Source organism: Gambusia affinis, linkage group LG17 (assembly GCF_019740435.1).
Source record: "Gambusia affinis linkage group LG17, SWU_Gaff_1.0, whole genome shotgun sequence".
In the NCBI taxonomy this organism is placed as follows: domain Eukaryota; kingdom Metazoa; phylum Chordata; class Actinopteri; order Cyprinodontiformes; family Poeciliidae; genus Gambusia; species Gambusia affinis.
In genome coordinates this window covers 8,818,654-8,925,056 of record NC_057884.1, presented here as the reverse complement: position 1 = coordinate 8,925,056, position 106,403 = coordinate 8,818,654, and the positions used below count along the sequence as shown (strand labels likewise).

General features: G+C 39.4%; 7 protein-coding genes and 1 non-coding gene across 13 annotated transcripts; 4 read left to right on the top strand and 4 right to left on the bottom strand.

Annotated features, from left to right (window-relative positions):
- Positions 1–702: 702 nt before the first annotated feature.
- Positions 703–34,915, bottom strand: LOC122846811 (lipoxygenase homology domain-containing protein 1). Its single transcript, XM_044143994.1, has 42 exons — positions 31,954–34,915; positions 29,781–29,895; positions 29,662–29,673; positions 28,279–28,359; positions 27,333–27,517; positions 26,648–26,746; positions 25,651–25,799; positions 25,439–25,562; positions 25,051–25,301; positions 24,838–24,973; positions 24,565–24,725; positions 24,354–24,440; positions 24,118–24,253; positions 23,839–23,993; positions 23,581–23,741; positions 21,474–21,550; positions 21,158–21,354; positions 20,874–21,066; positions 20,624–20,784; positions 16,298–16,631; positions 16,022–16,173; positions 14,774–14,907; positions 14,313–14,461; positions 13,782–13,886; positions 13,576–13,704; positions 13,319–13,486; positions 13,056–13,237; positions 12,604–12,720; positions 11,430–11,592; positions 11,111–11,265; positions 10,368–10,577; positions 9,721–9,853; positions 9,434–9,642; positions 9,116–9,301; positions 7,573–7,700; positions 7,284–7,401; positions 6,362–6,539; positions 3,394–3,579; positions 2,582–2,752; positions 1,801–1,933; positions 1,439–1,594; positions 703–1,329 (listed from the first exon to the last, which is right to left on the bottom strand). Exons 1-42 carry the CDS (start codon positions 32,675–32,677, stop codon positions 849–851), a joined length of 7,281 nt encoding a protein of 2,426 aa, XP_043999929.1. The 5' UTR covers positions 32,678–34,915; the 3' UTR covers positions 703–848.
- A 1,060-nt stretch (positions 34,916–35,975) lies between these two features.
- st8sia5 (ST8 alpha-N-acetyl-neuraminide alpha-2,8-sialyltransferase 5) lies at positions 35,976–49,657 on the bottom strand. 2 transcript variants are annotated; one of them, XM_044143995.1, is made up of 9 exons: positions 48,850–49,657; positions 44,528–44,635; positions 44,136–44,231; positions 40,574–40,666; positions 39,143–39,229; positions 38,511–38,655; positions 38,243–38,355; positions 37,654–37,746; positions 35,976–37,075 (listed from the first exon to the last, which is right to left on the bottom strand). In XM_044143995.1, the coding sequence occupies exons 1-9, from the start codon at positions 48,993–48,995 to the stop codon at positions 36,613–36,615; spliced, it is 1,344 nt and encodes a 447-aa protein (XP_043999930.1). In that variant the 5' UTR covers positions 48,996–49,657; the 3' UTR covers positions 35,976–36,612. The 2 variants fall into 2 exon arrangements, with proteins under 2 accessions (XP_043999930.1, XP_043999931.1); XM_044143996.1 differs by lacking the exon at positions 44,136–44,231 and having other exon boundaries at positions 48,850–49,654.
- Positions 49,658–51,965: 2,308 nt separating this feature from the next.
- Positions 51,966–55,396, top strand: rpl37 (ribosomal protein L37). The gene is made up of 4 exons (XM_044143993.1): positions 51,966–52,082; positions 52,741–52,876; positions 53,018–53,102; positions 55,286–55,396. The coding sequence occupies exons 1-4, from the start codon at positions 52,080–52,082 to the stop codon at positions 55,353–55,355; spliced, it is 294 nt and encodes a 97-aa protein (XP_043999928.1). The 5' UTR covers positions 51,966–52,079; the 3' UTR covers positions 55,356–55,396.
- LOC122819778 lies at positions 52,585–52,662 on the top strand. Its single transcript, XR_006368668.1, has one exon. It is a non-coding gene; the product is annotated as a small nucleolar RNA SNORD72 (small nucleolar RNA).
- Positions 55,397–57,296: 1,900 nt separating the features above from the next.
- On the top strand, positions 57,297–74,296 carry pdcl (phosducin-like). Its single transcript, XM_044096183.1, has 14 exons — positions 57,297–57,502; positions 57,662–57,745; positions 60,656–60,772; positions 62,312–62,452; positions 62,536–62,679; positions 63,889–64,070; positions 64,209–64,292; positions 64,562–64,808; positions 65,572–65,858; positions 67,123–67,270; positions 68,411–68,754; positions 72,271–72,454; positions 72,850–73,031; positions 73,302–74,296. The coding sequence occupies exons 1-14, from the start codon at positions 57,496–57,498 to the stop codon at positions 73,863–73,865; spliced, it is 2,715 nt and encodes a 904-aa protein (XP_043952118.1). The 5' UTR covers positions 57,297–57,495; the 3' UTR covers positions 73,866–74,296.
- Positions 74,297–78,803: 4,507 nt separating this feature from the next.
- Positions 78,804–81,008, bottom strand: rpl28 (ribosomal protein L28). Of its 2 annotated transcripts, none has more exons than XM_044143992.1 (5): positions 80,938–81,008; positions 80,368–80,455; positions 79,323–79,446; positions 79,067–79,185; positions 78,804–78,938 (listed from the first exon to the last, which is right to left on the bottom strand). In XM_044143992.1, exons 2-5 carry the CDS (start codon positions 80,446–80,448, stop codon positions 78,849–78,851), a joined length of 414 nt encoding a protein of 137 aa, XP_043999927.1. In that variant the 5' UTR covers positions 80,449–80,455; positions 80,938–81,008; the 3' UTR covers positions 78,804–78,848. The 2 variants fall into 2 exon arrangements, with proteins under 2 accessions (XP_043999927.1, XP_043999926.1); XM_044143991.1 differs by having other exon boundaries at positions 80,907–80,972.
- A 197-nt stretch (positions 81,009–81,205) lies between these two features.
- Positions 81,206–84,209, top strand: LOC122846807 (polyadenylate-binding protein 3). The gene is made up of 6 exons (XM_044143990.1): positions 81,206–81,635; positions 81,914–82,028; positions 82,143–82,255; positions 82,572–82,671; positions 82,791–82,912; positions 83,025–84,209. The coding sequence occupies exons 1-6, from the start codon at positions 81,545–81,547 to the stop codon at positions 83,132–83,134; spliced, it is 651 nt and encodes a 216-aa protein (XP_043999925.1). The 5' UTR covers positions 81,206–81,544; the 3' UTR covers positions 83,135–84,209.
- A 399-nt stretch (positions 84,210–84,608) lies between these two features.
- sec16a (SEC16 homolog A, endoplasmic reticulum export factor) lies at positions 84,609–102,513 on the bottom strand. 4 transcript variants are annotated; one of them, XM_044143989.1, is made up of 32 exons: positions 101,081–101,427; positions 98,283–100,608; positions 97,143–97,679; positions 96,909–97,048; positions 95,731–95,819; positions 95,502–95,616; positions 95,172–95,370; positions 94,850–95,033; positions 94,589–94,731; positions 94,270–94,331; positions 93,903–94,041; positions 93,565–93,807; positions 93,384–93,481; positions 93,225–93,306; positions 93,014–93,131; positions 92,784–92,895; positions 92,586–92,691; positions 92,328–92,468; positions 92,123–92,236; positions 91,701–91,902; positions 91,157–91,611; positions 90,324–90,368; positions 89,953–90,117; positions 89,798–89,872; positions 89,650–89,706; positions 89,446–89,566; positions 89,185–89,322; positions 88,762–88,844; positions 88,200–88,271; positions 87,764–87,823; positions 85,836–85,904; positions 84,609–85,718 (listed from the first exon to the last, which is right to left on the bottom strand). In XM_044143989.1, exons 2-32 carry the CDS (start codon positions 100,536–100,538, stop codon positions 85,647–85,649), a joined length of 6,492 nt encoding a protein of 2,163 aa, XP_043999924.1. In that variant the 5' UTR covers positions 100,539–100,608; positions 101,081–101,427; the 3' UTR covers positions 84,609–85,646. The 4 variants fall into 4 exon arrangements, with proteins under 4 accessions (XP_043999924.1, XP_043999922.1, XP_043999920.1 ...); XM_044143987.1 differs by lacking the exon at positions 101,081–101,427 and adding an exon at positions 102,391–102,513 and having other exon boundaries at positions 97,143–100,608; XM_044143985.1 differs by having other exon boundaries at positions 97,143–100,608; positions 101,081–101,446.
- Between the last annotated feature and the right edge of the window lie 3,890 nt (positions 102,514–106,403).

Below are 106,403 nucleotides of genomic sequence, written 5' to 3'. Positions count from 1 at the left end.
AGGACTCTAGATGTTAGCTTCTGCGCTAATGCTAAGATTAGCACTTTGAACTGCCTTGATGCTGAAAATGTGCTATATAAATATACTACCTTACCATACCTACGATAGTATTCAGTGTTCATATTATGTTTGTTGTGTGAACTTTTAAAATATGAAGTTATAGGTGCATTTAAGGGGGAATTTCAAATATTTTATTTATTATTGTATGGTTGGAATCCCTAAACCATGTGAAAACTGGTTTAGGGAGTTTAGATCACTGTAAATATAAAAATAAAGTGTTTTCAAACATTTTTTTCCCCCTATTCTACTGCTTCATTCATACACCTGTCCATCCATCCTCTAATTAATTTACATATTTAAAGCTTGACCAATGCATAAACATCTCACATAGATCCCTTGAAGTGTTTTATACATTGAGTAGAACGTGACTGCAGACTTTGCAACAGCTGCTTGACCCTACATCTAGGAATATGAGCAAAAAAAAGCAATTTACCTGTAAGATGCTAAAATACTCCCTCAAGAACCTAATGATATACTTTATTCATTTGTAGTGGCTATAAAATGTGTGCAGCTCGGGTTTATGAATCAGCAAGAGATCTAAACAAAATTGAAATTGTGCTTAAGGTGAATACAAAACATTTTAATCTTTTATAAAACATATATTTACAAAATTCACAGCAGGAAAAAAAAAAAATGGCACATTCCGATTTTCCCTGACCAAAGAAAGCAGATCTGTAAATGAAAACATCAACCGTTCCTGAGATATAAAATGCACCCGATTGGTTTTGGTAACTTAATATATAAGGTAGATCCTTCTGCTTTTGGCCCTTCCAGAAATTATTTCAGAATCAGTACTTTGGGTAGAGCACCCTGGCAATCTCTCCGTCTGCTCTGTTCGTGTCCAGCCACTTCCCACAGAGGAAAAGTGTGGTGACGCCATTGGCTGTGTTGGTGATTTCCACCCTGTCGAGCAACCAGCCAGGGCAGAGTCCTGAGTTATCGTGCTCCACTCGAACTCTCTGCAGATCGCCCATGTCCAGCATTTCCACCACAAAGCGATCAGTCTGCCCCCGTTCAAAGAGGTTACGTAGCCTCTGCCGCAGTTGCCGACTGCCTGAATCTCCGTTGGAGCCGTAGATTGTGATGAAAACATTGGCATCTGTTCCCGCTCCCTTCTCGTCGCCTGTGATTATGATGATCTCATACTTGACGGGCACCAGGCTTCGAGCTTTGCTTGCGAAGCTCTCAATGGTCTTTGTGCACTCAAAGGTCAGGTAATCATCCCTCTTCGGAGAGAGCGGGATAAGGGCATTGCAGCGGAAGATGTACCTAGGCAGGGAAAGAAGAAAACGGAAAGTTTTTAGCTTACATACAGACAAACCTATAAGTGTCAGTAGAACTCGGATGTCTCCTAAATGAGATGCAACAGTTCTCTTACTTGTTTCCAAGCTCCTTTTCAGTCACAACTACCTCCTCGACATGCCAGTAAGCCTCTCCTTTCACTTTCTTCCCATCTTTGGGCGTGTGGCCCAGGCAGATGGCAGCAATATCACCCACATTCTTTGAGGAAAACTCAAATCTGTCAACATTTCCCCTGAAAAGAAAAACAAATGTCAGACATTGATTGAAATCTCATAATTTATGTTAATGATTCAGTTTTGACATTGTACTACAATGTTATTGCAGTAAGTGGTGTGTTGTTAAAGTAATTTTTGCAGGTAGGATTAACCTATGTGCAAGCAGCATAACGGAAACAGCTAAACCAGGAAAAACGTCCAAACTAGATGGGGAAATACTTACCTCAAAAACCTCTTTTTCTTTGAAGAGTTCTCCATTACAAGTTCTTTTGATCTGCACTTCTTCCCCTCCAGTATAATCCAGGCATTCTCCTTGGTTTCGTCTGTGTCTCCAGTTGTGACGCAAATTTCATACTCTTTCAGAGACAATGCCCAGAACAGAGTCACGGTACAATCTTTCCGACATCTTCTAGCAGAAACTTCATTATTTAGCTTTAAGAAATAACACCCTTCACCCTTATTTAATCCCGGGATAAAAATGTGTAACACAACCAGACTCTGAGCCAGAGTCTGAGATTTTATTTTATGCTCTCCTCTGTTCAACTTACCCTTCAGGTTTTCTAAAGGATTTAGGTTTTGGCACTGAGGAAATTATTGTATTATTTCTATGTTGATACACATTGTGTTTTCAAACATTACCCTATTGATAGACTTGATGATGACCCATTTTCAGATCAGAGCATCACATTTTGTAATAAAAATTATCCTGGTACTTCAAGTACTTGACAGTTGGGAAGTGCTTGTCTATGTTCATCTATGTTAATCACATTTCTATGTTTCTATGTTAATCACATTAGACCCATTTACAGTGGCTGTTGCTATAAACTCAAACTTGGGGAAAGCACACAGTTGAAGTGTTCATCGGACTGTTTAAATTTGTGATGGCAGAACAGAAAAGTACACTCTTTTTTAGATGTGTATCCTAAGCAAGAGATGTAAAAAGCAAGTTTTTACTCATCTTTACCAGGGGTGTCATAAAGCATAAAGTGTGAATGATAGCTTACTCGTTTTCTCGTTGAGGTCTAAATAATCATTGTTTGCACAGGCCAGCTCTCTCATTATCTGTCCATCATCGTCTTTCTTGGAAAGCCAGCGGTCACAAGGAAAACGGAAGGTTTTGTCCAGGAACTCATCCTTCACATCAATGTGCTCCAAGTGCCAACCTGGAGCAATACCTGCAAAATTAGTGAAAAAGAATAAGGGAGTGACAGCAATTTGTCTGATTCACACAAAATTAATTGACCTGTTCTGAGGTAAACATTGAAGTAAGTTTTTTTTTTTTTTTGCTTAAATTAGAATAAGGGTTCTTTTCTTTTCTTTTCCTTCATTTCTTTTTTTAAAAACAAAACACATCAAATATACAATTTTACTGATTTATAAACCTTTGTTGATCTGGGATTTTTATCCTAAATAGGTATTTTTGGACAATAGCTTCACTCTTTAAAGGAGGCACTAAAAAAAATAATACAATTAAATAAACTGTGGAATTACATATTTGAATAATGTATGACATTTTGAATAATGTATGACATTTTGTAAACTATGTATATTTTAGCTATTTATTTAATTGTGGTCCTTCATGTCTCTAAATTGTAACCTCTTCATAAAGTAAGGCCTCACAAAATACAACTTTTAGTGCTTCACAAAAAAAAAGAAACATGAATTAGAAACAACAGAAATGATGAAAACATGATGAAAGTCAGAACAATCAGATGGTCACTCAATGCCAGGCAGTCTGATTTCAGCTAAATCACTGTCATCATTCCTAATTTAATCTTCCTGTTATGCAAAGGGACTATTTATCCGAGCAGCTGACCTGTGTTGTCGTGCCAAACTCTGACTTTGGAGAGGTCTCCCAGGCTGAGGATGTCAGGGAAGCGAAACATGTCCACCTGCTTACGCTCAAACTTGTTGGACTTTGTGGACTCCTTCAGCGCCAGCCTCCCTGTGTCACCGTTCTCTCCGAAAATGATGACCCACACGTTGGCGTCAGTGCCAGCCCCTGTGCGGACAGAAAAGAAAGATGCATTTAGGAATTAAATCAGACTAAACAAGCTTTTTCCAAAATCCCACAATTAGAAGAACTGCTATAAGACTGCAGAGTGGAGTGATTTTGTTACACGTTTTATGGGATTTAAGCTTTGTTTCTTGTTTTCAACATATTTTCTCTCTTTTTCTGCAACGTGCTGAGAATGCAATAATGTTGAGTAACACAAAAACTGTAGAGAATTTTAAAAATAGGATTTAGATAAAGTACTTCAAATTTGTATTGGATTTCATCTAATTCGTGAATGATTATAATTTTACCCACAGATTAAAGTAAACAGTTGCCTCTTAACTGCACACTTTAAAAAACAAACAAATATTAAATTAATAATACACAGACTGTGCTTGAAAGCCAAGTTCATGACAGAAAACCAACCACTCTAAACCTACATTTCTCATGACAGAATAAATCCAGGAGTTTGATGATGGTTTTAAAAGGTTTAGAGTGACTGACATTCTTTAAAATATTATTATTCATGTATTATTTTGATTGTGTGTTGATTAAAGACTATTCACAATGAATTCAAGCAATGTATGTGCAATTTTAATGAAAGTTGTTTGCTATATATTAATTCCACCCTGAAAAAGAATCACATTAAGAGCTAAAATGAACTTGAAATTCATCTTAGTGAGGAATGTATAAAGACTTTCCAGCTTATATGTTATTATTCTATATGTGTGTCTAAAATTTAACAAGAAAGCTTCTATTTTCACAGTCCAGCTTGGTTTTAAATACATGGACTTGATCAAAGTTGATTGTAAGACCTTATTTTAAATAAGTTAGGACTTTGTTTTCATAGTTTATGTGCAAATGGGACATCTCAGGTTCCACAGGCAATCAGAAAACATTTTCTGCATGCCTGCTCCATTTCACCTCATCATGTCATTTGCATGCACGTGGCCGTGTCTCCATCACACTGGCAGCTTTCTCTTCCCAGAGCCTCAGCATTTGGTGCAGGGCTGCATCCTAGTTTCTAGTAACTGCCAGAGGCAAAGAGCGGTCTTTTGAAGTCGGCTCAGACCTCTCGCTACGCTATCACATTGATCAGCAGCGCAACTGTGAAAATACTGCAGCCAGAAAACATGGCGCAGGAGTGTGAACGACTACTAAACAGGATTTATTTCATCACCATGTGGCAATCAAATGAATAATATCCCTTTTCCTGCAGAGAAACCTCTGGACGAGGACAAGAAGCATGAACACGTAACTTAAACCCGACTTCTGATTGGAACTAAAGGGGACAGGATGAGGCTTATTTAGCAATTTGTTAGCAGTGATCTCATTTACAATCAGAATATGTTATGTCTGCGGATGAAAGGGGGCTCAAAATCCACCGCTGACAGATGGATCCCTTTGAAAGTGGTGTGAAAACAAATTGACACACTTGACAGATGAAACGTCCATGTTAACTACAGAGTCCCTTGGGATCTTTCTGGCAGAGCTGGGGGATGCTGGTGATGAAAGAGTTTGTCTGAGCCGCTCTCCTGAGTTTGAACACCCCAGGACTTCACCTGGCACTGACCCTGAGATGAAAGGCTGGCTGGATGGATGACATCATGCCTGATAGGTAGACCTGAAATGGCCTCATGCGCTGTCTGCCTCTGAATCAAATCAGTTCTTTTCCTCCCCCTCTCATGCGTGCTCGAAATATTAAAATAAAGAATGCTCCAAACAGATTCGTCTATGGTCTGATTTAAATGGTAAAACCTCCAGATCAGTGGCTTACAACTTGCAGCTTGGTGGTTTTAAAGATGAAGTTGGTTAAATTAGCAGCAAAATAGGCTAAATTATTTGTTCATAGTTCAATGCTTTTTCAACAAAGATTATGTTCGAATGAAGTCATCACAGTTAGAAAAGTCCAATTTAAAGGGGCCAGTATCGTATCATAAATGGCCAGTACCAGAATTAATAACTCCTTTCACCAAATGTTCCCACTTGGATGTTTATTTTGTATAATTAGCTGCAGTAACAACTGTTTTTCCTCAGTGTTTGACCTAAATCAACAACAGTGTTTATACTTCCCTCTCATTAGTTGGAAGCAAATTACTTAAAGTTTTAGGACACAGCAATATGTTGTAAGAAATCTTTGTTAAAAAGAGTCCGAGCTGCACCACAAACAGTGTCCTCAAAATAACGCTTGGTTGTTGCATAAAGTAGTGTAGTAAAACAATTACAACAAAAAAACGAGACCTTCAGCTGGCTTTATTCACTCATACCAGAATGTACACAGTGACATTCCATTTGGTTAAATTGATAATGCTGGTCAGAACTGGAGTAGAATTGATATCTTTCTTAACTGGCTGCAATTTTAGCAATTGTAAGTAAAAACAAAATGTCTTAAGCCATCAACTGCCACTGTCGTAAATTATTGGCAGACTTTGCTCACCACCGACTGAGTAGGATGCCGGGTTGTTAGGTCTGGGGCTAATTCTCTCCGAGAAAATTTCATTCACCACATAAATGTTCACCTTCTGAATTCACATTTGAGATGAAGACCCACTGATGCCTGACTTTACTGTTCATGCATAATATCATCACTATTTGGCAACTTTTGGCTAATTGCTGGGGTGCCTTGTGCTTGCTCTTAATACCATTCAAATTTCTTACAATTTCCTTACATTGGTGTTAAAAGAATAAATATATTATATTCAAAGATTCCTTTAAAAAATGTCATGTAATTACAGAAGCTTTCAGGGAAAGCTGCCACTCTTCCTGCTTTCCTTAAATTTCAGTTTACCTGAAACATCGCTCGTCTTGACCTGGATGATGTAGGTGGTGAGCTCCACCATCACCTCATCGTCCACCACAGCAGGCATCTCACAGATCATTGTCCTCTTGGGTCCGCGGGTCCTGGACAGCCACTCCTCGTAGGTGAACACATACACCTCCTCTGTGCTCAGGTCACGCATGATCACCTGGATTCACAACACCTGGGTTTTAAAATAATCCCGATGCAAAGCAGGAGAGATGCCAATAAAAGTAAATGATCTCAGAGGACGTGACACTGGATTTTGTGATGGCACAAGAAAAAAACAACAAATAAAGATTAATTAATTACCAACACCTGGTTATTGGTAATGCATCAGTACTGATTAAACTAGTAATGGAGTAGAGTGCTCCATGCATGGATGATGAAATGCATCGCTGCAATGTCCTCTAAATATTTCATTGTTAGTGAAAGGCTTTGGCCACACAACCTCTCTCTTATTAGCTCAGCTGTATGCATGTTTATTTGGGCTGATTACTATTCTGGATGTTCGCCCGGTCAGCCGTCGAGTTCATTTCAATACGCGGTCCCACCTATCAGTAAAGGCAGAACATCTGCTTGTGATGCTGAACACACCAGGCTCTGTGGCCGGGGCGAGTCAAGGAGATGCTCACAGTCAGTCACACAGTTCCTGGCGCAGATTGACAGGGCATGGGATTTCTCCTGGCTGCTCTGCTGCCCCGCAAGCACCACGGCTTCAGCAGGGAGAGACGTTCCAACCTTTTAAAGCTGAAACTTCCTGTAGATGGTAGAAGTGACCTCTGATGGTGTTTTTGTTGGGTCGCGTAGCGAGAAACCATTGTTTTTTTTCTCTACTCGTGTGCTAATGCACGGAACCTGTCAACGTGTATGTGTGCGTATCCAGATGCAGGGCTTTGCACCGTGAGCTGACCTTGTCAAGAAACCAGTCGGGTCGGCTGCCGGAGCCGTCAATACGGAGCCTCATTTTCTTGAGTGGGGCTATGTCATTGATCTCCATGTTGAAAGTGTCTTCCTGACCACGCTCAAACCTGTCCCCGGCAATAAACAACTCATAGTTTATAATCCTGATTGTTATTTCATATTTCAGAGTAGAAGATGGGAGTGAAGATGTGAAAAGAATATATATATATATATATATATATATATATATATATGTACATATATATATATATATATATATATATATATATTTAGGCTACCTGTCCTCATTTTTCGGCAGCAGAATCTCTTCTGTGCTGCCGTTGGCACCAAACACAGACATGAAGATCTTAGTGTCCGTTCCTGCATTCTGCACATCTCCGGTTACTACCGTCAACTCATAGATAACCTGAAAAGGTCATAAAGTTTCAGAAATCAGATTAGAAAACAACCCACTACACGATAGTCAATTTGAATCAAGATATTTTGCTTTTCACATTTAGAGGACTAAGAAATCATCTGTGGCATGGAAATTGGAAGATTTTCATATTGATTGACCCTGATCAGTGGTTTGGAATTTCAAAATAAGACCTTTGAACATACAATAAGAACTACCAGGTTGTATTAACAAAACTCTTGAAATAGATATCTTCAGTATTAGTAAAAATAATAATAAAACTCAAATGTGGCTCGATGACGTAAAAGAAAGTGTTCATGAGTGCGCAAGACTTTCAACAAACAACAGGGTTAAATGTATTACAGCAAAATTCTCTGTTTTTCCGTTCAGAGTTCATTTTCTGTCTGCAATAGAACATGCTAGATTTGGCAATACTGGCAGCCTTTTGGAAATCTTGTCGTTAAGACACATTCTCACGCGAAGCTAACTCAGAGTCTTGGTAATAATGCTGTGTACTCTAACTGTCCTAATCACAAATAAAAACAGTTTAAAATGGCTACCCTGTAATCGTGGAGTCCTTACAATACAATATGAATATAAAAGCTGCTTTTACGTCTTATAATCTAGCTCTAAAAGAGAAACTCAGTGACTACTGTTTCGTAGAGATGCTTTGAGCGTTTTAACTATTAAAGAGAAACACATTTGGAATGTTTTTCTGTCTAACAGGAATACAAATAAAGAGAGGCAAGATGTTAAGACTAACAGTCATTTCTTCCTTGAAAGAGATAATGTCAGCTAAAGAGATGATCTGTCAAAAAAAATTCTTGCTTAACTTAACTTATGAACCCGATGACTTTAGTAGTCATAAATGTGTCATTTAACTGCAGCAAAAATGTATAACTTGTCTTATTGCTCTTATAGGACCCAGAACTAAATCTATTTTATTTAACATATGTTAATTATATTAACATATGCAAGACAGATAAAGTCATTAAGGGTGATAAAAAAAAATCAGAACAGTGCTTTAGATACAATAACACCTGTACAACCTGAAAATGTATTGAGCTATTACATTATATAATGTACTCACACTACTGTACAAATGCATTTATGTAAAGTACTCATAATTAGAGGCTACATGACAAAGAAGGATTTCCAAGGGATGTAATTATATGCTTGAGGAAGTCTGACTGTAATATCATGTAGTAAATCTTTACTACATGATATTAGTAAATTTAGAACCCGCATTCTAAATTTTGTAGAATGGGGGTTTATTTTTAGCTGTTTTTTAAGATGTCCCTATTAATTAGATAACTAGCTATTCTTAGCTATAAATACAGCTTAAAATAAAGAAATATGTTAAAAATTTCACAGTTTTGATATGTGAAAGTACAGCAAATTGTCATGTCTTTAGTCCGTTTACAAACCTTCTGGGAGATGGCAATGGCCTCTGCATCTAACACATTGAATACTCTGGCAGTCAAGCCATCCCCTCGATCTTTGGCCAGCCAGCACTTGCAAGCAAAGGCATATTTGACCCCTTTGGTTGGCACAGCAACGGCCAGCTCATCAACTAGCCAGCAGCTCTCCGGAGTGGCCCCATCATGGCCGAGCTGCAGGGAGGGGAAAGAACAATCACTTCACACAACAAGGCTGTATTTTTCCAGCATTTTGACTCATGTGTGGGTGTGCATGGGAGTGCCCATGCCTCAGTGAAACGCTAAAAGCTTCACCCCTTTACTCACCTCCACCTTTCTAATCTCTCCCACGTCTGAACCGTGGGCCTCGAAGCTCTCTAAGGAGCCAGCCAGAAAGCCCTTCCTCCCATTAGGAAGATCAAGCCACAGTCTCTCCGTTTGGGTGTGATTGACCCCAACAATGATTACATATGCCCTGCTGGTGGTGCTGGCATCCCGCTCCAGCCCAGTGCCAATGGTGACGTGGTATGGTATGACTGCAAGGTGGATATAATACCTTGAGGATGTGACTGACCTCAAAATGAGACCACAATGAATGTGTGAATATTTCTTACTCGGTAGATCTTCTTCTTCTTCTTCGTCCTCCCTTTTCTTTTTGTTCTTTTTGTTCATGTTACTATCAACACTATTCACTGTTAAGGCTGAGGTCTTTTTACTGTTTAGGCTCTCTCTGACCCCTTCATAATCCTAAAACACAAGAGATTAAGAAATACAAGCTCAGACAGATGTAGCTGTAACGATATAAAATAACAGAGATAAGTTAGAAATATTTTTTATCCATATGAAAGCAGTATGGACAGAATGACTGCTGACAGTGGTATGCTTTTATACCACACCGGAGATTGTTATTTTTGATGCTGTCATTTAATTATGTGTTGCACATTTGCATTTAAATAACATTTTTTTTTTTTTACTTTCCCCTAGTTGTAGTGCCATGTACTCGTATTACAGTACATATTTGCACAGCTAAAGTTGTTTAAAGTGCCACTAAGACCACAGCAGAGATAAGATTTAGAATACTTTCATTGCATTTTATTCCGTGGAGTACAAAAGGTGGAACAAACAAACTCATTAATCCAGATTCTTGTTTCAAAGGACAAGAATAAAACTCCAGTTTCATACACTGAAAGACGTTCCCTAAGAAACTACTCATTTATTTGTTTGCTTAATTTGAGGGGAGTCCTGTCGTTGCATGCGTTACCTTGACATAGAAAACTCTTTCGATGAGTCTGTCCTCCCTCTTCCTGGAGAGCCAGCGCTCGCACAAGAACAGGTAGACTTCTTCTGTGTCGAGATCGAACACCTCCACTTGGTCCAAGTACCAGTCAGGACTCATCATGCTGTTATCATGGCGGATTTTTATCTTAAAAACCTGCCCGAGGTCCACGGCTTCAATCGTGAACTTATCCACCTTGGAGAAAAGATGATGATGAATTACAAGCATGTATAATATATACAGTACCTCACGAAAGTATTCCTATCACTTGACCTTTTCCACATTAAGATTTTATGCAACAGAGCGACACTACGCAATTATGAAGTGTGAAGTTACAAGTTTATTTGCAAATAAAAATATGAATAGCTATAATGGAATGGTTTAAATAAAAGTATATGTACATATATATGACTTAGAATGGCCCAGAACTAAATCTAACAGATATTTAGTGGCAAGACTTTGATATTCACCCATTCCATTTTGACTGAGGCCATAAAAGTCAGTCTGTATAGGGAGAAGAGTTGCACCTTCAATATCAGAAAAAGTGTTCAGATTATTAGTCATGAATGATTTACAATTGTCCTCTGGTTTGTAATCCTTCACTTAAAATGCCAATAAATTGCACTGATGCTTGTGGTTGTAACCTGACAAAATGTGGAAAAGCTCAAGGTGCATGAGCACTGTATGTCTTCTCTTCAAGTATTGTAGCTAAGAAAACGTTTTCTTACAGATCCCCGTTCAAACTTGTTACTGTTCGTTTCCGACTTGCTCAGTTTTCTCTCCCCAGTGTCCCCCAGGTCTCCATAAATCGTTAGAAAGACGTTAGCGTCTGTCCCAGCACCTCTCATGTCCCCTGTCATTACTGACACGTTGTATGTGTGAGCTGCGGTGGGAATAACAGCAACAGACGAGCACAGAACACATCAGTTTCAGGTATTTTCAAGACAATATACAGAACAAAAAGGCAATTTACCATCTTTTGACAATGCTGTCACGACAGATTTATTAAGGGAAAGAGGAAAAGGAAAGAGGCAAGACACAACATACTCTCCAGGGCATCTTCCACTTCGATCTCAGTCACTTTCAGGCTGCCGTCTCTGGAAAGCTTCTCGGTGATGATGTCAGAAGGCTGCAGCTCTCGCACTGTTTCTCCATCATCTTCTGACTTGGCAAGCCAGCGCTCACATGGGAAGATGACGGTTTCTGAGCCCTAAACAGAAAGATCATTAATATCTCTAAGAATTTATCTTAGTATTTTTAGAGAAGACTTTGCTTTAGTCTGTGTTTTCAAATTTGTACTTGTGATCATAGCAAAACCACACTGTTGGAGCAGTGTCAGTTTTCTATGTGAAGAACATCACCACCTGCTGACAAGAAACAGAAGAATAAAATGCTGGTAAATGGTAAATAGTTGGTAAATGTAGGTCTACTGCGTCATGAAACAGAAAATCAGTATCACGGTTGAATTTTGTTTTCAATAGATCAGCCAGTGTTCACACTGGGGATGTTCTTCATCAATCCTGAATTCCGAATTAAAATTTTTACAGGAATTGGAACCAGTGCTGTACAATTAGAAGAACATTCATCTAACTATTTGTCCACAAGCAACATCAGGTTATGGATGAATCCTCTTTTATAGCCTAATGTTAACCCTTGACCCCCGGCTTCGAATGGGGTAGAATGACCGATTTTGCAGCCCTAAAACAGACATTTTCCAAAGTCAGTCTTGGAATAAATGGTTGAGAGGAACCTTTGCCAATACACTGATAAATGTAAATATTTTCTAGATTAACATATTTTTAACAGGCTGACAACCTGATAAATGTTTTGTTTGAAGTATTGCAGTATTTTGCGTTTCCTATCATTAATTTAGGTTAATCTGTGAATATAATTATTGTAAAAATAGACATTTCAAATGTTGATTTAAATTTACCGTCACAATAACTATTATACAGATATGAAAAATCAGTCATTTTTATACAAGATGTAACCTACTTCCAAATAAAACAATCTAATTGTAATTGTGATACATTCTGGCTTTTCATAATTTTTTTGAAATAAAATAATGCTACATCCATTTAGGGCTTTATATGCTTGCATACCTGCTTGATGCAAAAATAATTGAAAGAAATCGTATTTTTCACCAGATGATTTGAATGCTATAGATTTTACAGATCAATATAGAGTTTCTTCTCTTGTCGCAGTCACGCTGCAAACGTACCTTTCCCTTCCTGAGCAGGCGTCTGATCTCCACTCTGTCCAGGTGCCAGCCTGGGTTGATCCCCCGGTTGTTATGGCCGATGCGGATCTTCTCAATTACGTCCCCTATATCTTCTAACTGCAAGAACAACAACACAAATTGCTCTTTTTTCCCCTCCCCTTCAAGGAGTCTGTTTTGTGGGCTCTAGTGTCCCTTATATTAATGTAGGTTGACAGGAAAGGGGGAAGACATGCGGTAAATGTCGCTGGATCCGAGAATCGAGCCCGCGACTGCCGCGTAGAGGACTCAAGGCCTCCAAGCGTGGGGCGCGCTATCCCCTATGCCACCACAGCACGCCCCAACACAAATTGCTCTTTTAAAGGAAAAATTCACCATAAGCAACCATCTGTTTTCCAAAAGATAAAAAAAAAATCTGCATGTATTAAATTGTGGCTTCTCATTTTTTAACATACTTCAACAATAAACATGTCCTCAGCTCCTCTTTCAAAGTACATCCTCCTTTCCCTCTTGTTGACACACAGAGACTTCTGCTGAGTGCACACTGCGTCTTTTCCATACAGAACAATAAAGACGTCGGCATCTGTCCCAGCGCCGAAAACATCGCTGGTGAAGGTTTTAATCTCATACGGAACAACTAGAAACAAAACAAAAAAACTGTTCACACACACTGGCACATCCAAAAAATGAAAAAAAAATTCATATGAGTGAACATTACATGGTGTGTAAAACTCTGATTGAAGAGGGTTAGGAAAGAGATCCCTGACAATCGCCCCATCATCTTCTCCTTTGTCCAACCAGCGGCCGCACGGAAAGCGTAACTTCTGCCCTACAGATTGGGCATCGATCTCCACCCAATCGAGGAACCACCCTGCAGATCCTCCTCCTTCAACATTCATAGACGTTTCACAAATGTGAATAAACTTTGAGTTATTAGCAATGTTTAAAAAAAAAAAAAAAGACATCTTAATTTACCGCGGTTGTCATGTCCAATACGCAGCTTTCTCAAGGGTCCCAGGTCAACGGCCTCCACTGTAAATTCATCAATCATGCCTCGCTCAAACTTGTTTCTATGCAACTTTGAGGCCTTTAGAGTAATTATACCTGCAGATATACACAGAGTAGCTTAATACATTACGATGCAGGCAAATCAAGCACAACGTAATAGCTTAAAGCGTCACCTGTGTCGTCCTTGGTACCAAAAAGGGTCATGAAGACATTTGCATCTGTCCCTGCATATTTCTTGTCGCCGGTTTTTATCCTCACAGTGTATGTTGTTGACATGGCTGTAAAAAAAAAAAAAAGAAAAAAGAAAAAAAAAGTTACTAAATAGGTGAGATCTCTATTAATGGGTCTTATTGGTTCAGAATAGAATAGAATAGAATCTGGGAATATTTATGTGCATTAACAGTAAAGTGGTAGGCAAATAGAGATACAAATTAGAAATAAATAAATAAATAAATAAATAAATAAATAAATAAATAAATAAATAAATAAATAAATAAATAAATAAATAAATAAATAAATAAATAAATAAATAATGGCAACTATGCAACTGTAAAGTATCAAAGATACATAAAAACAAAAGGTGACAAAAAAAATACAGCAATAAATAGGAGATGAAGATCCTGCGATTTGAAATTCTATTATGGGTTTTAGTTCAACCATCATACTTTTGCTTTACATCTCCTCTTTTCAATAGTTCGTCTCACCCTTCTGTTCCAAGCCAAGGGTTGCTTCAGAGTCGTCTTCATCTTCATCCCCCTTCTTTATGAAGGCTTCATCCACAGGGACCAGCTCTCTGGCAAGCTGGCAATCATCTTCATCAACAGAAAGCCACCGTTTACATGGAAAAAAATACCTGCGTAGAAGTACATGATTTATTCTAAATATTCTATAGATTTGTCAACATTCAAAGTCTCCACATAACACTGGTCATATATATATTTTTTTTTTTCAAAGTCAAGTACCGTTTCATACCACACAGTGGAGCTCTACTGACATAATATGTTTTATGAGTTGGCTGAGTTAAGGCCGTTTTATCACATCTAATTGAAATATCCTAAGTGAACACCCTTTTTCAGTAGTGTGGTCTCAGTTATTCAGATCAAATAACTCTGATCTCAATAGCTGAGCGATCAGGTGCTCTCTTTCTATTATCCCAATGACTCACGTTGTGTCATCTTTGGTGTCTATGATTTCCACTCTGTCCAAAAACCAGCCGGCGCTGGCGTGGCTGTTGTCATGACGGATCCTGAGCTTCTTCAGGACCCCAAGATCAACTGCTGTCAGGCTGAAAACATCCTCCTGGGTCACACGCAAGCAATAGAAATATGAAAAAAAGAGACTTTTTCATTTACATTTTATCAGAAAATTACTAACGCATGACTTTCTGTTACCCTGAGGCATAAATATTGCTTGAAACAGAAGCACCTTCCTCTTGGCCTCCATTCAATAAGGGAATGATGAAACCAGACTGATCCTGCCAAGGCTCACAGTGAGGAATTTGGTAAAGGAGGTAAATGTCTTTGAAGCTTAGTTGGAGAAACTGCAGCCAAAAGTGGCATCTTAACGTCACCAAATGTCAAAAACAGCCCCACTGTTAAAACACAAAACCTCACCAAGTATTTTTGATCCAGTTTCTACTGGCAATATCTTAGTACACTTGAAACAAGACAAAACCAACTTACAAAAGACTTTTTAGCAATATATGGGAGATTAAGTGGAACTAGAACTTTTTTTCATTAATATTAAAGAATTATTGACATAAAACAAGCTTCTATTTCTTGCTGAAACGTTACTTGTAATTATTGTTGTTGTCTTATTTTAAGTTTAAGTGTAGTAAGATATTTGTACTGGAAATCAGACAGAAATACACTACACGTCAAAAGATTTTGTGCTTTTGTAGTGTAGTGGCCTGCGACAGACTGGCGACCTGTCCAGGGTGTACCCCGCCTCTCACCCGGGACGCAGCTGGAGATTGGCACCAGCAACCCTCCCGACCCCATTAGGGACGAAGGGTGTTCAGAAAATGGATGGATGGATGGATGGATGGATAGTGTAGTGGCCACTATCTACATGCTAACCAGTTTTTTGGAAAGCAAGTTAGCAAAAAACTGGTTCTTGCCTACAGACACAAAGAAATATAAATCTTTCACTATTCTATAAAGTAGAATAGTGCTGTGTGGAGTAGAAAAGACTGCTCTCTGTGTGCTAAACCTTGTAAAGTGTTGTAGAAAAAGTACTATTTTTTTTACATTTTAAATACAGGCTACAATCTTGAGAGAAGATGGCTTTTAACTCAACTGGATCATAAGTATGGGAAATACAACATTCCACTAGAAGTGGCAACAGTTTTCCTTGACAACAAAAGTTGAATTAAACTTGATTTTAAAATTGAGTTCTACTGAACAAAACATACCTGTCCTTTCCCAAATTTATTCAGGTGATTGGATTTCCTGAGCCATCGCTCTCCTGTGTCACCAATCTCTCCGTAAATAGTGATGTAGACTTTGGAATCGGACCCGGCACCCCACATTGTTCCAGTGTACACATAAACCTCATAAGAGTTCACTGAAAGGAAAACACAGTAAATCTTCAATGGCACTATAATAATGCATGCAGTGGCTAATTAAAATACTGCCTGTCAGGGTTGACATATTGGTGAGTGTGCAGATTACAGTCATGCTCCACTTACTCTCCAGTTCCTCGTTGGAGTCATTCAGCAGTTCAACCACAATCTCCCCGTCCTCTTCGTCCCGGGCCAGCCAGCGGCTACAAGCGAAAGTGGACGTCTCCACCACTTCCTGCAGCTCCTCAATTATCTCCACCTCCTCCTCTTCTTTCTTTTTCTTTTTCTTGTCCTTCTTCTTGTCTTTTTTAGTCGTCTCTTCTTTTTTCACCTCAATCTGCACCATGGCCATCGTTAGCCTCTTGATGTCCACCATCTCCAGAAACCATCCGTCTCCAAAGCCCTTACCGTCGTGAAAGATGCGGATTTTATAGATTTTCCCGACATCCAGAGCTTCAATCTGCATTTTAGGGAAATGTCAGTATTTAAAGTGTGCATGTATGTGTCTGAATTTTCTTTTTTCTCAGCCCAAATGCACCTTTTGCTGTGATTGCTACAAACTGATTGTATCTCTAGACTAAAGTTTTTTTTCTTATTCTTTTTTTTTTTTTGCAAAAAATAACCTAGTCTTGTTGACAAAAAAAAAAAAATCAATATTACAACCTTTTCGTGAACTAGGTTTTGAAAGCTCCTTTATAACGCATGGATGTGCTTTGATCTAAAGCATTTCTTTATAGTTCTGTCTGTATCTTTAGGGTTTATGTCTCTTTAATTCCCTGTCACAATGGATGGCGACAACATGAATGGTAAAATGGTAAATGTCCTGCATTTGTATTGCGTTTTATCAAGTCTGAGGACTCCAAAGCGCTTTACGCTACAAGCAGTCTCTTACCCTTTCATACACACATTCACCTGCTGATGATGGTAAGCTAACATGGCAATCTTGCTTCAGACTGAAAGAAGCAAGACAATCGGCTGCCTCTATCATTTGTCACCATAGGGGTGTCTGTTTTCCTCCACACCTGGATAATTATTTGATCATTTGTATTTATAATGCATCTAAATTACAAACAAGTGGAATGCTGAATGCAACTTGTAGCACAGGATGTCGTTCAGAGGCATAAGACAGAAGAGGGCTGAGTACACACAATACTTTCACAATGTCAGACAGTGGCAGATGCTCAAGTGGGAAAGAAATTATGGCAGCAGACTAGCATCTGCCTCGTTTTTTCCCCCCCAAATTAACTGAATGAGTTGAGTAATGCTGTTGGACATAGGTAATATTAGCATCATCATTTATCATGTTAACTTTGTTAACAAGAATAAGCTACTAGTATTGTTGCTTTGCTATCCAAACCACATTAAAGTAAATACATTTACTTCAGTATTTTACGGGAAAAAGGTACTTATAAGGGTAGTTTTACGCCAATGTACTTTTTCTTTTACCTGAGTAATATTATTTCTACTCTTACTTGAGTAGATTGATTTTGCAATTAAAGAAATAGACTTCAGAGATTGGAAACCTTAGATTTCTGCAACATATGAGCTAATGTTTATGCAAATTTGAGCATAATTACTCAACATTTCATACATGTCACTATTTATATTCTTATTGTTTGTTTTGTATTAATAAATATGGTCATTTCTATTTAAAATGTTACATAAAGGTTTGTTTATGCATTTATATAGAAGTAAAACTTGTTTAGTCAGTGGTCCCCAACCCCCGGGCTGCGGACCGGTACCGGTCCATGGACCAATTGGTACCGGGCAGCGCAAGAAATAATTACATACATAGTTTAATGTATTATAAGAAACAGATCAGATATCTTTGGAAAGTTTCAGTTTTCAATTTCAGAAATCTGCAAAGAATAACTTGCTTGTTCACATCTAACAAACATAATAATCTTAAAAACAGCTTGAAAAGCTAAAAGTGCTGCTGTCAACCTATTTCCAACATGAAAGTGATGCACTTTCGCACGTCTTGTTTCTTTTTTTTCTGTTTTTTGTTGTTTTATAGAACTTTCAAAATGCTATGTAAGTCAGTGGCGTTTTCACTATACAGAATACATATTCAAGATATCAGTAATGTAATTCTGACTAGTCAGTTAATTTAAGATAACAACTAGAAAAGCTGTGTAATTCAAGATATGCCTAATTCAGTTGGAGATGTCTTAAAAAATTGACTAGTCAAAATTACAATTGAAAATATCTCTAATTTAGTTTTACCGAGTCATTATTTGCTTTTAAGATATATATCATTTAATTTTCACTAGTCAAAACTACATATCACCTATCTAAAAATACATTTAAGATAATTATGGTGTCATTCAAGCTACCTTTAATTAGAATTATGATTAGTCAAAACTAAAGATAACTTGAATTTACTTTATTACAAGTGAATTGTAGATATCTGAAAGTTTTGTTTCAGATATCACATATAATTCAATGTACATGTCTTGAACTGAAGTCTCCATACAACTCAATGGGAAATCTGACGTCATTTCGACTGGTCAGAATGTAATTTGAGATATCTCGAAAAGGTATTTTGTCTAGTCAAAAAGATAATTAGAGATATCTTAAATTAGTTATAGGTCTAATCATAAAGCAATTTCAGATATCTGCAATGTAAGGCTGGTAAAACCAAATTTATGTTAAAACAGCCTGCCATAGAACGCGACTTGTTACGTGACAACATGCGACTCTGTTGTGTGGGCGGGTTTGATGCTACAAGCATCAACTTCTATGATGTCACAGAATTGGTGTTATTTTTTTGTCTTCCTTTTTCTCTAACCCTCAGTTTGCACTTGCTTGTCACAGAGCCTGGATCAGTTCGAGTTGCTCCCGTTACTTTAACAGAAAACTTGAATTTTTTTCCTCAAACAAAAGAAATCTAAGGTAGGATGGATTCTCTATCTAAAAAAACCCCTGTTGTCACCGTCGAGACCCTGTTGGCACCGATAAACAGTCTTTTCACTGATTTGAACTGGATGGAGTTTTTGCACCTGACATCTGGAAACCCAGATCGCAGCACCACCTGCAGTCTGGTCAGGATTTTGGGAGATATCTTGGAGCTATTTACATGTAACGTTCTGGATAATTTCCAAAAGAAGAAAATCACCACTGAGGCTGTGAAGAGGGTCGTGGGAAACAAAGTGCCTGAAGCCTTTGCAAAAGTTCTAGAGGTTGAGGGAAAGATTCGTTCAAAACACACCAAGAACATAAACGCGCTAGTTGTCCAATATGTGGTAAATAAAGTCAATCCCAGCTTAGACTCCAACAATGTTACAAAAAATCACAAAGAGGACATAATCAATTATATGCTTCACGAAACCAAGATAATGATAAAGGATCTCTTTGCTGCATATCAAATGTCTCATAATGAAACAAAGAAAGTACCCTTCCTCAGGCAAGTATCCATCGTCTGCCCAGATAAGACAGAATGTTGTTTCAAAGTTCTGAAAAATAGGATTGTGGGGTTTTTCAGGAAGTGCACTTGCAAACGTTCATCTAAGGTTGCTCCAATGGTCATATCAGAAAAACGGAAAACTTCTTCAACTAAAGACAAGCGTACACATAAGAGGCAGAAGAAAAGTTTGAAAAAGTCTTCTAGTAAAAGAAAAGGCGTTCTAATAAATAAACCAAAGTAAAAGTTTGGTTTTACTTGCAAAATCAAACTTTTACACACGATTGTGTAAAAGTGTGTAATAGAAAAACACACTAGTATGTTGATTTACATAGACTTACTCCAGTCAGTATGATAAACATAGATGAAAAATTTGCTAAAATTTTAGGTACAAAACTAATGTTAGCCTGAGTGCAATCACTAGCATGTAGTCACTCGCTATGCTAGTGATGACGTTCATGCTAACATTTTCCTCATATTTCTTAAATAAGCATTTTTGCTGAATTTTTTATTCCTTAGCTACTAACTTTGCTGTTTGTAATTAATATACCAATGTTAGCACACTGAATGGAGTTTTTTTTTAGTCAACATGCTGCTGATAACCCACATCCTAGTTTCAACATGCTATTCACTCTACAATTCAGGGGTCTCAAACTCCAGTCCTCGAGGGCCGCAGTCTGGCAGTTTTTAGATGTGCCACAGGTACAAAACACTGGAATGAAAAAGCTTAATTACCTCCATCTTGTGTAGACCAGTTCTCCAGAGCCTTAATTATTCTATTCAGGTGTGGTGCAGCAGAGGCACATCTAAAAGTTGCAGGACTGCGGCCCTTGAGGACTGGAGTTTGAGACCCCTGATGTAGAGTGAATAGCATGCTGAAACTAGGATGTGGGTTATCAGCAGCATGTTGACTAACATAAAATTGCTCCATTCAATGTGAAAACATTAGTGTGTTACTGAGGTGGTAGTGTAATGTCAAACTTTCAAGAGATATGAATATATTTGCAAGACACAGTGAACATTAACATATCTTGAGGTTTAACAGAGACCTTGAAGATTTCAGTGGTGCCACGTTCAAAATTGTTGGAGCGGCTTTTGAGGGCGAGGATTTCGGTTTTCCCTTCATCTCCATATATCTGACAGAAGACGCTGGCGTTGGTTCCGGCTGATCGCATATCGCCAGTGACCACTGTTATTTCATAGTTGATCACTGTTAAAGAAAAGGTGTGAGTTCACCACGACAAGTTGAGAAAAAAAACCATGTAAATAAGAGGGACATACTTTTTATTTTTCATTTACATTTTTCAATTTCCAAGACCTCGCTGGGATAGATTTCAACCTCCACTTTGCCGTCTGCTTCATCTTTGCAGAGCCAGCGGTGGCTCGGGAACATATACTGCATCCCGTGAACCGGCACGGAAATCTGCACACTGTCCAGAAACCATCCGGCTCGTAAACCTTCATTTGTGTGACCAATCAGAAGACGGTTGATCTACATGTACAAAGCAAAGTGATGAAATTCAGGGACTAGCCTCACATAAAGTGCCTCAACAAGATTTTTCTCAGAGATATAACACACTTGCCTTTCCGATGTCATACGTATCAAGGGTGAAGATGTCAGTTCTTGCCGTCTCAAAGTAATTCCTGAGGTCATTGTCTGAGACGGCCAGGATCACTTTGTCAGTGTCGCCCTTCTCACCATACAGCTTCACAAACACTTTGGAGTCAGAACTGGCACCGTTCACACTGCCTGTCTTGATTGCGATGTGGTAGCCGACATCTGCAATCAAAATGTTTCATTGTTTATTCCAATTTTAACACAAATGCTAAATTATTTGTTTGGTGTTTTTTTTTTTCTTCAATGAATATGTTTGAAAAAATGTCTTTGTAGTGACTTACTAAAGAGACGCACCCCGTCTCCAGCTGGAACCAACTCACGGATAATCTGCCCGTCATCCTCATTGCGATCTAGCCACCTGGAATAAATAGAAATATGTATTTATTTGAGAAATATATTTGTTAGTACATTGTTGTCATGAGAATGATTTGACATGAATCGCTAATATATATAAAAAAAAATAAATTCATATAACAGGACAAACACAAAATCAAGGTAACATACAATGTATAAAAGTTAACATGAAATGTACACATGCAACCAAATTTATATCTTTGTCTTATGAAATGGTAAACGAACTGAACTTATACAATGCTTTTCCAGTCATTTTCACCACTCAAAGCGCTTTACACTAGAGTCACATTCACCCATTCGCACTCACAAACACACACACATTTACACACCGATACGCAGATCGGTAGACGATTTGGGGTTAAGCGCGTTGCCCAGAGGCACATTGACATGTGGCAGTAGGAAGCTGGAATCGGACCTACAACCTTCCGATTGCAAGACGACTACTCTACCATACGGCCACAGTCGCCCTGGCTGTATGGTAATCAATTAATCAATCAAATTTGATTTGATTTGACAGACAGACAGATTGATTTATATCTTTGTCTTATTGAAGTAATACTTGCCCAGCTTTAAACTTAAGGCACAGTTTAAACATAAAAAATAGATATTTATTACAACCAAAGTTTGCACATCAATGGTGATAATGTGAGTTTGACTGGATAAAATAATTGGCTGTATAATCATGAACATGGCTCCTCTGTCTCATTACTTCTTCTTAAGTCTCCCAAGCCGTCTCTAATGAACAACACAGACAGGCAGGAAGAACACTTTTTTTTCTGGAAGTAACACTGCACCCAGCTTTGTGGTTGCACTCCAGTTACAGGGAGCTGGCTGGCTGCATGCATTTAGTGTCCATTTGTAATAGCAAAGCCATCCAGCTCTTACCTAACTACTTAAACACATGCCACTGGAAACCTACTGACCCCAAACATGGGCAATCTGCATCAGTAAGAAGACTTCTAAAAATGCCGGAAGGATTTTAGTTGTCTGACAACTGGCTTAGTGCGGTTCGCACAGAACAATTAGAGTGTAAGCATGTAGAGTGATACATGTATCAGTTTCCTACATGTAAAATAATTTTTACACTTTACTGAATATAAAGATTAAAAAACATCAACAACTTGCTTCTTATTTTCTAACAGTCGGAAATATAATTTCTAATAATTATTCTAATAATTATTTCTAATAATAATTTAGGCAAAATCCCCCAAGTCTTAAATTACTGTAACATCACCACACTACGTTTGAATGTTATTGTTTTTTGTTTTTCTAAAATGTTCAGTTAGTTTTAAGCCAGATGTAACTTTCATCTCAAGAGTCCACAGAAATGTTTCCCAAAGGTCTTGGGGATCGTCAAGGTGACATGGTCATAAAAGGGTTAGTTGAGGCGAGTGAGGACTGCAGGGCCTTAGATGTAGTTTTGGGCTCTTTTGTGACCTCCTGGGTGAGTCATCTTGCTCTAACGTTGGTCAGCCAGCCACTACTGGGAAAGTTTCTCCTTTTATGGACAATGGGTTTCATTATGATCTGCTTTGAAGCAACTTTGGAACGACATTTATCACAGAACATTTGTTTGTCATCATTAATTAAGATCTGGTGTGACAGTTGAAGTTATGGCTAATTATAGAGGGGATGCATCGGGGTTTTTTTTTTGGGGGGGGGTGGGGGGGTGCCTTTTCTGATAATTTTTTATTTAGTAAAAATATCTTTGTCTTATATCAAAACTTGTTAGATGAGCACAAAATAAAAAGCAAATAAAAGCAACAATGGGTAAAGATTTTATTTCATAACCCTGTATATCAAGTTAGATCCATTCTAAACTAGTGCATGGTGTGAATGCCTGTGCATGGACTTTGGCTGCTTTGCTCCTTCTTTTTTCTGATTCTGTCCTTGTACCTGAGTTTAAGTAAATTAAAGTAAATCCAGCAAAGACCTTAAACAGGACCTGAGCCAGATGTAGCATATATGCTAAGATTTTCAGTTTACAGCTCTAGATGCCTCGTGTCATACATCATGTGCAGAGTATCGACTTGCCTGAAACATGGGAACTCTGTGGCAGAGGACTCAGGCTGTCCCTCCTCTCTGACCAACACCTTATCAAGATACCAACCACAGCCTCCACCACGGCCGTCATGACCTACTCTGACTCTCCGCACCTGACCCAGGAAGACTGACTCGATGAGGAACTCATCATGCTGTGGGCAAAACACGGAGAAATTAGAGACTTGAAATGCTTTTCACAAAGAACAAGAATGTAAATTTATGTGAGATTTAGTTTAAAAGTTTACTCACATTTCCCTTTTCAAATTTGTTGACATTGTTTTTGCTCATAAACATGAGACGCTCTCCTGTGTCACCCAAATCTCCAATAACATTGAGGAACACGCTGGCGTCGGTACCACTACCACTGACGTTGCCAGTGCAGATTGTGACCCGATATTTTATCACTGAAAAAAAGTATCAGGGAAGAGCTGGTATTGCACTAGAAACTATTCACACTATCCCCGACCCCTGGAACAGTTATTAACACACTATCTATTTTAATAACTGGGACATATCATGATTTCTTACAGGGTAGCGGGTCATCAATGAGTGCTCCTGTGGCGGGAAGTTCTCTGACAATCTCATTGTCATCTTCATTGATGTCCAGCCAGCGGCCACACTCAAAAGAATACTTGTCCATGGTTAGCGTCTTGAGCAAAGTGACCTGCAGAAAGTTGAAGTCTCATCTGTCATCAAGCTCACCTCTTACTGCACTCTGGTTTGTGAACTTTCTTCACACAACAAAAAGAATAGTCATGACTCACCTTCGCTAAATGCCAGCCAGCAAATGGATTTCTCTTCTCATGCCAGATCCGCAATTTTAACAATCTTCCCATGTCTGGCATTTCAATCTACAGAAATCCCCCCCAAAAACGTTAGGTATAAACAAAAACATTAAAATCGCCTCCTAGGAACATTTTATGGATCAATATCACAAAATAATCCAAATAAAGAATGGGATGATCCCAGATTTACCATGAATTTGTCAAGCTGTCCTTGTTCAAAGCTATCTGAATTGTTTTCCAGTTTGATCTCATCTGACTTTCCTTTCTCTCCATAAATCTGCAGAAATACTTGGGCATCTGTGCCGGCGCCTTTTATGTCTGAGGTCCAAATCCACAAGGACCATGGGTACTCTAGCGTAAATAAAAAGAGTATGATTCCAACACAAAATTTGTATAAATAAAGATACATTTTTATATTTTTCTACACAGTAAACACTATGATTTATTTGCAGTGATAACTCACTTTTATGTTTTTTCTGTCTGAGCGAGACCATCTCATACAGTTCCCTCTCAATAAGTCCATCTCCTTCGTCCTCATCCAGCCACATCCCACATGGAAATGTTTGCTCAATGCCAGTGAATGGACAATATATCACCACCTGCAAACAAAATGGCTGATAAATAGATAGACCACACTGTTACAATCAATCTGTTACCAATTAGAAATGTGTACTACCTTTTCACAGTACCACCCTGCACCAACGGCACCGTTGTCATGACCAATGGTGACCCTGCTGAGAGGGCTGATCAGTTCACAGATCTCTACATTGAAAATGTCAATGAGAGCTCGCTCAAAGGCACCACCCTCGAGGAAAATTTTGCCACTGTTTTTTAAGCCCTTGGAGCCATGCATAACCATGTGGATCTTGGAGTTGGTTCCTGCTCCCCTGATATCACCAGTCATTACTTGAACATTGTATATAATCCCTGAATAGGCAGAAAAAAGTATAAAATTACATTTATGGATTGAAAACATACTCTTTAAATGCATTTAAATAGGAATTTATTTGATAGTTCATGCTTAAAGTATAGCAAACACAAGGTGATGCCATTTATTATCACACCCATTGGTTGCATTGATCCAACCAAGACGTCTCTCTGTATTTTGCCATCATCTTCATCCATGGCAAACCAGCGATTCACTGGAAATTCGTATATTTCTTTATTCCCCATATCATCTATCACAACCTGTGAGGTAAGAAACATTAAGCACAATTAGCAGTTTTTATTTTTGATGTGCACATCTTTAAACCCATGACTTCATCCATCTACATGCCTTGTCTAGAAACCATCCAGCTGAGGAACCTCTGTTGTTGTGGCCGATGGTGATTTTTCTAAGCCTTCCCAGGTTAGGAGCCTCTATTGTAAACTTGTCCTCTGAACCACGTTCAAAGTTGTCTTTGTCACTATCCAGTCTTCTTTCCCCTTTCACATTACAAAATATGATTAAGAATTACAGAGTGCAACTTCAGGAAACCTGTAGTTGCAGTTATTGAAAGTGAAGTCCTGAACAGGTATGATTTTGAGCTTTATGTTGGACTGATGTTGAATCTAAATAAGTTTGATTCAAGAGGTTAAGCACCAAGAAACGATGGTTCAATCTAGATGTTAACTGGTGCAACTGGGGATAGAAGGTGTGAACGTTTATGTCCTTCAATTTGCAAGAGCATAGAACAACAGAATTGGTGACTCTTGGAGAGGAAGTGGTCTAAGGCAGCTGCTAAACTATCCAACCATCCAACATTCCTTGCAAATGCATTATACAGCATAACCCCAATTGACAGGATTAAGTAGAGTTGCATTGTGGGTTCACGTGAGACTGCGGCTATTGCATCGCTTGGTATATGGGGTATACAGATGCATGTACACATTGAAGCCAATGTGTACATGTAGGCATCCGCAGGTCCATGGCTACCCAAACTCTGTCATCTTTCCCCAATCAAATGTGTGGCATCAGCTGAGACATCAATTTCATCCCAGTTCTGATCTGTAGGATGAAAACAGTGGGAAAGCACTGGAGACAACATCTGTAAGACTCCATTCCACACCAAACTGTGGCTTGTATCCAGGCCAGAAGGAGAGCCACACTCTTCTAACACGGAGAATGCTGCTATTCCAATGCTGACCCAGTGGATCTGGCATTTCAATGACTGTAATACAGATCCATGTGCACTATCTTTTCATTTCCACCACTCGTCCTTTGTGTTTACCCTTTATTGTCAGTGAGTGCATTTGAAGACCCAACCTTAACAGTCCTCTGTATTCTACATTACCTGTGTCACCATGTTCTCCAAAGATATTCAGGAAGACATCGGCATCAGTCCCACTTCCCTTCATATCAGCAGTGAAAACACTCACAAGATATTTATTTACTGCAAGACAGAAAATAACGTCAGGCCAGACATGACTTGTGAAAATCACCGGAAACGCATCAAATGCAATTTCCAATCAACAGTGAATAATACTAAATTGCTCTATTCCCTTTCTTAAGGTTCCTCAAATATCACCTCTGAGATGGCTTCCAAATTAAATATTTATAACTCTGGCTGTGTGTTTGACAAACAGCTATGTTGCTATGACTGTCTTTTATGGCACAGTCTCTTCACAGTGCTGGACTTCATTGTCATTAGGTGCTAAGATGTTAGATCACATTACAGCAGAGGTCACAGGGACCAGTTTTACCAGAGGACTACACTGGCAAAGCATTCAGTTACAACCTGAAACTATAGGACAGCCTGCTGACTTTCAGGCAAAGTAGTGTCTTCCTTGTCAAACACATTCAATTACTACTCTCAGTTTTTGTGGAAGGTTGCCTCAGCTTTAAAAATGTATTGTGTGCTTTGTGAGGCCTCGGTTTACATTTACAAATCACTACTACGATCCACAGCTTTTCCAAACAATGTCTTCCGAATTGTAATCACTTGTTTTGTGGTTTTGTAAGAGGAGTTTGTGACCTACATTTTGGGACATCCATGGGGTTTAGACTGCCCAGGAGATCCCTGACGAACAGGTTGTCACCCTCCTCCCGGCTCAGCCAGTTGTTGCAGGGGAAATAGAAGCGCAGATGGGGCCGGATCATGTCGGTCACCACCACCCTGTCCAAGAACCAGCTGGCGCTCATTCCAGTGTTGTCATGTTCAATCCTAGAGAAAACAAAAGTCAAAGTTTCACATTATTTGATTTGCACTCTCTAATCATCTCATCACATAAGATAAAAATTTCATAGTTTAATTCTAGACAAGGCTATTAATTTCATACAATGCCGCTCAAAGATATCTGACATATCATATAGACTAAGTGAAATGAGCTGGAACAAGAGTATGAAAAATGCTCCCAGTAGCTAAGCTACAAATCTGGTCTTTCAGGAAAATTGAGAGGAGAAATGCTGCTGTTGAGAGAGGCCTCTAAGAAGGACCAGTTGCAGTTAGCTACAACTCCTTCATATAAAATGCATCCAATTGTTAGCCGAGCGGTCTCCATGGCAACAGTGATAGCTCTGCCCCGGGATAATTATGATGATGATGAGACGAGATGAAAAGTGTGTGATGTGATTGCTCTTGAACTTGAAGAGGTGGTGATTTTGCATGTTTAGAAATTTGGGTTTCATAAATCCTTGCCTGATTCAATAACTTGTGTGGGCTGGCTGTGATGTAGCTCTGCTTCCCCTTCATCCACTCATAACAACAGATGGGATTTAACCTTTTGTCACTGGACAAAATCTCTTCATGTCCAACAGATTAACACATGCTTACATTCTCCATGGTTTATTTAACTACGAAGCTTATGTTCTTTGAGCGGCCTACAACTTGGGAATTTTGAACATTTGATCTAAAGATGGAAACAACTAAAGGGTAGCAATGAAGAGAGGTTTTACAGTGACTTGCATCTTCATATGATACAGTACCTTAGCTTTTTAATTGGGCCAATGTTTTGTGTTTTGATGCGGAAAACATCCGTCTTATTCTTCTCAAATGCATTCCGGCTTCTGAAAATAAATTAAAAAATGGGAGAACGTATTAAAATTTCAGAGAAATCTGGTATGAGCAACTTCCATTATTTAATCCAGTGAGATTACATCAGACGGATAAAGGAAATGATCTCAGAATCTGTAAAAAGTGTCACCCCGGCTGATCTTGCTTAAAGGACCCCTGTGGACTGATGGCGGTGGTATAATCTGAAACCTTCCTCAGGCTCTGCCACTTCACCCCTCTCTCCTTTTTCATGTATCGTTCTTCTGCCCCTCGCAGAGAGGAAACAGAGTGTGTGAGCACATGAAATCCCCCTCTAACCCAAGACTGCGCATTAGATGGCCTCTAATCTATGGACAGATTCCCTGACAGACTCACATCTGTCTTTTATCTTTTTATTTTCAATGTTACACCGATAAGGCCAAAGATTAAAGTCATAAACTGTCAACAGGTGAACATGTGCCCTCATACTCCATTTCAAGTTGCCTGCGAAGATGAAAAGGAGATACTGCAAACTTTGGAATTCATGCAATTTAAATCTGCTGTAATCACACTGAATTTCCAAAGAAGTACATTCTTGATGTGCCTTGGAGGCTTGAAGAGATAAGCATCTCCCTTACCTGTATTGTGTGCAAAGTGTAAACCTATCACGACACAATACAGGCAGGACCAGACGCATATCGGAGTAAGGTGAAACTGCTATCTAAGCCAGAAGTTTAGTGTATAAATACCAGAGGAATCAAAGGCATCTTTGTTCAGTGTTTTAACAAATTAGCTGTCAGACAGTTTGGACAAACTGAATACAACACATGTTGATGCTTTCTGAAATGAATGAATGGGATCATCACAGGGTAAGGTGTGGATGACATGATCCACAGCGGTTGACAATAAGCTGTGTGTATCCTACACGCTGCCAAGGTAACCCTGTCTGTCAGTCAGTGTGAGTGGAGATAAAAGCAACCTGCTGCTGATAAGATCCCCTGAAAGTCATTTGATCATCTGCATAAATGACATCGTGGTCTTCTTTCATTCCTTTGTGAATGGAAATGAAGACTAGCCATGTCACATAGTTCCTCCTTACTCCAGATATTCTGAGTCCAATAGTTTTTTTTTTGTTTGTTTTTCTTTTTACATCTGTATGAAGGAGAGATTCCTGCTTCACAAGAAAACCATTTAGTCTATTTTCAAATGTCAAAGCTTTTAGAGTGACCAGTGGAAAGTTGAATAGGAATTCTCTCCCATACAGTGCCATATTCACAATACAAGCAAACACAAGTGCAGAATGTTAACCATCCTTTTGTAGACCAGTTAGCAAGTACCTCTTTTCTGTGCTGAGGAATTAGGGAAAAACAGAAAACATTAACATAAACATTGGTCTTGAATCAAAAGCTGGAATTTTTGGGGAAACATTTTTATTTAGCACCATAATTATACTTACTTGCTTGCCAAGTGAACCTTGGGTGAGACACCAAAGTCTCCAAAGAGGGTAACAAAAACATTGGCGTCAGTCCCAGCTCCCTTTACATCACCTGTGACTGTAACCACCTCATATACTGTAAGAAAGAGGACACTGGATATTAGGCAAAAAAAATCGATACTCCTTGAATTTATGAGAAACCCTGATTAAAGGCCTTAACCACCCCAAATTATTTAGCTGGAGCAGTAGTTTTACTTTAGTTAAAACTAAATTTAAGTTAGTTTAGTTTTACATCAACAATTCACAACATCAATTTTATCCCAAGGCACTTTATAGGAAAAACAGGGCCACTAAATTTATGGAAATATGTGATCATCTCTCTCCTGTTGATGGAGTTCCTCAGCCTAAGATTGAGTCCGTCCACTATACAGAAGAAGTTCATTCAGCAGCTTTGTTTGAGATTTTGCTCTTATGTTCATGATTCATAACTCCATAGATTCAAGTCAAAATGTAGAACTGGTAAATATTTGGTGTAGAACTTGTATTGTTGCCAACAATGTTCCGATCCATTTGTACAAATAAAGGTGCCATATAACTGTAGTGTTTCCACTTGTTGAAGAAAATGTCCACCAGCCTGGAGGGAGCAATAATCATTTTTCCAGTTAAGTACCACATCTAGCTCCATACTCTGGTGTATCCCAAAGATCATGGCATAAAAATAAAATAAACACGCACACGCACGCCTTATGACAAGAAACCCTCCACTCCACACATCACATATTATCCTGCATAGGCACCAGCTTTCTCTGCCACCCAGCATGTACACCACACAACCCAGAACCCACTGGAGAGACTCTACTGCACTTTGGATCCCCCAGAATAAAATACCAGGGTAAAGTTTCTCTATTGGTTTTCTAAAGATTTTCTGATATTTTTTTTATTATTTCAGAGTAAAAGCCATATCTTTGACATATGTGGCTTGTGAATTTCAATGAAAATGGTTAAGATGTAAATAGTTCTTTCAAGACTAATCAACATGGTTTCACAAAGAAAAAGTCATTGTTTCAGGTGCAACAATACTAGAAAATCTGTCAGAATTGGTTGTTACAATAATCCTTCATGTTCTTTATAGGAATCCTATACCTGAAACTTCAAAAGTATTATTTTCTTTACCCTACATTATGTAAGGGTAAAGTTATTTCACTCAGAGCGATCAGGTTCCTCTAAAATACTAATCCATGGATGCTGTAGGTTAATGAATACAACAAAGCCATGATATATGTAAGGAAGGGCATTAAAAAAAATTGAGAAGGAAAAAAATAAAAAAATGCAATGGCTGGCAACAGATGGACAACAGAAGGATGAGATTAATCCAACAAGAACGGGGATTCCTAATTAACAGCAATCTGAGCTATTAAGATCCGATTAAAGAGAAAGGGAGACACCTGATAAAATGAGATGAACAGTGGCCTGGTAAAACTGACCTTTGTTAAACCTCTCAGGGTGTAAGTCACCTGGGTGAGCCAGCAAAGATATATACAAGGAGTTAGAGCACTCTCCACTTTAAGATAAAAACGTGTTCGAAAACTTTAAAGCACATCAAATTTATAGAGATTTTATCTTACCAATTGCTTTAATTTGTGTTGTGACAAATTAACATTATAATTTGTCTGTCATTTTTGAAGAATAAGCAAATGGATCACATTACAGCAAAAACGGAGGAAGAAGTTGTGAATTACTAATTAAAAATGTATCATCTAAAAGTTTACGCATCACAAATCGTTAGGGCATCTTTACCAGAGGTGCCAATTAATGCGGGGGGACCAGTGTTCCCATTTTCTCATTTATCACTTTCAAATAACCTCATGGATTCAAGAAATTTATACTTAGACTGTGCTGGAAATAAAATCTATCTACAACCAAACGTATTGTTCAGAATACAATATTCTCCTGACCCTCCGTGACCCCAGTGGTGCTCCCAGTCTCTCTGACTGGGACAGCACCCAGCTGCTCTGTTTGGCTCTATTCATGTGGAACATAACTGAGCTTTCATCCAGAACAATCACAGAGGGATTCCCCTGCTTGGAGCTGAAGGCGGCTGGCAAGAACCTTCATCCAGGCCAGATTTATTCACTTCCAAAGAAGAACATCAGGGATTTATTTCTCTTTTTCTTTTTTTTTGTGTGACCCTTACCTTTCTTTTTGTAGTACTCGTCTTCATATCCATCAGAAGAGTCTGTGTGGTAGTTGAGCAGCTCGTTCTGGTAGATCAAGGCGTAGTCCACCTGTTTGCTCTTGGATTTTTTCCCTTTTTTCTTTTTATCATCATCACTGTCTCCAGAGCTCTTCTTGGCCTTCTTCTTTTTCTTTTTCTTCAAGTCTTCCTCTTCCTCTTCGTCTTCCTCGATCAAGGGCTCCTCACCCTCATCATCATGAGACTTCTTCTTCTTCTTGCCATTTTTGGACTTTTTGTCCTTGGACCCCATCACCTCCACTCCCTCTGGAATCTCTACGGACGACTTCTTTTTCTGCTTCTTCTTCCCCTCAGTCACTTCCCCTTTAAGCCGCTCAGATTTGTCCTTTTTGGGTTTGGTTGTGGACTCGTTGTTGTTCTGCTCACCCTCAGCATCCTTACTTGAAACTGCAGCATCAGCTTCAGCGTCAGCATCATCATTTGGTTTCTTTTTCTTCTTTTTCACCTTATCTCTTTCTTTCTCCTTCTTCTCTTTCTCTGGTGGCTCCTGGGTCTCGGAGCGTTCTGTGCTCTTGTGTTTCCTCCGACTCTTTCCTCTTTTCGTGGCGTCTCCATGGGTCAAACCCTGGCCACTCTCCTTTAAATTTGGCTCTGTTTCCTCCACTTCATCATCAACTTCTTCGGTTTCTTCCGAAGCTGTGGATTTTTTCTGTTTCGGCGGCATCTTTTATTCATCCACTTCCCTGGCCTTTAGTTTCGTAAGTGCTGCCTTGAGTTTCTAATGGTGTAAGACAATTCATTTGACCCTTGGCTATGGTTAGATTCTGGAACTGTGAAATCTGCAGGACGCCGGCCATGTAAAGCTGATAATGTATGGTCTCCAGGTACTGAAACGGGGGAATCTCCCCCTTGATGGACTGCTACTTGTGTGGTATATGAACATAAACCACACAAACACCTCTCATGAAAAATTACTGGCACCTCATTGATCACGTGAGCCTCAGGGAGAAAGCCCTGTGAAAAAGGAGCCTTGCCCAGAGAACTTATCCTCTCTGCCACGGCATCCTCCATTATTTATGGTGTCAGGATCGCTTTACGAGCCGGGGGCGTCTCGCTTTTACCTGCAGACACACACAAACACACGCACGCACAAATGCATACACACTCCTTTGCAACTGCCTCTCTTTGTTCTTGCATAAAGCAGCTAAATCTGAGTGAATGATCATTACAACAGGCTGAAAATGGATATCTAGGTTTATATACAGCAACAATTAGTTGTTGTTTTTTTCTTTTGAGAGTTGCGTGTGTAGCTTTAGAGAGAAAGAAACTGATTGTCTTGATGAAAAATAAATCAATTTGATTGAGCTCACAAATGAAATCTAATGTTTTAGTTATATGGGGCTTAATCTCATCTGGACTTCTATCTATACTTGTCTTTAGTTAAGTAACATGCAGCCTGGGTTAAGTGAACTGTTTATTAATCAGTGTGCTTGTTAGGCCTTGAACTGTTCTAATAATGATAATACAAAATGTAGCAAAATTATGGAAAATAAAGAAAATCTACGACAATAGTCGTCAGTGTTTTTATCTATTTTGGGGGAAAAAATGTTAATAAATCAAACACTGAACATGTAAAGTCGTATTTTATGTAAACAGAAAAAAAAATGTATTTAATGTTTCATGAAGGTAAAAAAAAAACATAAAAACAACTACATATCTTCATTGCACTCCTATCCTGCTGGCACCTACATGTGCCCCTGACTATGAGCCATATCATCCCATTAGTCTTATTGCTGCCATCTGACACCTGATGCACTATAGCATCAAGGGGAAGGGCAGAGCATGGTCATATTGATCTGTCAACATCAAATTACCCTACCAAATGGAAGACAGCAGACCTCGTTTACCTCGGTGAAGAATCACTCCCCTACGCTCGGAGACAGAATGCTCTTTCATCCTATCAAAAATTTAAAGTACAGGGTAGCAAATATGATGCCTATTTTGAGTTTCATGCTGCCAAACAGTTTGGACCCAAGATGTTCCTTCGAAGATCTATTTTAAAAACCGACACACCAAACAGTGCAGTTCAGTGAAACTGTTAAAACTTTTTTTTTTTTTTTATTAGTGCAGAAACTATTAAAACTGAGACAGGACATATTTAACTTTGATTTTGTCTACTGTCATCTTAGATTTCTCTACGTAAACAAATGAGAACATTTAGATGAGTTACACTGAAAAACCATAGCAAATATGTTATTCCTGAAAAACAACGCAAGTGGGTGATTGGTCAGTTTGCATTACTGTATTGGATATTTAAACTACTATGTGTAAAAATTGACCTATAATTTCCCAGGGTTCTTTTTTTTATTTATTTTTTCATCTGTCTTAAACCAGAACTTTGCATTAGTTTTAATAAAATACTGCGGCCATCTTAGATTCTACAGAGCAATTTCCACTTAAAAAGGGCTTTGCCACTCCAGCCCCCATGTTCCACTGTTCTTTGGATGCCTTCCAGGTCCAACACATCTGAATCAAATGAATGGTTAATAACCAGGCCTTTGTAAAACTTGTTGACGTGCAAAGTATGTAATTCAACCCGTTGATTCAGGTGTGTTGGAGCAGGGATGCATCCAAAAGTTGCAGGACTGGAGTTGCAGAATCCTACCTTAAGGTGTAATTTTTCTTATATCTAGCTGCTAATGATATCTATATTTTCCCAATAACCTTAAGTTAAATATATTTTTTGTCCCTTCAACTGAATTATCTATTTTCTTTATCGCATTTTATTTTTCATTTTAAAACGCCCAAAATTACATCCCATTTCATGGGATTTTATGAAAAACTTACACGGGATAGAGGATAACTTTGGAGGGGAAAGAAAAGAATAGAAATATGCAGAAATAACTTCATAATCCTGAACATCCTTGAATCTATGGGCTTCATTCTTTGACCAAGATTACAAGACAGCACATTTTACATGTAGAAAGACAAAGTGCTAGAGAACATGTGAACCCTTAGCACCCTCATGTGTTGGTCATCGAACTACACTATAAACTACAAATAGGTAGGTCATTTTGAGTGGCAACTCACACATACATTCATTAATAGCCATTTGAGAAATTCGAAACAGGTTTATTTACAAACACTCAATATAAAGAATGACCAAGAGTTAAGAAGTAATGTAGACCAACATATACCTCCTTCCAAAACCTAACTTTTTATTCCAGTCTTGAGTCAATCATGATTGTTTTGGTGTCTATTTTTGATGAATCCAGTCACTATCTGTGGGCATTAAGTACATAAAGAACCTATAAAAATCATAAACATGTTTAAACTCAAAATAAACTAATACGTTTTAGCTGAGCGTAAATAGAGGCAAAAATAATCATTTACATTAGCCTAATCTTTAAAAAGTACCAAAAAAAATCCAGTGTAAATCAGCACGGCTTTTCAGTAGTGAAATGTGTGATTATTTTTTTTTTTTACAAACGCAATCAAATCTATGCAGTTCAAAGTAAGATAAAATAACATTAAATGAAATTGTTTTGTGCAACAACAAACAGGGGCAGCAGCCGTCATCATTCTTGCACCAATAAACAGTTACTACTATATTCTACAGCCGACTTGGTCTTTCTGTTTCCTGTCTTCACCTCCCAATGCACTGTGAAGAGGCTTAAGTGTAAACATATTCCAGTGATCGTTAAAGCAGGCACACACAAAGCCAAGTATAGAGTAAATTCATGCAGAGCATTTCATGGCAATGAATGCAACTTACAAAGAACGATTCCCACAGAACATAAGCCAGAAAGGGCACATACGTTTTTTGTTTTTTGTTTTTACAGCAAGCCTTACATTTCCTTTCATTCAAGAACCAAACCAACATTTCATTCCACTGTAAGGTATCTGTACATAAGCCGAACACACGGGTGCGTTGCACATTGTTCCAGAGGGATTTGATATTCTATAAGGCAAAAATGGCTTAAGACAAGATTGACAGCTGGGTTGTTTTGCAAAAGTTCTTGCCCCAAACCAAAAATAATTAAACACATTGGTGTCTCATCTTAAATATTGGGGGTGAAGGGTTCTTTTTTTTTTTTTTTTTTTTTTTTTTAAGAGAGAGCAATTAGGCCGGTGAAAACAGACCGTTTTAACTGAGTCTGGAAGTACTCATACAACTGAATAGGAAAGAGATTACAAAAGTAGACAAGAAGATGTTACTGCTGTATAGTCTAATATAGGCTTGTTTGACACAAACGTTAAGCTGCCACACCCACGGACTGTCCAAGAGAAAGTTAAAAGATGGGGCATGAAGCCACTCCCACCGGAGCCCCGTGTCAGCTGAAACACCTGTGCAACCCAGTAGAAAACAACATCTCTGTACAGTTGAGCCACTTCAAAAACTTCACAGAAACAACACTATTATGAAGATCACTTTTTAAATTGAACATGAGCATCCTATGGACAGAGACTCGAAGATCGCCACAGTGACATGACAGCTGTAGAGGCTCTTTAAAAAGAGAAACGTGTTCTAGCGAGCAATCTTCACCATACTGTTGAACTAATCGGAGCGGATAAGTGTGCACTCCAATTGCTAAGTGCATAATCCTAACAAAAACAAAACACATTTATTTAAAAACCAGAAAGACAAAAATAGGTAGATCATGTGCAGCGCCCCGTATGTACATGGAGGATCCCACGCGTGTGCATGTGAATGAAGTTAAAAATTTCATGAGGCATAGCGTGGAAGCCTGGCCGTGGCTTCACGTTGTCGTAGTAATGGTGAGTAATAAAGATGCCGGCTGGGTTCATGGGAAACGCCCAGAAACCGTAGAGGTGCACCTCCTCGCAGAGCTCCATGGCGGCCGTCACGAGCATCAGGCCGCTGCTAAGTCGCTTGGCCCGGACGCCCTGCACCGCCCAGAAACGCTGCACGCTCAGGAGATACTGCGGGTGGAAGAAGAACACGCCTCTCTGGGAGTTGAAATCGTCCAGCATGTACTTAACTCGGAAAGACACGTCAGTGTTGCGGGTGTTGTAAAAGGCAGGTAGCACCACTGATGAGTTCTCGTAGTTCTGGAGGACTTCGTAAAATGGCCGCCGCCATTTCTCTAGCTTCTGAAATCTTTTCAGGAAATGCAACAGAAAAATGAATGGATGTTAAGAATATAAACAATGCACTGCAAAGGTGTTTTCAGACAATTTCAATTTTTTTCACATTTTGTTAAGCGAGAACAACAAACTAAAATAATTTTGAAGCAATAATGTGCTCAGTAGAGGTCTCGAACTGCAGGGTCCGTGTCCTGCAACCTTTCAGCACAGCTGGCTCCAATATTCGCTCATGCTAGTGAGGCAGCCATTTAATTCAAGCGTGTAGGACAACGGACACATCTAAAAGCTGCAGGGCTGCAGTTTAACACCACTGGTCTAAAGTAACCATGAGGCTCAGCGGCTTCTCTGATCAATATTCTCTTTGCAATGCTAAAAAAACAAACAAAATGGTGTGTTTCCCCTTTCATTGATAAGTAAAGTTTAAATCAATGCAGTGTTCAGATTTATAATTACATACAATTAAAATTCTATTCTATAAAATCCCAATAGAAATACAATGACATTGGTGGTTATTAAAAAAAGAAAAGAAAAAATCTTTAGAGTTCTAACTTCTTTTGATAGGATCTATAATGTCTTCCATATTCACAGTACCTCTCTGTAATAATACTTGGATTTATGGTCACCAGGTCTGTCTTGGTGCCCACATCTGCTGAGTATTTCTCATTGATGGGGGGGACATTGCATCTGCAAGACAGAAGGAAAGTAAACAATTTCCTTTTCTTTTTTTTACTTTGGATTCATAAGAGCTGTACAGTACTGATGTTTCCTGATGTTTTCCTTTCTGTGACTCTCAAATTTTAGAATGGGACATACCAAGAGAAATTCTAATCAAAGTACATAGTTTTCACTCTGATAGCGTCTTGTTCTGATGTGCAGTCTAGTTCAAATGGTGTAATAAAGTAATATAGAAGGTAAACAGGTTAAAAATCATGAAAATTGTGCATCATATTTATGTTTTTTACAACACACACAGGGTAAAAATGACAGGATGACTAAATAATTTAAGTTAGAGCATATGGTTCAGGATACATAGATTTTTTTTTCATATGAAAACAAGGATTGATTAAAAGGATACTAACCTGTAAAACAATTTATTTCAATCTCTCCAGAAACATTTCTAGTAAAACATCATTTAATCTGTCGGAAATAACAAAAGACCAAAACATAATTTCCTGCATACCTGAAAACAAAATCGGCTGAATCGATTTCCTTTCCGCATTTGCTGTTCTTGATGATGCCACCATTTCCAATGACAGCACACTTTTTGAACTGGGATTTGGAAAATGGCATATCCTAGATTTCAGAAAAATCACAATAGAAGAGCTTCATAAATAGTAATTGGGGGAAAAAAAATGATTTCATATGGTACAAAAACTATTAGACCGGCAGCTGAGAAAAAGAAAACAGAAAGAAAGATGCCAAAACACCTGAAGAGAAAATGAACTCACATCTGGGAACATCTTGAAAATCTCCGTGGTAATAGGAAGGATGCCACTGGTGTCCACCTCGTACCTTAGCTTGGAGCCCGAAGGAGTGTTTCTCTTGGTGGTGAACAAAAAGGATGGAGCATTACAGCAGCGGGACAGAGACATCCTTAGGATGGAGAAACATGAAATCAATAAAGATACATCAGATATGATGACTGTGCGTTATCTTTCTATCCACATTGTTGCATTTAAAAATGCTTTGTGCAGGATGCCAAGTGAAGAAATAAAAAGTGTTTTCACTATTTTTCAATAAGAAAGTAAGTTATTGGAGCATTGTTTTCTTTAAGCATGTATCTCCATGCAGATTTAAAAATGAAACCACATGTTCAATGATGGAATGGTGGTATAAAAGCAGAATAACCTGTGTGTTTCAGTAGCATTTTTTTTGCTACAATTTCTTCTTTCAGAGCTCACAAGTACCTTAATACTTTTCTCTGATCTTATGTCAAAGTAACAGTAGAAAATGTTTAAAAACATTATCAAGATAAAATTAGAAAATAAAAACAACCCATTCTGTGCTGAACTAAATCCCAAAATGCTCAAAAGGTAAATTTCCATGATGCAGTTCTTGCACTGAAATGAATGACTCTTACTTAAAGTTGCTCGTCTCCTCTTTGTTTTGCTCCCACTTGCAGATTTGTAGGTTTCGCCATCTTTCAAACAGCTCTGAAGTTTTAACCCTGGTAGACAAAAATCACAGATTTAGGAGCAGTTTGTTTATATTCAACAGGTAGGCATGTGAGAATACAAATGACAATACACAAACAAGGAAAAAAAAACTGCTTTGGTAATTTGCCGCTGACAAAACTATTTCAGAAAAGTTTTTTGTCTAGGTACCCTCTTTGTTGTGATTGTCGAAGAATCTGACTCGTGTCGTTATAAGAATGAAAGCAGGGAAGCTGAAAAGGCCTCTAGTCAGAATAACTATGACGAAAATTTTGACAGCCTGGACTCTGTGCATAAAAGGTCAGTGGATAATAATTGTATTCATTTAAGAGAGAAGAAACTGCTGAGATTGCTATTGGCACCTCGGGCTTATTAAGATGTGCAATGAAGCTGAATGAGCAATAAACAAATGCATTATGAAAAACGTTATTTATAGCATCCTGGAGAGCAGGGGTGACCTACTCTGGTCCTCGAGAGCTACCATATGACAACTTTTAAATGCATGCTTTTTCCAATACACCAGAATCAAATGAATGGCTCGTTACAAGGCCTCTGCAGAGCTGAGTGACTGGTGGTGACTCACAAATTAAAAGGGCAATTTATCCGCTTACTTTAAAACTAGAAAGCTCAAAATGTTTGGAAGTGTAAACTCAAACGCTTCTGGGTTTAATCATCTCCAACTATCTCATGTATCGTTAGCAAAAAACTTGCTAGAAAGAACTCCTGTGTTGTTGCAGTATTTTGTCTTTTTCTTTAAAAATAGCATTAGGAACTGATAGTACATGAAAACACAACAACAAAAGTGAACTCAAGACATGCCAAATCTGATTGCCATGGCCTAGAAAAAAATTATTTAGAGACAACTTCACAGTTTCACAGAAGTGATTCTGTGAAACACACACTATACTTGGGTTCATTGCTATCAGTCATCCAAAAGTTGGGACACAATTATGTTTTCCATTCGCTGTCTTAGCAGACATCTTTTAGTCCATTCCTTTCCTCAGCACGTGGATCAAACTAAGACTTTTGTTTAATTTAAAGGCAAACATTCAGTTTTATTTCTCAGACCAAGCACATTCAAAGCATAGTTCTGGTAATATTTATATAAAAGCCTAATATAACCTTGAGTCTTATTGCATTTTGCCTCTCTTCAGAGGGTGAAAAAAGGCAAACATACCATAAGGCAGATCTGTATTGATCTTAAATAGTTAGGAAGTAGCCACGCACTTGATACTGCACAATTCTACAGTCAAATCATCTTGACTGTATCAGGCAAGGCCAGTCACTGTAAACCTTCCTGGCAGATGAGTGATAATAGTCCAGTGTGAACATTGGCGTCGTCATAAGCAATCACTCACATCGTCAGGACTTTGACGTCCATAATCTCCTGTCTGAGCTCCCTGCAAGCCGTGGAGTTGAATTCAAAAGAGCCATCATAATTTTCCAGATACCTGGAGGGATAAACACAGTCATCCTCTGCCTGCAGCAGCTGGCACACAAGAGAATCAACAGATTGACAACAAACTGTTTTAGTTAACTACAATGTGCACAAATGAGCAGTAAAATAAACACTCTATAACTGGCCACAGTATGTCTATGGTTTGAGTTTATGAAATATAAGAGTATATTATTATGAAATATAAATATAAACAGGTAGCACTTTGGAATGAAATAATGAGAGAAGTGATGCAACTGATTTTTCGGCATCACAAACAGGACAGCAGTATTCTGGTTAATGGACACTTGCACCAGATTCTGTAACATCTTAGACTAAACCAATCCGATACGAAATATTAAACCTCTTATATTTTCACAGGTCAAACTAAGTATAATGACACTTGCACGGCATTAAAGCGGTATTTTGGGATTCTAATGTGCTTTTTCCTCATATATAAGAGCATTTGAAAAGAAAAAAGGGTTGATTCAGACTTATTAGGTTAAAATGGGGGAATGGTTATATTGTAATGTCTAGTGAATATGAAAATGAGTGTTTGTGGGTGGGAGGGGGGGGTTCACAATACACTGAAAATAAGAGGGAATTTTAAATATAATTCATGATTTTGCACCACTGGAGACATAGACACATAAACAACTGATCATGCAAACAAGGGATCATAATATGACGCACTATCACCTGGTAAATTACTTTAGAAATACATAAATTACTGAGATGGTTACAATAACCAGAACATTTGCAACAAAAAAATTGTCATCCTTTGTATGCGTTAAAAATCTGAATAATTTAGCTTAGTTGTCGACTTCATACGGATTTGATTAAAAACCAACAGGCTTTTGAATATGTGATCAGTATAAGTCAGCCTGAAAATATATGACTGTCTAGAATCGGAGAGGGAAAACAGGAGGAAGTATGAACCATCTCTAATGTAATGTTTAATATGCTTTTGGCATTTTTATTCAGCTCATAGAAATTTGTCCCGAAATTATTATTATTTTTTCTAAATTGCATCTTGTTAAAATCTCTAAAGTATTACATGTGTAATCTGTACTCTTAAATCAGCTTGAATATTCATTATCTTTAAAATCTTGGCAGTGTTACTGATTTTTTATATCCTACAATTTTGAAGGACCTTATTGTGCCTATTTTTGCCATCTGTACAATTTCACAATTTTTTCACAATGAATATTTTGTCAAAAATACACTAGAAATAAGAACACGTCTAATATATATATATATGTTGTTTTTTTTATGAATACAAATGAAAGCCTGTATGTCCTGTACAAAAATTTCCACTGCATACAAATTGCATCCTGGCTTGGTCTTGCCATTATAGGCTTTATGTGGTGAAACTACAGGCACGCGCTGTCTTTCACCGTTTTTGATTTTGTTTTTTCAGTAAATCTGCAACACCTGTAATAAAGCCACCAGTGGAGGAGAGGTGCTGTCTTCCAGAGCTATCTAAAGGGTGTGAAAGTTCATAACTTCTAACACCCAAAAACAGTTTTTGCATAATAACATAATGGAACTTTCCACAGGTGTAAGTATCTGTATTTTTGATTGCAAGCCTGGAGACCGAGATCCACTGCTTTTATGAATGGTACTACATATGGAAAGCCAGTGATGTTAAAATTTGTGGTTGTGGCTTTAGATTATGGGCTCAGTGCAAAATGCATAATGATATGCAAATGATACAAAGCTCTCCATGAAGACTTCAGTCAAGTCATAGTAGAGGAGGGTTTTCTCCTACCAAACAAATCAATGAATTAATACGATTTTTTCCATCATACCAATTCCTGTGGGTGTCCCATTTAAACTATAACCATTGTCTTTGATATTGGCTGTGTCATTCTTATTTCATTTTACAATGTTAAGCAGTATTATATGTATTAATGTCTCAAATGTGGTGAAATATATTGTTATTTTGAGTGTTGTTTATGTTTTGGAGGCAGCATGGGTTGGTCGGTCGTCGCAGGGTTAAAACAAATTATTTTAATGTCCTTTATTCCAGTAAGAAAACTTCTTTCCATTACCAAATTCTCAAAATACAAATGCCTGCTGACAGTTTTATTTTTTGGAGAATTGTTATGCCTCTAGTGTCCAAAATAATTACAAGAATGACCTGCCTATTCTTAAAAACAAGGCTAATAAAATTTGATTGGTTTCTTTCAACTTGTATGTGAATTCAAAACAGTTCCAATAAATTAAAAGGTTGCACTGATATTAAACAGCGACATAAATATATTCTACAGGCAGAAGAAAAAATATGCCATGGCTTGCATCACTGTCTTCCCAATGGTTATTAATCATGAGCCAAAAATCAAAGGTTAGTATAAGATTTGAATCATTTCGTAGGAAATGTTCCCTTCGTAAGTCAATGCACAAAATGCACTTTACAATGATCAATTACTATATGTTGTTACCACATGCAAAGCAGTTGGGGATAGGTGGGCTTTAGCAGCAACAACAATGTCAGTTTGTTCAAATAAATCATGGCATTTGTTAAATATTAAATGGGACATTGGATTTTGAAAGATGGAAAAGTAAAACATACTACCTGTGCCTTTGGAAGTAAGTGAGTTGAGCGATTTAAAGAATATGAAACAAGCAAACTAAAAAGATACAACGAGCAATGCAACGAAAGTGATGCATTAAAGGTACAAGATGCTGGGATGGAATTGAACAAAAAAGGAGTGATAAAACTGGTTGTCTACATCCACCTGATGATGCAGTGTATTTCTGAGGTTATTCAGGGTATGCATAACAGACTTTACATTAATAGACCCAGCTATCAATTTCTTTTGGTTGTTTTGTTTTAGCTAAGATGATGAAACTTTTGCAAGTGTGCTCCGTTCATGTCTAAAAGCATGACATCAAGTAATTAACTTGACGAGATGAATCTCATCTCGTAAGTCATCTAGGATTGACCAATCCAGCATTTTACCTCAGATATTGACAACAGTTATGAAGACTTGGAGATTTGAAAAGGGTGGGGGGGGGGAATTCCTGTCTTCTTGTAACAGCAGGAAAGTATAATAGGAGGGGGTAAGTCCAGGTCGCAGAGAGAGACAATGCAGATGTGAGAAGGGGAGATAGAAGGAGCAGAGTGTCCACACTACGTTACATGGCATACACACAGAAAGCTGTGCAGAAACACATGACACACAGGTTGGGGAAGGAGGAGGCATTTTGAGATGGGTGCTGGATGGGGACACAAAGGGACAAGGAGAAGCCAGAACATCAACAGGAGACGGTGGCTCAACCAGCGTCAGAGGGTGGAAGGAGATTTGGGGGAGAGAGGGAGGTGGGTGGTCGACGAGGTTAGACGGCATGCAAGAGCAGATCTTAAGTGCAACCACCACTAAAAAAATATGAGAGTTTATACCTTTCAAACTAATGACAAAGAAAGAAGCATTCTTGGGTTTCTGTGAAAAAGACTAGAAAATGCCTTCAGACAGGCCTACCTTTGAGAGCGTTTTTTTTTCTTCTTAATATCAGCTAGGCAGGGTGTGACTATTACGGAGATCTGTGAACCTGGCTGAATATTCTGACGGAAACATCTGTCAACATGCAGACAGGTCAAGTTAGAGTTAAATGTTGTCCTGTACCATCACCACCCCTAACAGCTTCCTCAACCTGCAGATGTTCAACAAAAGTGAGAAAAAGAAAAATGTGCTGCTGCTGCTGCTTGTGCTCTTTCTACAGTCTCTGAGGAGACTCGGGCATATCCCAGTCCACACATGCTGGCCTGGGTCGTCTCTATAATCAGTTCTGTCTTACTTTCTCTTTCTCACACACACATACTCATTCTTTTTTTAATAGAGATGTTGTGTAGTTAGTCAGGATGGAAAGGTACCTTTTCCTCCCATTTCTGGCAGGCTTCAGAGATCCGTCATCGAAGAAATTAACGGGGCCGGTCCAATTTCCGGTCTCGTCCCCTTTGACTCGGCTAAACTGTTGTGCACTAGTAAAAAAATCAGTCAGTTTATTTGGTATTTATTTAGTCCTTGTTCTGTGCATACATACATAAAAAAACACACACACGCACGCCTACACACGCACAACCAAGTTCATGTATCCACTCATGAATCTCAAAATTGAACATCCACACCCTCAGTCATGCACAGGTTTGAGAAAACAGAGTATGACACCAAACATGGTTTAAAATGATGTTTTTTGCTGACGACACCATGATTTGAGTGGTTAATTCATGCTCTGCTGGGCGTTTCCCTAAATCTAAGTGCAGCTTGTTCAACATGGTCTTGCGGTAGGATTAGACTTGTAATCTTAGCAGTCTAATCCAGTCTAATGTGCTTTAAAGTGAGAAACAATAATCAGAGTCAAATTACTGCAAATGTCAAATTGCCTCTGAGAGACTGATGCCAACAGATTTGCCAAGTCTTCTCTGGCCAATTTCAAGCCAACATAAAGTTGTCAATTTAGACCATTTTCACAGCCTGTTACTTGTAAAGAGGATTTACATCAGTTTAACTATTGGTGCTATTTTTTTCATTTTTTTTTTTTTGGTGACTAAAAGTTTGGTTTCTAGTTTTAAAGTATTTGATTTTAGGAAGAGATTATAGTTGAAACCCAGCATTTTTGAACAACCACATTCCACTTCTCCAACCACGACGGGGTGTAAAACTTTTAATGTGCGACTGACAGTTATGCAAGTATACATGTGAGTCATTTCTGTGAGTGCCCCGTGGGCACTGAGCTAATTTCAGTGGGGGGGAGTGGACCCTAAGAGCCTCTCTGGACGCATTATGTGAGCGAGCGTTCATCACGGGGGACTTGTGTTAATGCCATTCTGCAGGCGATTTTAGCCTCGCTGAGTGCCTCTCCAGCATCTCCGTCCCACTCTGGGAAGCAGCAGTAGGAGTGAAGATCCTCATATCAGAAGAGTTCTTGGTGGGGGCTGGGAGGATATGGGCATAAAATTTAGCATAAGCTAATCAAAGCAGAACGATTAAGGCACCTAAAACTTGCCTACTGGAAGCTGATTACATAAATCTCTTAGTCTAATATCTTAAATCCAACAATGAGGAGAACTTTATTTATCCTGTTTACCAGATCCCAACTAAGTGGCAACTAGACCAGTTATCTGCTGCTGCTCACTTAATTATGTGCTCAGTTCAGACAGTAGTCCAAGTGTCAAGAGACAAACAAGCACAGATCTGTCCACTTGTCATCCTGATTCCATCCTGAGGCAAAGAAACTGAGATTCTGTAGAACTTTAAACCTGCTTTATTAACAACTTCCACGAGTGTCATAAAGTGTCCCTGGGGTTCCCAATAAATAAACATCTGCTAACATTGATTCAATTTCTTCCTCGCTTGTGTTTTAATTTCTTATAGGGGTGTTGAACTAGATTTGGATCATTCCTTTTCAGGGTGGATTGCTCATCCAGCGAACAACTTTAAGGATTATTAAAAACAAAAAATGGGTGCACAACTTTGAATTTATCTTAGATTATATCTAATTATATTAACAAGCCATGGACATACGTCCTCACCTATATTTGTTACATGCACCCAACCACACACATTTTTAACCAAAGATATCCTACTCCAAAGCTCTTCAAGCGTGACTAAAATTTGGAGGGGGCTTGGACATGTCTTGGAGAAAGATTTGGTCAAGTGAGAACAAAATTGCGCCATCTGCAATGATGATAAAACATCTGCATATGAATCAATACGCTGCTTTCATTTCTGAAAAGAGCCTTACTGTGGGAGGATTGTACTGAAGGTCTATTTATCTGTCATTAGTCATGGTGTATTAGACAAAAAAAATGAAAGAAACAAAAGGAATAACAACCTCAGTTCTTCAACGTTACCTCAAGTCAACAGCTATGGTTGAAACTGATAGAAAACTGGGAGTTAATAAATATCAAAACTGACTTTGGAATGAATAAAATAGACTAAAATTACTTCAATTCTTTTTATGGACCTTGTTAAAAAGAAAAGGTCGGTCAGAAAGCAATTCATTTAAATGAGATGTACTATTTCTATGTATATCAGCCATAATTACGTCAGAATCTTGCTGATAGCTACAGTTTCTCTGCAACTTGCATAGTAACATTTACCCAAATTGATGTATTTAAATATTTGAGCTTTTATGAACAACTTTCAGTTGATTTAAGACAATCTACAATAAACTCAAACTTATCCACCCCAATGCTTGTTGTTTTTTATTCACTGAAGTTGAATTAAAAAAAAAAAAAAAAAAAGGTTTTTAACTGATGGTCAGACTCACATTTCTAACCACAAGCTCTTCTTTCAAGCAGCATAGAATGAATGAATTCTGACACAATAAACTCTTAAAATGGATCAACTCTAGAAGCAATCAAATCTACTTACACCCCTCGTCGTGTTTGGACAGTTATGAACCGGCCTCTTACCAACCTGTGGCGTTTGCTCTAATCCCCCTGACAGAGTATTTTTAGATGTCACCGCTGTCTTCCTTCGCAGAAGTATGTCACTCACCGGGATCATAATAAGCTACCTGTAGCTCTGCCGTTTTCACAGTCCATCTTTCCTCATAACCTGATGACAGGGAATGCAGGCGGAGAGCTGATTCATGGGGACACAGCCCTGCAGAAACTACAGGGCCAGATTTATTGAGTGTAATAATGTTCATGCCTCAGCTCTGACTTTAATGGTTGACCTCGTATAGTTACCGAGTAGCCCTTTGAAATCTCTGGGATTGATGTGTACAAAGAGCAACAACACATCTGAGATACATTGCAGGTACCAAATGGCTTTCTGTGTCACATGCATACATGCCCAGTTTGCAGGTTTATTTGACATTCTCTTTGTGAAGCCTGTGTTTAGGTGGTGAGGAAGCTGGGTGTGGTCAGACCCATGTGGAAGATCTCCTTGTTGTTTACACTGTTAAGATGGCAGCTTCTCTTTTGTCTTCCTCGCTCCGCATTTCGCACACTCATGCAAACACACTCATTTCATCACACCCTTTCGCAGTCTCTCCCCCACCGTCTCCCCGCTTGTGCTGACAGACTGTAGCAAAATGGCTGCCGCTGATCCCACTGGTATCCGTTGTGAAGCTTGTTCCCGCCTCTTTCCCATATGGGCTTGGTGGAAAAAGCAAGGAGTAAAGTTAAGGGGGGGCAGGGTGTTAGGTGGTAGGGATGGGGGCACAGACGGAGAGAAGTGCGTGAGCATCGGCTCTGAATTCATGGATCTCTCTTGGAAGGAGTCAGGATGCATGAATCCAAACTGAGTTTCATCAGACTGGGCCCAGCAGAGTGGCAGAGAGGGGGGTTAACTCATCCTGCGGCACATGTATGTTTGCATTGAAGGAAGCATATATGTGCTCTCTCTGCAAAAAGAAAAGTATTTAGATGTCTTGTTCTTGAACTGAGAAATGGGTGTTCCTCGTGGGTTTTTGCAAATGGCATAGAGATCTAACATCCCGGCTTCTCTGCATCTGCTCGTCTCACGCTGATTCTTTCAAAAAACGTGACTCCTCCTGAGAGTTAGGGAAAGATGGCTCGTTGAATGGGCTTTAAAATTAAAATAAAATAAAAGGGGTGTGAAAGAGGACTCATCACATTATCTTGCAGAGCTGCAACAGACACAGCTCTGCAGTGGCTGCGTGTGGACCAGTGAGAAATACACATCATCTTTAACATGCTGCTATCTGCAGCCATCGTAGTAGCTTTCTTTTTACGCTCTCAGAATTTGAATGCCTCTAAAAGATGTAGGCTATGACCAGTCAAGAAGGCTGAAACAGAAAAACAAAGGCTTTTGGAAACAAACAAAAAAAAAAATAACAAAAACAAAGGGAAAACATTACCATATACAGCTGAAGCGCTGTTTATGGTATGACTCATGATGCTTAATATTCAGAAAACACCAAAAAATAAATTCTATGCTGTTGGGAAAAAAGATGGATGATTAGTTGCTATTGTTCTATTAGGCCATCTAATAATTGTTTAGCCCTGCTTCTCAATCTGTAGTTCAATTCAAAACACTTGCATTTAGAATGAGTTATTTATTTTTCATTTATTTTATCATGCATATTATGTGTAACATTACTAAACTATTCACTAGTATGAAAATGACTATGAAGGCATGCTTCTTTTTTTTTTTTAAAGCTGATTATTTTATCTTTGCATTACAAGTCAGATTCTAATTGGAGGAGGAAATCTATACTTACCTCTTGATGTAGTTTTTCCCATAAAGAATCTGTTGTAAAAGCGTGACGAGTCCAAATGCGCAAATAAATATGAAACACAGGGATCTACTGCCGAGTATATCTTTGCCCGACGACGGGTCGGTGTATGCCATCCTTCGGCGCAGCATCCAGAGCTGACGGTGACACCCGGGTAGGTGTCTCTCTGCGCCGCATCCAGAACCAGGATCACAGGTGCCTCAATACCCGCTGAGCTGAGCTGGACATTGTCCGCCACCTTTCTACGCCGTTTGTCCGCTCTCAATCCAGAGCATCATTGTTGATGGATGGAAAGCATCATCTAATTCACAAACAGATCTGATCTTTTCTGCAACACATCCAATTCCCCTCCCCGCAAAAAAAAAAAAATATTAAAAATAAAAAAATAAATTTGTGGTTTCACTCGTTACGCAAAGGTGGTCAGATGAAGAATCATCAAAGGGTTCTGAAGATGCGCCTGATTCTTGATCTCAACGAGGTGCAGTCGCTCGGTCCGATGCAGGCATTGCAGGTTGTAAAAAATAGCGAAGAAACTCCCCTGAAGGGTTAAATTAGGAAGGATACGCAAAATACGATGTGAGGCTTCGTCCTCCTGTTGGCTAGCACTAATCTGCTGACATAATATTGACAGGATAAATTCACGTCCCTTTGTGCCTCATCTCAAATCTGTGCAAGTAGACGTGACTGCAATGAAAAAAGGAGGATGCGCCTTTTCTCAGCCAGGCTGACGGGAGCGCGCCGCGCTCCTCTCACATGGTCCTTACTCAGCCAAAGCCCAAGGTCATGGACTGCTTTTCAAGGATGCACCGGGGCAATCACAACATCTCCTATTATCCAGGTCACAGGAGGGCGCAGGGAATTGTGGAGAGGCTGCTCCCAAACTGTCCTGGTACGATGTGAGCTTGATTGCAAGCTAAAAGGGCACCAGGGATGTTGCTAAATATAACGTTTTTACAACCTCCTTTCTCCATCGACAATGGCTCACTGCCCAGGACGCCATTGTGACAGGGGGCAGCATAAAAACAATTTATGTTGCCCCAATTACACGCCATGCAACGCTCCTGTGGACTGAATGGTGTCAGGTCAGCTGCTTAGAATCTAAACAATGTGGTGTAGAACAATATTCAGTGTAGAATATTGAACTTGACGGTTCTACACTAAACCAATATTCTTTAAAAGACTACGGATGTACATCAAACCTTCATTCTGCTTTTGAAATCACAATCAGGAGCATTTCCTACGAACATTAATCCTAACAATGTAAATTAAAGAAGAAAATAGTGAAGGCATGAAATGCTAAACTCTTTAATTAGTCTAAAAGTATGCACCTTCACTTTTGCTTAACATCCTGATATGTTTGTCAAATTTAAATGAGAATCCAACATGATTGAAAGATATACATCATCTGTAAATCAAAATGATTTACAGATTACAACCTGTGAGTTGTCTCTTTAAATAAAGCCCGATAAATTGATTCACCGACTGGCTCAATGTTTTTAGATTTATGTGATAATTCCTCATTGTCCTTCGGATTTTATTTGTATTTTGTTATTTTACAAGATGCAACCTCAAAAGGTAAATAAATAAACATTTTTATTTGCAGTTACTGAGAGGCATGACTTTCAAACTGTGCCCCAGCATATTCAAAGTTGTCTTAAAACTGGTGCAATGTCATTAACTGTTCTCAAAATTTGGAAACTTGGATTAAAATATTAAAAGATGATAACTAATTTTCATATATTCTAAAAATAAATGTACCATTCTTTTTGTGAAGCCATCTACAGACCAAGACTTGAACTTTCGGGTACATACGTAGTTTGTTTATTTACAATGACTTCTTGGCATTTATGATAACATATTGTTCACAATTTACAAGATATAATTTACACCACTCGATCTGCTATAATTGATCTCAATATAACAATCAATCTTAAGATTAGATTAGATCTAAGTTTAGATCTGATGCTTCTAGAGTAACATCTGTCATCTCAAACAATAAAGCTGATTTATACCGTACCGAATGGCTTCTGTTTTCTCATTTTAGCTCTTAACAGATCCTATCCACCGCTCCCTACCACTGCATGTTCTCCTACAACATGTGATTACCAGCCCCCTCCACACACACATCATGAAACCAACACACAAATATCACAAAATAAGCGAGAATAAACATTTAAAGTACAACCAACAATATGATAGGAACATCCATCCATCCATGAGATTTAAAAAAAAAGCATAGATAAAACCTACATTGTCTGCGACAGACTGGTGACCTGTCCAAGGTGAACCCCTCCTCTCGCCCGGAACGTAGTTGGAGGTAGGCACCAGCAACCCTCCCGATCCCATTAGGGACAAGGGTGAACAGAAAATGGATGGATGGATGGAAACCTACATTGTTGCCTTAGTATTGAGGGCCAAAAGCTTGCTCATGTTTTTATTTCGCGCATAAAGTAAGTATCTTAAACTTTCGTATACAAAACTTTTTTTCAAATATACAACAAAAGTTTACGTCCAGGCTATGTTTATTCTTCAGGCAAATGACCCAAATCAGATTTTTATTTATTTATTTTTTGTGGGGTTAAGTTATGCTGACCTGAGTGTTCACATTTATTGCAAATAAATGTGAACACTTAGATCTTGCCCATAACTAATTTGAGCCACTTAGAAACATATTTCACTGACTCAAATTTCCAAAAATGTATTTTATGTATTTATTTGTCTCTATATTTACTTTTACTGTTACTGTTAACATGATATAATGTCATCTACGTTACTTGATTTTAAGATATTTGTTTAATAAAAGAAGTTGCTGTGAGGTCTATGTAGTGTGGTTTGTTAGAATTTGATTTATTTATTTTTTTGACAAAACTTTATTGTAGATACAACCAAAAAGGATTTGATATAGGTTTTTCTGTGTGGTGTAAAATATAAATTAGCCAATTTTCTGTATTTATTGGAACGTGTTTTATAGCACACATATGGATTATACAAAAAATACATTTAAATCTTTATGGGCTCCTGAAAAAGACTTTATAACATATAAACAACGTTGTTGTTTAATTAAAACACTATTTTTGATTACTTATGGAGGATTTTTTTCCCTCCAAGCAGCGAGACGGACACATTTCTCCGCTACACCCGGACGTAGCACGGATGTGATTTGACGCCGTACCGGCTCCTCTTCCGGTCTCTTTTCCCACAGCCACTGGGCGAAAATGGTGAGTAGTAACGTTGACAAAGACAAATCTTTTAACATCTGTTCAATCAAACGTTTATTTGAGACAAACTGACACTTTTCTGACGGCGTATAAGTAAAGGCACCTTTTAGTTAACGTATTTATAAGACAAATCAAATCGTTTCATGAAATTATAGTGGGTTTCTGCAGCATCTGTGTAGCATTTTTCGCTAGCGTTAGCGTCTAAGTGTTGTACCCAAAGCGAGGAGATTAAATTAAGAAGAACGACGTGGAATAACTTGCTATGCGGATTTTAATTCAGTTTAGAAAGTTTTGTATAAATACTAAGCATGTGTTAAATTAACTTGTGGGGTGGCTAATCGTTTGTGCCGAGTCTTTAGTAAGCCCTTAATTCATTGCCGGTATAAGTTTGTGAAAATTGGACACTAGACGTCTGTTTATAGAGGAGACTGACGCTTGTTTTTATTATAAACAAGTCATTTAAGATTAGTGTTGAATCACAACCAACTGTCTGCGTGATAAAGTCTTGTCGATGATGTTACCAAGCAAATGTCTGAACCAATGACTTTCTATGATTCATTTATTTGTACTGAGACAAGACATTCCTCGATTTTAACGTTACTTTTTAAGTTTTTAAAGAATATGACTCTAACCTCTCTGATCGCTTCGTCCTCCTCAGACCAAGGGAACATCATCATTCGGTAAGCGCCGGAACAAGACGCACACCCTGTGCCGTCGTTGTGGAGCCAAGGCCTATCATCTGCAGAAGTCTTCCTGCGGCAAGTGTGGCTACCCCGAGAAGCGCAAGAGAAAGTGTAAGTTGTGTAGGATATATTGTATATCCCATGTTGGGGATATTTTAGCTTAAACTTCACTTACTTAATAGGTAGTTTCTGTGTATCTCAAGGATTTCTTTTTTTTTTTTTTAACAACGTGGGATCTTATTTTGATTCTAGACAACTGGAGCGCTAAGGCTAAGAGGAGGAACACCACTGGAACCGGCCGTCTGAGGCACCTGAAGGTTGTCTACCGCAGATTCAGGTGAGGAGCGCCAGTGGGGGAAAAATGCATGTTCAATTTAGATCACAGTAAGAAAACAAGTGATTTTGTTGTGGGGGAAAAAGTAACGAGATGTCTGATTAAAACATAGTTTCCTGTGTTTAAACACAAGACATTTAGCTTCCTCTGCGTTCCTCACTTCAATTAGAGCTAAAGTATCTTAATAAGTGTGTGGAAATGCAAAAAAAAAAAGATGACTAATGATAATAATAATTAAAAAAAGAAGTTGGCCCAATGAGACTTGGATATTAGGAAAAAGTTCACTGACAGTGTTTTGTTGACATCACAAATTGTTGGGTTGGAGAAACACTGTCAAACTGAAACCAATTGCAAACACTGGGGGTTGTTGATATTCCCTGCAGGAGATATAAGCAAGATTCCTCCCGCTAACTTTTAATTCACAGAAAGGTTAAGACTTGCATACAAGTAGACACTGTTGCATGGTTTTATTCATTATAACATAAACGTTAAACCAGAATTTTGGGATATTAGGCAGGATTTCTAACCATATTGTTTACGTCTTTCGAGTTTGGTTTTAGTGAAAACGTTCTAAGCAAAAACTTTGATATAAACGGTTTTAACTAAACAAATTTGTTTCCTTAAGGGGATGTAGGAGTTTTTCCTAGTTTACCCAGGGATGGCTCTAAACTAAATATCCGAGGGGAAATGATCATACAGGTAGACTGCAAGGAGGGTTTATCTATTTACTTTAGTCATAAACACAAAACATCTGCCATTCATCTAGAAATCCCACTTCCATTTAAAGTTTGACATGCAGCATAATTTAGTATGGTGCTCTCCACTTTACCACCGTATTAGAAATGCCACATACTATTTGTGGAAAGGGGAATCTGATTATCCATTTAAGACAAAAAGATTCACTCCTGGGAAAACTTGATGCTGAACTTCATGACTTTTGATGGAGAAATAAACAATATTTAGATTAGGAAAAAAAAAATTTGAATTCCCTTTAGAGAAGAACAACATTTTATTTTCATATGCACAATTGTTAATTGCTTTAAATATCTTGCAGATTTAAAATATACATATATATATTAGTTCATTTAAGTATTGGTAATTTATAAGCAACTTGTCCTTTTTAGTAAAAAATCTTATTTGCTGCTAATTGAACTTTAGAAGATTAACAACATATTATAGCTGTCTGGCAAAACAAAACATTTATTTCCAAATATTTAACTTCAGGAAATTGCGAGGGAAAATTTCTGTGTAAGTCATGTCAATAGTTAGTCATAGTTTTATACTTTTGACTAAAAATGGAGGATTATTTTGTTAAAGCAACATTAATCTAGGAGGCAATTACAGCAATTGGAGAAAGTCACAGTTAACACAGTTAACAGCTTGTGTCAAAGGAGTTTCTGAGTCTCTGTCCACTTCGGTTTCCTTCTTATCCTTTGAGGACATAAAAAAAAGTACAAACTAACTAACGGTTTACAGATGGAACTTCTCCAACATTGTGGCGCCTACATCTTACATACATCAAAGCAAAGTTGATGGGTTTTTTTTCCTAAGGCAGAAAGGAGGAAACTTCATCTATTCTCCTTTGGGTTCAACTTGCATGTTCAAAAGTGTAAGTCAACAGTGTAGGTCAGCGACCCCAAAACAAACGCAGCTCTACAGTGGTCAGGCATCTCCTGCTGCATTCTTCAAGAGGTAGATAATTTGTTACACAGAAACTACAGTTAGTATCACGGCAAACTATGACCTTTAATGCATTGAATATATAGAATATACATGAGTAGAATAATAAAAATATTCAAACCCTTGATGAAATAAGTTATTAATAACCCATGTTAACAATTGTTTTTGCAAGGAAGTGAAGCTATTTGAATTTTCATCATTCATTACCTAATTATCCTGAAGGGGCGGGGCTAACCTGACAGTCTGTGTGACATTAGATCATGTATGTTAATTTACCCTAAGCATGCTGTATCAGTCTTGTTGGTTGTTTTGCAGCAAGATCACCCCTGTTTTTAAAGGAAATGGTGCCTGACATTTTTATTATTATTATTTTGAAGTAGGAATAACAAATGTCCTTAATTATCAACCTTTACAAACTGACACACCTGAACAGTAACCAGTATCATGAGTTTAAGTTAATGTCAAATGGCTTTAACTTTGTTTTTTTAATTATTATTATTTTGCAGGAATGGTTTCCGGGAAGGCACTACCCCCAAACCCAGACGTGCTGCAGTGGCCGCCTCCAGCTCATCCTAAATGACACATTTTTGGTTTAATAAATGTGATGATAAATTTGAGTTTCAGTGTTGTGTCTTTTTCCTCTTTTAACTGGGGTCAGACGGACAGGGGGTGAATCGGTTTGAGGCCAGAACTTTGTGCTTGTTGGTGGGTGGCCCAGTTGTATCTGGTTTTCAGATTCTGATTTAGGCTTACTTTATTTGGATTTGTCTGCAAAGTATTTCTCCAGGAGACAGCCAGTGCTTTTTAGAAGATAAGAAGTTCCTGTATCAGTGCTTCTCAGTAATCATTTCAAGGATTACACGTTGTAGAGGGAACAAACACAGATTTTAAATGTCCTAATCTTTAAATTCTTTGAGCATAGTGATAATTAGTCTGATTGCAAATATAAGCCAACACCAATTTGTTTCAAAGTTGGTAATGGGATTAAACCCAAATGCTTGATGTTATACTGCTGCATTTAGTATGTATTCTTTTTTCACATTAAAGATAAATTATTGTCTTTAATGAAAAGGTAAATTCAATTTTAAGGTCTGAATTCTTAAAAATCTGTTTCTGTATTTCACCTCCATGCAGAACACTTTCATTGATCCTATGTTTATATAATTAGCTTATGAAATGTACCCTTTTAAATTGAAAATATAAGTGGTCTTAGTTAAAAATCTCAAATGTCTGTGCTAAAAGTACAATTAAAGTCTTGTCTGTTAACACTTTAAAGTTGAGCAAAATAGCATTTATAATGAGGCCTTTGTACTCCATATTTATTATAATTGTAGATGTACAATTATAGTAAAGCTCTAAATATGAATTTAAATCTCATCTGGCAAAAATAAAGCATGTTGACAGTTTACTGATAACATCCTTGAAAGGTTTCTGTAGTTTAGTTTTTGACTGTGGATCTCAAGTAAAGTCATCCGTTTATGAATTGAGCTGTTTCCATTTGGTTGCTGGACACAGAATTTGTTTTGCACAACAGTCAACAGTTTATGCAGCCAGCAGCAGCTTTTGGGCAGAAATTGCTTCAACACGCAGAGAAAACATCCCTGCTCTGCTGAGCTGAGGACGTTGAGTCTGCATTTTGCTCTTCCATATCTGCCTGGGATGAATTTCCTTCAGGTTGAGGCAGTAGCCATGTTTATGCAATTAGGAAAAATCCAGCTGGGAGATTATTTTTTTGGGGATGGGGGGGAAGCTATGAAACAAGTAAATATTTATAAAGCACCAAACAATGCTGAAACGTCTCCGAAGATGACCGTCTGTTTACAAGTGAATCAAATGATTTAATTTTATGAGTAAGGCTGGGAAATGTCAGCGGAGGCGTCCATATAAAGAAAAGCAACTTTCCTCCAAAGTGACCTAACATTAGGTCAAGTAAAGAAAAACCAGATGTGTTACTTGAAACGGGAAACTAACAGATCACACATAAAGATGCTAATGGTTTTCCAACAAATGTAAATATTTTATCTGTTGAGAGCTGGCAAGCTGACCTCTAACATCGGTCTGGTTTCAGTCACAGATAAGCCCAGCAGCATTTTCCAACATTCCTCTGCATACTGGTGCCTGGTTTCTCTGTTTTACACAACCAGCCCACTCCTCCCCCTCTGGCAAAGTAGTGCTTCTGGCCAGCCTCTAGTTTCGAGTTGTTCCCATTACTTACACTGCAATCTATTTTATTGTCTTGCTGGTAGATTGCTGAAGTGATTACAATTGCCAAACTTTAAGGTATAAGTTCAAGGTAAAACTTTATGTTTTTGGTGTCTACGTGCACTTAGTTGATGTAAGGATAGTGAATAATTGAGAAAATGTTTGTAAAAGTGCAATAAATGGGAATCTAAAAAAAACCAAAACTTTATTGCGTTATTGGGCAATGAATAATTTGCCAGAAAGAAGGGTTGAGACTCATTACATCCCACCAGCAGGAGGCAATAAAGAGCGGTTCCCTGCGGCCACCGTTCAGTCTCTTTTTTTCCCCATCTGATGGGAGGTGGTGGGACAGCAGTTCTCAGAAATAGGAGGCAACCTGTTGGGACAGCTCGTCCAGTTGCTCTCTCTCCGTCCTTCAGCTGCTGAATGACTCTCAGCCCGCCTGCTGGATTATTGCACTTCTCCTGCTGTTCTACACATTGGAATGACATCCTCCTGAACTGAGGCTGCTGTAATGAGAGGTAAGCGTATGCAGCTGCAGCCCCTGTTTGTGCCCCTCTTGTATCAGCATGTACTAGGAGCTCAAATTATGGTCAGTGTAGTTATTAGCTCTATGGTTGCCATGTGTTGAGTTGTTAAAACTGATTTAATCCTTCCTTTCTCTCTCTCTCTCTCCAAAGCCTCTATCCTTGGATCACTTTGTGCTCTCCTCTTGCTCCTGCAGGAGCCCGGATGCCGGGGAGATGAGGTTACAACCAGCACAGGTGGGTAGGAGGTTAGTGGGTTAGAACCCGCGCTGTTAGTCTCAGAGGAACTGGGCAACGAGGCAGGAAAACACATGTGGAGTTTAAAGCGAAGCTCTTGTTTTTGTGATCCCTCTTGGTTTAGTTAGTTCGTAATCTGAACGTCATCCCGCACAGATTAGGCTGGTGTGGGAGTATCAGACATTCCTGGAGCCAAGAAAACAAAGGCATGTCTTGGCAGGAAGAGTCCTGGTGTTTTACCGAGCATCAGATGCAGTTGCCTGTGCAAGTTTGACACGATTTTCTTATTGAGCTTCTAAGTAAGATACAAACCAAAAAGGGGGAAAAGTTCTGGTGTTATAATTATCGCCGTTGAATAATATCTGTTCAAAAGTCAACTAAGTGGATAATTCTGAAATTAAAGTAAGCATGATCCTGGTGCTATTTCAAAATATCATATGCGAAGATGGTCACTGAGAAAATGTTGGTTTCGTGGATAGTTTCATTTTCTTTTAAAAGTTGGCATCAAAAACAAAGTAAAACAAAAAAAAAATCTTTTTTAGCATCTTTTTTTATCATCATTTGTTTCGCCCTGACTTCATTTGATGTGATTCAGTCCCTAAGCAGAATCACTGCTTTAGGAATTATGGAATGTTTAAATGACAGATGCTGCCAAGCAAATCAATCCCATGGGAAATTCTGACGCCTATTCTCTTAAAATCTTCTAAGTAAACAAATTAATCAATAAAATACCACAGGCCAAATAGTCATAAATCTGAATTTCATGCCTCCAAGCACAATTTCAGCTTTTAGCAAACATTCGTAGTTGGGGGGGGGGATTCCAAGTATTTGTTCATCTTAGACTTTTTCCAGCCCATCTTGCACAGACACATCCCCCTGTCACGCTCTGTCTGCCATCTCACTCTGAATCATTTTACCTGTTACGCATTTCTCATCTTCTTCCTAATCTGATTCCTTCATCTGTCATGCGTTGTCTGATGCGTTTCTTTCCAGATGAAATTGCAGCGTCACTGTTTTTGCCCTTAAACGGAGCAGCTCATCTCAGAAGACTCTGTCTGACTCTGTTCATTTCAAGTGAAACTGAACCGAGATTTGAACCTTTGTTGACCCGAGAAATCAGATAGTCTTGGTTTGAGCTTAGATAGTTGTCAGGTGTGATTCCTGGTTCTGATAAGGCTCAGAGAAAGGAGTCTCTTATAAAAACCACCTTCACAGAACAGACGTTCAAGTGTTTGGATATTTCATGGTTCACCATCCATCTCTCCCTGTGAGCATATCTGCAGATTCTTGCAGTGCTTCAGACAATGATTTATAAAAGTTTCTGTCATCCCTCAACAAGACTGTGTGAACTAGTCAATTTATGCCACAGAACCAGAACCCCTCCTCTTGATTTCTCACCTTTCTTCTGTCCACAGACAAACAATGGTCTTTTCATGTGGGTTGTGTTATGCGCCGTCTGCTTCACTTGACTTGTAAAAAAGGAAAGTTAGTGATTATTCCAAAGTGTGTGTTATCTACCGCTAACGTTAACTCTTCCATCAATACGCAGCTTGTTTGAAAGCACCGACTGATAACAGTAGGAAGCTGTTAGATAACGCAGTCTGGGTGTCGCCGCCACTGCAGCTCACTAATCAACTCACTGTGTTGATATTGTTGGATTAAAAAGAAAACTAAAATCAATTTTGTTTCATGCGTGGGAAAGTTGTGTACTGTTCCAAGGCAGTTCTGCAAGAGTGAGAGTGAGTGGGCAAATGTTTGGCTGCTGCTTTGATGTTGAGTAAACCAAGTAAACAGAAAAAAGAAAGAAACATTATAACTTACAGTGGAATGAAGTGTTCATATCACCTAAACTTTTTTTTTTTTATAGAATACAAATGTATGCCACGTTTCATATTTTTATTTGCCAAAAAAAAAAAAAAACTTAAAAAATGATAAATCCTTTTCATTCAATTTCATGCATACTCTCCAGTCCCAGAAGTTTGTGGTTGTAAAGTAATATATGTAAGGCTGTCGTCCACCTGCAGAGTGAGGGAACATTTTCAGCTATCAACCTCTGCACTTTTCTCACCATAAAAACTTTTTCTCATCGTCTAAATGGTAGAACTTTGGTTTAGAGGTCCATAAATTACAACTGATTTGAATTCATGTTAAATGAAACCCAGGCATGATTAAATTGTTTGGAAAGTTTACTGTTTGGCTTAAATAAACACCAGGAGAATAAGTCACGTAGTTTTATAACATTGTTTAGCAGACGCTCTGTAGTTAGTTTGTCACAGTTTATCATTTTCTTCTCTGTTTGCGGTTGTCGGACACGATGTGTAAGAAACGGTCTACAAACCCCTAAACCAAATAAATATGCTGTCTTAGATCAAACTAACTTCTGATCGCTGCATCCAGTTTTCATCTTGTATACTATTTTTCTGCCACTCCTTTCATATTGTCTATTCATTAGAAATGAATGACGTTTTCCCGTGGAAATAGTCTTGGCTTTAAAGTTCATGTTTGCTCAAAGGAAAGCACTGATGAGCAAATATCAGAAAAATCCCACTAGAACAGCTGGACTTTATTTACACTTAATTAGATTCTGTAACGTTGACGGCATGTGTGTAAGAATGAATCCTGGAATAGATTCAAAGGGTGGTCCAACAAAGTATTACTTGTGTGACCAGTTTACTGCAGCTTTTAAAATTGTTTGTACGTCTTTTCTCATTAGTTTTTTTGTTCAATAATGCAGTCTCAGAATGGAAAGATTTTTGAAATCATTTATGTTGGTTTATGGTGTTACAAAATCTTGGCCCTTTTGCCAGTAGTGTGTCCAAGGGTCTGCTTATAACCACTGAGTGATCCACCTTCTTTTTTATGACCAGATGGCAGAGTTTTTAACTCAGGTTTTCCTCCTGTTTTCCACAGTGAACCCATGCTGTTACTTCCCATGTCAGCACTGGAGCGTCTGTGTGCGCTACGGCGAGGACAAGTACGAGTGTGACTGCACTCACACTGGATACTACGGAGAAAACTGCACCGTCCGTGAGTCGGCTCATCTTCAAAAGTCCTCCTCTCATTTCCTCCTTTGTTATTAGACTTCTCTGGAATTCAAGACCCCTGTTTTCTCCAAAAAGACACTTAAGGATCAAGATGGATTCTTGTTATATTGTGACAAAGCTCCCTGGCTCACGGAGTCGAAACCTTCTTGTCTAGACCAAATATTTGGGGAAAATCTGGTGAAACTCCCAGCCGGAGAGCAGCTGGATCAGAAGTTAATCTGTTTTCTTCTGCAGAGGCTTCTACTCTGCTGGTCTGAACTGGTCTGCTTCTCATTTCCAGGAAACAGTCACCCTGCTGCGGTCTGCAATCAGAGGTTATACAAACTCTGAGACTGACAAATATTTAAATTGCAACAATTACTTTTTATGATATTGGGGGCGTGGGGGAGGACTGAGAGGGAAGTGAGGAAGGAAAAGGCCAGCGGAGTTGAACATGAGCCGGCTGAGAGGAACTGGGTGTGAACGTCGGCATAGCTTTTTTTTTTTTTCATGGTCCTTAATGTTTACGGGAATCCTGGCCCATTCTCCCTCAAAAAACTGGTGGAGTCATGTTTGCAAGAGTCATTAGTTGCATATACCATTTTTACAGCAATATTTTTATAGAGTGTTCATCCTTTATAATGTGATTTTTTTTATGAAGAGCATCACACACACACACACAGTGGAGAACGGATACTGTCACACCCCTTACTTTGTATTTGACAAGGGAGGGATAGGAACTTCCAATCTTTTTCCTCCAGATGTAGCGGCTGTCATTATGGCCCAGCACTCAATACTCTCTGTCTGTCAAACAGGAAGACTTTAGCCTGACTTCAAAAAGGAAAAATTATGATGTGGCATTTTATACAGTGTATGCAAGTATCTTGTTTCAGCTACAGTATGTTACAAATCTCAGCACATGATCAAGGGTTTGGACAACAGCAGACATGCAGGAAATAAAGTTTTGAGGGTTTTTTTATGTCACATTTTGTAAGTGTCTGACTTGGATCATTATTTCATTATTATTTGTAGAGAAGAGACAGACTCTACATTGATGCTTTTTAATAAGGAGAGCACCTCAGCATCGGACACTCTGTGCCGCCCGATGCAGAACGCTAAAAGAAAATCTTTTGGCTTATGTTCCCTGGATTCCAAGTTGGTAGATAAGTTTAATTCTTGTAGCAAAGTAAACTCCTTATAAAGCGCAGGATTCCTGTAAGTTTACATTTTGGTGCTTAAGAGCCCTTGGGAAAACATGCCCAATGTTGATCTTGTGGTTTAAAGGCGTTTTATCTTTTTGACAGAAAAATCCTGGATTCAGGTTTTGTAGCTCAGTAATGAAAATGAGCTACCATGTCGTTAAACCCAGTTTATGAACTCGGTGAATACAGAGATGTGGGTGGCCTCAGCTTACAAAGGCCCCTGATGGGCTATGACATAATGACTCAGCTACGTAAAGTACGGTACATTTCCTCTCCACCTTCCCAGTGGTTCTCATTTCCACTAAAAAATAATAAAAAGTGGGTTTTCTTCCTCGCCATAGCTGAATTTTGGACCCGGGTGCGTCGGTTCCTCAGGCCCAGTCCAGACGTGGTGCACTACATTCTGACCCATTTCCACTGGCTGTGGGACATCATCAACAACACGTTCTTACGGAACGTCCTCATGCGGCTGGTTCTGACGGGTCAGATGATCGTCGAGACAAATTCACTGGGGTCACGCAGACACAGTGTTTATTTATGCGAACTCTCTTCCTTTTATCAACAGCGAGGGCCAGCCTGATCCCCAGTCCTCCCACGTTCAATTCAAAATATAACTACCTCAGCTGGGAGTCCTACTACAACCTCAGCTATTACACCAGGATCCTGCCACCTGTTCCTGAGGACTGCCCCACACCCCTAGGGGTCAAAGGTGAGGTCTGAGGTGCTGAGGACTGTCAGTAGGAGTCTTATTTTTAATTTTACATGCACGCTGTTAAGTTGTTACACGTGTTCTTTGAGTTTGAGCTGATTGGACCATCAGGAAACATTTAATTAGTAATTGTGGGACATGACATGTTGGAACATTTCTCACCGTTCTTTCATCAAGAGGGGAAGAAAAGAGGACAAGGCATTCGAGTACAGCAGAGTTGTGATCAGGAAATTGCCATATAAAAGTTTCTGCTGGTCTAAACTTGTACATATCAAGAGCGATATTTGGAAAGTTTAAAACATCTGGCTTTACACAAAGTGAGGGGTTGTAACAGTTCAGCTGGAAAACAGATAAATGTGTCAAGGAAAAGGCCAGGCTGTGTAGATGTGCACACTATTGAACTAATATTCATTTTCAGCATCTTGTGTTCTTATTATTTTAAATTTGACTAATTGGAAATAAAATTCAGCTGTTCTCGTAGAATTTTTAAAAATATATATATTTTACCCTGTTTGCATCCTTTGGCTGAAACTGTATCTTGCAGAGATTTAACAAAGGATCTGAACAATTGTTTTCAGCAAAGTTGGACATTGAGATTTAGAGGAAAAAGTGGGACAACAGTGACGTAACAAAAACTGGATACTTTTGAGAAAATTTTTTAAGGTGGCTGAAGTTATGAATAGCTCCAAATATCAGTCAGTTTTAACCCCAAACCTAAAGGAGGCCGATTTCACAAGTTTGTGTTCGGATGTGTGCCTGTAGAAAATAAAAAGCATAGATTCACAAGAGAAAAAATAAGGTTAAAATTAAAGGATCATGCATAGAAGTCTCTGAATGAAAGATGTCTTCACAATCTGACCTATTTGGAGAACTTTTGCAAGGTAAAATGAGCAAATACTGTCAAATCTAGATAGAAAAGCAGATGAGACTCCTAAAGGTTATTTAATAAAGAAGTTGTTTAAGGGTGTTTGCATGTGTGCAACCAGATTATTGCAACTTTTTAGTAATTGTTCATAATGGAAGACTGATTGTTTTTTTTCTTTCCATTGTGTCGCATTACATTTTGAAATGAGTTATCTCATTTTTAAAAACTCTTTGCCATTTTACCTGCAGTGTCAACACTTTGGAGGACGATTTCATGTACCAGCCTATGAATGTATTGTGTGTGGCGAAGTGTTTTTATTTTTCTTTTTTTTTCATTTCATTCAGGCAAAAATGGCCTCCCTGACCCTGAGGTTTTGGTTGAGAAGCTGCTGAAAAGAAGGACATTCAGGCCTGACCCTCAGGGCTCCAATATCATGTTTGCTTTCTTCGCTCAGCACTTCACCCACCAGTTCTTCAAGACCTACAACCGGATGGGTCTGGGCTTCACCAAGGCTCTGTCACACGGGGTCAGTCTGCGAAAAATAACAAACCTTTCAGAAAAGATAAAAATAAAGAACCATAAAAGTATTTTGATCAGATCTTGGTGTTGTGAACGAGCACGCTATGAACCTCTAAATTCGTGTTTTATCTTGTTACTCATGCAGGTGGATGCAGGCCACATTTATGGAGACAACCTGAAACGTCAGCACAACCTCCGGCTTTTGAAAGATGGAAAGCTGAAGTATCAGGTGAGACATGCAGAGTAAGCTTTGACAAATGGAACAAGATCAGAACAGAAAATAATCATTTTTCATCAAACCCACAAGATAATGTTGTGTCTTTTAACACAGTCAGGGCAGTGTTTTCATTTTCTATTTGTCAAAAATAATTTAACCTGATTCTTGGCCAAGAACAACTGAAGAAAAACGTGCTGAACAATGGTCATGTTGCCAGAAACAGGGAAGCTAATTACCAACCATGTTTCATGTCATAATTAATTCCTGTCTTTCTCCATCAGTTGCTCGATGGAGAAATGTACCCGCCCTCTGTAGTTGATGCTCCCATCAGGATGAGCTACCCTCCCGGGGTCCCGGCAGAGAGACAGATGGCCATTGGTCAGGAGGTTTTCGGGCTCCTTCCTGGTTTGGGTTTGTACGCCACCCTGTGGCTCAGGGAGCACAACAGAGTCTGTGACGTCCTGAAAGCAGAGCATCCCACCTGGGACGATGAGCAGCTTTTCCAGACGGCCCGCCTTATCATCATCGGTGAGCTCGACACTTTGGAAAACATGTTTATTCTAGATTCTGCATGTAGAATTTGCCCCTTATTCCTTGAATGACATGGATGTGAACCCTTTTGGTAATTATTTATTGTTGGTGTGATTAGCTCAGAATGATCAGTAAGAAACACAGACTGTGGATTTTGTTTGTAGGGTTCCATCATGCGCACACCGCCCTAAAACGATGGCAGGGTCGCCTCTTAGCGGTAAAACATTCATTTTCAGACTCTGTTGCTGGGAATAGATGTTCCCACCTTTCATTCACAGACTTTAAATGCATCGGCTCTTGCCTACAGGCAGCTTTCTGTGGATTTAGCAGAGACTGAAACACCTTTACTGCTCCTGGGTGAGAATCAAGCAGCGAGCAGGATGTGCTTGTTCAGCAGTTTTGTTTTTTTCCTCCAACCCTGGTCTTGAAGGCGTATCGCCCTGCATGTTTTATGCATTTTCCTGCTCCAGCACACCTGATTTCAATTTATGTCTGATTAACATGCTTTTCAGAACTGCAATCATCTGAATCGGGCGTGTTAAAGCAGGAAATATTTAAAACATGCAGGGCAGCATGCTCTGAGGACCAGCTTGGGGAAACACTATTTTAGAGGATTTTATTTTTTCATTTTATCTGCTTTTGTTGTCGGTTTTCACAGTGAATGTACAAATGAAATAGAAGATTTCAAACACATAGAGCTACTACATTAAATACAAAGCGCAGAATTTGTCACGAACATTACCGTCTGTCTAATTCCCAGGCGAGACCATACGGATCGTGATAGAGGAGTACGTGCAGCACCTGAGCGGCTACCTGCTGCAGCTCAAGTTCGATCCCACCCTCCTCTTCCACTCCCACTTCCAGTACGGGAACCGCATCGCGCTGGAATTCAGCCAGCTCTACCACTGGCACCCGCTGATGCCCGACACCTTCCACATCAACGGAGACGAGCTGACGTACGCGCAGTTCCTCTTCAACACTTCGGTCCTGACGCACTACGGCGTGGAGAAACTGGTTGATGCCTTCTCCCGGCAAGCTGCCGGCCAGGTAACGACGATCTGAGGGAAACATCTGCAAGCTCTGAGTAGTTGATTAAGGCTTTATGTTTGACTGAACAGATTTAAACAGTTTCTCTTGACCACATCGCATAAGAATAAAAAGTTATTTTTATTTTTTGCATTATGTTTCTAAGCTCCTGTTTTTCTGCAAAAAACATCCTTTGGTTGTTTGTAGTGGTTATAAACGGCGTGTAGCATTTTAGTTTACCTGCTTTTGTGGGACAGCAAGTCTTGCAAGCAACTGAGGTGCTGTTGGACATTCATTCATTGTTTTCTGTTTTGCTGCATTATTACTAATAATATGTTGACATAAAGTGTAAAACAAATAAAAATAAAAGGTTGAAAAAGTTGTTTTACTTTGTTGGACACTTCCCAAAGTAAGCCTCTTAAAAGACTCAAGAGGATGCCAGATCTCATACGTGTGGATCCTGGAATGTTCTCCTCTGCTCAAGAACAACAAAGCTAGAACGGTTTTGTATGATATGCGTCTCTGCATCTCACTCAATAATTTATTAGGCACAGATTATAACAAGTTGGACCGGACTTCAGGAGTGCCTCAAGCCTTTGTTCATCAAGGTGTCTAAAACAAAAAATCCCTTTGATATTTTGGAGTGGCTGCAGATTTGTCAACTGCACAAACATCGTCCATCCCATCACACCTTAAAAATCCTCTGTTGGATTAAGATCTGGTAACTGTGGAAACTCATCGTGATGTTAAGGAAACCAGCTGGAGATCGGTTTAGCTTGTGGGATGATGAACTGGAAGCAGCAATCAGCAGATAGATACAGCGTTGGATATAGGTTATAAACAATGTTGGTACTCCGGCGTCCCAAGAAAGGATTCCACAGTTTATTTCACCACCCCTCCTGCCTTATCAGTTAATATAAGACTAGTTGGATAATTGCTCTTTTTTGTTTACGCCAAATTCAGATGCTATCAGTAAAATGTTACGGTATCCAAATATGATTTGAATGATAAAGGCACTGATACCGTTCTACCAAGTGTTAGTATTTAAATGTAAGCTATGCATTGAAACGTATTTGGTTTTAAGGTGAACCAAATACTTAACTTAAATAATAAACAATAGAACTGGGTAAAACAAAAAATTTCACTGAGAAATATTTCAGATTTTGTTCTTAGTTTTATTTATTTATTTATTTAAAGGAAAAACAATGCACAATAAATGTCTTGCAAGAAATAACTAAGCAACTCATTTATAATTGTACACGTTTCTAATATTCTTCATTTGCAGATTGGTGGAGGCCACAACATAAACCCAATTGTCTCCAAAGTCGCCGTGGGAACGATAAAGGAGTCTCGCAAGCTCCGTATCCAGCCTTTCAACGAGTACAGGAAGCGTTTTAACCTCAAGCCATACACATCATTCAGAGACTTCACCGGTAAGACAGACGGCTGTTGTGAAACCCATGAAACTCCAAGTACAGACTACCTGGAACTAGACTTGCAGCTTCTGTGAAAACACACACAACCGTTGTTGAGTAAAAGGCTGTTGACCTACAAAAGGTAGCAATAGGAGAGATGAACCGTTGGGATCTTATACTGTGATTTGCCATAAAAATCATTTGGAGACATTTTGTCTTCATTTCAAATAGTTCCAGAAACAAGGAAGATTTGTGGCTGAAAAAAACTCTGGCCACCATTGTCAGGGTCCAAAATATTTGAGGGTGCATAACACAACAGTGTTCTCTTTGAGAGGCCAGAAAAGGCCAGACTTAGAGCAGCAGCGCTCCTGATTTCATGTCTGAAAGAGTGTTTGGTGCTGCAATGCTCAGAGCACCAATGCCACACATGCAGCTTTGAAATTTTGCTTATGGGGAAAGGCCAGGAATAGCACATAAAACAAGTGCAGTGGAGCATCTGCCTTGCTGCTAAATGCGCCGGTAATATTATAGCCTGGCAACAAATCAAACCAGGTTTGAGTTTCTTCTATGCATCATATTTTGGGAAGGGTTGAAGAAAATCAGTCTTCATTTAATGTTGGTGGCCGGATTTGGGATTTGTTCCTGTGCAAAGGAGTTTTTCTATGATTGTGTTGCCCTTACAGCTTTTTATTGTACTCCTCAAACACATTCAGTCAGATTACAACTGGAAGTCGTGATGCTAACTTGTAAAGTAGAAAGAAAATTATGCATTATTTTTAAAATCTTATGCAAATAAAGCAAAGCTGACTGTCTTTTTTTATGTATGCATCAGCTTTCCAAACCTCGATTTTTCCTCTTTCTTCTTTTCATAATTGCTCAACTTCAGTCAAATTGAATGAAGAGTAACTCTGTTTTTTTCTCGATAGTTTTTCAATTGGATTTGCGTCTGGACTTTGACTAGGGCATTCTAGCACATGATTGTCCTTTAAACTAAACTATTTCAGGGCATCTTCTTCTGTACCCTTCTGAAGCGTTATATATTATGCTGATCTGCCACCTTAACATTCGCATATCTGTCAGATTGATACATTTACTCATCTTCCTTCTACTGTACTATCAGTGTAAATTCTTTTTCTCACTTCTGGTTCTTTTTTGCAGATAACGAAGAGATAGCCAGCACCCTAGAGGAGCTCTACGGCGACATCGACGCTCTCGAATTTTACCCAGGGTTACTGCTGGAGAAGACTCGACCAGGGGCGATTTTTGGAGAAAGCATGGTGGAAATGGGTGCCCCCTTTTCCCTCAAAGGCCTCCTGGGTAACCCCATATGTTCCCCAGGATACTGGAAGCCCAGCACATTCGGAGGCAAAGTCGGCTTCGACATCGTGAACTCGGCCACTCTGAAGAAGCTGGTGTGCCTGAACTCCCGGACGTGTCCCTACGTGGCGTTCCACGTTCCAGCAGAGGAGAAACCAGTCAGGAAAGAACAAAGCACTGAGCTATGACCAAGTGCAGATCCCCGGGGAGGTTGTGTTTTTTTTTTTTTCCACCAGGTGGCTGCACAAAGCGAGCAAAGCTATTTGCTTGGAGAAAACAGCAGTGCTTGTTTTAGCAGCACTGCAGATTGTTACAGAGCCCAGTGCTCTGTGTGAAATCCAACTCTCCTGTTATTAAACTCGCTTGCAGTGTGTCCCACACTTGAACGATCGCATCAACGAGGAGCCGAACATGTGTGTTTTATTAAAAACACTGACTACAGACTGAAAAGTTGCTGAAGTTTGGACCGTCCGGTAAAACAGATGTGTATTTGTTGGTAAATAGCTTATTTTGGAATAAAACTATAGTCACATGCTGTCCTGCTTTCAATTAATAAAGATAGGAAGGTGACATTCTGTCCACTTCCATTTACTGAAAGCACTGAATCAGTATTTATTCTGGCCTGCAGTCGTGATGGGAACGGAAACCTCACACAATAATGGTGCACCGTGGGTAATGGTTTAATGATTAATCATATTAAACATCAGCACCACATTAAAGAATGGAAAACTAACATTTTAGGAAACCATTTGGGATAAATAAAGGTCTTTAGAGACAAATTGATTGATTGAAATCTTAAGACAACACATGCTCATTTTTACAGGATGTTTTTCTAACATGGCTGAAACTGTTTTGTTTTGTCTTAATGGGAGGCTGAGTCAACACAAATCTTGTTACTGGCACCCTGCGCCTTTTGTAAGAACATATAAAGGAAATTACGATCTGGATGTAAAAGTTGGCAAATTTGCTGCTGACTGCAGTGATTGTAGTTAACGTTGCAAGTAGCTCATGTTTTGGATTCCTACGCAGACGAGTGAAGCCTGGAACTTGATTTAAGCGTTTCCAGGTCTGGAGAAGTGTAGATAAAGAAAAGTATATAAATAGAGAGAGGGAGAAAAAAAATATTTGTATTCAAGACCATCTCATTGTCAAAAATTTGTCTTTCAATGTATCCTCTCATCCATCTCCCTTCTTTCCTGTCTTATCTCCTTACTTCCTTTCGTGTTTCCCTTTTTCCTTTGTTTATTCATTCCTTTTTCTTTTCTTATTTTTCTATCCTTCATTCACTCCCTCCTTTTTACCATGCCTACTTACTTCCTTTCTCTGTCGTCTTCTTACCTTCTTCATTCCTCTTTTATTGTTTTTCCTTTTCTTCCTTTGTTCTGACCTGTTTCTTTTTTTTTTCTTTCTGCCTTTCTCACCCTCTTTCTTTATTCATTTATTACTTTCTTCTGTCCATCTGTTTTTAGTTTTCATTTCTATTTTCCCTTGTATTTTTCTTTTATAGCCGGGACACTTTAGAAATATGTGTCCTAAATTAATTCTATCCTTTGTATTTGTACTTTTAGCATAAGAGTAGTAAGAGGTCTGAAAATATCCACGTAGAAGAGTTTATGGTCACATTGCCCTCTGGGGGTGAAAGCTCTAACTACATGTAAAGGCTTGCAGCAAATTTTCATCCCACAACGTCACCCGTGTTGCCTTCATGTACTTCCAGTAAAGTCTAAAGGAAATGCAATTAAACAGTTTTTATTGTTTTGCTTTACTATAGTGGGAACATCTAATAGAGCCTGTCTCAAATGTTCTGTGGAAAGTTATAGAAAATGTGTTCAAGAGTAAACTTTTGTGGACTTTTGTGAGAGTAAAATGAACTTTTAATAAATTGTGTCAGCAAGCAAAAAAAAAAAAAAAGAAGCTGTTTCAATCGTCCCATGTGACCTGATAGAAGTTATGTCTATAAATTTAATTCTTTCTTGAAACCCCTGACATTGGCAGCATTGTCTTTCACAATGAATGACCTTTGGAACAAGACCTTTGTCTTTGGAACAAAGATAGACATAAAAATTGAAGACCTCACCCCCGTCCTCCCATTCCAACCCAAAGCAGAATGCAACATTTTTGGAAACCAAATGAAAGTGGAAAATTTTGAGTGTTATAGTCTGTTAGCTGAGTTCTGATAAATATTAAATCCACTTCCTTTGACATAAATCTGTTTGCTAAAAAATGTAATATGACTCTTCATAAACATGACATGAAATGTGTATTTCTGGAAGAAATAAATCTTGACTGATGTTGACTTGTTGCAGCCCTAGTCCTAATGTGGAGAAAACTAAACAGCTTTCTGACTGGCAGTGAGATATTCTCCCTCTGAGCTTCTAATCACACAAACTCGAAGTCTGTCTCTTTTCAGACTCCATTATTTCATTGTGTATTTGCTTCCTTTATTTGTTTGTAAAAGGAATGAGCATAACTTTTTTTCTCATAATGTTGCAAAGAAACAATCCATTACAGCGAGGACCAGACACACTGCCTACGCAAGTTTCCACTATAGCTTTGCTTGCCGCCAGTGCAGGGCTTGCACAGAAATTACTTCATGCAAGTTTGCATGTATCTTTACACACAGGTCAGGGAGTGAAAGATTTGTGATTTCACATTAAAAGCTTTTGAAATAAATAATACTGAACTGTAGAAGAAATAACGGACAAAAATATCCCACAACGAGGAAATAGCAAAGTTTGTGAAAACTAATACTCGTCCAGTCTCAAACTATTGGCCATGAATACACAATTACAACAAACGTCTGCCTCTGTTGTGTGTTTGAACATAATATTCATATTCACCAAGTCTCCCTAAATGCATCATTGGAAGGGGGCGTGGCCTGTGCGAGCTAACCTAAACAGATTACAGAGTGAACAGACTAAGCGGCGCTATTTTAAAGCGGTTTCTGGTTATATTTTTAGGTAAGTTATAAATAAGCAGCTTCACCAGTTTTGTAACTATGTAGAATTTCAATTACATTAAAGAAATTCAGCTGGTTGTTTCCTTTGAGCCCAACATATGAAAGCTAGCTAGTTTCTTGGCAGTGCTAATAAAGCTAAGTTCACTTTCCTCCGAAGAACACCGTGTTCGGCCTGTTTCCAACATAGAATAGTTGAAATAAAACAATTTAATATATATTCTTTATAGAGAGTTATACTTTTACATTAAAAAGAAGTAGACTGGGTTACTGGGTTGGCTATTATGTCGGCATCGGCAGGTTTGTTTAAGGCCTCAAAGCTACTGTATACACGTATCGCACATACTCCATAGAAATCTAGAGATGTTGTTGTTCTTGGTTTGGCTAAATGTAGTAAGCGTAAAAAGACATAAATAAATAAATAAATATATATATATATATATATATATATATATATATATATATATATATATATATATATATGTGAGAGGGATTTGTCAACAATGACTTCCTTCTGTTCTCTCCATCTGTTTCCCCGATCAGCGTTAAATGAGCTGACGCGCTGCTGATGTCCTACTTTCCAAATAGTCACCTTCTATTGTCGTCTGAACGCTTGTATGTCTGTTACTCTGGATTACCGTAGAGCATAATTGACGCACTTTTATGAAAAGTGTTGTCAATTAGCACAGGAATTAGTCCACCAGGGCCTGATCTTGTTTCATATGTGGTGTGTTTTCAGAGCTGAGCCGCTGCCATGACTACTCTGGATGACAAGTTGCTGGGCGAGAAGCTGCAGTACTACTACAGCAGCAGTGAGGATGAAGGCAGTGACAACGACGATGAAGATGGGGAGAGGAAGACCATCCGGGACGCGGGCGCCACCGATCCAGACATAGAGTACAGTGCAGACGGAAGTGCTGTCAACACAGGTAACAAAATGATGGGATTTTTGTCTTATTCGTCGTGCTGCTTTATCAGTGGACTTACATACATCTGAACTTTTTCCCTTTTACTCAACCCACCTCAAAGTATCGCTTTTAAGTATCGCTCTGCAAACCAGGAACAAAAAAGGCTTTTGAAAGCAATCAGTCTATTGTATTTTGGAGGATACATTACTGCTACACTTCTCAGATTTGTATTTGTAAAAAATGATTTTAAAATCCCAATAAAATGCATTGTAGTGTGTGGTTGTACTGCGACAAAATGTGACAACAATTCAAGAGGTACGGATACTTTTGTAAGCTCTGTGCCTCTGAGCATTAAAAATAAATGACAAGATGGATTTATTGATTTTATTTTATTTTTTTCTAATGTTCTGTTTCAGGGCCAAAGGGAGTCATCAACGACTGGAGGAAGTACAAGCAGCTGGAGGTGGAACAAAAACAGGAGCAGAAGAAAGAGATGGAGAGACTGATAAAGAAGCTGTCGATGACGTGCCGCTCCGATCTGGACCTAAAAAATGACAAAGACGAGGAGAAGAAGCTGCAGGACAAAATTAAAAGCAAAGTAAGTAGGAAAGAGCTGGATTCAGTTTATTTCATAAATCATTGAAGTAAATGAGACTCCTAAATCTAGCTGGAATAGTTAAAGTGCAAGGAAATCATTAAGGAAAGCCAGCCTGCTTAAGAAAGTTAGGATTTGGTCGTATTTTCTTTTCCTGACGTCTCGATGGTTGACACAGTTAACTAAACCAAACACGCCGCTAAGAATCGTTTTATTTACTTTAATTCAATGTTAAATGATCTATCCTCTTCTCGGCTTTGTCTCGCTCCACAGATGACCATGCAGGAGTACAACATGCTCCAGGAGGACGAGGACGACGAAGACTTCCTCCAGCAGTACCGCATGCAGCGCATCGAAGAGATGCGCCGCCAGCTCTGCCGCGGGAAGCGCTTCGAGCGGGTGCAGGAGCTCGGCAGCGGTGAGGAGTTCCTGGAGGCGCTGGACAAGGAGGACAAGAGCACGTTGATCATGATCCACATCTACGAGCCGGAGATCCCGGGCTGCGACGCCATGAGCGGCAGCCTGCTGTGCCTGGCGCACGAGTATCCTCTGGTGAAGTTCTGCTGCGTGCGCAGCTCGGCCATCAGCATCAGCGCTCTGTTCCGGGAGAGCGCTCTGCCCGCGCTGCTCGTCTACAAAGGAGGGGACCTGATCGGTAACTTCGTGCGGCTCACCGATCAGCTCGGGGAGGACTTCTTCGCCGTGGACCTGGAGGCGCTCCTGCAGGAGTACGGCCTGCTGCCGGAGAAGCCCGCCACGGTCCCAAAGACACTGCGCAACGGAGCCATCATTCAGAGCAACGCAAGCGACGAGGACTCGGACCTTGAAATAGACTAGGCCTCCAAATATCTGATACTCTGCTTGGTAAAGTCGCATGGACCATTTCTATTTATTTATGTGAAGCCCTTGTTAGAGATTCCCCCCCAGCACCAAAGCTAAAAAAAAACAAAAAAAAACAAAAGTAGGAGAAGTCATTCACTTCATGTCATTCCATTCTGAATATTTGGATGAGGGTAAATGTCTTTTATGATCATAGTTTAAAACACAACAAAAGTTCTGCTGTTGCTGTACATACGGTTCACTTCTTTCCTCAAGCTCTGTCGACCGTTTGTGTTTTGTGTTCAACACATTCCACTGCGCTCTTCATGTCTTATCATCCATGTTTCACTCTTGTGAATATCGAACCTTCACCTCCAGACTGACCTTTTTAGTTTTGTAACTTTTATATGTGCTGTACCCTCAAATAAACTGCAGCATGTTTCAAATCACCCCCCGCCCCCCTTTTTTTTTTCCATTTAGTCATTTTTTAAAAACAAGTGGCTAAGACCACAAAGCTGTTGAAGGAAAGTGCAAGTTGAAAGTTGCATTAATTAGTAAACTGATGTGCGGTGGCAGCCTGAAACACAAACCCAGCTGTGCTTGCGGCTCTACAGAAACCATCCTACTAGAAAATGTGAGCATTGGAAAAGAAAAGTAGCATTGTTGCCGTTTCGTAACCCTGTAACCCTATAGGTAATGCTCTGCTAATGGCTGGACTTGTGGAAGGCCAAAATGGCCCTCGTCTGGCTAAAAAGTCAAGCAAAAAAACAATTTGTGACTTGGGACGCCGTGAAATACGGATAAAATCCATTTAAAAACGCCTCTATGCTGTCTGGTCTCTGTGGATTCCATGGATCCTCTGTGTGTTTCGGCTCCATCAGCAAATAATTTTCTTGCTTCTTTAAGGTTACCCGTATTTCAGTAGAGATAAACGTAGCACAAGCAGGCATAAACAAACTATTCCTGGAGCCACAGAATTTTTATCGGATTAACATTTTCATTGCTCTTGCAATTTTGGCTTAAAATGAATGTGTGCCTACAGAGTGGTGTTTTGATTGAAAAAAAAAAATGACCTATTCGTCATTTTATTCTTACACCAGAAAATATAATCATGTTAGATTAAAAAAAAAAAAATCAAAACAAAACATTTTCCCAGACATAAAGCAACACACAAATTAGACAACATGGCTTTAGTGTTTTTTGGGGGGGTTTTTAATACAGTTAACCAAAAATATTTTAAAACAATTTATAGTTTAGGGCTGCACAGTGGTGCAGTTTGTAGTGCCACTGTGCTTCTTGCAGCAAGAAGGTCCTGGGTTCGATTCCCGGCCCGGGGTCTTTCTGCATGGAGTTTGCATGTTCTCCCTGTGCATGCGTGGGTTCTCTCCGGGTTCTCCGGCTTCCTCCCACAGTCCAAAAACATGACTAGCAGATTAATTTATCTCTCTAAATTCTCCCTAGGTGTGTGTGTGAATGGTTCTTTGTCCTGTATGTATCTGTGTTGCCCTGCGACAGCCTGGTGACCTGTCCAGAGTGAACCCGGCCCCTCACCTGAAACGTTCGATGGAGATAGACACCAGCATCCTTCGTGACCCCTCTAAGGGACAATGGTGTAAGAAAATGGATGGATTTATTGTTTAAGCACTGGTGTTATCTTTAAGCTTTTATAGCCATAGTTTTGAGGGTGGAATTACACTAAATCAAATTTTTTTAGCTTTACTCTCACCAACCGCATGGTCTTCCCAACCACCTCAGAGCTGCAGTCTCCATGCCAAGCTTCTGCCTCACAGAGCACCCCTTCTCTGCAACATACAACTCAGCTCCTTAAGACTAGCGGCAGTAGCAATTAGCAAACACTGTGCATCTGCTGACTTCAACATGTGAACTAGTTGTCAGGGCAACGCTCCTAAGAACGATGGAAAAGGCATAATGAAGGAGTGGAAGCTTCTTAAAGAGACAAATGCCCAATTTAAAAGTCAGATTTCTTTTAAGTTATGCTTAGTATATGCAGCATTTTTAAATCTGAAGGTAACAGCTTCTTGATTGTGCTGTAAAATGCATAATACTGTCTATTTAATCAATAGCTAAAGTACTTTGCTAAACTTTTTTCATATTACAACTGCAATTTTCAATGTTTGTTGGACTTTTTATGCATAAGTCGATTTATCACATGACGTCGTAATTGTGCAAGGCACTGTTACGCCCTTTTCAAACAGCATAATTAGGCCTGCAGATAAGCTTCGCAGTCGACAAAGCTATCAGAACGCGATGCATCCTGAAGGTCGAGACATCCGTACTTTGAATAATCGCTCTGATCGGGGTTGGTCTGGGGAGCGATTATCCCCAGAGGCAGCAACAAAACTCAACCGCTTGATTAAATCACTGTATAGTTTCCAGATTAATCCCACAATGCCAGGAGATGCTGAGTTGACATTAAAAGTAAAGAAGAAAAAAATGAGTAGGGACGGAAAAGAAAAAAAAAAAAAAACAGGCCAATTGATGACTACAAGCAGCTGTACAGCACCGTGAGGCAGGGCAGCACCAGCAGCAGGGGAGCCGCTTCCTCGTAGAAAGGAGCGGCCGAGCTGTTCACGTCGTGTCCGCAGAAGGCGTGTTCCAGCAGCAAATGGGTCTCTGCGCTGATGCCTGGTGCAGGGGAGGAGGAGGAAGAGGGAGAAGCACACTGTCAATATCCGGGAACCGGATCTAAGCGGGGATATGATAATGCGATGCTCATTTTGTGCGTTGAGTTGATTCTAATCACGTTTCATTATCTCTCTGCTGCCTGCATGGTCGTGAAATCAATGCCAATGAAGGCTGCGGCTGACACGCTCGGAGCAGTGAGCTGAGCTGCCACACGACTCTCTGAATTCACGGTAATATTTCGGTAGCCCTTGGAGACATGCGCACCGTGTTGAGACCATTCCTCCCACAGGTGCTGGACGTCCTCGTTGTGATGCCCGTGGTGGTCGTAGTGATCCGGATCTGCATGAGAACACACAGCAAGCTGCGGTTAAAAATAAATGAATGAATAAAGAGTGGAAGCAGTCAGGGAAACTCTGGAGGAGTTGCAGAGATTCAGAGTAAAAACGATCCATAGAGTAAAAAAAAAGAAAGAAAGAAAATTAAGACTGGAGAATGCAGCGGAAAAAAACATACAGAGATCAAAGCATGTTCATACGTCAGAATGACCTAGTCAAAGTCTAGACTTAAAGCTAGCGCAGAAAAAAGTCTAATAACTCAAAAACTGGTTGAATACAAAAGCCCGCCACACAATTTGGATTTTCATTGGTAGAAAATGTTAAAAACAACAACCATGGATTGTTTTTCTAGTGCTTCACAATTATGCACTACTTTATTTTTATATTGGTGTAGGAACAAATTGTTGAAGGGCTCTGAAAACTTTTACGTAAAGTTGCATTGTTACATATGTTGTGATCGTGAATGAGTAGAGAGGAAGAAAAGGAGTGAGAGATTCAAACAATGGCGCTTTATGCTTTCAGACAGTTCTGTCATAAAAAAAAAATCTGTCATAAAAAGCAGGAAAGAAATCCAAATATGAGGCACATTTTTGACCCCTAAAACTAAAATGTACAAAAAGTTAAGTTCTGATTTAGTCATCCTTGTGTTTACTTCAAGTAGTATTTGCTATTCATAGGGGGGGCGGGGGGCAAAAAAAAAAAAAAAGCGGCGTACCATTGGTGTGATGCCAGAGCATCCTCTTCAGCTCCCTGAGGGCCTGGGTGAGATTTTCCAGCTGATCGTGGAGGTGAATGTTCTCCTCTATCAGGGCGTGGATCGTGTCCTGGAGCTCGAAGCCTTGACCTTCCAGCACTAGCAGGATCAGGGGCAGGAAGAAAAGCATTGGTCTCAGTCCACTCATAATGACCAAGCACACAGAGGCTTTGTAATTTCTTCACTGACAGCTGCTCATTGCCTTCATTTTGTGCATCTGTATCCCCTGGTGATTGGTGTGGCAGGTTTTATGAGCTTACAAAGGTGGGTGGGAGCGATCTTTAATTCCAAAGCCGTGAGTGGAAAGCTGCCAGCGGGGCTGCTTTAAAATCCATCAAATCATTCTACATCAGTGAACACAGCAGCACAAAGCCTGTTCGCAGCTGGATCTCATTTACATGAAATATATATGATTAAATACTGTAAGTAAACTCTGCACTTTCAGGATTATAACGGATAATATTCTCCCAACGTGTTTGTTTTGACTGCACAGATCAATACAGCCAGCATTATTTGATTAGCTGTTGCTTCACATTTGCCTCGTCAGCCACATGGCAGGTTGCCTAAAATAAAACCTATCTTAGAGCAAAGTCTCTAAATGAAGACAACTGGCACAATGCGAGCTGGGGGTGGTTTAATGAGTTGCAAACAGCGATGTCAGGAACTTTCTGCCTCTAAAACTCTGGCTGGAAGTAGGTCAGTACAACCAATCGTGTTCTCGCTGACCCATTTGTAGTCGCTGCAAAACCAGTGACATTAGTTGAGGTGTTCAGAAGGGAATGACAAAATAACTGCATAAAAAATATCCATCATCCCGTTCCTATGATTTAGTCCTTTAAATCTAATTAAGTTTTCTTTAAGTGTCTTAATTTGTCAATAAAAGCAGTCAGATTGTAGAGGTTGTGTTTTTGGACAAATGACAGCTATACTGAAGATTAATTAATGTCATACAGGTTCACATGATATGTAGTAAACTTAAAGTCAATGGAAAGGCTGGGTCAGATTTTGTGCAGCGTATAACAAACCTGGTCATTTTAAAGCAACAAACAGATTGTGACAAGTAGCTATATGTGTTCACTTCTACAAGAGAATTATCTCCGACATGACATTAATGTCAATATTTAATAACTTTGTTTCGGGAGCGCACCAAGTGAGAGCTTCAGTGAAATCTTTCACACAAGAAACTACAGAAGTACTGAAGACTCAAGACAGCGTACAGCGTTTCTTCAAACAAAAAGCTTTTATTTATTTTTCATGTGTATTAGTTTATGCTGTCTTGACAGCCCTGGTGCGCTTCTTTTTCACCACAACAGGCTTCTGGCTCTTCAGAATAGCACTGGCACGACGCAGGGCAGCCTGGAGGAGGGGAAGCAAATAAAACCACCATTATAATCTTAAAAACTTTTAGAAACATGATCACAACTTATGAAGCAGACCAGAAATAAACCAGCTTTTTCCTTGAAAAATACAGTTAGTGATCTCACCATGCGCAGGTCCTTCCTGTAGTTGTTCTTGCGAATGATGTGCCTCAGGCTGTTGAGGGTGGCACGGGAGTTCTTGTTGATGGTGACTTTAACGTAGGACTTGGCAGGCTTGTGCTGGCCTGAGCAACGAGAAAAGTTGTTTGACATCATGGTCACCACAGAGCTTTAACATATCATAACACAATAAGCTTGCTACAAACATGCCGTCATTAGAAAGCGAGTTTCCTTCCGTCAGTAAGATGCATTGCGTTTTTACCTGCACGTCTCTTCAGCACCACCACCACACCCTTGCCATCAGCTGCAGGCTGCACACCGACGGTCTTCTTGTGCACCAAGCCGTTGAAGCGGAAAGAGTTCCTGGACTTCAGGTTGTTGGGTTCCTGCGACAGAAAAATGACTCAGAAATCTACTTCTCTGCCTTATAAAGACAGAGAGTTGACAACAACAAATGCTGTTGTCGACTACAACTTCTAAATGACAAAATCTGCTTTTGGGACCTCGACTATTCCTGTATATGTGTCTCTGAAGATTTTATGAAACAAACAATTTAAAAAAAAAAAAAAAAAAAAAACTTGTTAAAAAAAAAGACACTCAAATTGAATTAAGGTCCAATGAAAAACTGGAATTGGTAGATTTTGAGACTGATCTCTCTTCAGTGGAGACCAGAACCTCGAAAAATACCAGCTTTCAATGATCGGTGAATGCTTTAAGAACTGAACGGTTGTGCTGATGTGAGAAAACTCAAATAGACATGTTGATAAGATGGCAAAGTCTGAGCTGTTCAACAATAAAGTGAGAAAAACAAAAATGTTTAGGCAGCTAAGCAAGGTAATACATGTGGATGGAGGCTATTTAGCAGCAATAGCGACACTGATTATTTATGTTATGCTAGATAATTAACTATAAACTACTATTTTCATAATAATAGTAAAGCCACATCTTAAAGTGACTGCTCTCACACTCGGCATTACTGTGCCTCCGCTTCTATCACAAAATTATGACCACACTCACAGCAAAAACGTTAGAAAAAATACATGCAATGCATAGGATTCCTTGAAATAAAAGCAAAATGGCAAGTCAAACCTTTACAAACTCAGGGATTGTAAACTGGCCACAAGATATATTTATATTATTTTGAGAAAACATAACATAAAGGCACTTTCCCCCAGGTTTTCTGAGCAGTATATAAAATTTTCTGCTAACTTACAATATCTACAACAACTCAAAGTCTATTTGTTTACAACTTCACCACAACAATCGTACTGGCAGACACTTGGGAGTCGATTCTTGTAAGTACTTACAGTGCTGTAGGTCTGTCCATTCCTCTTGATGAGGAAGCTGGAGCAGTTCCTGATGACCATCCACTGCAAATGGGACGACATGATGAACCTGAAAAATAAGTGTGGCTGTTTAAGAAACATCAAACGTTAACTGATCGGTTTTAACTACTAATGCTCTGAAATGGGAAGAGGCACTGTGCTTTTATGTACTACGGTAATAAAGTACAAGAAAGTCTTGTTACAAGACGTGGACTAGTTAAGCTCCGATGTTAGGCTCTAGTTAGATATTGTTAAAACATACTGTCCATGCACTATATTTGCATTAACCCTCAATTTATTTCATTAAAGTTTAGCTCAACAAGCTAACGTTAGCTTCACCACTCATCAGTACACGGTGAAGGCCTAAGTTAGCCAACATACTGACACGTTTATCCTTAACTTCATAAACAGAAATAGATCTATAACTGTGACAAAAGGTGTGTAATAATACACTATGCAACTATATCTAAATTTATTTGTGTAAATACAATCGCGAACAGAAAACTAATTATTTTATTTACCGGCTATTAGCAGCCAAAGCGACCACGTTACCTTTTAGCGGAGGAAAAGGACCAGAGAGACCGGAAACCGCTTCACGGAACCTTTTCAGAAATCCTTACGCATTGAAAAACGCTGTTCTGTAAACATTTCGTGTGATGAGCCAGGAATATGAAACTTGAAATAAATAAGTTGACTTACATATTACACTCTGAAGTGAATATTTAGCGTTTTTACCCTATATGAACCAATTATTGGTATTTTATGAAAAAGTAGTTCTCATTGACAACAGCGGAGGGACACGTTTAATGAATGGTCTCTCTGGCATGACGTCATTAATGTGCGTCGCATGTTTACAGTTAGAAATGAACTCCAGATTACAATTTATTTTAAAGCGTTTTGATAGTGTGTCATTTTATATTAAAGCGCGCTGGTAAAAGTGATAAATACGGACTAAAGATAGGACGCTTATTATCGGAGATATTGCATTGTTTGACTTTGTTTCTGATAATTTCTTGGCAGATCCGTTTAAACCTTATTCGAGGATGTGAAACTTAAAGTTGTTGGAGTTAAAAAGTTGCTTGGGAAACCATTTATCTCAAGGATTCACTCCGGTTTAAGGTGGTAGACAAAAGCTGTATCTGAATGAGAAAGGACGAGCATGGATAAAGAAGAAGATTTGGAGATACTTGGTGAACAGCTGTACTCTCTGATCTACCCCAAACACAAGGAGGGTGCTGCAAAACTCACAGGTGAACTCACCTGTATGATTCATTTAATATACTATAAATTATTTTCCGTAACATAAACAGCATTAATATTCTCTGTCCCGTTGTATAAATCCATCCATCCATTTCACCTTCCTTGTCCTCTAAATGCAATTTAATAGTTTGAAAGCTTTGTATCTATTTTTATGTTTACAAAAGTTTAATTAAAGGGCTGAGAACTTTGGAGATGAAGGTTTAAAGGTGCAAATAAAATGCATAAATGCTAAAGTAAAATCTTATTTGAACCTGGTTGTGTGTTTCAGGTATGTTACTGGAGCTTCCAGCTGCTGTTTTGAGCCAGATGCTGCAGGATGAGGCCATGCTGACAGCAGCTGTGGAGAAAGCTCTCAGAGCTCTGCAGTTGGCACCGAAGGCCAGGTATAATCATCAAGTGGAGACTGGAGAAGTGATGTTGTTTGTAATGCTGGTGAAGACTATGAATAGGCTTCTTAAAGTTAAACCTTCCGTTGTTTATGTGATTCCTCCTTACAGTGAGGTGGCACAGAAAGATGAGGATGATGTGTCCGAGTCCTCCGACTCTCTGGGGGAGCAGCTGTTTGAGTTAGTGGATGTTTACAACACTGGTCACTCACAGAAAATCACAGGTGAGTAAAATATCCTCGCTCTTCACAAACAGAGAGAGATTACCCTTCAGTATACATTTTCTTAATTTATTTGCTTTTATCTACTTGTAAGGGCTGTTTTTTACTTTTCCGAAATATAATGTATGAATATGGTGTACTGTATTCAGTCCTTTTAAATGCTCTTTTGCTAAACTGAAATTGTAAAAATGAAACAATCCAATGACTGTGTGAGTATCAGGACATTCCTATGCTAACTTTAGTTGTTAGTATCATTACTCAGCATTACTGGAGATGTACTTTTCTTATGCAATGAAAAGGTGTTTTGTCTTGTGCACAGGAATGCTTTTGGAGCAGCACAAAGATGTGGTTTTACAGCTTTTGTCAAACCCCAAACTCCTGGAGGAACATGTGAATCTCGCCCTGAAGACACTGAAAGAGTTTGTAGCTTTTTAATCTGAATCTTGTCCTCATATTCAATTTATTTCATAATCAAGAGACACACTTTACATTAGAATCTTTTTAAATTACTGATAATATATTCTGCCTTCTTTTTCAGGCAGAATATAGAGGAGACGGACCTCAGCGACGCTTCAGAAGCTGACGAGACAGACAGGCTGGGAGAGAAGCTCTTCTCATTGGTCGAGCAGATGGATTCACTGCATGCGAATGACATCACAGGTGAACTGACTCTGATTTATTTGCCATTCAGCATGCACCATCTCTTGGCTGCGAGAGTCTTCACAGACCACTGATGTGTTCTCATAAAGACATCCACATCGTGTTTTTCCAGGTATGCTTCTGGAGATGGACGCTGCTTCTCTCCAACAGCTGCTCAGTGACCACACAAAACTGCAGGTTGCAGTTCAGAAAGCACAGGCAGTGCTGGATACTGAGAGCTGAGCTGGATTTGTTAAACCCAGGTTATGAAGACTTTGTGATTTTAGACTAAATTGTGAACTGGATATGAACGTGAGATGACCGATGAGTCTGAAAGACATCATTCTGCTGAAATGAAGGCTTGTTTCTGAGTCCTTTGTTTGCAGTGTCTGCATCCAATGAAAAACGAATCTGTACTGCTTCACTTTAGTGCCGAATCTTTCATGCACTTGATTAGCGTCGTTTTGCCCCTACATGAACCAATCAATCAAATCTGCATGGTTTTTCTTGATAAAATTTACACTAATGCATAAGAATTAATTTTCTTCTGTAGAGATCTCACAGAAATTTGGATCAAGATGCTGCTTTTCGTTTTGCATTATTGTAAAAATATTTTCAGCTGCTAGGAAATATAGCCGATTTTCAAATACATTAAGGATGCTAACTGTTGTATATAGTAGTGTCAGAACTATCTCCAAATACTGATTATAAAGATATTCATCGTTACTATTTCTTAGTCCTGTGTTCCGCTGTAGCATTCATAAGGAGGACGAAAATGAATGACTGAGCTAATATGGATGGATTTATGTAAATATGTAAGGTTTAATGTGCTGATTTATTTTTAAGTTTACGTTTTAATTATGTAGAATAAGACTCACTATCAAGGAAGGAGTAATTGTGGCTGTTTTGAGCTCAAAATAGCCATTAGTGACACAATTTAGCTATTTGCATCCATTTTCTTAAAGTAGCTAATTATGTTGGACCCATCACGTTTCATCATCCTCCAAAAAACAGATTCTTTGGGGAAGGAGCGCTCCTGTTCCCCGTTAAAATATGAAAGTGTTTGGTTAATTCATTTCTGAACTTAGTATCTAAAGGAGAAAGCTGCAGAGCAACTCTGTAGATTAGAGAGCTTTAAATGGAAATGGAGTTTTTAAAAATACAACAATACTAAAGAAAGATCTTTCTTTATTCCTGACTGAAAACAGATGTTAAAAAATATGATATCATGTGAGTTTGTGATGAAATTATTGCTGTATTGATTTCTATATTTTCAAAATAAATATTTTAAAACCCAATAAATGTTACCACTACAATATCTACATGTTAATATTGTCATTTTCTTCTAAATTCAAATAAAACTCGACCACATTTCATTCACCTCACAGAGCTGACCTCTGCCAACTCATTTCAAAATGCCTTTTTTTTTTAATATGTAGTAAATGAAACCGCTGGACACCTCTATCAAAGTGCTACAGAGCGCAAAAATAACTTTATTATTATTACCATTTGTTTCCATTATTTGTACTGATGATTCTCTGTCAATGATTTCACAGCAGAAATTCTAAAACAACGGAGAACACCGGCCTCTGCTGGTTAACAATCCGACTGATGTCTGCAGAATGAGTGACGGAGTAACATCTGGGGGTGACAAACGTCAGACTCGGGAGTTACAGCTGTAGACTAAAACGACAACGTATTTAAGAGTACGACTAGCTCACAGTTCACAATTTTAAAGATTTATTGGTATGCAGAAGCAGGCGATACAAACGATTAGATTGTGATTGCAGTTTCTTCAATCAATAATGCATCTGGTCAAAGACTATTTGGGGAAAAAAAAAAACATTTGTTAATCTTCTCACACGCGCACGCACACCTTTTATGTCTACATGTCATAAATACAATCAATCTGATATACAAATATTTGGATAGATTCATTTTCTGCAATATTTAAAATTCATTTTGAATTCTGGATCCTGTTAGTTCAACAAACGTCCCTCCATTTGAAGCTGTCAGCTCAGAACCTTGAGATAACCATGGACCAAAAGACCCTCTGAGATCTTTGAAGGTGAACAAGTAAGTGGGGGCGAAGGGTTAAATAAATACCTGAAAGCAGCGATCGATCCCTGCATACTTCTCTTCCTTAAATCATCCAACATGCTTTGTTTAGTGGATCTAGTGGAAATCTCTACACAGCAAGACCAAATAAGCAAATCATCACACAAGTTGCCACCTCTAGCACGAAGACTGCTTATAGAAATCATCCAGTACGAAATTAAAAAGATGCCACTTCCTTTGTATCCTTCACGTATCCGTCCAGACATCTAGAGCACAACGGGACGCTGGATGATCAGTGTTTTTATCTGTCAGCTTTAGTGGAGCAAGGCGTGTACACAAATAATGCCGACATGAACACACAGTTTGTTTGTGTGCGAATGTATCCATGATGCAAATCATTTTTCGACCCCTGTTTGGTTTCAGGAATAAGCCCTTCAAGGAAACACTGTGCTTGTTACAAACACTCACCAGCGACACCTACTGGGCTGATGAAGGTATAAGAAGAAAAAGAAACCAACACAGTGGTTAAGCTGTTTTGATGAAAACCCACATGATGGATCAAGCTTTTTAAACGAAGGCCAAAGGAGGAGTTCTTAAGACAGAGAGCAGTATGTCCATGTGCTTCATTTACTTCCAGGTAGACTCTCATTTTTGTCCATTTAGTCTATTCATTTCATTTCTCCGTTGAAGGGGATGTTTACTTGTACACTGGGTACTGGCGCTGGCCCAACCGGCTAGACCGTTGACCCCCTCCCGATGGTGCACTTATCTGGGGAAGAGACAGAAGACATTCATCATGTGAACAAACAGGGCAAAAAAAAAACAAAAAAAAAAAAACAAACATGGTGGACAGACCAAATAAAACATGCTGCTTTAAAAACCACACCTGTGAAAACTGCGTAGGGTTATAAAAAGTGACGCCTCCTGCGGGTGTAGTCCCCTGGTTGGGATGACTCTGTCCAGGGAAAAGCAGAGGTACTTTGGTACTTTGATGTTGACACATTGATTTACAACAAAGTGCCGGGGGGGAAAGTGGAAAGACGATGCAGACTGGATCCACGGTGAGGCACCATCACAAAGCACTGTTAATGCGTATTTCAGTAGCCATGCAAACTAGATGCTAGGGTTAGAGCAACTCGCCTAGGACAATTTTAAAAGTTACATTTAAACCATTGCATCAATCTCCAGCATGACTGTCTCTGATCATTTAATGCTTTGTTTTTCTTTCAAGCAAATTGAGGATATTGAATAGGGTCCTACTAACATTGTGTAGTGAGAACGTTGGTTTTGAAAAGTACTCCCAACCATTCCATTTTATTTTTCACATTACAACGTCAAATCTTGATGTATTTTAGTAGGGCTTTTTGTGTGATAAATTAAAAAAGTAGTGAATATCAGTGAAACCGAGGGAATTCTGAGGGACTTCTCCAACATTTACTGAATCTTGGTATGAATCCAGTTGTTCTATGAAGGAATCACAGACAACATGAGTGAAGAAACATCACCAAGAAGCTCAAGCAGGTCAGGAAGTTTAAAGTTTCATCAATGTATAAAACAATACAGCACGGTTTCATTTACCTTATGAAAACTCAAGGAAATAGTACAACTGCAAATCAACTTAAACACCTTGCCCAGGCAAGGTGAACATTAATCAGAGAAGCAACCAAAAAAACCTGAAAAAAATTTGCTCACGAGACAATTAATAGTTTTGCACTCCACAAATCTGGCCTTCATGGAAGACAAGCAAAAAGAAAGTCAATGACTGACTGAAAGGAAAAACTGAAAAGTCTAGTCAGCAGTTTACAACAAGTACAACAGCAAATGGTGAAAGAAGGTACTCCACGTGAATGATGCCAAAATTTATGTTTTTGGCACTACATGTAACAGAAGACCTACATTTTGAAACATAGTGGAGGCAGCGTCATGTTGCTGGGAAGCTTATCTTCAGTAAGGACAGTATAGCTGGTCAGAGTTTAATGAGGATGGAGGGAGCTAAATAAACGACGATGCTGGAAGCGACGCTGTTTTGGGCTGCAAATGTCTTGAGACTGAACAGAACAGCAATCCAAAAACATCCAGTCGAAGAGAAAGTATATTTATACACGACTATCGACATCCAAGAGACTAAGAGGTGAGACTTGAAAGTTACTGCTCACAGATGCTCTACTGTCAAACTGACAAAGCTGGAGCTTTGTCGCTAAGAAGAATTAAAAATACATTTAAAACAAAGGCACTCTATATGTGCAAAACTGGAAACATATTCTAAAAGCAAAGAATTTCTAGCTGCAACTGCAGTGACGGGTGTTTCTACAAAGTTTGTCCTCAGGAGAGATGAATGGAGATGCATCCAGTGCTTTCCAGATTTTTATTTCTAACATATTTTGATACATTTTACTTTTCTTCTGCATCACATTTACTATTTTTTCTTTTACACCTACCCATAAGATACAAATGGACAAGTTTGAAGTTGTAATGTGGGAATACGGAAATATACACGTATTTCAGTTAGCAAAGCCTCACTACAGCTGTCAGAAAATGTTTTGACCTCATGAGAATGTGCCATGAATCAAATTTCATAGCAGCTGCCAGCTACTATTGCAATAACCGTCTTCCTGTAGCGTTGTGTTTTCTTAAATAGATACAGAGCGGAGATGGTAATGCTGGAGACAGCAGGCGGTAACAACAGGCAGACATTCTGGGGCTGATGCTCAGCAAAGCCTTGGATGTAAATGGGGAAGTTTTAATGAAGAGATGCTACAGAACAGAAAGAGGAAGATGCTGGCAGGGCTTTATTTAAGGACAGACTAGAAGTACCTGGTTTAAATGCTGACTCACTTCACGTGATAAAGAACTCATTGAGCTAGAACGTGACAGCTAAAGAAAACAAGTAGGAAGGGAACAAAAAGAGAAAAAAAAAAAATCCCATCACCCCGTATTAATAATCTTTCATGCACTTGATTAGATCAATTTTCACAATCAAGTTAAGAATGAAACTAAGTAAACGAGCATTAAATAGCTAGTTCTTAGAAAACAACACCACATTGATGGAATTATATTACAGAGACACATGGAAAAGAAATTATAGTATTTATCAAGTCATTCAGCATGAGAAAGATGAGAGTTAATGTTGGTATGCATGCATCCTTGAGTCTTCTCTTACAAGAACTTAAAAAAAGCAAACTCTGCAGACAAGCTTTATCTCATTGTGCCATGAAGCATAAAGCCCATTACACTGACAGATGGATCTTACCTCTCCTGACTGTGACCCATCTGGAACAGGAGGACCTTCTGGGGCTGGTGGTAACAGCGTGGGGTTGAACACCTGAGCCGGTCAAAAGATTCAAGATGAGTAAAAGTGCAACTTTGCACCTTAAAAGTTGGATTTCTATCTTGACGTTCTGAAGGATTTTGAGTTTCATTGCCGTCTATATAACTATTGAGATAAGATAGTGAAATATTTACATGAATAAAGTATAATTCAAGGTGCTTATGCACATTTTAGCGTTATAACTCCATACTTTTCCAGAATACTTAATCTTATCTTTTTGTCTACTTTTGAAAGTACAAATACAATAGTTTACTTTCTGATACACAGCAGATATTCCAAAATACCTTAGGCCTTAAACACTGAAACAGAAAAAAAACAACAAACAAAAACAAAAAACAGATCGCTTGATTCCCTGATGAGAATAATTCCTAGAAATAGAAACGTTTCCCCCAACTCCATCCTGATCCAGAATGGGAAAATAATTTACAGTTTCATCAACATAGGCACGCAGGATGTTGTGCAAATGTTTAAAAATCAAAGGAACCTGTGGAGCAGCGCTGCTGCTTGGTGAATTCTGCTCTTGATTTCCACCTTCGCTGCCTTCCTGAGGCTGCTGGTCACTGGGAGCTTCACATAAAGAGGGAAACAGAAAAAATATTTCATTTTTCTTTTAGGTGTTTAACTTTATTAGCTTTTTTCAGCTTATCAACAAAAAAACTGAAAAGAATAGATTCTTAAGTTTCACTGTTGTCTTGAATTTGGGCAAAAACAACAACAACACAAAAAAAGCTTGAAGGAGCGACACATGTTATCTGTCACCTAATTACATTTAAAGAATTTTGAACTCTTCAAATAAAAGCTAAGCTAGAATGTTAAAAAACAGCAAGAAAAAAAATAATACTTATGTTCCAGTCTGAGATGTTTTTAAATGTTCTCGGTTCGCTTATTGTATTTTCACAACACACACCTGAACTAGGCACAAACAGGTGAGCAGGCATGGGCATGGGGGCCAAAGGAGCAAATAGGTCCACAGGAGCCGGGGCCACTCCACTCGGCTTAGCTGTTCCACTCGGGTTCAGAACGTCCACATATCTGCTCCTAGTGCCTGAGAAGACACAAACAGCCAAACAAATTACAACTAAGGATTTAAAAGATGCATGGTATCCATAAATGTCTGCCCTGAAAAGTATGAGGTTGAGTCAAATTTCCAGTCTACTGTGCATCTTACCTGCTTTTCTGGAAAACATGTTGACGGCAGACCCAGCACCTGGAGGGGCAGTGGGCCCCCCAGGACCAGGCATCTGAGGCATCTTGGGAAAACCGGTTGGAGGTGGAGGGGGAGGCTTACTCTAACAGAATAAAAACAAACCCATCAAAAAAAAGGCTAATTTAAGATCTACATTTTTAAAATATCCATTTATTAACCACTGACCTCTTCTTCAGGCTCATTCAAGTCAACCCATCTATTTTTCTTTTCATCCCAAACAATCTGGCAACGATAAACACACAAAGCCATAGAATGCTAAAGAACAATTCTAGAGTTAAGGCGGAAGGAAATAAAATAAGCACATGTAACTTACAGAAGGATTTTTATCATCTGGCAAGTGAGCCTCATTTTTTCTCTTCCCAAAGGGCCAAAATGACCAGCCTTTACTCTGTTTGCATGGAAAGGAAGCGCTGCGTTAAACAGTGTAATCCTGCAGTGTGCAGCTTTTGAAATTGTGAGAAAGTGAACCTTTTCTGGAGAATCCTTCTTGGCTTTCCTGGCCTCCTCTTTGCGTGGCTGTTCGGGAATCGAGGGCGGAGGCGGAGAGGCCTGTTTTACAGCAGAGTTGCTCCGCTCTCTTCCACCGGAGTGAGTGGAAGATTCAGAGGCCCTGCGAGAGCTGCGTCCAGATGGCTGGAAAACAAAATATTCTGATAAGAACACGCTTTGATACGCTCTGACATTTACATAACGAATGAAATACTTAGTAGATCAAACTAAGGGCATCACCACATAATAGTAGTGAGTATTAATCATCTCAGGGGAATTTAATATGTTTCAAGACATTAAGCTCTGGTGTGAAATGTCAGTGTTACTTCAGCCAGGATACACCAACATACCAAATGCATTGAAGATTGTGAAGTTGTTCGCGATCTCCTCGGACCCTGCGGAACCAAATAAACAAGGTAAACATTTTCTCCTGTATTAGTGGGTTCCAACATTTTTGCCACATAGACCAAAGTCATCAAGTTTGTGCTCCAGAAATTCAATGTACATTTCTTTCAAAACGAGAAGATAATTGTACACTAAAATTTGTCATTTTCAATTCAGTTTATTAATTTATATGGCACCAATTCACAACAAATGACATCTAGAGGCACTTTGCAAAAAGTAATTTCAATCCAATCATACATACATTCCAACTGATCCAAACAGTAAAATAAGCTCAGTTAATTATTCACCGTAGCTTAAAAGGTTTCTAACTAAGGAAACCCAGAAGATTGCATCGAATCATTGACTAATTTAGGTAGCTGGTATTTCAATAAAATGAACAAAGTCTGACTTTTGTAAGGAAAGGCTCTATAAATCAATGTAGATTTGAAACATAAAAAGGGCTCTGTACGTTTGCCTTACTAAAAAAAAAACTAAAAATGGAGTAAAGATTCCTAAATTGTCTAAAATGAATCCATTTTTGTTTAAAATGTTCTTTTTGGGAAAAAAAAAAACACTAGTTGTACTGAGAAAAAGTACTTATATAGATGGTAATGAAACTTGTACATATTTGGTAAATGTGTCAACCCCAGTTTGCCTGTGCTTGTGTATAAAAATTCAGCCATCTGTGAATTGGGTCAGAGGCTGTTGTTAATTTGGAACTAGGACAAGCCTGTATCACATAAAACATTTTGTAACTTATTCTAAGTTGTTTTAGAACTGCAGGCTGGTAAATACTGACCATGATAGCCATGTGGTCATACAAGTCCATCTGAGGAGTGAAGGAGCTTCTGTGTGGGGAGGTTGACATTGGATGTGTGGGATGCATCTCCGGGTGGGGTGAGTGCGGCTGCTCCATGGGGGCCATATGTCCAGGAGAGGGAGGCATGTGCTGGGGCATCTGAAAAGGTGGGTGAGTCATTTGAACAGGTGAATGTGGCACCTGTGAGGGAAACATGTGAGGCGACATTTGGCCCTCTTGTGGTGGGGGAACAAATTGCTGGTGGGCTCCGGGATAGGTCTGCTCATGTTGAGAGTAGAAGGGGGGGTGGGCGACGCCAGGATCCTGTGGAGGGAATCCAGGCATGGGGATTTGGCCCGGTGGTCCACTGGGGGGAACGGGGTAGAACTGGGGTACATCGCTTGAGGGTGGGAACTGAGCTGGAGCCGCCCCCTCATGGAGAATGGAGGAGGGAGCTGGAAGGAAGTGAAAGAGACTCAATCTATCTGCCAGCACTAAGAGCTAATCACACACAGAGCAAAAGTTTGAACAAATTCACACACACCTGGAGGCATCAACTGTACCGCCTGCGGTTGAGGCCCAGGCATTAATGAGCTCATGAGCTGGTTGTCGGGGGCCTGGCCGTCCACTTCCAGAGGCATGCTGTAAGGTTCAGTTGGACTCTGGGGCTCCAAGTCGGAACTTTCGCTGATGCAATCAAACTGTGCAGGAGTACTTCTGTCCCTGTTGTATGTAATCACTCCAGTCTTACAAAAAGAGAGAGAAGAAATCATCAAATATGTTAATTGTTTAAAAATTACATGGTTTGTTAAAGTCAATCTAAATCTGATGAATTTCTGGAAAATAAAACATTATATCAAACTTTTGAAGAAATCTATTGTTACATAGTTCCCTGTTTGAACTGGCAAGAAATGCTTGTAATTATATTAAGCCACAAGGTGACGTAGAACCGCTGCTCTTCCTCACCCTGATCTGTCCATCCAGCTGTTTGAGGCGGATCAGCCATTCAGGCTCAATGAACAGCTCCTGCTCAGGTCTTTCCTTTAGTTGCGGATCAAAGAACCGTAACTTTTCTGACATCTTTAAGCAAAAAGAAAAATAAATAAATGAATCACATGAGTCAAAAAGTAAAATATAAAAAAATAATCATCAAAAGCAAGGAACTACAAACCTGTATGATCTGGCTGATGAACACAGGGGAGTAGTAGGAAGCATGCATAAGAACTGTCTTTGCGATAGCTTCACAGTAATGAAAAGCTTGGGCAGACAGGCCTGATTCAGCCAGTCGGCATGCATAGATTAGTTTAAACACCTGATGGAGAACAGAGAGAGAGAATATAGTCTTCAGATATCTTATTTACAATGTAATTATGAATGTAAAAACATATGAAATATATTGAACAGGCTTCTAAAAATAACAAAAACCCACCTGGAAGTTGGGCAGTGAACAAGGCTGGGAGCCCAGAGACTGAGCGTACTCATAGGCCTCCGTCCTCTGGATTGCTTCATTGGTGGCAAACTGATTAAAGGCCAAACTGAAGGTAAGAAACAGAGTTAAATGTCTGGCTTGTTTTCAGTTTATGTCAAAAGACATATACAGGACGGTGTGTGTGATTTTTGGGCTAACCTGTGGTTGGATCCAAGCAACACCAACTTGGTGCTCTTCTTGGTGTAAACCCCCAGGCCAACTTGGGCCATCAGGTAGCAGAAGTGAGCAGCGTCAGTCAGCCCTTTAGAAGCTTTGCCAAAGTAGAAAAAAATGGTCAAAAATGTTAGGAATGAAGCTGCCAGCTGCCATTAACGTCAATAAAGTTTAAACAACTTCCACTGGATAGACTCTTAATAAAATAACCATACCGAGAGTGTCGCCCATAGTGGTGATAGTGCGAGTGTCCAAGTCCATATTGTGTGTTAGGTTTGAGAGGACCATGGCCAGATGGGGGCGCCAGTCACCCCACTTCTCCTCTCCACAGCACTGCGTTTGTGAAAAACGAAACGTTCAATTTAGATAGCTGGGAAATCATTGTCAGCAACTTCTTCAGCACCCCGGTTTAAAAACAGGTCGTACCATAGCAGAAGCAGGCATTCTCCCTGACATCAGCTGGTACATTGTTTGGAGAGGGTCATTCATGGGCAAACTATTGGCAAACCTGAAGAAGAAAACAACATTTTAATAATGAGAAAACCATAATTATAGGTTAAGAAACTTCAACTGCAGCTACTTCACCTTGTCATGACACGTGCGTGTGTCCTGTTGTCCATCTTACTAGCCAACAGCAGGGCGTGACCCCAGAGACCTCCTTTCATGGCTGCTTCAAGTGCATCCTTTTTTCATCAAAGAATAAAATGTGTCAGATACATTTGGCTTAAAATAATTACGTCATTTTGCTAATCACTCTATCTCCTACCTTTTTGCGCCCAAACAGAAGCAGCTCTCTGAAGCGCTCCGTTTCCTTGCCAATGTTCTCCGGGACAATCATGAAAGTGTCGGACAGAAGGGACAGCGGTCCAGCTCCAGGCTCCTCTTCCGCTCGTGCAAGAGGTTCATTGTTGAAATCAATCAGGTTGGCTTCGTTGGGACTCTTGCCAGGCAGCCAGACAGAGCGATGCTCCTTCAGCAGGAGGTCAGCGATGTCTGTGCCGACCACAGTCTGACGAAACGGAAAACAACAATAAGGAAAGACCAAATTTTAATCAAATAATAATTGTTCTGGTAGATTTACAGCTGCAGGCAGCGTAGACTCACCCCATTCTGTCTACAAAGCAATACAATGAAATCCCAGAGCAGGCGGGCAGAGTCTCTGTCCAGCAAGTTGTTGTCACGTGAACACTCCATTGCTTTGTTTTGAGAGAATTTTATCACATCAACCTTGTGGGTCTCCTCCCTGTTGGCATGACAGAAAATGTTAGGATATAATAATATGTTTCATTACAAAAACCTAAACTGCAGAAAAAAAAAAAGTTAAATTGAACTCAACATTCTGCTTTTTTGTTACACTACTTTGCATTATTTGGATCACTAAAGAACTGAAGTCTGGTTTTTTTAAGGAGTTTACTTTAACCAAGATTCTGTGAAGTTTTTGAGATGGAGATGACTAGAAAAATACACTTACTTAATCAGAGGTCCAGGGAAACCTCGCAGCTCAGCCTGATCTGCGGTGTCCTGCAGCATCGTCTAAAAGGAGAAGTAGAAGATAATACATAACATATTCTTTACATTATTTTCTGCTCACAAACGTCTAAAATGTTTGTATCTCCAAAAGGGCAATAGAAACAAATTTTACAACCTATGATCCATAAACTAAGGAATGCCTACTTTACGATTAATGCATAATGACATAACGTAACTTAATGTGTGCTGAAATTTAAACCTTTAAGCTCTGTACAAAACAATAAATAAAAACTTTTTGCAATTTTTTACGGTAAATGTACCTCCATGTTGTGGATCTCAACCAGAGCAGGCTGCCCAGCTGAGGGGAGATTGGGCAGGACTTGGATCAGATGACCTCCAGGTCCAAAGCGAGCACAACGATGGGGCATGGTAAATTTTTCTGGGGTTGCAGGACGAGGGGGAGCTGAAAGGGAAACAATGGCTACAGTGTAAGTGATTAAGTGAGATATAAAAAAAAACAAAAAACATATATATATATATATATATATATATTCTCCAAAAACTGAGTTTTGTAAGATTACGTTGCTCTGGTGCAATCCAGGTACTGTCTGCAGTGTACTCTGAGGGATACATGTACTGGCTGTAGTTCTGAGTAGCGTCCGCTTGATTTGGATACTGGCCATAAGAGTAGTCAACAGGGAGAGTGGATTGTGTTATGTCATAAACTGCAGACACCAAGTCAGGCTGGCTCCTGTACACCTGGCTCTGCAATTGAAGTGCAGAAAAAAAAAAAAGAGTAGAGAACAAGGTGTCAGAAGATCCAGGTCCCCAAAAATAAATTTAAAAAAGTAAACTGCACTTTTTTTATTGTCTATGAAATAAAAAGCAGCCGTGACAGTTCACCTGCTGTGACCGTGAGCTGAAGCTGCTTTGTCTGCTGTGATGACTGGTGGAGCTGTGCACGCTGTGTGCTGACTGCTCACTATGCACGCTGTGCCGGTCAAAGTCGTCGCCGTAAGCATCTCTCCCGCGCACGTTGTCGTCATCAAAACTGCGATCATATCCTGGATAGTACTGCCATTGGTCGTCGTAGCCATCTTTCCTGTGAGTGAGCCGATAAAACACTCAGCAGGAGTAAACTGATAGGACTCATGCATAGCTACACTGTTTTACATCTTGCTGTCTTCATTGTACTTTTTACTACAATGTACGAAGAGTTTTAATAACGCATACCTGGACGGATACTGCTGATTATAGTAGCCATTTCTGTATGCGTCATTGTAATAAGACCAATAGGATTGATCATAGTATCCTCTGTACCGTTGGTCGTACTGTCCGTAGTTGTATCCTTTTTAAACAAAAAATGCAGAAAAGAGAAGATAATTGACAAATACATGAAATTTTTTCTTTCATAAATCATTATCCAATTGACATTGTACTAGCAAATATATGTAGCTCATACCTCTATAATCATAGTGCTTGGGGTAATCTGCATAATATTCACCGTAGGCACTTCGGTTTTGCCGTTGGTAATCTTCAGAATAACCTTGCCTGAAGGACAACACAAGGTGTTATTTCAACATGCAAATCCAAACATGATGCTGCAATTAAGCAGCCTTGTGTGTGTGCTGACTAAGGACGGACAAAAAAATGTAGAGTTTTTAACAATAAATGATTTCAAAGTAAAGGATGCAAAATAAATCATCAATGCAATTTCTGTTTTGCATTAACAATGCATAAAAGACCACAGGGAAATGCAATGTTTGTCATTTCATATTTGCATTAACTAAAATACACACTTTGGATGGCAATAAGATATTGAGGCTGTTGGATGGAGTCTCACTCCAGTGAATTCACACACTTGACACAGCTGTAACAGTGTGTTAAAATAGCATTGATTTTTAACTTCAATTTCCTAATAATGTGCAGACCTTATTAAGTATTTATTCATTGGAGTCAAAGGTAAAGTGGAGAGCAGATTGCTGCTTACAGGGATTACAGCTTCAAATATGACCTGACAGCAAATATACAAATATTTGCACATTTCTTATTTTTTTAATTATTTTTATAAATTATAGTCATTCATTTGTTTTTCTAAAAAATGTTTTACATTAACATTAATTTGCCAGTTGTTCAGCTGCAGGAAAACAAAAATCATAAGCATTGTATTATCAAAAATATCATTTAAGAATAATTGAGTTCATTAAATCAAACGGCCCTCAATAACAATCACACTTTCTCATTCGATTCTTTAAAAAAATTTATTTCCCACTCCTGATAGACATACATAAAGAAACAAAAAGGCAAAAATCAAAGACATTCTTCTAGACAACTTTATGGCGCCATATATGGGAATAAAGGGTGGTTTTCTAGAAGACAATGGATTATGACGTCTGTAAACAAAATTACCCTTCAGAAAATATTAATAATCAGAATATAAAGTCAAAGTAATTTTACTGTGCGATTTATCATGCGATTAATTGATTAAATGTTTTGCAACAGACTTAATAGTGGTACACTATTACACCTCAGAAAAACAAGGCAGTGACATTTTATTTCCAACAATTCTGACTTTTAACTTTTGAATTGAAGAAGATTGTGAAGGTCAGATACTGAAGAAAGACTGACTGCTTCACTAACCTGGATGAAGGCCGGTCTGAGTACTGACTAGACCTTGAGCTGGGTCGATCCGACTGTGGTTCTCTGTATTGGTAGTTTGGATCGCGGTAACCTGGGTTACTGCCATACCAAGGATCTCCTCTGCCTCGGTAGTTTGCATCCTGACAGGAAAGCATAAAAATAATTATTAATAAAGAGGGACACACAGGCCACAGTTGCTCATAAATGCTAGTCCAAAATCGCCTCAACCCTTACTTGATAATACTGTTGGATTCTGGGATCTCCAGGTGGAGGTGGATACTGGCCTGGAGGATACTGTCCTCTGCTATCTGCGTATTCTCCATAGTTTCCATAGTAGCTGCTGTACATCTGCCCAGATCCAGGAGGAGGAGGATTCACGTAGCCTTGATGGCTGCCTGCAGAGGAGGGTGGACGGGGAGCTTCAGCTGGAACTGCTTGGGAATCCCCTGGAGGTACGGCCCCCTGTGTGCCTGGGGGGCACACCCCAGGAGCAGCAGGAGGAGGAGCATTCCCTCCAGCAGGTCCTTGTGCCGGAGTTGAATATTGACCATGAAAAAGTTGGGCTCCACTGACAGGAACAGCAGCAGCATCCCTCTGTCCCTGCAATGAAACTTGAGAATTGGATGTCTTAGGAGGTTCACTTTGCGTCTGCTGAGTGTTTGGAGCAGCTGGAGGCAGTCCTGGTGGAGCTTGTGAGGCGGATGTAGAAGTTACTGTCTGTATAGAGAGATTCCCTCCGTCTCTTACTCCCTGCTGAGCATCCTTGGTGACCTGCAGGTAAAATCCATTACTAGACTGTGACGACTCATGCAAAGATGACGGCTGGCCATACGCCTGGCTCTGGCCATGTGATTGGTGCATAGAAAAATCAAGCAGTTCGTAGTTTAATGTCTGATTATGATTAGAGACCGAAGCAGTCACGAGAGAAACGGGCTGTGAATTAACAGTAGAATGGTTTTCTCCCCCCAATGATTGGCCCCTTGAAAGAGGAGGGTGAACAGGTTGAGAGAGTGGTGGAGTTGTGATTTCTGAAGTTGCTCCAACTGTTTTGTCGCGAGTCAGATTGAGCGGACCCTGATTAGGAGCGGAGGAACAGAAAGCTATGGACCCAGAAGAAACAAGCGGATTTTGCTTAGAAGGTAGGGCTGATGGTTGAGAGATACTGGCACCAAGCCCTTGTGGGGGAGGTCTTTCGGGGGACACAACTTCTCCATGATTAGTCTGAGAGGATGACACAGTAGGAATGCTGGGGGAAATCACACTGTAATTGGATACAGGCGGGGCAATTAAAACGGGCTGATGAAGTGAGCCAGACACGAGCAGAGATGCGTAACCCAGGCCGCTTTGAGAGTCAGCTGGCTCCGCATCACTCACCTTTGGTGGGTTTTCTAGGTTCTCTGAATGCTGCTGAGAAGCTGTCTGAACTCTCTGCGAGGCCTGTAGGTCCAGCGGAGAATCCTCTGGTGGCTGGATGACGTCAGCACTGGGTTCTCTTAATGGGGCCAAAACTGGGGGAGCTGCAGGGGCGAGAAGGATATTGGTACCCAAGCTCATAGGGTCGTTCTGAGCCCACAGAGTAGTGGCCGGACTCTCGCAGGGCCGATTGGCCCCAAAAGCACGAGACGAAGGTCGAGAATGAGGATGTATCACTGAGTGTGCTTGACTGGATAATACATCGCTGGGAGCAGAAGCTGGAGCTTGTCCTGGCCCATAAATGTTCTCCATATTGTCTGGCGGCTGCTCCAAGTTACCAGATGTGGAATCAGAACCTCCTTCAGCAACCATTTTAGCCCTATCAATTTCAGCAGGACGCACTCCAACACTATGTGAACGTACGGGTTCAAACGAGCTGTTGGCGCTTGCTTGGAAAATCCCAGTTGGTTTTGGTGGGCTAGGCGTGGGGTGCCACATATGCTCTACTGAACCTTGCACTCCTACATCACCACTTGGAGATGTATCTATCTGCTCAAAGTAGCCTCCGGCAGCAGCAGCAGCAGCAGAAGAGGTATTAGGATTATCAGCGAGACGAGGGCTTTCCTGCTGAATAAAGGTACCTTCGACTCCCTGGTGCCGACGGGGGTCGGTTCCACTTCCATGGCTCAAATTGCTGTAGTTGGATGACACACTCGCAGATCTCATTGGTCTTGGGGCTGAATCTGGAGTTTCCAGGTTGGGTCCTGTTTCAAACTGGTCAACTGGGTTACATGCAGCAATAGCAGCAGCAGGACTGCTGCTGAATTCGTTGGGTAAAACTTCCTGGTTTGGAACACACTCCAAATTTTCCACGTGGTCAAAGTCATTATCCGGGAGCTTTTGGATGTGCCCCTGTAAAGGATGACTGCTTTCATTCATATAAGGAAGGCGTGAATGATCTGGAACAGACACTCCTTGGTAATCGACAGCCAAATCTGAGTGACTACTATGAGATGGTAGGTTGCTGTTATTTTGAAAAGATCCAGCAACCCCATTTAATGTTTTATTCCTCTCATCAGCAAGAGTTTCCTCGTTTTCCACATCACTTCCTTTGAAGAACATCGAGATTGTACCAGACTCTTGACCATATACATCTGTGGCAGGGACAGAACTTGGCGCAGGTTGACTGACAGAACCAGGTCCCGTACTGGAAACATGAGGAGATCCAGCAGAGTCTGTAGGTGGCTGATGATGGCCCGAGCCGGTACCCATTTGGTGGTAGCCGGAGTCCTGCACTGGTTGGTTGAACCACAAGTCCTGGGGCGCAGAGCTCTGACTGAAATAACTCTGGGCTTGTAAATGTGAGTTGAGGTGCTGGGGTCCATTTGGGTCAGGCAACAAAGAGCTGGCAGCTGCTACAGGGTTCTGAAGAGGAGCAGGGGGGTGAATCTGGGGATGTCCAGAGTAAGCTTGAGGGGTGGGGGCACTGTGGTGGGGTGACTGGCTGTGGGAGGGGTACATCTGGGTTTGTGGTGGTATATTTGAGGGCCGTGCTGGTGGATCAACAGTTGGTTGGAAATAGTTTTGAACTGAGGGAGGCCGGCTTGAGTGATCAGGAGCCCACTGAGTAGATGAAGATGAGGATGGAAGGGGTTGAAAAGGCAAAGGATGACCAAGATGATGTGCCTGAAAATCCGGGTTAAAAAGTGTATTACTAGGTGCTGGTGATGTATGTGATGCATCTGTGGACATAGTTGCAGTAGGATCTCTTGAATTAAAATAGTCCTGTTCACTATTAGCCGATGCATATCCTGTGGTACTTGGAGATGGGAAACCACCAGCAGATGGTGTAACCTGAGGGGTGAATAAAGTCACCCCTGACAGAGATTGTGCTGGGGGACCAGCCACTGCAGCTGGAACATTTTCAAGCAACTGCGATTGTGGAGGGAGTCCAGAACCAAGCTGAGAGTACATGGCATTAGGTGGAGTTTGCATTTGTGGTGGGCTGCTGTTAGGTATTGTAGGAAGACCACCTGCAGCCATGGGGGGTTGAGCTCTGCCAAAAGCAAAAGGGTCCGTTATGGGCTGGGTAGGAGGCGGCATAGTAGCTGTCACTGCTGTTGCATGCTTCTGAGGCCTTATTCTGCCTGTCATATTAGGCATAGAGGCCCGGGGTGGTCCAGCCCGAGGAGGTCCAGCCCGAGGGGTTGGTTGCATGTCTTCACAACAAGTCCAATGACCAGGTTACTCTGAAAGATGTTACTGAAGAGGCTGAAGTCAGGCGTAGCTGTAAGAAGTAGAGGAAAGGATTAAAGAAAGCAGCACATGTTCCTTTGAAAGGACATTACCACACCTTTATTTGTTTAAAAAGTACAACGTGGCAGCTTCTACATCGGAAAGTGTTTCAGCTATGTATACATCCTCTCTACATCGCCCCTTTAACTCATCTGCCCCTTTAACATATCTCAATGAATGTTAAGAAAAAAGCATACTTAAATCTGCTGCTATGCAGAAAAACGGTGCTTTTAAGAGAAGGAAGTTTTCACCTTTCCTTGATATATTAAAAAGTAAACATACTTCACATAAGTCTTGTAAAAATATGAAAAATCACGTCCCTATTGAAAGGCTGAGAAGACAATGATAACTATTTTGTTTACTCTTATATATTCTTGTAGCGTAGCTACATTTGCCATTGATTTTGCTCATCATGTAGACGTAATGGCCCCAGAATTTTTAAACAACATTTTAAAAATACTTACAACTGCAATCAAAACAAAACTGCCAAATGAAGTACGGATCTCCTCCTCCAGAATTTCACAAAAAGTTTTAAAAAGTGAACTGAAAAAAAGCCTTACTTTTGCTTTCTGTATTTTTAATTAAACAAGAAAGGAGTTGACTGACAGGCATCAGCAAACACAATGGTGAATAAGAAACCTATGAAATTTCTGTAAAACAATATGACAGATCCCTTATGTGATGTCTTCAAAGGTATGTGTGTTTTTTGGGAGGGTGAATTTTAGCTTCAGTAAATGAATTACTCCAATAGCAAAACACATAAACACTGACCACGTCATATTGTTGGGTAAAATCTGTATCTTAATCATCTAAAAGAAAAGTACAATGATTTTTATATGAATCCATTCAATTGGAATTAGCTTTGCATATCACCAGATAAACAAAGCGAAAGCAATCACTGACTCAAAAAGTACTGTCTAGTATTTAGACAAGAAAGTACCCTTAGATGAATAAATCTGGGATTTCACAATAATACATGCAATGAACTTCGACTTCGTTTAAATCCTATCATTTGTTATTGTGCGTCTGTCACATGGAAGCTAAGAAGATCTACGTGAATATGCTAAGCTAGAGAAGAGGATCAATAACAGCCACATCTCACACGGAAGGTAAGTAGGTTCAGTCAGTCGGAAGAGCGATCCAAGATTTTTCAGATGATCAGGTTACAAATTTATAAAGAACAACCCGGTAGGCTATCGATAACTATGTTGAAACTCGAAGTTCCAAAAAGTCCAAAAGTTAGCTGCAACCCTGCAACTTGTCACCGCTAGCTGGAATTAGCTATTACATAACCGAGGCTAGCTCATTTTGGTCAGGTTCGACATTAAGTTACCGTTACACATTAAGCTTCCTTAGAGGAAGGGTCCAGAGAGTGCTCTGGCTCAACAGCTAACAGGAACGCTACATGTCCACAGCGGCACACAGCAAAATACTAACATTATACATTAGCTTATATGGGACAAAGTCGAGCAAGAAGACAGGCATCGTGCTGTTGTCGTACCAACTCTTCCGTGACAGGAAAACACACGGCTAAGTTACGAGTCCCTAGGCAATACTAGAGTGATTTAACAGGTTCACTGCCTGGTCAGCTAGCCTTAGCATTGCTGCTTAGTTAGCACCGCCAGCTAACTAGCCTGTGCTAACTAAAGGGTAACAGTGTAATTCCTCTTAGGGACACGACATTAAAACCCTTGTAGTAGAACTTTGTTAACTGCGCTATATGGCTAATATTACACAATGTCAAAAACATTCATATATAAAAGTACGTTCTTACAAATATGCAGGACTGGAAGTCTCACACAACGCCACCATCTTCAATGAACACATCCTACTAGGCTACGTGTACAAGCTCCGTCACGGCCCAAACAACAATTACGTCCAAACGGGGCGGGGCTTGTTAGACTCGTGTGTGTGTGTGTGTGTGTGTGTGGATAAAAATGTAATCAAATTGGGGATTATGAAGCAAAAACTATGTCAAAAATTTGGAGAGACAAGACTTGATTTGCAGCTAACGTCAGAATGTTAAGGGCTACCACACACATATCCATGACATGGGCTAGAGCTGTCAGGTTCCTTATCTTAAGCCAATCCTGAACCAGCAGCAATGTAAGAAGTGTCTTGCTTGGGCCGAGGAGAAAATTAAGTAAATTGCTTATCAGTGGTGCAAACTCCTCATCTAAGGTTAAAGTAAGTTTCGCATTTTATTTGGAAATCAAAGTTTCATAGTCTTGAGTACAAATGAGACGGTACAGCTAGTTATTGCCGAAGGTTTTCAATGACAGTGATAATTTGGGGAGCCATGTCATCAGATTGTGTTTCATCAGGTCCAAAACTGGTTATGTTACATACAAGGAAGCTTTAGAGCAATTTACACTTCCCTCTGCCTGGGGCTTATAGTCAAAAGTACTGATATATAGGTCATTGTGTGATGTAATTTAAACAAACTCATCTGACCTGAACCAAAAAGAGAATCTATACAGGTTTTTAAAGATGAATATGAGGAATACTAGACCTTCCAGTGAATAGCCGAAGGCCACCATTACAAACCTGGGTTTCAGCATTTCAACAGGCTGATCACCTCCATGAAAAATTGTACTGATACAACTTCAGTTGTTGAGTACTATCTACATTACATGGGCACACTTTAAAATGATGCAGCATTTGTGCAATAAACATTTCTTTTATATTCATGTTAACCTTCCAGACCCCTCAGATATGCTGGTTCTGGTCTGCTATGCATTCCCAGAACCAGAACCAAACGAGAAGAAGCAGCATTCAGCTTCCATGCGCCACAAATCTGGAACAAACGTCCAGAAAACTGTAAAGCAGCTGAAACACCGACTTCCTTCAAGTCTCGACTAAAAACCCACCTGTTTAGAATTGCTTTTTATACGTAATCAATTCCGAATTTAACGATGGCACTTGACTTAATGCAATGTTTTGATTGTTGATTCTATGTTGCATGACTTTGTGTTTTTGTGTTTGTAATGATGGAAAACACTTTGAAACATTCAAAGTGTGTACGGCACATTTCACATTGTTTCTGAAATGTGCTATACAAATAAATTTGATTTATTGATTGATTAAGTTATGTTTTAGTTTTCTGAGAAAGTGAAGTTTCAGTTTTTATTAGTTAGAAGCGATAATCCTCAAATTTAATGTAATAAATGACTGAAATATTTCGTAGATTCTGTAATAAATTAAGGAAATTTAACTTTAACTTTTTGAGTTGAATTACTGAAGTAAAGTAAACTTTAAATGACACTAATTTATAGTGCTGCGCCTGAAATGCCAGTATCCATCTTCTATAATGCTTTCTGAACAGCACATAAGTGTGGACACCACATTTACCCACTAGGGGGCGATAAAGGCCCATCCATCCATCCATCCATCCATCCATTTTCTGTTCACCCTTGTCCCTAATGGGGTCGGGAGGGTTGCTGGTGCCCATCTCCAGCTGCGTTCCGGGCGAGAGGCGGGGTTCACCCTGGACAGGTCGCCAGTCTGTCGCAGTGATAAAGGCCCACTCATGGCATTTAGAACCTGAACAATCCTGAACTTTTGGTAATGTTAACTTTCCGTTTTAGTTTGTGTAGAGCCTCGATGTCATGGTAACTTATTTGCATGGAGTCAAAAAAAACAAAAAACAAACAAAAAACCATTTTGTGATGTATTGATACTTTGAGCTAAAACTGGCTGTATATGAAGTAGTGGACGAGACGCATGCTCGGTAAGTTTTAGGTTGTCAGACTTTAGTTGAAGAGCCAGGTAAGTTCCGCAAAATATTGACGAATAAATTAATATTTCATCTACTTATAATAATTACTAATTATTGTGTGCATTCAATTACTTTCAATATTAAGGTTGCAAAGAATAAGCCAAGATTATTTATATAGCATATTTTACAACAAGAGCAACTGAACAAAATGTTGCTCATGATAGAATAATGAAAAAAATAAAACAGTGTGGAAAAAACCCCCATAATTTAATTTAAAACATCTTGTGGAAATTAATAAAAATAAAAAACATTTTTACAATATTAGTGCACTTGTGGATCTCCTGCTGATATCTGATATCTTTTAACTAAATATTTTAATAGGTTGTTTTGATAGGCTGCACATCAAGTAAGGTATCGTTGATATACTGAAACTATATGAATCTTTAAATCCCCTGCTTCCAAGGAACTGGAACATGGAGCAAACAAAATCAACAAAACAAAGGGTTTGCGCTCTGCACCTGCAGAACGCAAACCCTCATGATAGAAATACAACTTTGTCTTGTTCACACAACTACTTTCGCTCAGACTTGTCAACCGAAACCTGCCCTCCCAACTGAGTGTGTCTGGAGACAGTAAGTCATGGGGCAGGTTGGAACAGAAACTGCTGGTTTACATTTGAACCCCCCCTGCTTGTCCAAATGGTGCAGGAGAAGCGTGTTGAGTAATCAGAAACCTCTGCTACAGTGAAATTTCTGCTGATGGAGTCAAATTGCATTCAAATAAAGCATACTGTCTTCATGAGATGAGAAAATCCATGATAAGTAATTTATGAAGTGTTTTAAGACAAAATTGTGTAAAATTGCATCATATTATTGAATAAAGTAAAGCAAGTTAGGGTGATTTATGGTTCGTTTAATATACAATTAAATAGTAGTTTGCACTCCTGCCTTCCAGCTTGGGTTCTTTCTGCAATTAGTTTGCATGTGCTCTCTGTGCATTAGTGAGTTCTCTCCTGGTAATCTGGCTACCCTTCAAATCCAAAAATATGAATGCTAAATCTTTTGGTTTGCCTAAATTCCCTTTCAGTTTACACGTGTGCACGGTCATCATGTGTCTCACTTTTGGCCTGGATTGGACTGGCAACTTGTCCAGGATATTCTGCTAACGACTGATGGAGGTAGGTACCAGTAAAAGGTGGTTAGGCATACTCATTCAAACGATTAGCTCGAATAAAATTGCATCTTCTCATAACGCCATTGGATTTTTATTGTATTTTCATATGCAAACATAAAATTCTCTTTCCTGTAATTTTCAAAATGCAACAATAGAAAATAGTTTGGATGAAGTTGATAATGCATAAAACAACACCGATGGTTGACTCTGGTAAATTAAACAATAATTTGGTGATGAAGAGTACATATAAATAAATGCCCTGCTTAAAACCACATCTCACCATGAGACGAAATCTCAAGCGCTGCCAAATATATAAAGTCTGACCACACAACTCAGGATGTAGTGCTGGGACGTTTCGGTGCCTGTTGGGTTTCATATTACAATGTGTCCTCTCTCTGTTTCTCACATACAGAGCTGCCACAGTAAAACAACATGTGCAGCGCCACTAAAAGCTGCACACCGCAACCACAAAGCACGTTGCTTCTCATTTCATCTTTTGTCTTCCCTGGCTCAACAACAGACACACAGCTAATGATTTCATCGCTGCTTTAATCCCATGCTGACATACAATAGTCTCAGTGAAAGTTTATATGAAATTATTAGAAATGCATAATTCCTTTTAAGGAATTGTAATAGGTTGTTGACATTTTTGTCTTACTGCTATCATTTTAATTTCATTTATCGCTATTATATGTGATTATTTTTATATTTAAACATGAAAATGTGTATTGTTTGAAGATCACATATTTTTGTTGCTACACTCCTGATCAGCATTATCTGCTCATCTGCCTCCTGTGGGTGCACAGCGATAGGGACAATGGCAGTCTCTGTCCTCTGAGACTCTGTCTACCCCTTCATTAAGGTCATTCCTGAGAGAAAGCCAGGCGCCTGGTTAT

What these genes read in the sequence shown, in the direction of transcription:
- LOC122846807 (XM_044143990.1), top strand. Translation starts at nt 81,545, where the DNA reads ATGGATAAAGAAGAAGATTTGGAGATACTTGGTGAACAGCTGTACTCT. An exon ending in TCACTCACAGAAAATCACAG is followed by an intron (nt 82,256 to 82,571) that starts GTGAGTAAAATA and finishes TCTTGTGCACAG; the next exon opens with GAATGCTTTTGGAGCAGCAC. An exon ending in GCATGCGAATGACATCACAG is followed by an intron (nt 82,913 to 83,024) that starts GTGAACTGACTC and finishes GTGTTTTTCCAG; the next exon opens with GTATGCTTCTGGAGATGGAC.
- LOC122846811 (XM_044143994.1), bottom strand. Translation starts at nt 32,677, where the DNA reads ATGCCGCCGAAACAGAAAAAATCCACAGCTTCGGAAGAAACCGAAGAA. An exon ending in CGAGTACTACAAAAAGAAAG is followed by an intron (nt 29,896 to 31,953) that starts GTAAGGGTCACA and finishes TCTTTCTTACAG; the next exon opens with TATATGAGGTGGTTACAGTC. An exon ending in CCGACTGGTTTCTTGACAAG is followed by an intron (nt 6,540 to 7,283) that starts GTCAGCTCACGG and finishes TTGTGAATCCAG; the next exon opens with GTGATCATGCGTGACCTGAG.
- sec16a (XM_044143987.1), bottom strand. Translation starts at nt 100,538, where the DNA reads ATGCAACCAACCCCTCGGGCTGGACCTCCTCGGGCTGGACCACCCCGG. An exon ending in GAATGCCTGCTTCTGCTATG is followed by an intron (nt 93,132 to 93,224) that starts GTACGACCTGTT and finishes TCACAAACGCAG; the next exon opens with TGCTGTGGAGAGGAGAAGTG. An exon ending in GGTACAGTTGATGCCTCCAG is followed by an intron (nt 91,612 to 91,700) that starts GTGTGTGTGAAT and finishes ACTTCCTTCCAG; the next exon opens with CTCCCTCCTCCATTCTCCAT.
- rpl37 (XM_044143993.1), top strand. An exon ending in CGAGAAGCGCAAGAGAAAGT is followed by an intron (nt 52,877 to 53,017) that starts GTAAGTTGTGTA and finishes TTTTGATTCTAG; the next exon opens with ACAACTGGAGCGCTAAGGCT. An exon ending in GTTGTCTACCGCAGATTCAG is followed by an intron (nt 53,103 to 55,285) that starts GTGAGGAGCGCC and finishes ATTATTTTGCAG; the next exon opens with GAATGGTTTCCGGGAAGGCA.
- st8sia5 (XM_044143995.1), bottom strand. Translation starts at nt 48,995, where the DNA reads ATGCTGCGCCGAAGGATGGCATACACCGACCCGTCGTCGGGCAAAGAT. An exon ending in AAAAAAAAACGCTCTCAAAG is followed by an intron (nt 40,667 to 44,135) that starts GTAGGCCTGTCT and finishes TTATCCCTCCAG; the next exon opens with GTATCTGGAAAATTATGATG. An exon ending in GACGTCAAAGTCCTGACGAT is followed by an intron (nt 39,230 to 40,573) that starts GTGAGTGATTGC and finishes TTTGTCTACCAG; the next exon opens with GGTTAAAACTTCAGAGCTGT.
- rpl28 (XM_044143992.1), bottom strand. Translation starts at nt 80,448, where the DNA reads ATGTCGTCCCATTTGCAGTGGATGGTCATCAGGAACTGCTCCAGCTTC. An exon ending in GGTGCTGAAGAGACGTGCAG is followed by an intron (nt 79,186 to 79,322) that starts GTAAAAACGCAA and finishes CTCGTTGCTCAG; the next exon opens with GCCAGCACAAGCCTGCCAAG. An exon ending in ACAGGAAGGACCTGCGCATG is followed by an intron (nt 78,939 to 79,066) that starts GTGAGATCACTA and finishes CCCCTCCTCCAG; the next exon opens with GCTGCCCTGCGTCGTGCCAG.
- pdcl (XM_044096183.1), top strand. An exon ending in ATGGAAAGCTGAAGTATCAG is followed by an intron (nt 64,293 to 64,561) that starts GTGAGACATGCA and finishes TTTCTCCATCAG; the next exon opens with TTGCTCGATGGAGAAATGTA. An exon ending in GGCCCGCCTTATCATCATCG is followed by an intron (nt 64,809 to 65,571) that starts GTGAGCTCGACA and finishes TCTAATTCCCAG; the next exon opens with GCGAGACCATACGGATCGTG.